The sequence below is a fragment of the Engystomops pustulosus genome, chromosome 7 (assembly GCF_040894005.1).
Source record: "Engystomops pustulosus chromosome 7, aEngPut4.maternal, whole genome shotgun sequence".
NCBI classification, from domain to species: domain Eukaryota; kingdom Metazoa; phylum Chordata; class Amphibia; order Anura; family Leptodactylidae; genus Engystomops; species Engystomops pustulosus.
The window spans coordinates 44,837,546-44,970,001 of NC_092417.1; the positions used below are offsets into that span (position 1 = coordinate 44,837,546).

The window sequence follows — 132,456 nt, forward strand, 5'->3', positions numbered from 1 at the left end:
AGAGCTGAAGTTTCATGCAGTTAGCAAGTGTCCAGGGAAGGTCATTCCAAAGAATTGGTGCAGCTCGGGAGAAGTTCAGGCCTCTCTTGAACATGTACAAAGTATCAACCTCTTGCAGCAGAGAGTTCCATACTCACTGCTTCTAGAGTAAAGAATCCCTGTTTATGGTAGAACCACTGCTCCTCAAGGCGTAAAGGATGCCCCATTGTCCTGGCCACAGGCCTGGATATAAAAAGTTTTTTTAGATAGATCTCTGTACTGTCCATTCAAATAATTATGTATTATTATGAAGTGTCCCCCCCCCCCCCCCCGTAATTTTTCTAAGTTGAATAACCCTCTGTAAAATGTCATTGTATTCTAGTCCCCCAATTTCCCTAATAATCCTGGTTGCTCTCCTCTGCACCCATTCTAGTTCTACTATGTCCTTTTTATACACTGATGCCCAAAACTGTACATAATATTCCATGTGTGGTCTGACCAGTGATTTGTATAAGGGCAAAACTACAGCATGTCCTTATAATGATAATCTATGATACATCCCATAATTTTATTTGCTTCAGCAGCAGACACCTGCCATTGGTCACTAAAAGTTTACTGTCCACCAACACCCCCAAGTCTTTTTCATCTGCAGTTTTACCAAGTAATTGACTGTTTTGAACATAATGTTGTTGCCATGGCCCAAATGCAAAATCTTACATTTATCTACCTTTAACAGCCATTTCTCCGCCCATTCCTGCAGCTTCCCCATATCCCTCTGAAATTTTATACCATCCTTCTATGTATTAATTACTTTACAGAGCTTAGTATCATCTGCAAATATTAAAGATATTTCCCACCACCATGGACAGACATTTAGATTTTAGTTTCTTGCTATTTAAACATTAAAAAAATGAATTTGGGATGATTTTTACCTTCATTGGCAATATTTCTTTTTTTGCTGCCTTTATTTGACTTTTTGACTGAATTTATTTTATCTCAATAATCCTGTAACTGTAACGCCTCCTGTTTTAGCAACTTAACTGCCTTATATTTCTTGTTTATTGCTTGCCTTACAGTACTAGTTAACCACATTGTTTTTTTCCTGTTTCTCTTATGATTCTTCTCATATGGTATGTCACAGGACCTTTTTAGTATATTTTTGAAAATATTTTTTTGTGCTTTCAGTTTTGATAAAATAGGAGTCTAAATATTTTTGGGGACAGGAGAGGATGAAAGAAAAATAATTTTTCAGATTTCAGATTTTCAGTATTCAATTCACAGTTTACTTAAAACATTTTCTTTATTGCCGAGGTTTATAGTGGGGTTGATAACAATGAATTGTTATTGTATATAAGTATAAAATATGAAGAAAAAAAATAGTTTGATCATGTAAATACTGCTTTGGTATACTAAGTATTAAAGTGAGTGTAACAGCAGTTTTGACTAAACAAAGCTGCGGACAGTAATAGGTAGAAGCAATGGTGTGTCTTGTTAAGGCGTGCCAACAATGCATTTCTTTTCCAGGATCACACAGGCCTCCTGAGGAAGCGGTGACACGCAAAAAGCGCCTCAGGGTTTTTCATCCGTATACACTATATACCATGGGTAAGTGAACTTGGAACAATGGACATTGGGATCCTTTGAAAGTCGTTTGGTTACAATTTTAACACCTTTAAAACCATGGGAAACTTTGACTATGCACTGGCAGTTTAATATGATATGCTAACACAGTGATGGCAAACCTTTTAGAGCCAGAGTGCCCAAACTATAGGCAAAACCCAGTTTCATGTCACAATGTGCCAACATGACTATTTAAGCAGTAACTTATTGATCCCTTCTGTATCACAGCTTTCAATTGTATTTCTGTTCTGAGGACATCAATACAATAGAAGGAAGATGGAGAAATTTGGATTGTATCTTCCCTCCAGGGTCCCCTGAAAAGGAAGAATCAGGGGACCCAGAGCAGCAGCTCCAACGATAATCAACCTCTGATCAAGCCTTCTTGCTCCTCCTGTAGTCCTGGCAGCCAAGGATGTATCATTTTAAAATAGCACTGAGTATGGCACATCCTCGCTGCCTTAAACTACAGGAGGAAGCCTTGAGTCCTCTCTGCCAAACTCTGTGTTGGGGTGAAGGTCTGGGTGCCCACAGAAAGAGCTCTGAGTGCCAACTCCGGCACCCGTGCCATAGGATCGCCACCACTGTGCTAATATGTACTGGTAATCTATTTTTGCACTTGTATTTGTACTTATTTAGAGATACAGTGATATGCACATATTGATGAGCCTTATGCAGCCATAAAGGTTTAGTGTTATACTGATGAATTATAAGGACCTTCAGGAATGGTCTAAAGGAATTTTTTGTGGTCATCCACAAATGTTGTAATGAGTCTTTTTAAACTATTTTCAATAAAAAAACTGAATTTTTAAGGATTTTCTCTTTGGAGATTTAATTTATGGAAACCAGTTCACACTCTTGTGTTCGTGTATTGTGGTAAATGATTTATGGAGTGGGTTCGAATAAGATGAAATATCTTGGAATTATTGTTACTTTTCTGTTCTGTGCTGATAATTTGGTTTTGTGTCTTTTCCAGGATTGTAGCTGGAGGAAGGATTGTCAACTGGGGGAGTGTCCTTATACTGCTTTATTCTATAATCGATGTACCGGTGGTCCCCAGGTTACATACAAGATAGTTTCCATAGGTTTGTTCTTAAGTTGTATTTGTATGTAAGTCGGAACTGTATATTTTATAATTGTAGATCCAGACAAAAATTTTTATTTTGCCCAGTGACAATTGGAGTATCAAAATTTTTTGCTGTAATTGGACCAAGAATTATCAATAAATCTTCTTTACAGACACCTTACAACTGATCATTGCATTCAGAGAACTTCAGCAGAGATCACAGTTGGCAGAGGGGTCCGTCTTTAACTAGGCGATGTTCTTAAGTCGAGTGTCCTTAAGTTGGGGACCGCCTGTATTCATATCCCTCTGCTGTAATATCTAACCAGAAGCTTGATATTTTTCTTAGAGCAGAGAGGAGGAGCAGTGTAGAATTTCAGTGAAGAAATCTTACACAGAAGTGATTTCAAATCCAGCTACAATCCTGGAATTTAAATGCATTTTTCACATTCCTGCTGTTACTAATAATACCCCTAAATTTATGGTCACACAGATCCCCAGGGCCAATATCTAACAAGACAAAACTGCTGGCAGCGCACAATATAAAGCTTGTTTGGAGCTACAGCTATGTCCAGGTACAAGGGGTTAAGACAACCTCAATTTCAGTCTAACTATCAGTTTCTGGGTCCAACTAAGCAAGAATTGCTCTTTATTACAGACTCTCTGCCCTGGCTAATATATGACATTACAAGCATAGGGATCAACCTCTATGACATTTATAAGCCCTACTGCTCCAATAATATAAGGTTAACAGAATTTACCATTGAGACCTCAGATCATCAGTATATAATACTGCACATATGTTCCCGTGAATTGTATGTAATTGTATACATTTTTATCGGAGCAGGTGCAAAGGATTTTTCCCAAAAATATAAAGTCTTAGAATTTGTAGTTACAGTGTACTCATATAAAAGTACAACGAGTTTCAGATACCACGACCTATGCAGAGATGTCCCTCGGAGGTTTTAATATAGTCTGAAAGCAATCTATATTTATATTCCCACTTACAGCTAATTCAATCCAAGCAGTCCCTGGAGGCAGCGCTGTTCTACCTTGCTTTAAACTGGTATTATATGACTAAGAAAAGAACCCATAAAAGAGTATGCACTCTGCAGCCCTAGATTAATTGGTTTAGGCAACTTCTTCGGACATTGCAGATCTCTCTAACATCATGTATTTGTAACCATTGGATCGGCATGGATTCTGTAATAAAGTATCATTGCAGTCTATATTACTGAAAAATTACTTTGTTCCTCCCATTAGGTATCCACAGCCTCATTCAGACACATGGAATGGATTTCAAGTCACAGAAATGTCAGCATGTATGGACATCCGCTCACTGAGGACAGCAAGTTATTCAATATGACGTTGGGAATCTGAAGGTGTTCTTGATATTGAGCCAAATTTTTACCAGTATTCCAGACATGCTCTGTTATTGTATGAAGAACAAGCATCCTGCAGAGGAAGAGTGTTGGTTGCTTTATATCAGTTTCCAAATTCTAAGCTATATGATATTCTACACTGGTAGAGGAGGGCTTTGATCCACGTACAAGGAATCCCAATTGCATTGGGAATCTGCCCAACCATAGTCAGGAGTTTATGGTCATATCCAAGGACAACCAAAGTGTAAACACCAGGAATGATAGAGACAGGATGGAATTTTTGTTAATAACAGTGAATTAGAGAATGTGTCATCTTGCTATCCTGAGTACATTTAAGAATTTTGTCTTCGTGGGGATATCCCTTTAAGGACAATGGTACCAAATACTAATGAAATTTATATGAACATTTGACTTTGTAGAATGTTATAAAAAGGGCTTAAACATTCTCTCTCTCATTATTCTGGCATTTTGTAAATACAATTATTGGTAATTCTAATTTACCTACGGGAAAGGTTTAATCTGATTTGATGTCAGATAGCGAGAAGAACATCACAGGTGTCATTTAATACAGTGCATTTAATAGTCTGGTCTCCACTGTATGCCCCTAGTGCTGCCAAGGCTTCACCAACAACTTGTTTCTTTATCTGTGTTTAATTTGCATAAAAACTCACCAGTGTAAAGCAGGCAGCTCACCTATCATTTATCTCTGTTAGGATGACAGAAATTTCTGTGTGTTTGATTTATTTGCCTGTTGCACAATTCAAGCCAGTGATCAAAGTGTGGTAGAAATAGAATTCCAGCAGCTGACACCTATGACATCGGTGACTTAGAAGACATTTACTTTTGTTGCTTTTTTTGTACCTGACTGGTGGTTTATCTCTCTTTTAATGACTTGATAAGAAGACGGCTACAGAAAAGAGGAGATTATAATACCATTTTACTACAGCAACCCCCTGACACCTATAATGTCCCAATGTCTTTGGGCTTTTCACTGAAATGTCCACAGCAGGGCTCCCCAATGTAATGTCCCCAGCAGTTCTCCCCCACACAATGAAGCGTCCCCAGCAGTAATCCCCACCCCATAAAATGTCCCAAGCAGTGCTCCCCACCCCATAAACAGTGCTCTCCACTCCATAAAATGCCCCCAGCAGTGCTCCCCTATTAATGAAATGCCCCCAGCAGTGTTCTCCTGCCCATGAAATGTCCCTACAGGGTTACCCCCCCCATGAAATGCTCCCAGCAATACTTCCCACCCCTAATAAATGCCCACAGCAGTGCTCCCCCCAATAAATGCCCCCACTAGTGCTCCTCCCATGAAATGCCCCCAGCAGTACTCTCCACCCCTTAAAAATGCCACTAGCAGTGTTACCCCATGGAATGCCTCCAACAGCTCTTCCCCATGAAATGCCCCCAACAGCGCTCCCCATCCCTAATAAATGCCCCCAACAGTACTCCCCACCTCTAATAAATGCTCCCAGCAGTGCTCCCCAGTCCTAATATATTCCCCCAGCAGTGCTCCCCCTCAATAAAAGCCACCAGCAGTGCTCCTTCCATGAAATACCCCCAGCAGTACTCCCCTCCCCTAATAAATGCCCCCAGAAGTGCTCCCCATGGAATTCCCCAACAGTGCTCCCCCCATGAAATTCCCCTAGCAGTACTCCGCACTACTAATAAATGTGCCCACCATGGAATGCCTCCAACAGTGCTCCCCACCATGAAATGCCTATAACAGTGCTCCCCACCATGCAATGCCTATAGCAGTGCTCCCCACCATGGAATGCCCCCAGCAGTGCTTCTCACCTCTAATAAATGCCCCCAACAGTGTCCCCCCAAATAAATACCCCCCAGCAGTGCTCCCCCTAATAAATGCCCCCAGCAGTGCTCCACAGCGGAGCCACATATAAAAACACTTACCTCCGACTTCATCGTTCCTCAGGTTCCTGGCAGTGCAGGCAGAGGCTGAGGGTCACTGGCTGGTGACATCATAGCAGACGCATGCTGTCAGACGGCAGAGACGTGCCTCTGCCCGAAACCCGAGGAGAGATTAAATCGAAGCTGTGGGGGGAAGAGGAGCACCGGAGGTGAGTACCGAGTTTAAGTTTAAGATTTTTGCCGCAGAACAGGAGCGGGTGTATTAGAATGTGGCAGAGTGAGCATGTCTACATACTGCATTCTCACATGCCCCAGGCCTCTCAGTATTTTCTATTATAACGTGTTATCTAAAACTTCAGTAAATTAACAAGCCAAATATAGATATAGAATAGATTTTTATAGTGGACGCCGGTTTGCACTGTTAAATGTGGGCCATTTTCTTTACGTTCATGAGTGTACATGACTGGTCACACTGGTCATAGTTACAGTTCTGTACAAAGTTCTGTGGTCACAAGTTATCTTTAATTCAGTGCCCAAAAATAACAGGCAGCTGACACTGAAATCTCAACCTTAATAAGTGACTTCAAAGTCATCAGTGACATTACCACATATTAGGACTGAGTAGAAAATTGCATTGGTTCATCTCTTGCGTCAAACAATAAACTATGTTTATGCTTTAAGCCTTCAAGTGAATATAACCAATCAGATTTACTCTTATAATCCGATAAATGGGGCCCATTCTATGATAATTTCTCTTGTGAGATAAGGTACATGGTTTCAAGGGTTCGATTTATAGCCCTCGAAACGTGTCATCTGGAGTTCTCACGTCCTGTTAAATGAGGGGACATGAGTTTTACATTATTGTAATTGATGTTTAATTTTTATTTTCATGTAAAACTGTCGCTACGTGGCTGAACTGCTATAAGGGGCACCGCCCTTGCTGTGCTGTTATATTTAACACATACATACATGATGGCGGTGTATATTTAGGCAGTGCAGCCAGTCCGATTAAGTTGACCTCATTAAGTAATGGTTCACAACAGGACATTAATAAATCAGGGTATTGTGATTGGTGGAAATGGTATGTAATTGACTAGATTTGTCAGTACGTTCGAAGCGCTCCCTGGACTTTAAATGAAGGAAACCTGCTCATCCCCTGCACCTCGCTCATTTATTTTCAGTTTATCTCTCCTGCTCCATATTTTCTATTTAATGACCCACATGCTGAGAGAACATGAATGAAAACAGATGTCGGCAGAGGAAAATAGTGCTGATTATTGTCCTCCTTCGTCTTCATCTAAAACAGCTTGATGAATGAACTTTGTATTACCCCGATGAGTTGTAAAATATGAACCCTCACATTATCATGCTATCAGAAGAGTTCTATGTATGTAACGCACCTGCGTGATATGCAACTGGACCTGCGCCAGAAAAAGAATTGAGATTCCAGCTGAGTTCCATGTTATAATATGTATAACCCAACACTTCACATTGTCAAAAATAGTAATTTTATTTGTAAAGCCCCAATATATTTCACAGCAATTATGTAGAAACAGAACTGTCTGATGTGTAGGGGCTTAAATAGGAAAGGATGTCAGATTCTGGGCAATAATGAAAAAAGGGGCTAGGTAGGGGTCTGATTAAAAATGAGATGTGGGGTGAGTGGGAACTGTGGATATTCAGCTTTAGAAAGGATGTTTTTGGTAGCAGATTCCAGAAAACTAGTGCAGCTCAAGAAAAGTGTAATGGAGATACTGGATTCAGTGATGACAGAAACGACAGTGCACTCTAAAACTTTAGCCCCCCCCCCCATCAGCCCAGCCTGCTTGTGTCTGTGTGTCTTAGGCTATATAGGACAACCATGAAGAAGGTCCCTCTCTACGCCAAAGTGCACACACTAAACAAGAAAAACAGACACACTGAGATTGCATATAAGGTACAAAATCAGATACACAAAATAATAGTCAAAGAGCAATAGCCAAGAAAGAGTAAACAGTAGCACAGATAAAAAAGATGGTAAAACGACTTTATCTGGCAAGGGACATAGCATACACAACATATTTATGCAGTTAGTAAGAAAACGTCCTCCCTGTTAAAAAAAGGCAAGCTCTAATATTCAGCATGAATTAAACCCTGCCGATCCAGAACCAAGCTGGAAATAGGTGTGGTAAACTCCTTCAGCAACCCAGCACTAGAACACAGTTCAGATTGCTAAGTAAGAGTTATCCAGAAAAAGTCTAACAGCACAAACCAAGGAGGAATCTGGACACGGACATCACAAAAGGTCTTGTAGATGGGAGTAGGAGCTTATGGAGATAATGAAAGTTTGGAAATGTTTCACATGCAGTTTTCATGCAGTTAGCTAGATCAAAGGTCTGGCAAAATAGGAATAGTGGGAGAGGAGACTATTTCTTCAAGTTTTGAGTATTTGACTATAGAAGTGCTGCATCAATGTGCACCATGTTTTGTCCTTCTTTGTATCATATTCTATACATTATTGTGGTATTTATGCAGAATTTTTTTGACTTGAATGTAGCTTTAAAATTAGTTCTAACTGTGATCTTGCACAGTAAAGCCATGGGCTCTTATAATGTGAAGTCAATAGAAAACGTTATCAGTTTTGCACATCTGGCCTGTAATTTTATCCACCCCTCCCTACACAAAAAAAAGGTCCAATTTCATCAAATTAGCAAAGGATCTGCTCAGGCCTCTTGTGGACATTCCACAGGATTTACATGGAAAAGACAGTTTGGCACTCTCCCAAGATTATAACCTTCTCTTTCTCCTGGTTAGAGGATCTCTAAATGAAATAAATAAAATAACTACCATTAAAAAAGCTAAAACTGTTCACCTGCACAGTGGACAACAAACACAGTAAACATAACATATAGCCAGAAAACTAAGGCTACATGTCCACAAACATTGTTTTTGTGCTTGTGCTATCCGTCTTTGCGGGTGGTATGCTGACACATTCAATTCAATGGATAGATGAACATGTTTTTAAGGGATCCGAGAGGAGGGTGTATAGAATTCATAGCTGGCCCTATTTCTGCCTGTGTTTCTGGCCCCTGCCTTCCCATAGAAGTCTATGGGAATGTGACTATATACTGATGCCACAACTGATCTGCAAACATGGACTACATGTAGATGACACACAGGCTCCATCCGCATATGGTCCATATTTGCTGGGCAAATAATACCCCTTCAAAGGGCTGGGACAAACTAGTGACATCATTTGCCAACCAATGGCCATGTGGTTATATAGATTTTACCAGTAAACCTAAACATACATATACAGGTCATATAATTTACCAATATACATCTACTAATAGTTCTGCCCTGCTTTCATGATCTGCAAAGTGAAATTTCCTGTCTTTTACGTCATCAGCCAGACATTCCTGACCATAAAATGGCTGCGGATAAAGGGCCATGTGATTTCTATCTTTTCATGAACAATCGCCCTGCCAGGACCTTAATCTTATATTAATGAATGCTATTTGAAGGTCCTGGCACGGTGATTGCTCATGAACAGTTGGAGATCACATGATCCTCCATCTGCGGCCATTTTATGGACAGGAATCTCTGGCTGATGAGGTAAAATACAGGAGGCTTCACTTTACATATCAAGAAAGCGGAGCAGAACATTTAATAGATATTTGTATATTACTGAAAATCCTGCCCCCCCCCCACCCACACACTTACTTTAGAAAAATGTGGGAATGTGGATTTACAATAGAGGCACTGAAGGTAATCTTGATATTGAGCCAAATTTTTACCAGTATTCCAGATATGCTCTGCTATTGTATGAAGAACAAGCATCCTGCAGGGGATATGATCCTACACTGGTACAGGAGGGGTTTGATCCATGTGCAAGGAATCCCAACTGCATTCTAAGAAATATAAGTTAAGATCAAGCAGTGCCTTTCCTCCTTGGGTTGTAGGTCTGTGCAGGTTGGCTATACTTAGTTTATACCTGGACTTACCTCAGGTTAATGATGTCAATACAGCTCCACTCCCTGAGTAAGTGCAGTAGTATTTAAACAGAAGCTGCTACAGCAGCCGCACCGCACTGTGACTGTGCACAACAGGAGACCATACGAAATGTATGCAGCTAGCTCATGGTCCCATATACTGTCATGTGCATAAGGCCTTCCCTTTCCCCAGGAAGTAATATTAAATTATCAACATCAAGAATACTCCTATCGTCCCTCATATCCAGGTTGAAGTATTATTGACTGCCAGAATAGTTAGTTCACTTATGTCTTTCAGTTATGGGGGAAAATTCAGTGTCACTTTATATAAAAAAAGTGCTCATCTTATCTAAACATATAATAACAGGGGTGGATTTGGCATTTTGTGGGACCCAAATGCTGCTACTCAAATGCACAACTAAGGACAGTTTAAAACCCAAGTGGGGGGTTATGGGTTGACATTACATTTTCTCCCTTTAGTGAAATAACGACCATTTCGGGAGATCCTGCACCCACCGCTGTGTGGTTCCCACCTGATATCCGCAGACACACAAAAGTGCATGGGATATATTATTGTCAAATCCACCCCTGGACATTTCTAATATTCTGCTAAACTCCTTACTGATGCCTTATCTGTGTGCAGTTCAAAGTGTAAGTTACTCCATATGGCAGGTATGTCCAGCATTTTTGTCCAGCTGCTGAATTCCTAATGCTATTTATTGTCTGTATCCTGCTGGTAACAGATCTGCCTCCATATTTCAGTTATATAAAGTTTTATCCAATCTTCCGCAGCTGATTTTGATAAATCTCTTTGGTGAGATAAATCGTTCTCTGGCAGTCAATAACTTAAATCCAGTTTGGAGGATACCAGGAAAATACATGCAATGACAACTGTGAAGTGTGATGAAGCAAGAATTATTGTCCGAGGTTCTATAGCACCAGATTCTTATTTACATCTAAGGAAATTCTAAAGAACTACTTCTTACCAAGAAGACCATTCCAGCATCACATTGGTATCATCCACAGAAGAAAATATATTATCCTTGTGGAATATAACCAGCCTTCTTTAACCAAGCTTTAAAGTGATTTAAAATGCCAACCACAAGCACAGACTTAAATGCCCCATGTAACTGGCAAAATGAATGCAGAGACCAATGGGCAGTGGTATATCTCTAATGGTGAAAGACCACCCAGCTCTAATGAAGGAGGACCATCCTTGGAGCCCATGGATCTGGTGGCCCAGGGTTACAAAATGTACAGCCTAATTTCTAGTCTTCATCCCTAAACTCCTTTACAGTCCTTCATGATATTAGTGCGCCATATTCTGTACAGTACAGTACCATTTTAATTGTCCTGTGTGCCAGGTATTATCAGTGGTGGATTAAAATGTCCCATGGGCCCTGGGGTGTTGGACTAGGGCCGAAGGTAAGTATAGTATATACTTTGTAGCTCCACCTTTTGCTGCGATCACAGCTGCAAGTCGCTTGGAGTATCAGGTCTCTAACAGTTTTGCACATTGTGAGACTGAAATTCTTGCCCATTCTTCCTTGGAAAACAGCTGGAGCTCAGTGAGGCTGGATGAAGCGTTTGTGAACTGCAGTTATCAGCTTTTTCCATAGATTCTCGATTGGATTCAGGTCTAGACTGTGACTTGGCCATTCTAACACCTGGATACGTTTTATTTGTGAACCTTCCCTTGTAGATTTTTCTTTATGTTTGGGAACATTGCTTTGTTGGAAGATAAATCTCTGTCCTAGTCTCAGGTCTTTTGCAGACCCCAACAGGTTTTCTTCCAGAATGGTCCTGGATTTGGCTCCATTCATCTTCCCATCCATTTTAACCATCTTCCCTGCTGAAGAAAAGCACAAACCATGATGCTGCCCCCACCATGTGTGACAATGGGGATGGTGTCACCACCATGTGTGACAGTGGGGAGTTGTGTTTGGGGCAATGAGCTGTGTTGCTTTTACACCAAACATATCGTTTGGCGTTGTGGCCAAAAAGTCGGATTTTGGTTTCATCTGACCAGAGCACCTTCTTCCACATGTTTGGTGTCTCCCAGGAGGCTTGTGGAAAACTATAAACAAGCCTTTTTCTGGATATCTTTGAGAAATGTCTTTCTTCTTGCCCCTCTTCCATAAAGGCCAGATTTGTGCATGTGTGTATACGACAGATTTTTGTCCTATGGGCAGACTCTCCTTCCTCAGCCATCCATAGGGATCATGGGCCTCTTGGCTGCATCTCTGATCAGTCTTTTCCTTGTTTGAGATGAAAGTTTAGTCGGGTCTTGGTAAATTTGCAGGGGTCTGATATTCCTTCAATTTCAATATGACGCTTGCACAGGGCTCCCTGGGATGTTTAAAGTTTGTGAAATCTTTGTGTATATAACCATGTTTCCAATATGCCTTATCGTACTCCTCTCTATATAAGTATAAAGGTTTATTGTTTATGAAGCGGCCCCAGAGAGACCTCTAACAAGGCGATTTTTGGACTCAAGAACTTGTAGTCAGTTCAGGATCCCAAATCGCTCTGACAGTTTCTCTTTAATGGTGGATTTAAATAAAAATTATTGATCAAATATATTACCTATTGATCTGGGAAGAATTGGGAGACCAGTTCTATACTCATGCAGTGGAAGGAGGTGTAAGCAGAAGACTCCATTGCATGGTGGCCATGAGGTGGAACTGCAGCTCAGATCCCATTCACATTAATAGGAGCAGCAGTTCTTTCCTGAAAATATATGTTCAGTATCAATCTTAGTTAATTAGCACAAAATAGTAATGATTGATTATTTTTACATTCATATGATTGATTATTTTTACATTTGTATAAGTGATTTATAACACCCTTCATATGTGTTTTATGACTAGACATTCCATTGCATCACCAATTTATATTTAGCATTTAGCCTCACTCATATTTGACTCCTACCAATAGTCTGTTCATGAGTTTGGTTTACATATTAAAATGTACCACTAAGTATTGAACTATGTGTATGAAATAATAATATTTATATAGTGTCATCATATTCTGTTGTGCATTACAAATCATAGGGGACATATACAAATATAATATTACATAGTACAAACAGTCATATGGTACAATAGGAGTGAGGGCTCTGCTCGCAAGAGCTTACAGTCTATGAGGATGAGGGGGTGACACAAGAGCTTACAGTCTATGAGGATGAGGGGGTGACACAAGAGCTTACAGTCTATGAGGATGAGGGGGTGACACAAGACCTTACAGTCTATGAGGTTGCGGGATGACACAAGAGCTTACAGTCTATAAGGATGAGGGGTGACACAAGAGCTTACAGTCTATGAGGATGAGGGAGTGACACAAGAGCTTACAGTCTATGAGGATGAGGGAGTGACACAAGAGCTTACAGTCTGTGAGGATGAGGGGTGACACAAGAGCTTACAGTCTATGAGGATGAGGGGGTGACACAAGAGCTTACAGTCTATGAGGATGAGGAGGTGACACAAGAGGTAAAAGAGGCTGTATAATGGTCCAGCCATTCTCTATAAGCCTATAGCATTGCCAATATGTCAACTGTCTAAAGAGAAACTCTCAATAGAATAAGACTTATATTGTAGGACAAACCTTTAAGCCCTAAAGGCAGTGTCAAGAATAAACTATGCCTTAAAGCTGGATGTATTTTATTGCTGGATTTACATTGAGAAGACATGTATTAACTTAGAAAATATATTTACAGGCGCCCCCCTACTTAAGAACACCCGACTTACAGATGACCCCAGTTACAAACGGACCTCTGGATGTTGGTATTTTACTGTACTTTAGTCCTAGGCTACAATAAACAGCTATAACAGTTATCACAGGTGTCTGCAATTAAGAATTATTGTTAATCCTGGTTTTTATGACAACCCAACATTTTCAAAATTCAATTGTCACAGAGACAAAAAAAAATTGTCTGGGGTTACAATTATAAAATATACAGTTCTGACTTACATACGATTTCAACTTGAGAACCTACAGAACCTATCGTGTATGCGGGGACTGCCTGTGTATGCAAGGAATGAGGGAGAAATTAACTAAATGTATTGCTTGCCCGGTTTCACATCCGTGAAATGAAATCACTTTGACCACAGAAGTGCAGTTGTTTTCTCAGCATCCACTGGGAGGAGAACAATGAGGGCTTTAGGACCTGACAGAGGATGACAGTATAGGGAGGTGTAGATGCATCTATAAGCCTGCAAGAGTTCTAGGCAGCAGCATCAGTCCTGCTGAGGCAGAGGTAACCTCACATCAGGCACAGAGGATATATGCTACTAGGGCTGGGGACATCACACATGGTAAGGATTTACCTGCGACTCTCTGCAAGGACCATCTCCAGATATGGGGTTCCCTTTCTCCATCTTTATCATCCAAATGTCACTTTGGACTCTTTTGCTTGGTAAGTAAACTATTGGCGTGAAATATTTTGCTTACATCCACGTCCCTGCAATAGAAAGTTGTTATAGACATTTAGTATAACAAATACAATGTATCATTGCTGTAACAGTGTAACAATCTACAAGTTGGTTACTGTATATACAAGCCAATGACTAACACAGTTGTCGCAGTATGTTTCTTTAAATCTGCAGGGATCTTAGCTTCTTAGACTAGTTACCTCAAGTCAGGATAGTACCCAGGTAGTTCCTCCACTTGTACAGATGGAGACTCCTGTTGCTTGTCACTAGATAAAGACTCAGCAGAAATGAGCAATGAATAGAGAAATCCCATGCAATGTACTGTAGGATTAGATGTATTCCCAACCGTATTATCCGCATTATCCTAAAATGTATTACCATACCTGTAAAATCCTTTACGTTAGGCTGAAATATTAGAATAAATGCTGCATTGTAAAATGATGAATATCAATATTGCAATGACTAGATATAATTGGTTCCTTTGCACCATTGATAACAATAATACAGTTAATAATGGGTGTTTTTTTATGTTTCCAGTGTGTGTTTTTGTGTTTTGTTGGATTGTGATATGATTATGAATTATTGCTTCATGGGAAATCAGCTGATTAAGCAAATTTGAAAATCCATAATATAGCGCATACTTTTAGAGTACAACAGTATATATAGTCTATGCTCTGTGCTCTATGAATATATATGTGTATTTGGGGCCAGTTTTATATTAATAATGTGGGCTTTGATTAATCATCAGTCATATCGTGCAACTGCGGAAGTTAAGACTGAGTTGATATCACTAGTATCCATTATATGATGATTTAGCAAGAACGCATTTTCACATGCTGTATAAACAAGCAGAACTTGCAGTTGTTAGTCTCATATACTTCTACTGGTATATAAACAAGGGTCTTAATAAGCATTGGTAATATATGCCATTGTTTATATCTCAAGTACAATTGGTTCCTGCTGACAGTTTACAGTCATAATAGATTGTGAGTAACTATTGGCTTCTGAAATAATGAATTAAGAAAATTACCACCACTGCTGCAGTACCACTTTAAAGCACCTGGTGGCACTTTATCTTACCTCTGGTTTTCTGTAGGGCACAGAGTAAGGACTCATGCGCACAAACGGATATTTACGGCTGTGTGCTACACGACCCATACCGTACAGATAGCACATGGCCCCATTCATTTTAATGGTCAATACGGCCATCCATCCATTTCAATGGTCATATCGGCTACATTACTGTAGACAGAAAAAAGATAGAGCACGCTCTATCTTTCGCCGTATGTACAGCCCGGATGCATGGCCCCCTATGGAGAGGGGAGGTGTGTAGCACATGTTTGTGTGTATGCAGCCTAAGGTGGATGTGGACTTATTTTTTAGGATCTGTACTGATACCTGTAAAGTCACATACAGGAAATATATTGTACATTTATTTTTGCACTTCATTGATATCCTGCAAATCTCAAATCCAAGAAAAAACATTCTTCATCTATTGATTCAGTGATGCAGTTATACAATGATTCTAAAGTTGTACCGATGTATGGTAAAGTTGTGGCAGAATACTGATATGCAAGTGCATTGGGAGATATATATGAACTATTAGCTGGCTTGGATGTAAGTGGAATCTCTGATCATGGGAAATATTTAATTGGAATAAATTTTACAAGCACAGGACTCCTAATGGGAAGCTACAATAGTGCCATTTGTGAAAGGCTTTGTAATTCACAGCCCAGCCACTAGGGTTCTGTTTTGTAATCTCTTGACATCCCCAGATTATGGATTTGTCATCATATACTGATAACAGAAAAATATCAGTAATATTCAACTATTAGATACTAGAGATGAGCGAGTATACTCGTCCGAGCTTGATGCTCGTATTAGAGTACTCGGAACGGCTCGTTGCTCGGACGAGTATTTCCCCTGCTCGAGATCGAGCATTTAATTAAGAAAAGACAGTGAAGAACAGTGAAGCATAGAATAAAAACAGTGAACACAGGATCATTTAAGTGAAGAACACAGTGAAGAACACAGTGATGAACAGATTGCAGATGTTCGGAACATCTGCTCACTTAGCCGAAGACACGAGCGCCGACGCTGGATCAGGCATGCAGGAGCAGAGGCTGAAGCGGAGCAGGGCTGGAGCAGGCATCGGAGCGGGCATCGGAGCGGGGCTGGAGCTGGCATCGGAGCGAGGCTGGAGTAGGCATCGGAGCGGGGCTGGAGCAGGCATCGGAGCGGGACTGGAGCAGGCATCGGAGCAGGCATCAGAGCCGGGCTGGACCGGGTATGGAGGATCGGAGAGGGCATGGAGGAGCAGGCATCACGGAGGCTGGAGCAGAGCGGGGCTGGAGCAGGACCAACAGCACAGAAAGAACACAGTGAAGAACAGATTGCAGATGTTCCGAACATCTGTTAACTTATCGGAAGAGACGCACGCCAAGGGTGTTCTTCACAATAGTATGTGTAGAACAATGTGTGAAGAACACATTGCAGATGTATGGAAACACTTCACTGTGTTCTTTCAATGTGTTCTTTCAGTGAAAACATCTGCAAACATCTGCAATGTGTTCTTCTTTAGTGTTCTTTCAATCTGTTCTTTGAGTGAAAAATGCTCGAGTCTCCCATTGACTTCAATGGGGCTCGAGCATCGGGAAAAGTTCGTCTCGAAAAACGAGCACTCGAGCATTTTAGTGCTCGCTCATCTCTATTAGATACCCATTTATATCTAATACTTGTATAAGACAATGTAATATAAAAGTAGAGATTAGGTATTGGGATATCATCCATTATCCATATGTCTGTTCAACTAATAAAGTTCACTGAGATGTTAAATGGTCACTACATTTTCAACAAACTTTGCATAAATCAGTAATTCATGTGAGTTTTTTAGAACCAGACCCCTCCACACTGCACTGTGGGGAAAGCTACCATGCATGCAGCGCCATTTCTTATAACAGACGCAACGGGCAACGGACCTGGGTGCAACCCAGTGGAAGAAACAAGGGGTGCCTGAAGCCGGCCACTGACCCCAGCTTCTCTTCTATCTTTTGGAGCAGCACAACCCAGTTCTGTGAGCTAGGCCCGCACGCACACTGTGACGCAGCACCTCGTGATGTCATAGTGTGCATGTGGGCCAAGCTGGGGGCACCGGAAGAAAGTATATTTTTTATGTGCTGGGGGGGAGGCAACAGTGTGCATGGGCTACCTATATACTGGGGGGAGGAGGCATAAGTATGCTGGGTATATCTATATACTGGGGAGTGGCAGCAATGTGCATGGACTGACTTTATACTAGGGGAGGCAGCAGTGTGCATGGACTACCTTTATACTGGGGGAGGCAGCAATGTGCATGGGCTTCCTATATACTGAGGGAAGGAGGCAGCAGTGTGCTGGGGATATCTATTTACTAGGGAGTGGTAGCAGTATGCATGGGCTACCTGTATACTGGGGGGAGGCTTCAGTGTGCTGGGGCTACCTATATACTGGGGGGTGGCTGCAGTGTGCTGGGGCTACCTATATACTGGGGATGGCTGGAGTGTGCTGAGGCTACCTATATGCAGGGAGAAGCTGGAGTGTGCATGGGCTACCTATATACTGTGGTAGGGGGAGGCTGCAGTGTGCACAGTATACTGTGGGGGGACAGCAGTGTTCTGGGACTACCTATGTACTGGGGGCAGTGTGTGGGAAACCTATACACTGGGGGCAGTATCCTGGATACCTATATATTGAGTGCAGTGTGCAGTGCGACCAGAAATTGGTCCTGGTGCTGTGTCTCTGAATGAAGCTCAGTTCTAGTACTGTATTTATGTATTGAACTCCATACTGTGCAAAAATTGGTACAAGTACTGGTACACAAACTCCCATATACAGAACTGAGTTCTCAACTAGCCGCCTACAGCCACCACTTGGGGGAGCTCTGTGCATAGAAAACTTAGTAAACCTTCCTATTGAAGAAGTTACAATCTCATTGCTTTGAGCTTCTCTAGTGGTGTCTACCTGAAAATTCAGCAATAAATGTCTGGAAATAAAAGAAGTTAAGGGCCCCATAGAAGCTGTATGGTCTGTATATCAAAAAGGTGTCTGACTACTGGGTTTTTGTAAGACATAGTTGACATAGATTTCTGTAAGCTGTCCCTGAAGTCCCATAGAAGTGAATGGAGGGCAGGTTAAGCTTGTGCACATTGTTCCCCAGTAATCCCAGCCGCTGCTGTCTCAGTGCTCGGACCCTCATTTATTGTCTATTGTCTGTTGCTACAGAATTGTTAGATGTTCAGCAGAAAATACTTATTAACTTGAAACCACTCACTTATCTCAGCTGGTTTAAACCCCAAATTGTTATCACTGTGCTGTTAAATTGTAGGCTCTCTTTTGTTGAGCCTGCACTTATATTTTAGAGAATGTTATAAAAAGTACTGTATAAGAGCAATCCAATGACAGCAACCAAGCTATGGATCTCAAGCAGTTTAATAAGTATCATAAGGCATCAACACTATTTTCCACTATTTTTCAAGGCAAATTCCAGATAAAAGAAAAACCAGGCTTTGAATGGTGAAATTCCAGATGTCTGGAATTTAGACAGAACCAGTGCACTTTTCTTTATGACTTGGAACAAACAAAGCATCAAAATATTGTGCATGTAGCTTGTGTATGTAGCTTGGAAGAAATGTTGCTTTTGTTTTGTAAAAGGTTCTGAAGTTCATCTCAGGACAAGTCTTACTGTGATATTATGCAGGCGTTATTAATGGTGTGCTAATTCATCTATTGTAATGCAGCATCATATTTACAGCTGTTACACGCGACAGTCATTAATCAGAAGAATCCATCAGCAGCCAAGGAACAAACAATGCACCATGTCCACCATCCCACAGTCAAGATTGTAGAATTCCACATTACAAATTTTATTTTGTCTAGTCTTGTATGGAGTAAAGCTGACTGGTGCCGGTGTCAGCTGTTGACCCCCTACTAATGTGATAAGGACAGGGACAACCCCTTTAACTGGCGAAGTATACAATCAGGAATGAAGAGTTCTGGACTTGTAGGTATGTGGAGACTTTTAGTCATTAATGCTCCACTATGAGGATTCTGAAAAGTATGCCAAATATGAAATCAATGGCTCTAAGTCTCCACACGCCTGCAAGGTGCCCCTAATTGGCAAAGTTTCTGTAAGGAGATCTCTTACTCCCTGATGCTAGTCAATAGCCTCTCACTCAGCCAAACCAGTTTTTTACAATGTACTGAAGAGACGCAACCACTTCAAAACAGTACTGTCTGACAGAATCTGTTCCTTCTGATATACTAATTTAATTCTCAGGGGGTTTGGTATTGCCCCAAACCCCCTGAGGAAGCCACGCTAGGTGGCGAAACATGTCGGGGGGGGGGGGGAGGGCTAGGTTTTAATCCAGGGTACGAGAATAACCAAGCAGCAAGCAAGCTCAGATATCAACATAGAGGACCTGAAATCCAAACGGGCTCTATAGGGAAAACAAGGGGGGAAAAACCAGCAGGCTTTGGGTACAGCAGACTGGTCGAATGTATGCATGGTTCTGAACTACCCTACCCCAATCCTAAATCTTCCCCAACCCTACTTACATCCCATGTCAGAATGCTGATCGTCTGTCTGATTGCTACCCTAAGCAACAGATGACAATACAAGCTAAAGATAGTCCGATAGGAACCTGACAGGGAAAAAGGGATATTCAAAAAGACATAAATAGGCTAATCTCGAATCTCTGATAATTTTAAACAATATAGTACTGAGTCAGCAATAGAGATTCATTCACATTTTCTTTTTCTTTTACTAGATAAGAATTAAAAGTTAAATTTTAATATGCACTTTAGGGTTAAAATGGCCTATTGGCCCTCTGTTACTGTATATTTCATTAAAAAGTCACAAATAACAAACTCACCAAATAGACAAACACAAGCTAAAAGACAAAATAATAAATGAGAAGGTGCTCAGAGGTGAAAAAGATGGGCAAAAACTAGCAACACAACACAGAGAAAAGATAAATGACCCCCGTTGGGTTGTAGATTGGGCGTGATTTTCAGGCATCAAATCAAATTTTAATATTTTCTGATTAGCTTTGGCAAATCTCTTATATAGACGATAAAAATGAAAGTCTAACGAATTTGTTAAAAAGTTCAATAGTTCGATGAGCTTTTGATGGTTTCCTTCAATTGTACAGCTTCCATTATTATCATTTAAGTGAAAACTGAAAATCAGCAAAACGGAATAAGACTTTTTTTATAACAACAAGAAAATAAATGTTTTTTAGAGGACTATACCAAGGAAAGCAACATTAGGTGAACTTATACGAACAAAGAAAAATTGTTCTGACTTTTTTCATTTAAGAAAAAGAGAGAATAGAGGTATGTGCGTAGCTAGCTAAAATATTCAAAATGGGTGCTTGCCCGGACGATTAACATTGCATCTAATATTCTTCAATCGTTAAACAGTGTATCTGGATATCACCATACTCTCATGGTTTCTTCTACCACAAATAGCACACCATTTAGTAAAATGTAGAAAATTATATATACAGGCAGTCCCTGGGTTATAAGATAAGTTCTGTAGGTTTGTTCTTAAGTTGAATTAGTGTGTAAGTTGGAACTGTATATTTTATTATTCCAACCCCAGGCAAATTTTTTTTGTCTCTAATGCAATTGGATTTTGACCCCTTAACGGCGTGCGCCATAATAGTACAGCGTGCGGCGCGTGCGGGTGCATGGAGAGGGCTCACGGGCTGAGCTCTCTCCATAGCCGGTAAGTCTTTGATGCACATTGCAGCAAAGACATACCGGTAACACCCGTGCTAGTACCAGTCGCGGGTGTTATCCCACCGATCGTCGCCGGCAAAGCTGACGTTATCAGGGAGCGATGATCCATTGCTATGACAGCCTCAGGTTCTTCGGTTCTTCCAAAGAACCCGAGGCTGTCTCATTTTAAAATCCCCATATACTACCATACTGTAGTATAGCAGTTTATGATAGGATCAATCAGACAACCTAAGATTAAAGTACCCTAGGGGGTCAGAAAAATACTAAAAATTTAAAAAAGTAAAAAAAAAATGATAATAAAATTTCAGAATAAAGTAGACAAGTCATTTGGGCCGCACAGGGAAAGTCCAAGCCCACAAGAAAACGTCCCAAATGCTTTTTTTTACCATTTTGACTGCATTTGGATTTTTTTCCCGCTTCCCAGTATGTGGCATTGAATATTAAATACCATGAAGTGCAATCTGTTACGCAGAAAACAAGCCATCACACCGTCACAAGCCAGCTCTTTACATGTAAAAATAAAAAAGTTATAGATTTTTGAAGATGGACAATGGACATGAAATAACAAAAAAGGGCCAGATCATTAAGGAGTTAAAAATGTTGGGTTGTAATAAGCTTACAATAAAGTTCAATTACAGACAACTTTGGTAACTGTTACAGCTGATCACTGTAACCTCGGGCTAAAGTACAGTAAAATACCAACATCCAGAGGTCCGTTTGTAACTAGGGCTTGTCTTTAAGTCGGGTGTTCTTAAGTCGGGGACCACCTGTAAACATTTGCCAATATTGCAGACTAATCTAACACTGTGTGATATCATTGAGAAGAAAAGTCGGATGTGTAGCCAAAAAGGCCCCTACATTGGGCAGCATTCTACCCACTAATCTCTACGAAGATGAAAAGTAATGATAACCGGATCACTATGAAGGGTTTTGTCATAAATGTTGCTCCTTTGCTATTCCTAGCAAAACCTTTACATCTAGTCATTCTGTATTCGGTATTCTATAACCCAGTTCATTCATTGTAATACAGCATATGCCGTTCATCAAATACAATGCATACTATGTAAAAATGTATTTATATAGGATGTACCACAAATAGTTTAAAGAAAGGGTACCACTTACTAAACTGCTTTTTACATCACACCTTTAGGTGGCTGGAGACATGTTGAGGCAGGATGTTAGCTCCTTTAGCCATAAAAACAAGTGCATTTGCTTAAAAAGGCGCTTTTGAAAATTATTCTAATTGCTCTCAGGTACTCCTGGCACATCACAGACGGCACTTAGCAGCCTCCATATTACCCAAATTATTCACACCACCCTTCCCCTTTCTGAGAGCCGATGGTGTCACTGAGCTATCGGGAACTGGCGCGCAGTCAACTGCTCTGCGTGCGTCACCGGCTCTTGGGAAGGGGAGGGAATGTATAATTAGGGCAATAGGAGAGCGCCAAGCACCGTCTGTTGTGTGCCAGGAGTGCCGGAGACTAATTAGCATAATTTAAGAAGACTTTTTTTTAAGCAAAATCTCTTGTTTTTAAGGCTAAAAATGCTAACATGCGGCCTCAACATGTCTCAAGTTACCTAAAGGTATGTGTGATCTAAAAAGCAATTTTGTAGATTTTCTTTGTTTTTCACATTTTTCTTCAAATACAGCTAGTGGCAGGTTCCCATAGAGCCCTAGAAACTGTCTGACCCCCTTCTTTTAGATAAAAATTGTTTCCCTCAGATCCCTATAAAATCAGAGTTATAAATTTGCCTGGTATCCAGGGATCTATAGAGCGAGTTGAGGGGCTTGGACTAATGTTATCTGACCAGGATGACATCATCAAAGGTCCTTTAGCCTTTTAACATTAGCAAACTGTACACCATCTGACCACATAAAAAATCACAGCAGCCTGCATGGACCTCTACTCCTCTCCATGGAGGATGATATGCTGTGACTTCATGAGATATATGCTTGGTGTACAGTTTGCTAATGTTAAAAGGTTAAAGGACCTGCAATGAAGTCACCTTGGTCACATGACATTACTGCAGCAGGATGAGATAGCATGGGGTTGAGCTGCTGGATTCAAAGGGGTCACATCCACTTTGACTCGTTATAGATATCCCTGGATACCAGGTAAAATTATAAAGTTGAATTGAGGCAAACAATTTTAGCTAAAAGATAGGTGTCATGGTTACTTAGGCTCTATGGGAACCTGCCACTAGCTGTATTTTTGAAAAAGGTGGTGACATGTTCCCTTTAAACTATTTGTAATACATCCCATATAATAAATGTTACATAGTATGCATTGTATTTGAGAAACAACATATGCTGTATTACAATCTCCATAGCGATGTGTGGCCGCGGCGCCGTAATACGGGAAAAGATAGGACATGTCCTATCTTTTCCCGGGCTACGGAGCAGTACGGTGCCGCACGTGTGCTACACCGTACAGCTCCCGTAGGGCGCCGCGAGCCCATAGAAGTGTATGGGGGACATATATCGGCCGCATATACGTCAGCCGTATATACGTCCCCCATACTGTAGTGTGAATGCAGCCTAAGTGGTAGATTTCCTCTAAAGACACAAGTGAGAAGACATCTGTCTGATGTTAGCTCTGATACATCATCATCTCAGCTTTGTGACGGCATTATAAAGACTGGTGGGGATTGCAGTGCTCTTAGATTTAAAGTCATTGAAAAGGTTCATATACCTCACTGGGGTGGACATCTAAAAATGATTCTTCTAGATCTGAAGACTTTTTGGATATTCACTCACAATACGAGGGTCCAGTTTAGCTTAAACAAAAAAAAAACTAAATATAATTCCTTACTGTTGATGTATTTACGTATAAAGTACAGTAAGGGATATGAAATGTTCTTTTGTGCATTGCATGTATGTGATTTTTGGAATTATATTGTTATTATTAATACACCTTGTGCCGATTGGCTGTTCCAGTCAGGTGACACTAGGAGGCGTGTGTTTAAAAAGTAGGCTACTGTCATCAGACACGTAAGCCATTAATATGGTCTAATCCGAATAGTGTCGACCCCGCCTACTTCTTGCATTCTCCATTTTCACACCATGTCAATGTGCCATATGCTCGATTGAAAATAAAGGAACATGTGTTTTTTTTAGCAATCAATAATTATTTTTTTTTCCGGAGCTGGATGCTGTTTTGTACAGATTGCAATTTGTTATACCGGTAGTCGGGTGCCACATATTCATCACCTGCACAGGGTGAGCTCTTAATTTTTTCGTTTTGGTTTGGATCAAATAGATTCAGACCTGAATCTAAAGAAAAAATTTGGTGGAGCTTCATTGAAGTTAATCTTGAATGATTCTCTCATTACTATTGGCTATTTATACTACTTTTATACAAGTGCTGCTATGTAATCAGCAATATATACTCCCCATCATCAAAGTACAATGTTACTGTAACAGTAGGACCATGCTGCAACATAGTCATCGACTTTCCGTACAGAACACCATGAACACATGTGGGATCTGTCAAATAAAAAAAGTGTACAGGAATATTAATAACGAGTCTATTTGTTTTGTTTTGTTGGTGTTTTTTTACTGTAATTTATGTTTGAGGAATTTCCTACTTTGACTAATCTTGATGGATGCTATGGATTTGCCCTTCTAGACACTAACCTGATCAGCATTCAGAGCATTCCTGGCACGGTTACCCGCTTTTCTCTACGTCTTTATTTCTGACTTTGCTACATTGCTGCTGGTATTAAGACTTACATATGGAGAATTGTCCTACAATTACAGTGCAGTACGTGAGAGCATTGCAGTTTTTTAAGTGGATGCTCGCAAAGTGTTTTACAATAAAAAATCAATTACAAAGAAAGCAAATTATACTGTTGAAGGCAGTAACAGCCCATTAAACCAACATGAGCGTCTCCTATTTTATGGCCAGCCTTTAGTCTGCAGCTCCAAAATCTGTAAGACAGCTTTCTCTGAAGATCTCTTTTTACTAACTCCTATATATACTTTTGTGTCAAAGTGTTACATTATGTTCCACAGAACATGGGTTCACTGGACAAATGCGGATGACCACCATTCCACATGACGTATCCCAAAAGGGAAGGGAAACCCTTTAAATGTTCTCTTCTCTGAATAAACCCTCCTGGTTAAAGTATTATTCTAGTGGGTGAGTTGTACCTATACATATTGATCCCTTTCATTATAGGTGTGATTCTTAGTCTGACCAGTGCTTGAGTTCCTTATTAGATGGGTTAATAGACAGAATCTCCAGTGTTGTTCTTCGAGCTGCAGTCTTCAGGCCCCTGCGGGACTCTGAGCCAAACCAGATCTCCAGCCTAAAGCTACCTATAAAAGGCTGTGAGCAACCTTTCCCGAACACCATCCAATCATCAACCTTGAACTAGTTAAGCTGTTCTCTTCTGTAAGTTTATGGTCGACGTCCCTTGTCCCGTGTGATCCCTGCCGCCAGCTGCTAATATCAAAGGCACCGCATTTACCATCCACCCAGGGATCCTTAGACCTATAGGTCAGGAGTGCCCCATGGAGAACTATCATTCATCCTCAGCCTCTCCCTCTCTTTTCTTGCAATTTGTCTGTCACAGACCTACCTGGCGTGGACGAGGCCTGTTAGTCTGGTACCCAGCAACTGTGACCACACTCCGCCAGACACTCAGGTACCATAGAGAATCCACCTGCCCCCAACCCCAAAGAGGCCCAGGTGGGGGATGTTGCACAAGCATTCTGAGGTGCAGAGATCTTGACTTCAGAGGTAAACTCTCCATCTCCGTAACTTTATACAACCAACTACAAGAGAAACCTACACTATCCCATCTTTTGTTTACTGCTGTATGTGATGTATATTGATCAGATGGATGCCAATTCTTCAGCTAGTACATTTCTTTGCATTCACACGTAAACGTGTCGAAAAAAAAACAAAATATGAACATAGGCTTATACATTGACATCTCAGGTCCCCTCAGAGTGTTGGATGTCCCTTGTATCCCCGGCTCTGAAGGCACTGCTATGTTAGCTCACATTTTAAATGAGTAGAAAAACAGCATAGGATTTTGTACACTATAATGTAGCTTATATAGCTATCTATCTTATTATTGTATACCATTGAACAGCAGCATTCAAGTGGTTAAGTTGCCTTATTATATATCAGTAAAGAAATGCAGCCTATTATTTGATTGACTGCAGCACATCCTGAGGGAGAATGAAGGCTATTGATGCTGGATTTCAGATGTGTCATAGGAATTTCAGAGGAAAGTGGGATCAAAAGAGGATTTGATTCTCTGCTCTGCTTCAGGACCATGACGCACTTCAGAGAATCCATACTAATTACGTGCAGGTAGTGCCCCGGACAATATTTGTAAAACGTAGTGGGACACAATTACTCTTAGACTAGGACTTCGAGTTTGAATCCAAAATGTTAACTCCTTGCAGATCATTGGTAGACTTTCAATGAGTAGGCATTTAACCCTGTAAGCTTTGCATCAAATGCTTTGCTGTGGCTTATGGGAAAAAGAGCATGGAATTATCGGAAGCGAGCATGGAATAAGTTGCGAAACCATCTAGAAAAAAAATACACCATATGTTGCATGGTGCGTTTTCTGATGTAAGAATACTAGCCAACTAAGACTACAAGACTACAAGCCAACTAATAAAAAGTGTAGAGTTCTATTCAGCACAGTATAAATTAAAAGTTACATTAACTCTATCCCTCATTATAGTTTCTAGCCCCAGCCTTAGGGAATGTGACTAAGGATGAGTGGACCTGTTCGAGTTGAGGTTCGTCCAAACATGAATCTTAAAGCAGTAACGCCCATGACCGGTGCTGGCACCAATCGTTTGTGTTATCCTTTAAATGTCACCAGCAGAGCCGCCAATGGCATTTGAATTCTGGCAGCATGCACATGTCACCATTTTGCTAAGGAATGTCGCTCCCCGTGAAGTCATTAAGGAGTGATGATCCAAGAGTAAATGGTGGCGTGCTCATCAATAAGATTAAGATCTCGTTACCGGCACTCATTGTGGATGTAACTGCGGTGGAGGTGAGCCAAAGGCCGAACCCGTATCCAAACTTCTGGCTAATGGCCAGATTCAGCTTTGGGGATGCAAACCTACAACATTCGGCATGGACCCAGTCAATGAGATTTAGGTCTATTCATCGCTAAATGTGATATATCTATATAAACACATTCATCCTTGGACTGCTTAGTTGCACCACCATGTTGGCTGTTCAAGAAATAGTTGTCTGTATTTCTTTAAGAAATATGATTTGAGTCTAATACATGGGTTTCGTGCTTGAGAAAAAGCATGTTAGATTTTCTTGCTTGGTTTTTAAGCTTTGACGTAAAACAGTCCATTCTCAATATAAATATACAAATTAGCACAGTGACAACTCAGTTGTCAATTGTCAATACATAGAGTGAGATTCTTAGATACACCAATTTATCTTAATCATATACTGTATATTGTGTTTGTGATGTGCCGTACCCCTTACTTTAGGTAAAAATAGATAGTTGCTGGGTGTCCTTTACAGAGATGTGACAAAGCATCTATATAATTACTGTGAGAAAATTGCAGAGTCATTTAAGATATGATTTTACTTTGTCTGAAAATGACTCTTAGCTCAAACATAGATGGTTCAATTCAGTAAAGCATTTTGTATAATTTCCAGGTAGATATAAAATACCAGCAGAAGATAATACACTGGCAGCATGAGGGACATAAAACAAGTCTTTAAATGGTAACATTTTTTACATTTTATAATACACTTATAAAGTGAATTCCAATAAATTTGATGCCAAGATACATATTGTTACAAGAAACTGGTGTGAACTTCTACAGATCTCCTGCTGATTATACCAAATATAACTTGGTATGTAACTGATATCCTATCCTTCCAGGACCCTCTCCTTCCCTACAAATACAGGCGGTCCCCTACTTAAGAACACTCGACTTACATACGACCCATAGTTACAAACGGACCTCTGGATATTGGTAATTTCTTGTACTTTAGTCCTAGGCTACAATAAACAGCTGAAACAGTTATCAAATGTGTCTGTAATGAAGCTTTAGTGTTAATATTGATTCTTATGACAACCCAACATTTTTAAAATTCAATTGTCACAGAGACCACCAAAAAAGTTCTGGCTGGGATTACAATGATAAAATATACAGTTCCGACTTACATACAAACTCAACTTAAGAACAAACCTGCAGACCCTATCTTGTATGTAACCCGGGGACTGCCATCTAACACTAGACCCCTTCCCCAAGGGACTTTTAACTACTGTATCGGTTGCCTCTTGGAACTGAGATGTCAGAATAAAACATTGGGGAGAATCAGCAACGATAATTAAACTTTTAACAACATTTTATAAATGAATAGTGCCGAAGGCATTTAAATCCCGGTGCTGCGTGGGGAGAACATGGGGGATCAGTGTGGGCACATTACTTGGGGGGCTGTATAGGGATTTCTCCTGTATTGTCTGTAGCTGTATATACTCTCAGTAAAGTTGATATTGGCACAACCAAATGTGAGGGGTTTATGTACAGGAGGGGGCATAACTGAATGTGTGATACACATGGATTGGGGCCCGTTCCCCTGGATCTTTTACCACCCGAACACGCCCCTGAACACAGATAATTAATTTGCAAAACGTTCACAAACGTTTGCATACAATTAGCATTTTGACAAGGACCATTAAGCCTTCAATATGCTGGGTTTTAAAAACCACAACTTTTAAAGATACTTATGAAGTTTCTACACTACCTTTTCTATAATGGGACAACACACTTGTAAAAAAAAGAGGTACACATCAACATTGCTTCATGAAAAAACAAATGACCGTGGGTCTTCATTAGTAGAGGAAATGAAATGATAATCACAGTGAGAATATAAAAGACAGCAATTATAACGTGGCGAAGAGATGACGTTCACATTAAAAGCCATTGTTTGGATAATTGGAACAAAACAACTAAGAAGTAATTAAGAAGGCCGATAAATCACAAGATAGAAATGTCTAGACCTACGGATGTCTAGCTGTGTTATGATCGCACATCAATGTTTATAGTGGGAATACTTCATTTAATAAACTAACACTAAATGTTATCATTGCATACAGATTAGCAGATACTAGATTGTGCATGGGATAAATAAAAAAATTAAGGATTGATGATATCAAAACAGATAACGATGGTAACATATACAGTACACAAATGGAATTTAGAATGAATTCATAAAAGTATACAGGCCTCAAGATTCTCTGTTTTTTGCTGGCCACAAGCAATGTGATGCTTACTAAATGGGGCACATTTATTTACCCGGTCCTGCGCGTTCCCCGATCCGGAGTGTCTGATAAGAATGAACTCTGCTGTGATTCACTATGATCATGAGCCTGATATCCTGCATGTGTCTCTCCCCGCTCAGGTCTGCCGGAGTGCACCATCTTCTTCCCTGTGCATGTAAGTGCATGGCTTGCATTTTAAAGTTAAATCCCGTGCTCTGTCCGAATCAGTCGGATCGTCCAAAAGCCTGCCCCCATTTCTGTCCCATGAAAGCCGGTGCCGATGCGCGTGCAACACAATCCCCTTCTAAATCCCTGTCCCAGCGGAGCAATGGCGGAAAATGGCGGAAAACCCAACGGAAATGTGGCCGCGGGACCCTTAGTAAATAAGCCCCAATGACTGCACCCGCCCCAACGAAAAGGGCCTGCCCTATCTTTTGTGGTGCGGAGGCGATCAAAATGCTCCCCGTGTGGTGATATGATGCCTCTCAGTGCATGCACCGCACTGTGAACATGCCCAAAATAATTCATGGGGCTGTGAGTTAGCTGCAGTTTGTGTGCATAAGGAACTCTAAACTCTTTCAGTCACCAAAACCCATAGACCTCTTTAATAAGATCATCACCTAGAACATTTGACCCCAAACTAGACCGTAAAAATTATTTAAGAACTACCCCAGAACACTAGAATGTATTCTGACTACTAATGCATTATTGTACAATAATATTATTTAGATCCTAAAAATAATACCCTAGGCTAGACCTCTAAAGTTCACCAGACCCCAGACAACCCTATAAATTTAGATTCTAGACAAAAAAACCTGTTTACTCCTCTCCAATCACAGATACCAACACTGTTCACTGATATTACTATAGATCACATATTACGATTACTTTTTAAATTAAAATTCCATCTACTTTATTATATATAATAAATTATTATAAAATTGTAATTATCAGAGCTCCATTACAGCCTAAATATGGTCCACATTCAGGGACGGTGCCACCACCAGGCATACCCAGGCAAGTGCCGGGCCCAGAACTGCTGGGGGGGGGGGGATATGCCGAGATCTCAGTCTTCAGCAGCCTGGAAGTGCCTGGTGAGGGGGACTGTATATATTAAAACCATGATGGGGTGGCACATGATTAAACTATGAGGGGGCTATATATAAAATAGCTATGACATGGCTGTTTAGAAATTATAAAACTAGGGAATATTTTAGTTAGTTTCTGAATTTTTAATGCGGCCACGTGAGTTCACTGCTACAGGACCCACTAATGCTCTCTTGCCCAGGGGCCTTTTGAGACCCGGAACTTGCCCTGCTCTCATTCTTCATGAAGAACACATACTGTAGTTCTCTAGTACTAGATCTTTTACTATTTTTACAGTCTGGAACATCTACTACAATATTAGTGAAAGAAGATCTTTACAAATTGTGTTACAATTACTAACATTATAATATAATCTTATGCTTAGTAGACCTAAATGTCCAACACAGTGAGGCTCTAGTATTGTACAGGTATTTAGTCTCTTATTATTTTACTCCAGTACGTGTCAGTATGTTGTGAAGTCGTGTACAGTACCTGCTTGGTAACTAGGTTTGTCTTCACAATATATAGGAAACGTGCAATCTGTGGAGAAACTCTGGATTATTCTAGGAAAAGTCAATATCTTTCTCACTGTGCGAATGACATGACATGATGCGGTATCTCCCCATTTATTATTACACATGTTTTTGAGAGAAGAGGGGCTAAATGTAACTAACTGTAGAAGACAAATCAATATAGAAAAGTGTGGTAATCATTCAAGGGGTCATTATTTTTATAGACGTGCTAGAAACAGCAGTTTTAGCTACTTCATTTGTTATTTGAATGTCATCCTTCCTGAATTGTCCTCCCCCTGGTATAGTACAGTCTATCCTCCTATACACTGCTTTCTGGCCCTCAACATGGCCACCGATGGAGGAGCAGTCCCATCCATCATCACTCTTCACTGAACGAGCAGTGTTTTTCAATGGCGGCCACTGAGCCACAGGTCTGTTGTTCTGGAATTTCTGGAAAATAAGTGTGTGCCATATTTTTAGTATTTTATGCTAATAAATATACCTCCATGCATTCTAATGTTTTATCATGGTGCAGTGCACTGGAGCTGACATGAAGTAAAATTGCACAATAAATTAATGCGATAATAAAATATGAGGAAGGTACCTAAGTTTGTCCACATTAGATAATGTTAGCATGTCAATAAAAAAAAAAATCTAAATAGTTTTTTAACTGTTCCATTTACATGGTACAGATCATTCATTTTTACATGTAAGGACTTGACACAGATAATTCATCCAATATAACCATGATAAATGGGATTTTCTGGTTATAATGTGTATACTATATATTCTCTAGAATGATATAATAATTTACAATCAATTATGATTTGGTTAGAAGAGACTGTAAGGGGCACAAGTTGAGTTTTTATGTCGTTTTTTTTAAAGCCTTGGAAGAGTGTATTGAGAAAAGTGAAATACTTTTATGTTCTGAACTTGGGTTTGAAATCAAAAACTGTAGCGACAACAAAACCTGAACATGTATTCTCACTGGATGTATAAATTGTTGGCACAGAAACTAATACACTTGAATGGAGTCAGACTGAAATACTAGACACATCGGCAAGAATAATACTACATCAAGATGAAAGTACCAAATCCTTTCTAATCTCATAGAACCCTTTTATCAGTAACGTTGGATGAGTGCGCTAGGCATCTTTGCCTATGTGTTATGGTAATACTGGAAGTGTCCTTTTCAGGCTATAATCTGATAAAGTTTGGCTATACAGAGGAGCAGAGTTTAATATAATCTTTGTATCACCCTTTAATCTCCCAGTAGTCTTGCATTGGCAGCAGTAGAACAGAATAACAGAAAAACATAGGAATAAAGCTCAGGTCTATCACCAGAGATGTCCAACAAGAATACAAGGAAACAGAAAGCGAGTCAAAGATAGAAACTGGATTACTCACCAACCTGTATCAGATATTAAGACTAAGTAGACCTACAAGCCCAACCACAATTCTCAAAGCTTGAAAAATTAACAACTACAGCAAAAGAATGGAAAAGAAAAATAATATAATAACAAAGGGCTCTGGGGAGAATTCAGCAGTCTATGGTACATACAAGAAAAAAACACTATTCCTAATCATCGTTTAACCAGCAGCTCTAATTTTTGGAGTCTTTGAATCATCTTCTGATCTGAATTTTCGGTCCTTTCTGCTAGTGGGTAGAGATCAAGCTTCCACTTACTGTTCTTCTTCCTTCTCTCTTTAACGAGGACCTGTCATGGCCATTAAGGAGACTAAACCATCCGCAGCTCCTTATGGACCAGTGGCTTAGGGTCCCAAATCGCCCTTCATATTGTCCCTCCGTGGCCGCTAGTAAAATAAAAAAAAGTTATACTTACCTTGGTCCGGTGCTCCGTGCGCCTGCGCCGTTGAAGTTACAGCACTCGTGCAGTAAAGTCAGGGTGTAGCATCCTGGCATCATTGAAGAATTGTGGCCATGGAGGGACTTGGAAAACAGTTATTTGGGACACTAAACTACCGATCCATAAGGACCTGTGAATGGCTTAGTGGCCCAAATCGCCCTTACAGGTCCTTTTTAAAGCTTCTCTGCAATCTGTGCTTCTGTTGTATGTGTCCGAGCTGGCAGGCGCAATGTAATGATGTCATGTGAGCCACCATGCTGCAGGGCTTCTTATTTTTTAATTGAGATAGCAGGGGGGATATAATATGAGGGGAAGCTACTTTGTAGGGGCATAATATGAGGGGGAGCGGGGCACAATATGAGGGGGAGCTATAAAGTGAGGAGGGGAAGGGGGCGGCAGGCACAATGTAATGATGTAATGTGAGCTCACATGCTGCAAGAGAACAGGGAGAGGTGAGTATCTGTGTTTATTTTTTTTCTTTGAGCAGCGGGGGAAGCTGCTAATATTGGGGAAGCTACTGAGTAGGGGCATAATATAAGGGGACCAAAATAAGAGGGAGAGCTGCTGAGGGGGGCACTATGTGTGGGAAGTTGAGAGGCACAATATCAGGGTAGCTATAAAGTGAAAAGGAGAAGGGGCCACAATGTGACAGGGAGTTTGTTGGGGTAAAATGTGAGGGGGAGATGGAGTGCACTGATTGGTGAATTATACTGTGTGTGGGTGGAGTATGGGGTGAAGTAAAAGGTGTAACTTAGGGCAAATTGTCCCTCTTTCACTGCTGTGAAATTGAGAAGTATGGTTTTGTGCAAAGTTTGTCAACAAGTTAATGACCATTTAAAGAAAGTAAAATGATCAACATTGCCCATTGGGTAGTGATAGAAATATTGTCCCACATTTACTAAGGTCCTTGTGCCAGTTTTCAGTCAGACAATACAAAGTGCTCAGTCGGACCATGCGCAACATTTATCATGCAAAGTCCCACAGAAGTGTATTGCACGCTACCATGTTGAAGGTAGACCAAAAAAAGTTGGTGCACTCTGTTGGAGCTGTGCAGGGAGCACCAGATTCATGAAGAACGTGCGCCAGAGATATTGAATCTAGCGCACACTGCACTATACACGGGCAAACTGCACATAGTACAGACTGCACTGTTTTTAGTAAATGTGCCCCATTGTGCTTTAAACTTTCCCCCAGTCTCCTACTGGTGGCTTATTGCTTCTCCATTAAGACCCCTACTGTCCACTCACAACAACCTCTTACCTCTTCACTGCTGTGACAATTTGGAGATCATTGTTGTGGCGCTCTTTGTAGGTTCCCGCATTTGGGTCCTCATTAAACCGTAATGATAATAATCATTGTACATTACACTTTGTACATTACATTAATGATAATTAATGTACATTTCTAAAAGCTTTTCTTCAGTAGTTTGGTTGGAGAATGACCATATGTAAAGGACAGCTAACAACTTTCTGTGTTGGGGAGCCTAGTATAATTTTCTGAAGGAAAATATTAGCCTTTTGCTTAAAGACATTACAAAACTTTGCCATACTTAACTTTAATCATTTTATTCCGATTAAACAAACTACAAATCCACATCACTTGATCTGTGTTGGATTTTGTAAAGCTAACTTCACATTGAATAAGGTTTTCTATGGCCCATCATACAGGCCGTAGCTGGAAGCAGTGAGATATTCATACACACTGCCTTTGTGTTTGTGAAGCTTTGATGCTGGGGTCTTATATAGTCACACAGCTGCAGGGAAAGTTTTACAAACCTATAAAACCACACTATGGCCTCCTATCTCCACTGGTACCAGAACACTCACTCTCCAGTATTTTACTCCGACATCATATGGTCACAGCTAATTTTTCTGTAGAAATGACAATAGTGTATTGTAAGCTATAGAAGAATGATGTATGTGCTGTTGAAACAGAATGAAGCGTCAGATTCCGAAACACATGACTTTGACGGATTCCACACAATCTTTTTGTCTTGCCAATATAAACAAGTTTCTGTTCCCTATTCATATATTTTATATAAGCCCATTGTTGGACTGGGATAACTTAGGCCTACCAGTAAAATCTGATCTTGGGGCCCACCGCAGCTATAAGTTTGTTACATAATCTATTAATATAGTCTGTATGCTAAATATATGTATAAATTCCAGAGAGGGTACCTTATCCAGCACTACTTATGCAGGGCCTGGGGGCCCACCGGTGGATCCACCTGATCACCTGTGGGCCAGTCCGAGCCTGTGTAAGCCTTTCATTTGGGTACATTAGACTAAGTATGGAGGGAATTTCAAACATTTTCATATTGTCTTATGTATTTTCATGTAGACACAGTTTTTTAATGGCTTAGCTACCATTATGGGACAGAGGATTAAATCAATGGAAATGGGAAAATGGGAAAAAAGGAAAATCACAGGTGCCTGCAGTAGAATTGTTCTCAAGGCAGTCTACCTACTAAATGTATATCATTTTGTTATGCCTTAAAACTTAAAATTACTTTAACTTTTTAATAGTTCAGCACATGAAGCTGTGTGAGATGTCATTTTTGCAGAACCAGCTAAGTCTTTTACTGATACGAATTTCTGAACTGTGTGAACTTTTGGAGACAAAGGGGCAGATTTATCAAGCTGTCTGAAAGTCAGAATATTCCTAGTTGCTCATGGCAACCAATCACAGCTCCCCTTTAAAATATTCATGAGCACTGGTAAAATGAAAGCTGAGCTGTGATTGGTTGCCATGAGCAACTAGGAATATTCTGACTTTCAGACAGCTTGATAAATCTGCCCCAAAATGTCAAAAAAGCATTCATACTGTATAGCAGTATATTGTGAATATACTGCATGTTGTCAAATGACAGGACTGGGACCCTGTGAGACTGTAATCTTGAGAAATCTCACCCCATGCTTCCAGAAGCCCCTCCCACAAGTTGGATCGGCTTGATGGGCACTTTTTGCGTACCATACGGTGAAGCTGCTCCCAGTTCAGCTCAATGGGGTTAAGATCTAGTGAATAGGCTGGTGACTCCATTACAGATAGAATAACATCTGCCTGCGTCTTCCCTAAATAGTTGAACTATCCCTAAATAGTTCATGCATAATTTGGAGGCGTTTTGTGTCATTTTCCTGTTGTAGGATGAAATTGGCTCCATTAAGTGCTGTCCATGGGGTATGGCATGATGTTGCAAAATGGAGTGATAGCCTTCCTTATTCTTAATCCCTTTGACCATGTACAAATCTACCACTTTACTAGCACCACAGCCTCCCCCCCCCCAGACCATCACATTACCTCCACCGTGCTTGACAGCTGTCGTCAGGCATCTTCCAGCATCTTTTCAGTTGTTCCACGACTCACAAATGTTCTTCTGTGTGATCCAATTACCTCAAACTTAGATTCATCTGTACATAACACTTTTTTCCAATCTTTCTCTGTCCAACGTCTGTGTTCTTTTGGCCATATTATTTTTCCTTTTATCAGCCAGTCTCAGATATGGCTTTTTCTTTGCCACTCTGCGTTAAAGGCCAGCATCCTGGAGTCACCACCTCACTGTAGAGGTTGACACTGGCATTTGGTGGGTACTGTTTAATGAAGCTGCCACTTGAGGACCTGTGAGTCAAACCAGACACTCTAATGTACTTGTCTGGTTTCTTAGATGGGGCCTCCTACTTCTCTTTCTACTCTGGTTAGAGCCTGTTTATGCTCTCCTCTGAAGGGAGTAGTACACACCGTTGTAGGAAATCTTCAGTTTCTTGGCAATTTGTTGCATGGAATGGCCTTCATTTATAAGAACAAGAATAAACTGTTGAGTTTCATATGAAAGTTCATTTTTCTGGCCATTGTGAGAGTTTCATAGAACAAACAAATGTGATGCTCCATACTCTCAACCAGCTCAGGAAGGTCAGTTTTATAGCTTCTCTAATCAGCCAAACTATTTTCAGTTTTGTTAACATACTTGAACAATGGTTTTCGCAGGTTTTCTAAACATCCATTAACCTTCTTACACAGTTAACAAACACAATGTACCATTAACTTACTGAAGTGTTACATTAGCTTGATTGAGAAAATAAGGAAATTTCTAAGTGACTCCAAATTTTTGAATGGTAGTGTATAGTTACCTTATGGTACACAAAGCGGTTAAAGATATTAAACTAGTTCTTAAATCACCCCATTGAAATCAGCATTTAGTAGGGCACCGTCTAGGTTTTATATTTTTAATGGATCAATATACATATAAATTTTTTTACACAGCATGTGTCCATTCTATTAACACCTAATACCCTGTTTTATTTTTGTGATTCCACTTTTCACTTCCCACCTTCAAAAATGTATAACTTTTTTAGTTTTTCATGTACAGAGTTGTGTGAGGCCTTGTTTTCTACTTAACAAATGGTACTTTGTAGTGACGACATATTTCATGCCATGTACTGGGAAGCTGGAAACAAATTTAAAATGCAGTGAAATTGGTGAAAAACATGTTTGTGCCATTTTCTTGTGAGCTTCGTTTTTACAGCTCTCACTGTGCACTCTTAATGACACATGTCCTTTGGCTTGGCAAAATCACAAGAATGCCAAATTTTAAATACATTTTAAAAAAAAATGTAAACCTCCTGTATGAAAAACAAATCTTTGTTTTCACATCTTCTGAATCTTATACATTTTTCATACTTCCATGCACAGAGCTAGGTAAGGTGTCATTTTTTGCAACATAAGCCATTTTTGTAATGACTACACTATATGACCTTTTAATCACTTTTTATTAAATTTTTGATGGAGGGGGCTCAACCGTGAGTCCTCTCCATACTACCTTAATGTACTTGTGCCATACTAGTACGTCACAAGTCGTTTAGGGGTTACCCTTAACCATTTTCACTAAACGTTTTCCCACTAAATAAAATTCTCACATCTCAATCTCCTAGTGATGCTAACACAATAATGATCATTTTAACCCCTTACTTTACAATTTTACTCAGTTTTATTGTTGTTTTAGCTCCTATCACTCTTTGGGCTGGTCAGTGTAAGATTCCAGGGACTCTCTAGGCAGACACATTGGGGCAGATTTATCAAGTGTCTGAAAGTCAGAATATTTCCATTTGCCCATGGCAACCAATCACAGCTCAGCTTTCATTTTACCAGTGCTCATGAATATTTTAAAAGGGAGCTGTGATTGGTTGCCATGGGCAACTGGAAATATTCTGACTTTCAGACACTTGATAAATCTGCCCCAATGTCATGCATCTAGTTCTGTGGGGTGACAATGCGGTTGCATTGGGGTACAGGTGTATATATAAACTTTCATCTGACTTCTGTACTAACACATGGAGACAAAGATGAGACAAATCAGAGATGCATGAGATGCAAGATGCCTATTACACAGAGGCTGACAGACTTTTACACTGTTACAGTGTGAGCCCTGCTACATCTCACAGATATGTGCCGGTCTCCCCCTTCCTCTGGATCACTTATCTTCTTGTATCTTGTAGTTTGCAGCCTCTTTCTCTTCTCACAATCTCCTGGCAGAAAGTGATCAATGAGTGTCTCTGAGCTCTGTGCAGGGGGCGGGGCTACAGACATTCAGCAGAGAGAGACATAAATCTTATCTGCACACTGCAAATGCAAATCCAAGATGGCGGCCCCCTGACCCTGTGTCAGAAGTTACAGGGTAATGTCTAGGGGCAACTGAAATTGAGTACAGAAGGACTGGTAAAGACAGGTTGGACTAATATCTGTGAAAGGCTGCATTTTTGTTAAGACATTTTTGTGAATTAGAGAATGTGTTATTTTGTTATCCTGAGTTCATTAAAGAAACTTGTCTTTGTGGGAATACCCCTTTAATGGGTCAAAATGCCACCTTTGAAAAATGGATAGTTGCTAAAATATACTCTTGAACTTCATTTGTGCAACATGGATGCAACTTGTCTGTTAAAAATAGACACTCAGATCCAAATCAGATGCAAAACAGATGCAAATTGGCTTTGAAAAATGACATTAATGCCTGTTTTTCACAGCCGAGTATCAGCCTGGTCATGAGTATCTAGCCGTAGAGATGCCATTAGGAAGAAGGAGAAAGATATACAGGGAGTGTGGAGAGGAGGGAGAAATGCAAACAGAAAATAATGCTGTGGTAGGTCCATGACCCTGGACCGCCCGCGAGCTGGATTTCACAGACTGACCACAGTGCAGAGGAGGGAACTCTGAGTATCATAATGAGATCATATATATCAGACCCTTTTTCCCTGATAAACAGCATCTTTGAACTGCAATCATAATAAGGGAAGCAGGAGTCACCTTGCATCAAGTATGACCAGAAGTGCACCACCAATTACACGACTTGGGCAGTGCCAGCTGCTGAATGATGGGGGGGGGGCATCTTGGAGCAGTGCTGCTCCCCTCCCTTTGTAGGTAAAACACAGCTGGCTGCGGCCCAAGACTGGGCCATGGGACACCCAGTCCCGAGCCAAAGAACTTAAATTTTTTTTTTCCTCGGCTACGGCTCCTTCTTTTATTGGCAGCGACCTTCCTGCACACGCACACCATGATGTCACACGGCCTCATATTGTGTATGTACCTGCAGGGTGCTTCCAGGAAGAGAAGATGGAGCCGTGGGAAGAAGAAGCCAGAGGTAAGTATAGAGTTGCTTTTTTCTGTAAGGGGCACTGCTCCGGACATTTTATTAATGGGGGAAGGGGAGGAAGGTGGGATTAAGCTATGCTGTGGCTATTTCATTATAGAGGGGGTCTCTGCAGTGGCCATTTCATTAACGGGGGGCACTGTAGTGGCCATTTCATTAATGGGGGCTCTGCTGTGCACATTTCATTAAAGCCGAATCTGCTGTGCACATTTCATTAGTGAAGGGAGGCTGCTGGGCATTTAATAAAAAGTAGCGGCTGAATTTACTACCCTAAGCCTATTCTCGAGTCAATAAGTTTTTCCCTCTTTTTTTTGCGGTAAAATTTGGTGCCCATGGTTATATATATATGTATATATATTTTTGAACTCATAGATAAAAAGGGCATTCTATCTGTGTGGGGAGAAGAGCTAAAGAATAAGTGGTATTATAGTGTCCACTTTTCTGTATTCCCGTTCTTAAAAAGACAGACAACAGTAAACGGAGCAGGAGAAGGTCACAAAAAAGGGGGCAGCTGCAGGAAAGGGGGCTGCTGGAAATAGCATTATATGGCAGGGAGCATGTGTGACCGGCTTCTCTATCAATTTTGTGATCCGTGGATACCCCAACTGATTATTTCCACAAACACAGTGCACAGCTCTTTGTCTATGGGGGGCATCTTTCTATATTTTGCCTCAGGCAGCAAAGAGGCTAGGTTCACCACTGACTATGGTCAGTCTTTGAAAATTGTAAGCCGTACGGTCTGTTTTTCCATACTGACCACAGTTATGAGCCAATATCCTAAGGAGAACACTAAAGATAGACCCTGAAAGTAGAGGTTAATCCCACACTCCTCAGCATCGTTGCTTGCCAGCACAAATGAGATAAGAATCCCCATAGTCTTTCTCTACTCATGACTGTGAGTGACAAGATGTACAATAATGCTTTGGCTTCACTATTTGCTACAACATGAACAATAAATAGGTAAATGATGCAGTGTAATTGCAGGTTTCTGCTACCATTCTAATACTAATGTTCATAATACTATTTTTTTGTCCCATCAATAGTTCCTTTGATTTTTGTGCAGGTTTGATTTATGGGAGTGTTGTTTACTACTGAATGAAATCATTGAGTGCATAACTCATTATTACAGTGGTGTAGATAAGCCACCCAACTTACTGAGCTGGCAGCATTTCTCTAATGTCGCTTTGGATCAATATCATAGTCAGGCAGGATTGCCAAAATAAAGTGCTTCTGCTCCTTGGCAAGGTGTCGAGTTTTTTTTTAATTCTTCTCCTTCAACTAAGTGTTAGAGGACGCCGCCCAAAATGAGAACTGTATCAGGCAATTGGAGAGGAAGCTAACAGTGACTATCATTAATCCGGTTTTGTTTACTAGGAGATCTGCCAATTGTTTGGAATGTTAAATAAGTGATATGTGATAAAATACAACACAAACCCAGCCTCTCCTGACTAAAACCTGTCACCATGACTCCATTCGGGTTTTGTTGGCATTGTCAAGTCTCAGCAAATCAAGCTCAGAGACATTGCTGAAGGCTCCTTGGACCAGGTACAAATGTAGAACCTGCCTTCCACACCCTATCTGTAAGACTAGATGATACAACCAGATGTGACTGAAGCCTTGCATAAGGACAGAAGAGTAAAGGGTAAAGGCAGCAACCATTTTTGCCCAATAACTGATGGTGGATGCTGGAGTCGCTGACAGTTTCATAAAGATTGGTTTCTGACTTGTCGGTCAGAAATATGCTAGCTGGTCCCATATGGTACAAAGACCCCTTTAGTAATTTGCCAGTTCAATACAACAATAATTTGGTGTCCTCAGGACTATGTCTTCCGGGACACTGTCACTGGTTTTTAATTTGGTTTTGGAGCCCAACTGGCCTTAAGATTCATGAAATTTACACAATTGTAGAATGTGTAATGTATGGTTATCCAAGGGTAGATGGTTTTTTAATGTGCAGGCAGGAGAAATGATGGTACGATGTCTAGTGGAGGATGTGTATGGGGAGGATTCTTGTTGACATGACGTGACCTTTCCACGTCAGCATCTTCAAAGTTTTGGTCATTGCACCTTTTATGCCTTTTCTGTAGTCAGATCTGATGTCTGTTTACAAAAGGTCAGAACTTCTTGGCCTTCATGTTGCACAGGGAGTTTCTACTTCTGGACTTGGCCTTGTTTCATAGGGGGCATTCATTATTGAATTTCCTAAGTTTTTTATAGAATTTTTTTTTACCTATGCCACTTATTTATGAAGTGTTGACGGCAAATTATTGGTCCTTTTACTTGTGTGGCCTTTTTGGGGGCCACACAATTTGGGCGCAGCTTTGAAATCCTACCACTTTTCTTGTGCTTCTATTTTCCCTACACTGTTTTGGCACAATTTTTATAGCTGCAAAAAGCTTGTCTACCAAGTTGTATTTCACCCATATGAATTTGGAGCTAGTTCAGACCATTTTCGGTCGTGGGCCAACTCATTAATCCCTTGCGCCAAAATCTAACATCCCTGTTTAAATTACTGCACCATTTCTGCACCAAAAACACAGACTTTGCACCAAAATTTATGAATGCACCCTACAGTGTCCATTTGTGTTCTATATTTTGGAGAACAATTACTATACACCAATCAAAGGCATCATGGGATATCATATCCATTGATTCTATGCATATTTGTCTGCCATCCTAAAAAAATACAATACCAGTTAATAAAATATACCCAGGGCAAACACTGGAAACACTATATTTCTCAAACCAATAAGACACACAGAGGCACAGAGACAGACTAATTGGAGCTTAACGTCTGATATATTTCATTGGGTTAGATGATGTGTTATATAATATAACAGCTATATGTAAGAACACAAGGGTTATAATTAGAGATGAGCGAACACTAAAATGCTCGGGTACTCGTTATTCGAGACGAACTTTTCCCGATGCTCGAGTGCTCGTCTCGAATAACGAACCCCATTGAAGTCAATGGGAGACTCGAGCATTTTTCAAGGGGACCAAGGCTCTGCACAGGGAAGCTTGGCCAAACACCTGGAAACCTCAGAAAAGGATGGAAACACCACGGAAATGGACAGGAAACAGCAGGGGCAGCATGCATGGATGCCTCTGAGGCTGCATAATCGCACCATTATGCCAAAATTATGGGCAACAGCATGGCCATGACAGAGTGACAGAATGAAGCTAGATAGCATCTAAAACATGCAATAATTGACCCTGACACTATAGGGGACGGCATGCAGAGGCAGCGGCAGCAGGCTAGAGAGTGGCATGGCGACATACCCTAAATGGACTCAGGCTTCAAACCAATGGGTGGCAGAGAGGAACCAAAGGAGGTGAGCAAGAAGCGCTCAAATAATATCGGTACATGATAAAAGTTTGCCAGTATATTTTGTGGATTACACAGCAGGGTGGCGACAAAGTTAACAACTTTGATGTGGAATCCATGAAAACAACCCAAATTTGTGCCTGACACACCTCGTTTGATAAAGGGACGATGTATGGAGGCAGCTATATGGACGACTTTTGGAGGTAGCAATGGAGACAACGTGTGGAGGCTGCTATGGAGACAATTTAATTTGGATAGTGCCTGTATGTGGCAGTCCCAAAAATTTTTCAAACCAGAGGAGCAGGTAGGTGGCCCTCCAGAAAAATGGAATAGATTGAGTGCCTGTATGTGGCAGTCCCAAAAAGTTTTCAAACCAGAGGAGCAGGTAGGTGGCCCTCCAGAAAAATGGAATAGATTGAGTGCCTGTATGTGGCAGTCCCAAAAAGTTTTCAAACCAGAGGAGCAGGTAGGTGGCCCTCCAGTAAAATGGAATAGATTGAGTGCCTGTATGTGGCAGTCCCAAAAATTTTTCGAACCAGAGGAGCAGGTAGGTGGCCCTCCAGTAAAATGGAATAGATTGAGTGCCTGTATGTGGCAGTCCCAAAAAGTTTTCAAACCAGAGGAGCAGGTAGGTGGCCCTCCAGTAAAATGGAATAGATTGAGTGCCTGTATGTGGCACTCCCAAAAAGTTTTCAAACCAGAGGAGCAGGTAGGTGGCCCTCCAGAAAAATGGAATAGATTGAGTGCCTGTATGTGGCAGTCCCAAAAAGTTTTCAAACCAGAGGAGCAGGTAGGTGGCCCTCCAGTAAAATGGAATAGTTTGAGTGCCTGTATGTGGCAGTCCCAAAAATTTTTCAAACCAGAGGAGCAGGTAGGTGGCCCTCCAGTAAAATGGAATAGATTGAGTGCCTGTATGTGGCAGTCCCAAAAAGTTTTCAAACCAGAGGAGCAGGTAGGTGGCCCTCCAGTAAAATGGAATAGATTGAGTGCCTGTATGTGGCAGTCCCAAAAATTTTTCAAACAGAGGAGCAGGTAGGTGGCCCTCCAGTAAAATGGAATAGATTGAGTGCCTGTATGTGGCACTCCCAAAAATTGTTTAAAACAGAGGACCGGGTAGGTGGCCCTCCAGAAAAATGGAATACATTGAGTGCCTGTATGTGGCACTCCCAAAAATTGTTTAAAACAGAGGACCGGGTAGGTGGCCCTCCAGAAAAATTAAATGCATAAAGTACTATAGCAAGAGCCAGTGGGCCCTGTCAAAAAATAGCCAGTTTCCTCTGCTTTACTGTACAAAGAGGAGGAGAAGGAGGAAAATGAGGAGGAGGAGGAGTGGATCAATTATTCAGGTTGAGCTTCCTTCACCTGGTGGAGATTGGAAATTCTGAGAAATCCAGCCTTTATTCATTTTAATAAGCGTCAGCCTGTCAGCGCTGTCAGTCGACAGGCGTGTACGCTTATCGGTGATGATGCCACCAGCTGCACTGAAAACCCGCTCGGACAAGACGCTAGCGGCAGGGCAGGCAAGAACCTCCAAGGCGTACAGCGCCAGTTCGTGCCACATGTCCAGCTTTGAAACCCAGTAGTTGTAGGGAGCTGTGTGATCATTTAGGACGATGGTATGGTCAGCTACGTACTCCCTCACCATCTTTCTGTAAAGATCAGCCCTACTCTGCCGAGATTGGGGACAGGTGACAGTGTCTTGCTGGGGTGACATAAAGCTGGCAAAAGCCTTGTAAAGCGTACCCTTGCCAGTGCTGGACAAGCTGCCTGCTCGCCTACTCTCCCTCGCTACTTGTCCCGCAGAACTACGCACTCTGCCGCTAGCGCTGTCAGAAGGGAAATACTGTTTCAGCTTGTGCACCAGGGCCTGCTGGTATTCATGCATTCTCACACTCCTTTCCTCTGCAGGGATGAGAGTGGAAAGATTTTGCTTGTACCGTGGGTCCAGGAGAGTGAACACCCAGTAATCGGTGCTGGAATAAATTCTTTGAACGCGAGGGTCACGGGATAGGCAGCCTAGCATGAAATCTGCCATATGCGCCAGAGTACCAACGCGTAAGAATTCACTCCCCTCACTGGCCTGACTGTCCATTTCCTCCTCCTCCAACTCCTCCAACTCCTCTTCTTCTGCCCATACACGCTGAACAGTGAAGGACTCAACAATGGTCCCCTCTTGTGTCTCGCCAACATTCTCCTCCTCTTCCTCCTCATCCTCCTCCACCTCCTCCGATATGCGCTGAGAAACAGACCTGAGGGTGCTTTGGCTATCAACAAGGGAATCTTCTTCCCCCGTCTCTTGTGACGAGCGCAAAGCTTCCGACTTCATGCTGACCAGAGAGTTTTTCAACAGGCCAAGCAGCGGGATGGTGAGGCTGATGATGGCGGCATCGCCACTGACCATCTGTGTTGACTCCTCAAAGTTACTCAGCACCTGACAGATATCAGACATCCACGTCCACTCCTCATTGTAGACTTGAGGAAGCTGACTGACCTGACTACCAGTTCTGGTGGAAGTTGACATCTGGCAGTCTACAATCGCTCGGCGCTGCTGGTAAACTCTGGATAACATGGTCAGTGTTGAATTCCACCTCGTGGGCACGTCGCACAACAGTCGGTGAGCGGGCAGTTGGAGGCGGCGCTGCGCTGCCCTGAGAGTGGCAGCATCTGTGCTGGACTTCCTGAAATGCGCACAGATGCGGCGCACCTTCGTGAGCAAATCTGACAGATTGGGGTATGTCTTGAGGAAACGCTGAACTATCAGATTTAACACATGGGCCAGGCATGGCACATGTGTCAGTCTGCCGAGTTGCAGAGCCGCCACCAGGTTACGGCCGTTGTCACACACAACCATGCCTGGCTTCAGGTTCAGCGGTGCCAGCCACAGATCAGTCTGCGCCGTGATGCCCTGTAATAGTTCTTGGGCGGTGTGCCTTTTGTCGCCTAGGCTCAGCAGTTTGAGCACCGCCTGCTGTCGCTTAGCGACGGCACTGCTGCTGTGCCTAGAGCTACCGACTGATGGCGCCGTGCCCACGGATGGTAGTTCGGAGGAGGAGGTGGAGGAGGGGTGGGAGGAGGAGGAGGCATAGTAGGCCTGAAACACCTGGACCGAGGTAGGCCCCGCAATCCTCGGCGTCGGCAGTATATGACCAGCCCCAGGGTCAGACTCGGTCCCAGCCTCCACCAAGTTAACCCAATGTGCCGTCAGCGATATATAGTGGCCCTGCCCGGCAGCACTGGTCCACGTGTCCGTGGTCAGGTGGACCTTGTCAGAAACGGCGTTGGTCAGGGCACGGGTGATGTTGTCTGACACATGCTGGTGCAGGGCTGGGACGGCACATCGGGAAAAGTAGTGGCGGCTGGGGACCGAATACCGAGGGGCGGCCGCCGCCATGAGGTTGCGAAAGGCCTCGGTCTCTACTAGCCTATAGGGCAGCATCTCCAGGCTAAGCAATCTGGAGATGTGCACATTAAGGGCTTGGGCGTGCGGGTGGGTTGCACTATATTTGCGTTTCCGCTCCAGCGTCTGGGGTATGGAGAGCTGAACGCTGGTGGATGCTGTGGAGGATCGTGGAGGCGACGATGGGGTTTTTGTGGCAGGGTCCTGGGCAGGGGGCTGACTATCAGCTGACACAGGGGAAGGAGCAGTGGTGTGCACGGCCGGAGGTGAACGGGCTTGTTGCCACTGAGTGGGGGGTTTAGCATTCATATGCCTGCGCATACTGGTGGTAGTTAAGCTAGTAGTGGTGGAACCCCTGCTGAGCCTGGTTTGGCAAATGTTGCACACCACAGTCCGTCGGTCATCCGGTGTTTCCTTAAAGAACCTCCAGACTTCTGAAGATCTAGCCCTCGCCGCAAGAGCCCTCGCCACGGGAGCTTCACTAGTTGACACATTTGCCTCTCCGTCTGGCCCCACCACTGCCTCTTCCAACCTGTTCTGGTCGAGGACTCTCCTCCGTCTCAGAAGCACTGTGTTCACCCGGCCTCTCAACCCAGCTTGGGTCTGTCACCTCATCATCCTCCGATCCCTCAGTCTGCTCCCCCCTCGGACTTCCTGCCCTGACAACAACTTCCCCACTGTCTGACAACCGTGTCTCCTCATCGTCGGACACCTCTTTACACACTTCCACTACGTCAAGAAGGTCATCATCACCCACAGACTGTGACTGGTGGAAAACCTGGGCATCGGAAAATTGCTCAGCAGCAACCGGACAAGTGGTTTGTGACTGTGGGAAGGGTCCAGAAAACAGTTCCTCAGAGTATGCCGGTTCAAATGCCAAATTTTCCTGGGATGGGGCAGACTGGGGGGGAGGAGGCTGAGGTGCAGGAGCTGGAGGAGTGGCGATTTTGGTGACATGGGTGGACTGCGTAGAAGACTGACTGGTGGACAAATTGCTCGAAGCATTGTCAGCAATCCACGACATCACCTGTTCGCACTGTTCTGGCCTCAACAGTGCTCTACCACGAGTCCCAGTAACTTCAGACATGAACCTAGGGAGTGTAGCTCTGCGGCGTTCCCCTGCTCCCTCATAAGCAGGTGGTGTCTCACCCCGCCCAGGACCACGGCCTCTGACCCCTGCAGTAGTTGGACGCCCACGTCCCCGCCCTCGTCCTCTACCCCTAGCCCTCGGGTTAAACATTTTTAAAATGAGAGTTATAACTTTAATTTTTTTTTAACTTTTTTTTGTGTTTTTTGTTTTTTTTTGTGCTTTTTGTTTTTTTTTGTTTTTTTTTGTGTTTTTGAGTTTTTAAAACCAAACGATGCTATCCTATTGCTATGGCTATTTTCTAGCCAAGTATGAAAGCACACTACTATGCCAGATGAGATGACACTGAGTTATTAAACAAAATAAACGTAAAATAAAAAAGGACAAATGGCAGACTGTGCCTAATTGAAATCCAACCCCTACTAAATTTTCCCACTTCGGTCTTTGCTATGGATATGTGCGTCACTAAGCGCAAAACACAGCGGTCGCAAGTCTCACTACAAATTGCTCAGAATTGGCTAGTACATGCACTGCAGCAAGTACAGCCACCAGCAGATCAACCAGAAATCAAATATATAGAACGCTACTGTAGGCGTAAGTAAGCTGTTTGGATTCTCCTATGGCTATTTTCTAGCCAAGTATCAAAGCACACTACTATGCCAGATGAGATGACACTGAGTTAGTGCCTAATTGAAATCCAACCCCTACTAAATTTTCCCACTTCGGTCTTTGCTATGGATATGTGCGTCACTAAGCGCAAAACACAGCGGTCGCAAGTCTCACTACAAATTGCTCAGAATTGGCTAGTACATGCACTGCAGCAAGTACAGCCACCAGCAGATCAACCAGAAATCAAATATATAGAACGCTACTGTAGGCGTAAGTAAGCTGTTTGGATTCTCCTATGGCTATTTTCTAGCCAAGTATCAAAGCACACTACTATGCCAGATGAGATGACACTGAGTTAGTGCCTAATTGAAATCCAACCCCTACTAAATTTTCCCACTTCGGTCTTTGCTATGGATATGTGCGTCACTAAGCGCAAAACACAGCGGTCGCAAGTCTCACTACAAATTGCTCAGAATTGGCTAGTACATGCACTGCAGCAAGTACAGCCACCAGCAGATCAACCAGAAATCAAATATATAGAACGCTACTGTAAGGGTAAGTAAGCTGTTTGGATTCTCCTATGGCTATTTTCTAGCCAAGTATCAAAGCACACTACTATGCCAGATGAGATGACACTGAGTTAGTGCCTAATTGAAATCCAACCCCTACTAAATTTTCCCACTTCGGTCTTTGAGGTGGATATGTGTGCCACGAAGAGCTAAACACAACGGTAGCAAGTCCCCCTGCTAATTCCTCACAAAATGGTACTAGATGCAAATTAAAAAAAAAAAAGTAGAACGTTATTGTAGCCCTAAGAAGGGCTGTTGGGTTCTTGGAGAATCACTCCTGCCTAACAGTAAGCTAATAGAACACCCTAACGCTTTCCCTGACCAGCAGCAGCTCTCTCCCTAGCGGCATCCAGACACAGAATGATCCGAGCAGCGCGGGCAGCGGCTAGTCTATCCCAGGGTCACCTGATCTGGCCAGCCAACCACTGCTATCGACGTGTAAGGGTACCACGTCATGCTGGGTGGAGTGCAGAGTCTCCTGGCTTGTGATTGGCTCTGTTTCTGGCCGCCAAAAAGCAAAACGGCGGGAGCTGCCATTTTCTCGAGCGGGCGAAGTATTCGTCCGAGCAACGAGCAGTTTCGAGTACGCTAATGCTCGACCGAGCATCAAGCTCGGACGAGCATGTTCGCTCATCTCTAGTTATAATTTATAAATAATGCTGAATGTGCTAGATATTAAATTATAATCATATTACATTCTAACCAATAGAAATATAGGACTTTTCTTGGTTAGGGTTTAGGATGTAGTCTAACAAGTGCAATCCACAATACAGGTGCAGCAATGGAGAAGTCTTGCTGACATAACTGACACTAATGTGTGGATAGGCCTGTTGCCAACTACCAGAATTTTGAAATATTCTAGATTGAACAGACAGTAATTGGTGATCACTTTGAATAGAAAGATAATCATGTTTTCCTTTTGGGTTAAAGAGAGTTCCATTTAGTCAAAAGTAGATCCCTTTTTTAATCCTCATCTATTTAGAGCTGTGGCAGATATGATTTGTATAAATATATAGTTTTGTTGTTATTTTAGAATACCTTGCTCTGTGCATTTTATTGAACAATCTGTACATATTATTAAATAATATTCTAAAAAAATGAGAAATACTGTAAAAGGGAACCTGTCACCAGACCCCCTTTTTTAGGCTCCCCTGTGTCCCCACAGACAATAAATAGCATATTCCCAAACAGTTTTTATAAAAATTTGTAGGTCAAACAATAACTTACATAAAAACTTTTACCTGTCTCCCCACCACTATGTGCCCTGGGTCCACGAGGCATGTTCAACATGGAGGCAAGTGCCCCGCCCTTCCTCTGGAAAACGTTCATCATCTGGCACTTTTAAAAATCCCTTCTCCTCGTCATTGCTTGCCACCTCTTCTTACTCTTCTCACTGACTGCAGCAAGTGATTCTTCATGACATGCAAAAATAAAGTTGAGACAGCTGGCATGTCTCCTATCTGCTCTTGCGCAGCTTCATGTGTAGGGTTGCTGGGCAGTGACACAACTCACTCCGGCTTGGTGTGGTCATCGAGAAGTGTAGGGGGAAAGGAGTGACTTTAAGGTGCCTGACGACAAGCGTTTTCAGATGCAGAAGACTGTTCTCAGTGCTGAAAATGGGCCAGGGACCCAGAACACAAGCTGGTAAGGAGCCAGGGAAACTTTAATATAAGTTATAGCTCGAACTACAAATGCCAGAACTTTATAAAAAACAGTTTGGGGATACGCTATTTATTGTCTGTGGGGACATGGGGCAGTCAGAAAAAGGTTGTCTGGTGACAGGTTCCTTTTAAGTGCTGCTACATTTTTTCTATGAAAATTAGATTAATATGTCCACTATGTGACACCTTTCTATTATGGGATGTCAATTAATAATGTGTAATTGTAGTATGCTAGATAGTTTCTAAAGTTGATAAAAGCATGTATGTAAATGCATAAAGCTTTCCGAGCAACAGAGCCTACATTCATATTTTTAGTGCAAATGAATGAATCAGTCATGCAGTAGCAGACCCCAGTTATATATAGACTATATTCTCCCCGTAAGTCACTTTTCCATCTAATAACAAATCCATTTATAGTCATTATTGAAGCATGTGTTTACGAGTCACATTTCCTCCCGTAATGTTGCAGCCTTTTTAATTTCACCCACACATGCTATCTTATTCTCTTTCCTTTCTCCTTCCTACTTTCATCCTGCGTCATCTTCAGCAGGGACAATCCTTAATTTAATTTCCACAGGCTCCAGCGAAACCGTTCTCTAATGGCTCAATTAAGGTAAAAACACAAGAAAAAGCTGTCACCCGCAGCCTGTAAGATGTTAGAGTTGTCCAGGGACCAATTGCTTCTCAAGACAAATTGAGGGTGCCCGATATATTGCTGGGTCAACTTTGATTTGTAAAGCGCTGTGGATTATGATGGCCCTATAAAAACATTGTTATTATTCAATATGATGTTCAACTTCTAATCTGGAGATCTATGAGTAGCAAAACCCATGTTGTTAAGGGAGGTATGTGTCTCCACAGTCACCAGTGCATCTATGCAGCACGTTCTCGAAGAGTGGGGTGACTAGGAGTAGTAATAATTGACGATGGGGGTTTAGATGTTGGAACCCTTGCATGGCTGCTGCACTTGGTACTGTGCCGTCAGTCCACATAGGGATCCAATCCCTCATGGAAAGAAGACAGATAAGTCCCACTTATGTGAAATATCTGTGATGCCTCTCTGTGGCATGCTCTACTCCACCGGCAGTGGCATGACCACTTCTTCTCCATCAACGTTCTGACAGGTTAGAAGATACACAGCTCATGTATTTCACAATTCCTGAATGAGGTCACTAAAGGGGAACCAATAGTGAGTAGAAACCACTTAGATGAGTGTGTGGTAACATTACAGAACAATATGAGCACCACTGCTGAGTGAATAGGCACTAAGTTAGCACTGTTAATGAGGTGGATAGGGGGGGAATTACAGAGAGAGTTGGAACTAAATGGGAACTACCGCGGAGTTAGAGCTTAGTCAGACAAGCGTTTTTCAAATTTCAGACTTCACCCATTATTTTTGTTGGGCTTATTCAGACATATGTACGTATATCGCAAACCATATCTCAGTGAGGAAAAAATATGCAACATCAGCATGTACTAGTTTTTTCAAGCATACATGCACTTCCATAAAAGTCAGGAATTGCGACTTTTCCGCCCTCTATGCCATATGGGCGGGAAGGAGGTGGGGCCCTGTGTATCACTGTGGGGCCGCAGCCTTCTGGTAGATCTGGCGCATGCCAGGGGGAAAGAGGACAGCCTACGCTGGCGCACTTAGTGCCTCCAATAGGTCTGCATGAAAATGGACAACACGCAGTTAATATATGTGAGGGGTCCGTTTGTTTCTCAGATAATTCTGCGTAACCAGGTTTTTGGTCATTTCCACCATGCTTTTTTGCAGTTCCCTTGCAGTTGTACCTGGCTTTGAGACCAACTCAGATCTTAGATGGATTTCACTCCCTTGAACTGATGCCTCTGTGAACAAGCAGTTTGTCAACATTGTGTAACAGAGAAGTTTTTTTTTTAAATCCTTTTTTTATTTCAGGCTTTGGAGTCCAGTGGGTGATTCTTATCCAGAAAAGGCAGAGAATAAAAGAAATATTAAATATTTTTTTCACAAAGCAGTGAATTCTGCTGGGCTCCTCCTGCCCGATACCATGATGCCGGAAGACTGTACAATGTGACATCATCTCTTAACGTATATATTCGTGTATAAGCCGAGCTTTTCAGCACAAAAAATGTGCTGAAAAACGTCCCCTCGGCTTATACACGATTCAATACGAAAGTAAAAGTTACTTTAAAAAATAAACTTATATACTCATCCTCCGGTGGCCCCGATGCGTAGCGCTGCTCCCCCGATGTTCGCGCGGGGCGTCTTCAGGCATCCGAACCCGTCTTCCGGCGCCTAGCATGAAGTCAGCAGCAGCGCATCATACTATGCGCCTACCGGGAGAGGACAATGGCGGCGCCCTGCAGACTACAGAAGACGGGCGCAGAAGCCTGAAGACTAGCCGCGCGGACATCGGGGGAGCAGCACTACGCATCGGGGCCACCGGAGAGTGAGTATATATATATTTTTTTTTTTTAATGCTGGGCTCGCTGTATACTACTGGGGGCAGGCTGTATACTACTGAGGGCAGCTGGGGTGACTCTATACTACTGGGGGCAGGCTATATACTACTGGGGGCAGGCTGGGCTGGCTGTAAACTACTGGGGGCAAGCTGGCTTATACTCGAGTCAATAGGCTTTCCCAGTTTTTGGTGGTAAAATTAGGAGCCTCGGCTTATACTCGGGTTGGCTTATACTCGAGTATATACGGTAAATCTTTATATCTTAGTTATGCAATGATTTTATGCTTTTTTAGCGACTTGAGGAGTTATTGATCCAAAAAAGGTCTATTGAAAAGTATGCTGTTTTCAATAAACTTTATTGATATAGTCATGGAGATGAGGACATGATCAATGTTTGCAATACATCATTTGTAACTCATCAGTCTCCAGCTCAATTCACTACTGCTGGCAAGACATTGACATAGAATAATATGTGCTCATTTACTATCCATGGACAGAGTGCATGTAAAGACATAGCAATTTTATAATTGGGCCGAGGGCACATGTTCAAGTTGTTTAGTATCTATTGTTTGTTCAGTTTTTAAATTTTGTTAAAAAAAATTTTTATCAACCGACTTCCGGAGGACAGTCGAAGTAATCTTCATCTAATTTTCTGGCCATATAAAAAAAGCCATATTTGTTCAGTTTTTGTTCAACTAACAGTCATTTTGTTGTCATAGATAATATTAGGGTATAATTTTTTCTTTCATGTTTGACATGTCAATCTTGTTCATCCGAGGAGGACAAGGAAAGGGGCTGATGGGATTCTGCAGGGATTAGATACTACAATATAACCATGAATGTTATTTTCTATCTGCAGTCTCTGCTGTGACCAACTCAGGAGGCTTTTCCAGAAAATTCATTGAAATTATTATTGTTTTTAGTGCTAATTTGGGGCTGATATATTACAGTTTGCTGTGACAATTCAATGCATTCTTGCTATGTTCAATGTCGGTCACAGTAAGTCATCGTGCATTGTACGAGTGGCTAATTTTTGTTTCCACTTTGTTTTACAGCTTTCACTGTGTAGTCAATATGACTTTGAGCTGGTAAAATCCCTACCAAATATCAAATATTTTTATAATACCTTAATAATCAAAAAAATTTTGCCATATTGTGACACCTGTACCATTTTTTGTATTTTGTATATTTTCACGACTTCTTCAGGGCCCCTAAGGAATATGAGAAAGGCCTCTCCATTCACCCTTAACAGCACTAGGTCAATTTAAATCAGTGGGCTGTGAGTATAGGACAGAGTACAAAGATCCTAGAAGACCCCTATGAACCTGCTACACTGATTAATTATAGTCCCATGCAGTCAAGAGCTGAGTAACTCCTACACCTATGATACAAACTGTGAAACTGTAATTAATAAAATACATATAATCTCAGATAACTTTGGCTGTCAGTGTTGTTTAATTACCTATAATTAATCATCCTGCTTTGGTGTTACTTGTATATGCTATGACATGGATCCGGAACCATGGTTTACAGAAGGTCAACGGAGTGTCCAGTATGCACACATCAAGTGTTTAATTGTGTAAAATAATTCTTTGGGTCTACAGCATTGTGTAGGGCTATTTGTAATGTTTTCAGACAATCATTTCCTATTTTCCAGAGATTTTCATGTCATTTTAAGAAAAATGTATCATTGAATTATAGGAGCACTATCACTGTAATATTGTCTAGTTTATCATGCTTGATTTTTATGGTAGATTTCGTTTAAAGGACATCCACCATCAGATTATCTCCCCTCACGGAAGTGCTTATTACCTTGTCTAAGGGATGAGAGCTTTTTTTATTATTTGTGAAAAGGCCACATTGTGTAAAAACAACTTTATAAAATATGTACATGAGCCTGAGGCATACATGAGAAGACATTCCTTGAATCACCGCACTGGTGTCCCGAAAGTCTTCTCTTATTTTAAAAAAGAGTTATTCTGGGCCAACTGGTGTCCGCAGGAAATGTGAATTAAAAAGGCATATTCTCCAAGAATTCCTTTTCATTATTTTCATTTGGAGCTGTCCTCTGGCCTCATGGTGCCTGCGTAGACCATTGAAAGACCCAAAGCAGTGAAAGGAGCTTCGATATTTCTATCGTACAAGGACCAGAAGGAATATGATCACGTCACTAGATATAGGTGCTAGGTGTCAGGCTCCAGGGGTAGTGGACCCACTGAACCACCGTGGACGATGACGTAAGCCAACACCTTGGAGAGGAGTCTAAGTGGCACCCAGTTTTTACCAGAGCCTGCTGCAAAGCCGGTTGGACTTGCTGGGGCGTGGTACCACCAGGTCGCTCCACAGGCGTGGCAGCCAAGGCGAGGTACAGAGTCAGCAGGCAAAATCAGAGTCATTGTCAGGCAGAACCAAACAGGCAGCATGGGATCAGAGTCGGGGATGTAGTGGTAGGTCAGGACAGGTGGCAAAGGATCAAAGTCGGGAACGTAGCAAGAGGTTACAATGGGAATCACACAAGCAGACAGTAATGCTTTCTCAAAGGCATAGAGCACAAAGATCCAGCGTAAAGGGAGAGGTCAGGCTTTATTAGAAGTCCGGGAGTGGCCAACCAATTAAAGGTGTGCTGGCCCTTTAAATCTTTGGGAACTGGCGCACATACGCAGGAGGAGGCGGGAACACACGCACTTCCGGACAACCGTAAGAAGAGCAGGATCGTGGATAGGTGAGTGAGCCTGGGAGAACGCTGGGTCACAGAGAGGGGCACTGCTGGTACTGGTGTTTTGTAATGGGTCAAAGAATCTATTGGTTTCTCCTCTAGCATAGAGATCCAGGTCCAATTACTACCCCTGGAGCCCCAAAAGCTATATTCTTCTCTTAGATTTCCAAAATCTGTCTCAGTTTCCAAAGTGCACCCTGTACACCCTGCTATTTAAAATTGTAATTCTTCACACCTTTATGCTCAAAGTACATGTTGTATTATTAAAGCAGTTTCTCATTTTGAATAATGAAAATATCTGCCTATGTTGTACGTTTTATTAGTTTTCTACATTTTTCATTAAAAGTGGTTTAGATGAAGAGTTAGGAAAAAGTTCCACTCCTGTCCATGTGTCCAGGATAGCAACTTGATATTAATATATATTGTGATATGAACTTTAATATTTGGACAGAACAGAAAATTTTTGGTTCTTGTGTAATTCTTTTTATATATTGCACCGATTCTTTCATTTGCTTATTCATGATAATAATATAATATAATAATTCCAAGCTAGCTGCACCGAACTTTTACTAGAATTTTACCAGTGTATACACATATTATACTTTCATAATAAGAAATTTAGCCATTATTAATCCCTTAATTTTATTTAAATGGGTTTTCCACAAATTTAAAGGAAATATGGTTTTAGTAATACTATATTTAAGTAACTACTTTATTTTAGTGATATGTAAATTAACTGCAGAGGCTACTGGGGCGTGGAGTAGCCTTAGCTCTCAGTCCCCGGTAAGGATAGTACACGCCCCAGTAGCCTCTGCAATTAATTTATATATTACTGATATAAAATTTATAATATATAAATCTATAATTTATAAAGATTATTAAATTACAGATTAGGCAGAGTAAGGCAGGCGGAATCTACCATCAGATCTACTTCTGACAGTAGATTTTTCATGGTAAGTTTCCTTTAAGGGATTTGCATTATAACTTTACTCCATATCTTCATAAATGCATCTCTGTCCCTTAGAGAGTTACACATAGTACTATGCACTGCCACTATAGAAAGCATGGAGCTGTGCATGTGAATGTACGTAGAGGTGCAATGGACTAACCCACCACCCTTACTTTTCTCATTTGCCACCGTCAACAACAACTCTTGCAAAAGGAGATGTTTATATCTAAAAGCAAATTCTGACTTGAGAAAAGACCCCCTGCGGTAAGTGATGAACCCTGAGGACTTTATCCACCAACTCAGGGATAATTCTGCAGAAAAACTTTTCATTGCTTTTTCCCCTTGGATTTGCCAGTTTACACGTGAACTCGCTTGTCCCCACTTGTTTCCAGCTTGTTTTCTCTTGCACCAGAGGGAATTTTAGGACTCTGCTTCATTTGCATGTCGCAGACAGGAAGTGGAGACCTCACAAGCTTCTATTTCCTCCCTATCTTCCCTCTTGTGTCTGTGTTTTTCAATAAAGCTTTGGGCCTGTGAACAAAACATCCTGTACCCCTTTCCCTCTCCCCATTTTGTGTTTTCTTCCACAATGAGCTTTATGGCATAAACTTAGGATGTCATAGTCTTTGCTTTGTGTCTGCAATGCTAGGAGTGAATCTTAATTTATTGTGTGTTCATGTACAAAAGCCCATGGCACGCACTACATCTAAGATTTCGGTGTGAAGTTTTGAATTTTTTCCAATCAAAAAAAGTAGAGCTAAAGTAAGCACTAAAAATCTTGATTGGCAGGACTCCCATGTAAGATGTCAATATTAACCCCTTAGCGCTTTGCGCAGTGACTTACCGCTCAGTGTCCAATCTGAGCCGAAATGGCATCGGGAAACATGGGGGTGCCGGCTGTAAGTGATAGCCGACACCCTATTGTAACACCCACGGTTGGAGTGGGCTCCGATTGCGGGTGTTTAACCCATTAAATGCCGCGGTCAGCACGACCACGGCATTTAACTTGTCTTTGGGGGGTCTTTTCCCCATGATTGCCACCCGCGCCGTTTTCGGGGGCGCCAATCGTTGCTATGGCAACCCTGGGGTCCGATCAGGACCCCAGAGCTGCCTGTAAGAACTGCCTGAAAGATGGCGTCTATGACGTCATCTTAAAGGCACAGTGTCAGCCAATGCATGTGCATAGGCTGACACTGCTAATACCCTGAAATACATCAGTATTGCAGAGTATTATCATGAACAAGCAATCAGATGCTGGAAAAAGCATCTCATCCCGCAAAAAAAATTGCCGTCACATGGCCCCAATAATGAAAAAGCAAAAATTTTATAGCCTACAAAAGGAGCCAATGAGGAAACTAAAATTCTGGCCGCTGCAGGGCACTCCTTCCCTTCTGCGCCTTGCCGTGCGCCCATAAAACAAGTAACGGCCACATGTTGGGGGGTCTCTGTACTCGGGAGAAATTGCAGAACAAATAGTAAGATGAGTTTTATCTTTTAGAAATGTGTAAATTTTAGGGCTAAATGGACGTATAACCGACACAATTTGACCATTCTAAATTTCACCTCCATTTTGATTCAATTACTATGAAGGTCTCAAGGGGTTAACAATCATCCTGAAAGCTGTTTCTGATAGGTTGAGGAGTGCAGATGTGAAAATGGTCTGATTATATAGGGGGTTTTAATGTTAAATATGTAAAATATCATTCAAAACTGTATTTATCCCCAAAATAGCCAATTCTGAAAATCCGGAAAACCGATATTCGATTTGTAAGCCACGTGACATCAAAATACATTATCCAGACATTTCAAAAATTATGAAAATGTAAAGTAGACATATGGGAAATGTTATAATGTCATTATTTAGGTGGTAAAATGATTTAGAATTTCAAAAAATTCATCATTTTTTCTTTTTTTTTGTAAATAAACGCAAAACTTATCATCCAACATTTACCACTAAAATGAACACAACATGTGGGGAAAAAACTATCTCAGAATTGCTTTGATAAGTAACAGTGTTCAAAAAATGGGGCTGAGCCTTAAGTTACAAAATGGCTGCGTCCTTAAGGGGTTAAAGCTCTGGAAATCCCCTATTACACTTGAGTTTTCCTGTTCAGGGTGTGTTTCTGATGTGCAGAACTTGCATTGCACTCTAATTTGATCTGCAAGGCAAGTGTGAAAACCTTTTGTTATGTACTGCTACTGAACAGTCAGCTGTGATCTGTATCTTAACCCAGCGACACATGCTCAATACCCATCCTTAAACTTCTAGCGCTCTAATTGGGACTTTGAAATCTGCCCTTTTAGGGACCTCTATTTGTTAAAGTAAATGATAATCGCGGAGTCAAGTTTAGTTCAGTAATAATCTGTATGTGACCCAAAGACCCATTGTCCCTCCTCCGTGCAGCTCTGAATGCTAAGCCATGTGGCATGGCATTACATCCAACTCCAGGTACTGAATATTACAGCCATTTGTTTCTAAAGTAAAGCGATGTACCTCTAAGCATTTGACATTTCTGACTCATTGAAGCAAAAGTGTTAGCATGACTTCTAATATCATCATGCCAGAGGAAGAAAGCTCTGCAATGTATTATTCACGAGCTTCAAGAACAAGTCAAGTCTTCTTGTTAATTCAGGAAATTATGTGCTGCACGTAGAATAATTATTTAGGATTAGAATTCTTTACCAGATTTCATCCCTGAAGGTATCTTTATCCAACTACAAACCTGAAGCTTCCTCGTCCCAATGCAAAATCTGTAAAATGCCACTTACCATGTGCCTTATTGGACCCCTAAAGCACTAAAAACCCCTATAGCTCTTCTTTATCCAAACATTAAACCCCTTTAAAGGGTAAATACTTGTATTCCATAAAAAGTAAATGAAGAGCACTTGGGCGCTGCTGTAATTCTTAACCATGGATTTAAAGCTCCTCTATTCTCCGGAGCAAGTCAGATCCTTGTCAGTCAGTGACTCTGAGTAGATGAAAAAATCTTATTATTTCCTGATTCTTTAGGACCAAAACATTTAGGTCAGAAATGGATTAATACACTGTTTACCTTTGTATTATTTTTAAATTTTGTTTATTTGTGAAAATCAAACTAGAAGATGGTAGAATTGTGATTGAGGAGAATGCTTGTGGCTTGTAACTAATATTATATCATTCAATATAATAAGTAAACTTTAAGAAGAACTGAGATGGTAAAGGAGTATTCCTTGGATAGGACATTGATATCCTAATGGCAGGGGTCTGACACCTAGCAGCCTACAAGGGCAAAGTGGCGCTGTCTCCTGTTCATAGCCCAGTAATGTCTCCTCTGTCACCCACATGGCCTGTATTTAGTGGCCTCATTCAGGTTAGCAGAGATTATTCGCATTTTCAAGCACAGCCACTATATAGTGTAAGGCTGCATGCACACGAACGTGCCCACACGGCTACAGTTGGGTGCGTTGGAGAGGAGGCACATTGTTATAGATCCTAAGCAAATTCTCCATATATTGCAATACTGTAGTAAGAACGATCAGGCCCCCAAGGGTTAAAGTACCCTTTAAAGATAAAAAAAAAATTAAACCTAAAAATACACCCCCCTTTCCCTATAACTGATATAAAAATAAATAAAATTATAAACATGATCCCAATGTATCAAAATATAAAAATGGTTATTCCCTGCGGTAAACCCTGTAACAGAAATAGCGCCCAAATGTCAGAAACACCATTTTTTTTGCCAATTTGCAACACATTAAAAATGTAATAAAGTTATCAAAAGGTCATGCAGTCCCCAAAATGGTAGCAATGAAAATGACAGGGCAAAATAAAGAATTTATATTTACACACAAGTTTTTCATTTTTTCGTCACAAAGAAGTACAATTTTTTACAAAGGAAAAAAAGCCCTCATACAGCTCTGTAAACGTAAAAATAAAAAAAGTTAAGGATTAAGTAAAGAATGGAAAGGCATAAAACTAAAATGATGTGATCCTTAAAGGGTTAATCCACCAAATATTGTTTTGATACAAACCAACCTATATGTTTGACGTCCATTCGTAAGAAGTGACAGAGAATGTGCATTACTATAATATGTCATTTAACATAAAAGATGATAAATGTAGATGATTTTCCTTGAGTGAAATAAAATGCTTTCCTTTGAGCTAAAAGCTTTAATAATATAAAGACTCGACAAATAACAGCTTCACCGTTCTCCAGATACGGGCACATACTGTATTTTCGGAAGTGGTTTGTAAAATTATACAGTACTATTTGCTGTAGCTGGAAACCTTAAATAATCCTTACATAAGTGCATGTAGAATAGCGGGCAGCTGGGAGATGCCATTCCTGGGACACGTCTTTCATTCACCAGGGAGAATAATGTAGGTTTCACTCTCACACTTACGTGGTATCAGTTCAGAGCTTTTAGCAGTAGTATAGGGAAAAAGGCTATGTATGAAATAGAATAGTAGGGTTGTGACTAGACCGTTAGCTGACCAGCTGTCAATATGGAATTGGAAACAATAGACCTACTGCTCTACCGGTGCATTGAGCCCAAAAATGGCAAATCATGGCTTCATGGTTAGATAGCACATTTAGAATCATTATGGGAATTTTTTCTATAAATACTATAATTAATACTATACTACTAATACTATAAATTCTATAATGACTTAATTATTCTCTTTTTATTGGAGAGGTAAAGGTCAACATGCAGAAGAGCCCAAGTATGTATGTCCACATCATACAACGTAATAGTATTCACACAATTGTCCTCTACGTAGAAATATAGGGGCTTATTTACTAAGGGTCGTAGATCACACTTTCATCGGACTGTTCGCCGTTTTTGGCGATTGCACGGCTTTGACAGGTATTTAACAGGTGCCAGCACTGGCATTGTATCACACACAAGTGGTTTTTGGTGCAGCTGCGCTGGCTTCCATGTGGCACAAATTGGGGGCCGTGCCGTCGGATGATTCGACTGATTCGGACTGAGCGCAGGATTTTACTTTTTGACATGCAGGATATCGGGCGCACGATCTTAGTGAATCGCGGCACAGTGCATTATCGTTGGACAATGCACTTTCGATGAACTCTGTCGGACAAGTAAGTAAATGTGCCCCAGAATGTCAATTCCGTATAAGACTTCTTTTTTTTTTAGCATAGTTATGCTAGAATATTACTCTAATATATTTGGGGGGGTGGATGGGGGGTTGTAGAACTTCAACGACAGTTTTCCTCCCTTACACCAGTTCCATGCCAGGTGAACGTGAGGGGAGGCACACCTAGTGGCACAGTGGGATGGTATGGGTATTCCACCTATACACGGCACCTAAATGGCGTAGAACTGCCCCTCCAGAACAGCCAGCGGGGGCAGAAATTATATTATATACTGGTGCACCTAGCACCAACGTATGACCAATCTCCCCCATTCTTCTGTATGAGGATAGATAACATGAGGAATAATCATAATAATGACACAAAGGGAACATGATCCTGAAGAAGGTTTTTATCATGAGGGCAGATTTACTAATCTTGTCTAACATTTAGAGTAATTTATAGTTTGGAAATTGTAGTCTGCTTGGCGTAGGAAAGTAGAGAAGAAAGTAAGAAGATAATCTGGGAAACAGAAAGAGCGAAGTTTGAGAAAAATTAAGTGTGAAATGTATAGATGACATTAGGGGTGGCTGTGAGTATTTGGCTGACAAGAGATCATAAGATCCTATGGTAAATGTAGTTTCTATGGAATGTAAAGCATAGAAGCCAGATTGTAATGGGTTTTCTCAGAAAGTATATGTCCAGATGTTGTGGAAGTTTAAAAGCAAACACAAAGAGTGGGCTTCTTGAGAAATGGGTTGACTAGAACATGCCGTTATATCAAAGGGAGAGCTCCAGATAATATACTGAAAATTTGTTGGGAATAACAGGTGCTACATAGAAGTAACAGATGAAGGAAGATATGTTCAAGATGAAATGTGGAAGGGGGGATTGTCGGGTATCACTTTATGGAAAGCATACGCTTAGGAGGTAGATTAGTAGCAATACTTGTTAACTTGTAAAGATTGTAAATGTGCAACATACAGAGTATTGAAGAAACTCCAGGTATATGTGATACTTTCCCTATCAGAACTGAGGAGAACTAGTGCAAAGTTAGTTTGGGGTGAATGCAAAATTGTCATATATATTGCTTAATGTTACAGACAGTCTCTTTAAAGGAAACCTACCATCCGGGATCTATCTAACAAGGTGGTTCCTACTATGAAGCTTATCCCCTTACTGTATGTGGCTAATACAAGAATTTATTTAAGAAAAATTACATTCTCATTGTGAAACAAAGTAGATAGGAGCCTGGCGGGGACACCCTGATAGGTGTCTGCATCCGTTTTTTAACATCCACAAAAACCTACTTCAATCTCTGCCCAATTGTTTTCCCAGCAACATTTGAGAGAAAACTGCATACGGATGTCATGCTAAGCCATGATTAAGATATTCTATTGAAACGCGTAGGCTTTGCCTGCAGAGCCTTGTATTTGTCTTCAATGTTCCTGTTCTATTCCTCCATATGTTTTTACAGTTTTGCTAATAAATACTAACTTTTTTTATGGGATTGTTGCATCTGAAGCTGGATTTTTTTCTTCTTTTGGAATCATCTGCTGTCCATTTTTTTTTTGCAAGTCTATTGACTATGGAGGTCTGTGGTCTGTATGTGTGAAAAACTGCCATTTTTTTACCCTGTCTGCACATTCGTAAAACAAAAACAGACATGTGAACAGACACATTAAAATCTATTTAAAAAAATGGATAGCATACTGAACGGCCATCTGAGTGAGCCCTTCCTGGTTTGGCTTTTAACCCACATCATGTCACCGGGCTTATTGAAAGTCAGACATTGGTGAAAAAGAATCCCCAGAGGAGCATGCATGCCTTGAAGTCTCTTTAGGCCCCAAGAGGTGGCAAATCCAATCTCCATAATGAAAATTAACTTGTAAGACAAAAAGTACATCATTGGCAGAAACTTTTACAGCCAAAGGTTTATTTTTTAATTGTAGTTCTTTACAAAAATAATGAACATTTGCATTTGAGAATATTGAAGTTAGTAAACATTATGGCAACATATCTTTATGTGAAAGAATTTAAAGGATGAGTATCCAAACTATTCATGGCCGAATCCTTGTCTTTCGGATCTTCCGAGATGTTAAATTAATCCTTTGGGATGTAACAGTCTCCAGTAGATGGCATACTTAAACAAGTCTAGTTAAGGTAGTTATTAACTTCTCCATGTATCTAAATCATCTATACAGCACATGACTTGTACACATACACATTTCTCTTCATATCCAAGGCTAACTGGTAACTGGCCTCCCACTTATCAGACAATGTGCAGAGGCCTTGCATTGTCCTGTAAATCATAGGATATGTTAATAATTAATATGACTTCCCACTAGGCTGTTCAATTATAGTAATTATCATAGAGCCATGAGATTGACTTATCAGTCCCTTGATACCTGGTTCTTCTGAGTCATTGTCTCAATGTAACACATCACAGGTTTCTACTTTCACCCAACTTCTTACAGTTTTAGTTGTATCTGTCAGATTAATGATACTGTGAAACCATTTATAATTCACCTCTTGTTCCGAAACCTCAAAATGGCAAATTAATTAACTCACATACTTCACAAAGCCTTACTTCACAATACCTCAGAGGATCGATATGAAAGCAGAAAGAAAAATCGATTCTAAAGGGAAGATGTAGTTTAAAACTTCCGAAGATGATAGTCTGTGGTGTGAAATGATTTAGTGATTCCTCCAACATTCCTTCCGGGTTTGTGTTCTGGTTTCTAGTTATGGCACATGCTCTTTTTCTAACTGTGATCCTCAACCTTTCTGTAAGAAAGTTCTGCTAGGTGCATAAATATTTGCATACATAGGTCCCTGTGTTCCCTGCCCCCTTGTCTCACTGCTTTGGGAAGTTAGAAGTAGAAGAAGAAATAAATGGGGGTTCTGACCAACATGTTAACCTTCCATCAATGAAGAAGACTTTACTCCAGGTCCAGTGCATTACGGGTAACCCCCAATACCCCGGACAGAAGTCTTCTCCATTGATCCATGAAAGGCAACACAACCATAATTCCTATGTTTCCTTTTCATGTTCTGACTACTACAACTATATTTAATGAATTTACAGTTTTAAAGGGAATACGCCATTTAAATTAAACCACCTAAAATAAACACTTCCTAGAAAACTATGATTAAAAAGCTTTGCCCCTTTTACATAAATGTTTCCTTTTTCTATGGCTGCAATGTTAAAAAAAATCAGTTTGTAAACTTATATGCAGCTCACCTGGGAAGAGTCCAATGATATTAATGGTGTCCTGCATATTACATTTTACTGGCACTGCCCCGCCTCCTTGTTCACGATTGACAGGTCTCACTGCTAAGACATGCTGCTGTGCGGAACTAGTAATTAGAGATCGTCTGCCAATGTTCAACTACAGATATATACAGCGCTGTTTTCTTATAATTTGAGATTGAATCAAGTGATTCAATATTTGACACTGTTCCTTGCTGGACCGTTGGGCGAAGGAGTTCTGTAACGACATTGAGCACTTCATCATGTCATGTGACCAGGATGATGTCTTCTAAGATCCTTTATTCCCGGTAGCATTTGCTTTACCCAGTAACGTAAACATCTACCTCATGTGTGTATCTGATCACATGAGATTACATCATACCTTCATGGAGGATAGAGCAGGGCACGCCTCTTCTGATGCCAGGAAGGATAACATAAATTAGATTTTATGGCGATGTAAGGGAAACTATTTTTAGCTAAAAGGTGGCATTTAGTTAATAGGCTCAATGGGAACCTGTCACTAGTGAAATTGTATTATTTGTGTATTAATTATTAAATTGTGTATTTGTGAAAAATGTGGATACAGATTCATTTTCTCTAAATTGGGAGATTTGGGGTGTCGATTAGAACTTCAACATTGTACACTCACATTCATGTATTCAAGTAATTAAAGGTCCAATAAAAATATATATTATGATTATACTGATTATTACCCAATTTGTGTCCTTGAAATGGGGAAGCTCCTAACTGGTTCTTGTGATACAAGGAAACCATCTATCTACAAAACTCCAAAGCTACATAGAGCTCATAGTTATATGAGGGGCAACATGGTGGCTTAGTGGTTAGCATTACAGCCTTGCAGCACTGAGGTCATGGGTTCAAGTACCAGGGTCAACATCTGAAAAGAGTTTGTATGTTCTCTCTGTGTTTGCGTGGGTTTCTTCTAGGTCCTCCGGTTTCCTCCTACACCCCAAAACATACTGGTAGGATGATAAGATTGTGAGCCCCATTGGGGACAGGGACCAATTTGCCAAACTCTGTGCATCGCTGTGCAATCTGTGTGCCCTATATAAATAAAGGAATTATTAGTAGTAGTATGGAACAGTATTTCTAAGAGCTACACTGTAGGACATATGTTGTGCTATCACTTAATCATCTTGATATAGGATATAGATTCTATTTCAGGTGATCATATATATACATTACAATTCCTGCTGGGAGTTCTGGGTTTCCTATTCTAATATATAATGTATTGTACATCAGCAGGACTGCTGTTTTATGTTAGCATCCACTTCTGTAACTTATAGCAGATGGTGGAATCTGACTAGAAGTGAAATTTATATGACTTGTTGATGATATGCTTTCTTTGCCATCTACAGTTGCTGATTGGTGCTCAGGACTCCATGCTGAATCCATCTTTACACCTGGCTTATCCATAACTAGTGTGGCTTTGAGTGATGAGGAGGAGAGGATCTTATCTCGGCCAAAACATGCAGGTAAGAGCAAAATAAAATGTAAGCAATTAAATTATATTTAAAAATAATGGAGTTGAAGACATTAAGCCAGGCTTGAGTTGTGTTCATTCTTATAGGAGCTCTTCATTATACAAGCTTTTGCCCAGTTGCAGGAAATATAGATATTTTTCAACAAAATGTCCATAAATCAGTAAAGTGAAAATTGTTTTCCTGCATATAAATTTCAAAATAGCTAAGAAAAGTCACTATTGGCCTGAGATGAGTTAATTTTAGAGCCTGGATGGGGAGCGTTACTTCAGCTACAGTATACCCATGGTGTCATTGTAAAGATGAAAATCGAATCTTTTAAAATGCATCATGCAACCAGAAAGCATGGCAAATGGAGATTAGCCTGGGGGGCAAGATAAAACCTCTGCTAGGAGCTAAACACCTGCAGATAGCTAATTACCGTAAATTAGAGAATTGCTTCGTTTTGCTTAGTGCTGACTTAGGCAAAAGTTTTTACACTTTACAGTTGTACTTTAAGCTAATATTTTTAAAACAATATAGAATTTACATTAGTTTTCACCTAATGATGCACCAAAGCAAATATGGCTTTTATGATCAAATGTTTTTTGAGGAGCTTGGTAGATGTATTACAAGATGATACAAGTGAGGGGCCTGAAATTAGCACTAACTTTTCAATGAACTTTGCATAAATCAATAGAACCAGGGAATACAATATACTCGTACACATCAAATTTACTAGCTTGACACTTCCCCATTGTGATATAAAGGATTTCACACTAAACTCTCTGTAGAATTCTAGAAGGAAGCTCCTTCAATAATCAGATTTCCTAGAACCTTTGCAGAGAAGGGAGGGTTCGAAGTGAGTTACAACAGTTACCACTCCCGTTGGGCGCTGTGCACCCATTGCCGTCTATGGGGGACGTACACTCACCGGCCACTTTATTAGGTACACCATGCTAGTAACGGTTGGACCCCCTTTTGCCTTCAGAACTGCCTCAATTCTTCCTGGCATAGATTCAACAAGGTGCTGGAAGCATTCCTCAGAGATTTTGGTCATGTGACATGATGGCATCACACAGTTGCCACAGATTTGTCGGCTGCACATCCATGATGCGAATCTCCCGTTCCACCACATCCCAAAGATGCTCTATTGGATTGAGATCTGGTGACTGTGGAGGCCATTTGAGTACAGTGAACTCATTGTCATGTTCAAGAAACCAGTCTGAGATGATTCCAGCTTTATGACATGACGCATTATCCTGCTGAAAGTAGCCATCAGATGTTGGGTACATTGTGGTCATAAAGGGATGGACATGGTCAGCAACAAAACTCAGGTAGGCTGTGGCGTTGCAACGATGCTCAATTGGTAGCAAGGGGCCCAAAGAGTGCCAAGAAAATATTCCCCACACCATGACACCACCACCACCAGCCTGAACCGTTGATACAAGGCAGGATGGATCCATGCTTTCATGTTGTTGACGCCAAATTCTGACCCTACCATCCGAATGTCGCAGCAGAAATCGAGACTCATCAGACCAGGCAACGTTTTTCCAATCTTCTACTGTCCAATTTCGATGAGCTCAGTTTCTTGTTCTTAGCTGAAAGGAGTGGCACCCGGTGTGGTCTTCTGCTGCTGTAGCCCATCTGCCTCAAAGTTTGACGTACTGTGCGTTCAGAGATGCTATTCTGCCTACCTTGGTTGTAACGGGTGGCAATTTGAGTCATTGTTGCCTTTCTATCAGCTCGAACCAGTCTGCCCATTCTCCTCTGACCTCTGGCATCAACAAGGCATTTCCGCCCACAGAACTGCCGCTCACTGGATGTTTTTTCTTTTTCGGACCATTCTCTGTAAACCCTAGAGATGGTTGTGCGTGAAAATCCCAGTAGATCAGCAGTTTCTGAAATACTCAGACCAGGCCTTCTGGCACCAACAACCATGCCACGTTCAAAGGCTCCAAATCACCTTTCTTCCCCATACTGATGCTCGGTTTGAACTGCAGGAGATTGTCTTGACCATGTCTACATGCCTAAATGCACCTAGTTGCCGCCATGTGATTGGCTGATTAGAAATTAAGTGTTAACGAGCAGTTGGACAGGTGTACCTAATAAAGTGGCCGGTGAGTGTATATACGCCCCCCATACGGCAGTGTGAATGTAGCCTAACACAAAGAGCTTGCACTGGAGCTATATATAATAAGTTTTGTAATCCCAGTCAACACCTTTAAGTAAGATTTAAGTTGTATTTTGGCTTGAAGCTTTTTTCAGCTATCCATAAATGATAGATAAGGCAGAGCCCCCACTGATCAGAACAGGAAACACCAGTCCACCATTCCCCGAACTGCAGGACTGTGGAAGGAAAAATAGGGTGAATGCTCAATTACCAATCAGGTTATACTCTTCGAGGCCAAACTCAATAGCAAATCGATAAACACATCGGTTAGACCCGGTTGTGGAGATTATGGAGAAAATGGCCTTAAATTGCCTTAAAAATAGCTTTATTTAGATGTCTCATAGACCACAATGCCTTTCAAATCTGCAATCTCAATGGGGCAGATTTACTTACCCGGTCCATTCGCGATCCAGCGGCGTGTTCTCTGCGCTGGATTCGGGTCCGGCCGGGATTTATTAAGGCAGTTCCTCCGACGTCCACCAGGTGGCACTGCTGCGCTAAAGAGCATCGGAACGCACTGGAATACACCGAGCCAGGCTGAGTGAAGGTAAGCGCTAGCTTCGCAACACATTTTTTGTTTTAAATGCGGCAGTTTTTCCGAATCCGTCGGGTTTTTGTTTGGCCACGCCCCCCGATTTCCGTCACGTGCATGCCAGCGCCGATGCGCCACAATCCGATCGCCTGCGCCAAAATCCCGGGGGAAATCGGGCAAATCGGAAATATTCGGGTAACACGGCAGGAAAACGCGAATCGGACCCTTAGTAAATGACCCCCAATGTCTACATTTCATCATTGAAGCATACAGAATACCATCTTTTTACTGAACTCCCTTCCTCTTTCCTATTACAGGAGAATCCTGTGACTTTAAAACTCATTGCCCTTGGAAATCATCTACAAGTATGGATGGCAAGCCGCACTGGGCGCAAACGGTGGTCAGGGAATTAGCACCCCAACAACAGACACTTCTACTAGAGAACAAGCCTACAGCAGGAAACCTTGATGGTAAGAAAGGATATGTACTTTTTTATTTTCAGGCATTTAAAAATATCCAATTCTAATTTGTCATTTTTGATTTTCATTTTTTTCTGTTTTCAATTGATTTTCCCTATCAGTTATGAAATATGCAAATCTGCAGGGTATGGCTGCCAAGAATATAATGCATGATAATGCAGGAGATAGCAAGGGTATGACTTGATCTTTACCATGCAAATATATACAGACAGAACAAAGGTGGATTTCATTATTAACATATTTATTGCATTGTTGTGTAAGGAAAGGAGAATTTAGTGATTGCTAAAACCCATTATGGTATTGAATTGCTATTAAAATAAGAAAATGTCTGCAAAAAAATAAAAAGCAGTTGTCTGAAATTATATATATAACATATTCTAACATCATAAATCTCTCATTTATTCTACGGTCACTGATTGTGGACATGGTAGGGTGTAGTAGGGTGTAGTAGAAGTAATCGACATTAGATTTATATGAAGAACCCTATGAACACATTTACGATCCTGGAAGGAGCATATGATGCCCAAAAAGGGACTGAACTTTCTGTATCTGCTGTGCCTCCCCTGATTTATAAGGCTATCCTAGTATTTTGCCATGATAGATCGTGGAGGATCGTTACAATAGAGGCCAAGATGTATCCCACTGTGTGCACATTGTCCTGGGATAGTTTGGGATACATTGTCCTGTTCCTCCTTTCCCCCCTGAAAGTGGTGACCATTGGTAGTGTCATCTCTAGGGACCTTTCTGAGTGTATGCACAGTGGAGGCTGGGGAATGGATGCAATATATGTTACATCCATCCCCAAGAACCTCCATTGGCCACTGCTGAGCATATACATTCTCAGAAGGAGGAAGCAGGATGGAAAGATGTAGTTTTTGACTATATCCATCTTGTGCTTTCCACAGTATACAACGTAATTTGTGCAGAAAAAGGCAAAAACTATACTCCAGTATATGTCTATGTATACAAGCGTTTTCCTGGTGTATATGCTGAGATTTTACAAAAAATTTGATGTGAATGTGGCCACAAACTCTAACCTAGACAAAGTCCAATGCCACCTCATTTGTAATAATAGGCCCCACTCAGGCCAGATGTCCCCAAAACCAAATTCTTTTTAACGTATCAATTGGGAGATTCCTGGCAGTGAAGTTTAGATTTCAATATGCGAGTAAAAGGTCGAAATACCAGGAGATTATCAGAATAAAATCCACAGTAGGACAACACCGTCTTCTATTTCAGAGATGTTATTTTCTGTATTGCCTTCTTTTACAGATGGAATCCTATTTCTAAACACAAGTCAGACACCGATAAAAGGAAATTGCGTTGTGTCCCGACTACTCAGTCCCTTGTACCCAAGAAGTTCTGAGACCTGTCAGCTAGAACTGTCCCTATACTCAGTGGAAGATTACACCGCACAAACATTAATGGTCACGGTGCATGAGAAAACGTCAAATCTCACTGTAACATTACCACCCTTCAAGGATGCCACAGCGGGGAACAGGTGAGACTTACCTCTAGGACACCTCAATAGTCCTATTGAGGGAGGAGAGAGACTATAAACATATTTTCAGAATGCATTATGAATAGATAGATAGAGCTAGTACCTAGTGGTCAAGTCAGTCGCCTCTTCATGCTGTAACATGGTTGTGAAGGTCTATTGGATATTGAATGGTAAAATAGGTGCAACTCAATGTACTCCATTCACAAGTAGAATATTGTTAACCACTTTACATAAATCAGACAGAAGATCGATAGCGAGTCATTGCAGGACTTCTCTTTTCCCTTGTGTTTTGAGCATTATTGCTGCAGTGTGATACGTCTTGGCTGCTTATGTAAGGGACAAAGCTTCTGATTCCATTAATAAAATTGAATTGGCTCCAGGGTGCCTGCCCGGGACCAGTAACTGCACTGCAGGCTCTGTGCTGCATAAGCTTTGATCTGAATGTAATTTCAATTGGCACATCTGAGAACATCGTGACCAAAACAGTTGGACATACGCGGCAGTATGATGTCATCTCTTACACACTCACAGTCAATCATTTGGATGCCCGTAGAACTATTTATATCATATGATTATTATCAACCCAATCAGCATCAATATACATTCTCCTTTACATTGGCTGTTTTTCTGTAATGTCATGTCAGCTCTTTTCCAAGTCATAAAGATGTTCTACACACTAGAGAAATACACAGCTCTAGTCATGGCTAGGTTTGCCTTCACCTTGTCCCTATGAGTGATATATTGGTTGTTATCAAGGGTGAACCACCTATGTCACTTATCTGATATGACTCCCGAGGTCACTGTTATTTATCCATTACCTGCCATATGGGGAACAGGTTTTTGTTGCAGACCTATCTCAGGGGTAACATCAGCTCAGTCACAGCTGTTTTAGAAAGGTCAAGAGACACTGCTAAGTGGTTCCAAAGGAACAGGCAAAAATGCACTCAGAAAACAAGTCAAGGTCAGAGCAAATAGAGTACAGCCTGGCAGAGGTCAAGGCAGTCTTAACATTTTTATCAACAATTAATGAGATTAATTTCTGCAAATCTGATGATGGCTTTCCTTTAAAGTTCTGTATAACACTTGAAGGGGTATTCTCAACTGGGCATTCACAAGTAATTTAATTCATCTGCCATATATAAACATTTTTTAATCCCATGTTCTTTAAAAAAAAAGCCCACATTTATCAAAAATAGTACAAACTGCACTATGTGCAGATTGCCTGTAGAGGGTGCAGTTTCATGAATAGTGGCACACGTTCTTCATGAATCTGGCGCACCAGAGTGCACCAACTTTTTTTAGTGCACCTTTAACATAGAGTGGTAGACGTAGCATGATAAATGTGTTGTCCGTGCGATGCAATGCCCCTTTCAGTGCAGAATTGCGTTGGGTATAGCGCAGCCAAGACACATATGTCTTTGACACTTTATAAATATAGGTGCAAGCAGTTTGCACTAAAAAGAATGTGCAAAGTCGGGAAAAAAACAATGCAGGATCTTTAATAAATTTGAGCCAATATCCTATAAATGTTGCCACGTTGTCCCTAGAAACAAGATAGTTGTACTTGGATATGACCACCCCTGCACTCCGGTAGTTGTGGCCAGACATGTGCTGTTTAGGCGCCCGACCACCTAGATTCAGCAATCCATAGGACGTCTGTGGGACATGCCGTAAATCCTGGACATTTCATATGCTAAAACTATTTGTTTCTATGCACAATCACTCCAGCAGAGGTGGTTGCATCCAAGGACAACAATCTAATTTTCAGGGGACCACATGGTTACATTCATTGGAAATTATCTTTACACAGGTACAATTTTCTAATAACATCCAACTGAAGAAATGGATACTTAGCAGTATTTTTCTAATTCATTGCAATGAAAATGGCACTAAATGCATTTTGGATATATGTTCCTTGTATTAGAAATGGTCAAAGTTCTTTTCAATGTTGCCAGTGTCCTTTCCAGTACAAATTCATCATCTCCTTGAACTTCTGTATAGGACTGTAAGCACTCGAAATCCATCTTTTGTTTTCTGGGCATCAGCTAAACGGGGTCAGAGTGAGCACAATATAGCACTTAAGAGATCCTCAGAACCAAGATGGGTTTGTGGTTACTCGATCAATATAAGAGGAGTCTATGGCTGATTTTAATGTAATTTATTATAATGAGAAAAGATGACAACTGTGTAGACACTACTTCTTGTTTTCATAAGTTTTTCTTAAGTCACGGCACAAAGTTAGTTTATTACATGACACCATTTATTTTGACATTTATAATGACTGCATGCTTGGAACAGGTCCGGAACACTAGAAGAGTAGAGCTCAGAACCAGGGAGAGTCATGAATTGCTTTAACACAAATCAACACAGGAGTAAAACAAAACTAATGATTTGAATAGGTCATTAGGATCAAATGGCATCCTGCCAATGGAAAATATGTTAGACACAGTGATTGCAACTAGCAGAAAGTTTCTTATAAATATGGAATAAAAGTAGATATTGGCTCTACCTCTAATATAATTGTACTGTGCAGATGCAAAATAGAGCAGGAAAGAATCCAAAATGATAACCCAGAAAATATATAAAATCTGCAGGATGACAAATATGACCCCATACAGTAAAGACAAATGAAGACAGATGATACAATTATAGGAAAAGTCCCATAAGACTAGACTGCTTCTCAGCAGAAAGAAGGGAGGGAGGAAAGAAAGATGGCTTCTATTTTCATTCTCAATAGCCCACATTTACTAAAGCCCCTGCGCTAGTTTTCTGTTAGACTTTGCGCATTCTTTTATGTGCAGACTCCTTGCACATGTACGTATAAAGTGTCCGCAACACAAAATTCTGCACATTAAGGGGCGTTCCAGTGCAAAGTTAGACTGCGCACAAAATTTATCATGCAGTGTCCGACAGAATTGTATTGCACACCCTTTGTTAAAGGTGCACCAAAAAAAGTTGGTGCACTCGGTCGAGCAGTGCAGGGGGCGCCAGATTCATGAAGAACGTGCACTGCAAGACATGAATCTGGCGCACCCTGAACATTACACAGGCAAAAAGCACATAGTGCAGTTTACACTGTTTTCGATAAATGTGGGTCAATGAGGCACATTTACTAAGGGTCCACACACCGCAGGGTTCCGTCAGGTAGCCCGACTATTTCCGATTTGCGCCGCATCTAACAGGGTTTTTTTGGCGCACTTGATCGGATTTTGGCGCAATTGCACCGACTTCATGCGTCACAAATCGGGGGCGTGGCCGTCGGACAACCCGACTAATTCGGACTAAGCACGGGATTTAAAATTCAAATTGTGTCGCAAGACATACACTCACATACACCGGGAAGAAGAGGTGAACTCCGGCGGACCTCAGTGGGGAAGCGACATATGCACAATATCAGGCACATGATCTTAGTGAATTGCACCAGACTTCATCCTTGTCGGACAACACACCAAGGGGATCGCGACAGGACCCAGTAAGTAAATGTGCCCCAAAAATTTAGGAATTATCAATGTGTTTCGGAAATTGTGTCTTAACCTTCATCTGAAGTCGTTACTTCCCTCTCCTTATAAAGCTTTTGACACTCTGCTCTTCTATAGACCGAATATCTCACACCAAGTGATATCCAGGTCTAGGTGGTGATGTCACTATCTCTCGCCTGGGGCCCTGAGACCACTCAGTCTGTCCCTTGTTAAGCTTACAAGTCCTGAGAATAAAATAAATCTTGTTTGACCTTCAAATATTTTACCCGCTCCTTAAAAAAGAAACAAAAATTACCCTATTTGGGAGCTCAATATTCAGTTGTGAACAAATATGTTATTACCAATGCCACTCCTTGCAGTTACCACACATCATGTAAAAAATGTACACATCCTGATTATTTTGCTTATAATTACACTTTTTAGAGCAGCGTTCCAGCAAAGGTTTCTTGTTCCCTGGTAGACAGCAATAACAAGAAATATGCCTTTGGATATAGTGGTTTTAACCCAAGCATACTTAGACACTGGTATATTCTTCTTCATGGAAAAAATTATATTTTGGTGCGTGAATAATGCTCTAATTTGCATAATTTTAAAAGTGCCTTTTTAAGAAAATTAATCCATTAAAAGCTAAATAAAGAAAGCATTCTGCTCCAGGGGGCACACGCCAGTGTATAAGTGTTCTTGGGTTAAAACCACTAAGTATGCAGTTGAATTCCTTTAATAAAGCAACAAACCAGTGGTAAATTGGAGAATTCAGGCACTTTGACCAGGATAAGTGATACACAGAGGAAATAATCTTCACAGAAGTAAACATCTTGTGACGTCCCGTGGTCTGTTTACTTCTGGTGGATGGAGGGGGCTGTGCAGACACTATGGGGCAGATTTACTTACCTGGTCCTGTCGCGATCCCACAGTGCGTTGTTCAACAAGGATTCGGGTCTGCCGCGATTCACTAAGGTCGTGTGTCCAATTTCCTGCATGTGTCGCTTCCCCGCTGAGATCCGCCGGAGTTCACCTTCTTCTTCCTGGTGCATGTAAGTGCTTGATCTTGCGACACAATTTTTGTTTTTAAATTCCACGGTTTGTCCGAATCCGTCGGGACGCCCCCTGATTTCTGTTGTATGCAAGCCAGCGCTGATGCGCCACAATCCGATCGCGTGCACCAAAAACCCGGGGCAATTCGGCGCACAAAGGAAATATTCGGGAAACCCGGCAGAATTGCGGTCCGGGGACCCTTAGTAAATGAGCCCCTATATGCACACTCCCTCCATCATAACCACTCCCAAATCTCTGGTTGGTCCTTCTGTTGATACAATTGCATGCCCTCCTTCCTCTGACATTAGAGTGGTTATGGTGGAGGGGGTGTGCACACAATAAATGTCTAAATAGCCCCCTCCATGTGCCAGAAGCTAGCAGGACACAGGACATTACAGGAAGTTCTTTGTCCTGCTGCCCATGGGTAATGTGACCCCTGACTGTCAGCTAATAAAAAGAAAACCTTATAAAAGTGAGTATAATATGGGTGGCCCTGTTAGGATCTCATATTTACCCAAAGTTTCCTTCAACTTGCCAACCCCTTTTATAGACATCAACCCTGAATAAAGGATGAAGGGTTCACTATGGGATAACAGCTGAATGTATCTGATCTCCTTGGGAGCCTTCTTCAGGTTACCTTTTTGAAAATATGTTTTTTTTCCACCCCCCTAATATTGCTCTTCTATATTTTGTACAGTAAAGGGCTTCAATTCTATTTCCGTCCAAGACTAGGAGATGGAGTTGGGACACGGTTTAGAATCAATCCTTTACGTCCAGGAATGCAGGAATGTAATTACAAAACCCTGTCTCGGTGGTAGTGGACCCCTGTGAAGATGCAATAAATGTCTCCTCAGATTTCCTAGATACGCTGGAGATACTTATCAGACTCACTAAGCTGTACATGTGGTGGGAGTGTTCCTTCGTTGCTTCTTTGTTTTGAGAGGTTTCTTCAATATATTCTGAGGGTAGTTGAGGTTGCTCTTTTGTTTTTCACAACACTCTCTGCTAATGGCCAAAAATATGTTATTCCTGCCCAACAATGGTTAGATGAAAACAAGGGAGATAAGAATAAGAGAGGATAAATCCTGTTACCTTTTTATACTACAGGCAGTCCCCGGGTTATATACAAGATAGGGTCTGTAGGTTTGTTCTTAAGTTGAATTTGTATGTAAGTCGGAACTGTATATTTTATCATTGTAATCCCAGCCAGAACTTTTTTGGTCTCTGTGACAATTGGATTTTAAAAATGTTGGGTTGTCATAAGAATCAGGATTAATAATAAAGCTTTATCACAGACACCAGTGATAACTGTTATAGCTGTTTATTGTAGCCTAGGACTAAAGTACAATAAATTACCAATATCCAGTGGTCCGTTTGTAACTAGGGGTCGTATGTAAGTCGAGTGTTCTTAAGTAGGGGACCGCCTGTACTTGGTTTGCTGGTTCCGAATATGAACCTGCCCATCCAATGGCATGAAAATGAAACAGAAATTGAAAACATTTCGGAAATTTATATTTATATAAGACTTTAGGATTATTTCCCTTTTTACGAAAAAAGAAAGATCTTCAGAACTGAAATTGTATGGTTAGTTGTAGGGTTTTCTCTAGAAGAGCACATTTTTCTCAGGTTTTTCAATGGTAAAATATTTATTAGGAGGGATAACAATGTTATAATAGATAGGACACAATAATAGGATACAGCAGTGTGGAAATTCATTTCTTGGTAGGTCTCTTCGCATGCTGGGAACAGCCTCCAGCCACCTTAGTGGACTCCTTTTGGACAAGTCTCACATTGTGAAGGACAGACCCCATTGCATCTCATACTGTGTGTCTGTTTCTTGACTAAAATGCAGCTTTGATACTCAGTATAATACTTTATTTTGTCTTCTGGATTGCGTGTTAGGTCTCACTGGAGGCTGCTGAGCGCAAATATTGGTGAAATAGATGGAGCCTTTCACATCACCCTAAGTCACATCTTTTGTTCTGTGAAGACAGAGGGCTTCATCGTTCTGGATAGTATCAACCTCAGAAACTGTTTTGATGGTAAGATAACCTCATTCCAGTAGATAATTTCCTAATTGACTGAACAGATCCCTATGTCTATTTGATGAGAGTACCTGCTATTACTCATTTACATAGAGGATTAATATCCTTTGCTGTACACTATTTTGAAGTGCAGTTTAGTGTTACCAAACAGGCGTGTTATTTGGAAAAACCAGATTGACCCTTCCACAGTGAAGTAGTAGCCTGTGCAGTAACTTGTGCAGTAATAACTGATCAGAATGACATTTTATCATACATATTTGTTATGTTTAGAGATGAGCGAGTATACTCGTCCGAGCTTGATGCTCGTTCGAGTATTAGCATACTCGAAACGGCTCATTGCTCGGACGAGTATTTCCCCTGCTCGAGATTGAGCATTTACTTAAGAAAACACAGTGAAGAACAGTGAAGAATACAATGAAAACAGTGAACACAGTGAACACAAGATCATTTGAAGAACACAGTGAAGAACACGTTGCAGATGTTTCTGTACATCTGTTAACTTATCTGAAGACACGCGTGCCGAACGGTGTTCTTCACAATAGTATGTGAAGAACAATATGTGTGAAGAACACATGTGTTCTTCACACATATTGTTCTTCACTTACTATTGTGAAGAACATCGTTCTGCATGCGTGTCTTCGGATTAGTTAGCAGATGTACAGAAACATCTGCACTGTGTTCTTCAGTGTTCTTTCAATGTGTTCTTTTAGTGAAAACATCTGCAAACATCTGCAATGTGTTCTTCAGTGTTCTTATTTCAATGTGTTCTTTCAGTGAAAAATGCTCGAGTCTCCCATTGAATTCAATGGGGCTCGTTAATCGAGACAAGCACTCGAGCATCGGGAAAAGTTTGTCTCGAATAAGGAGCACTCAAGCATTTTAGGCTTGCTCATCTCTAGTTATATTTATATGCAAATAAGTATTTCCATAACTCCCAACTTTTGGGACTACTAAGAGGGACAATAGCTGCGGCATCCCCCACACAGCCCCATTTCCTTTAGCAATCTTTTCTTAATGTTTTTTACTCTACCCTCCACTTATAATGCCCCATTTTCTCCCCTTCCCCAATTGATAGCCATCTTTCTTGTATCATCCCTATTTATAATGCCCCCATTTGAGCACCCCATTTGTTTATAATGTGCCCCACTCTGTGCCGTACCTCCTTAGCAGTCCTCTCTCCTCTGTGCTTTAAAACCAGCAGGCATGATGACTTGATGTCATCTGTCACATGAAGCCCTACTACATCATTTCAGCAAACTACGGCGATGGTCATGAGGTTCAGTGTACCCACTCTTGTCAACTATCAGAAAAGGAGTAGGGCACTGTCAACCAAGGATGAGTGAGTGGTGCTAGGTAATAAATAGGCCTGCACCTAAAGGGTGCACCGGACCATAACCAATGATCATTTACTTATGAAAATCTTTTAAGATTTCTCTTCATTCAGTGTTATCATGAAATGTGAGGAGGGAATATTATCTACAACTGTTACGTATATATATGTGACCCGGGATATGACAAAGTGCAGCATTCTATAAAATGAAATGTTGATTGTTATATCAGAAGTCAATACCCCATGACATGCTAAGCCTCGAGATTCAGCAAAGGAAAAGGACAAAGAAGCTCAGTCCATAATTATAAGAATGTGTTTCTGTGGTTGTGGGCATCATTGTGCAGTACATCAATCCATCCCAGCATGCACTTATTAATAACTAGATATTATTGAAATAAAGATTCTTACTTTACATACTTCTGTGTCCTGGTATTTTGAGACGTATTATTGTTATTATCAGACTATTGCTCCCTGCTGACAACTAAGGCAGGATGAGCCCAGTAATGGATTTACATTATGACCAAAGTCAGAATCTGCTTCAAGAAAAACAAGGCAGATAAAGAAGATACAGTAGAAGTGATTGTTAGAGATCTAAAACTTTGCAACTGGATGAGTAACACCAAGGAATAATTCTAAGGAGCTGGTATGGAGGTTTATTGAATAAGAAATCCATGAAAAATAGATATGGAATGCTCCTTGGATGCCGACCAGGACAGCAACTGAAGAGTCGCACAACATAGTCTGACCGTTTCATTGTAATTAAGGTTCAAAAGAGATATCACTCCATTAAATCCAACCTATTAGTCATACATAATACAGTGTCGATCCAGAGGAAGGCAAAAACAACCTGCATCGTTGATGGCAATTTACCCAAGGTAGGGAAAACCTACCCCAACCCCAGTATGGCAGTCAGAATAACTCCCTGGATCAACTATCTCCTATGAAATTTTTGTTCGCCAGATCCAGGCCCCTCTTCAACATGTATAAAATATCCGCCATCACAACCTCCTGTGGTTCCATAGTCTCACTGCTCTTACAGTAAAGAATCCCTGTCTATGGTGATGGTAGAACCACCACTCCTCTGGGCGTAGAGGATGCCCCCTTGTCTTTGGTGATGCTAGAACCTTCTCCCTTCTAGGCGTAGAGGATGCCCCCTTGTCCTGGCCATAGAACCGGGTTTTAAAAAAAGCGATCTTTTGAAAGATCCTTCTACTGCCTGTTCAGGTATTTTTACATTGTAATGAGGTTTCATTTGTCAATGTATTCTAGTCCACATATTCCGTAAATGGTTCTTTCCGATGGCTGGATGCCTTCCTGATCAACAGGTCTCAGTGCTATGATATGCTGCTATATGGAACATTGAGAGAGAGCTCTACTACATAAGTTGGCACTTAAAGTCATATGGCCAGGGGGATGTCATCTAAGGTCCTGTTACATCTGCAACATCTACCCCATGTATGTATCTGATCACATGAAATAACAACATGCCTCCATGGACTTCTACTCCTCCTCATCTTCCATGGAGGCTGCTGTGATTTCATGTGATCAGATACATACATTGGGTAGATGTTGCAGATGTAACAGGACCTTAGATGAAATCCCCCTGGTCACTTGACAGGAAGTGCTGAATACTTAGAAGAGGCATAGGACATGGGGAGGAATGGATGGGAGGGGCCGGACAAAAAGGACAAGCCCCCCTCTGATGCCAGGCAATATAAGAAAGGTTGATATGATTTTATAGGGATGTAAGGGAAACAATTCTAAAGCTAAAAGAAGGGTGTCAGTTAGTTGATAGGGCTCTCTGGGAACCAATAGCTGTATTTGTGCAAATTTGGATACGGGTTCCCTTTAAGCAGCATATAACTGTTCCTTAAACATGGTATTCCTTAAGCATAAATGCTCCAAGAAAATTGGGATCAATTTAGATCTGAGGATTAAAGGGGCTGTCCAAGAGTTGCAAAAAATTAGGAGCCTGTCTGGAGTGGGCTTTTTAAAAAAAATAAATCCGTACTGACCTCCTCCATTGCGCCTGATGTTCCGCACCGTGCTCTGTCTGATCCGTGTTTGTTTACACGGGCACAGAAGTTATGATTGGGTAGCTTTCGGCCAGCAGAGGTAGCCACAGCCACCCATATCCCTGCGCCTGGTACAGTGCTGTGAGATAGGGATGGGTGGACGGAGCCGGCCACCTCAGCCAGCCAGATTTTTCCTGACCACGGCTTACGTTCCCATATAAACAAACGGGCATGGATCAGACGGACCCAGTCTGGAGCAATGGAGGAAGTGAGTACACGTTTATTTTTTTAAAAAGCTCGCCCCAGCCAGGCTCCTAATTTTTTACAACTCACGGACAACACCTTTAAAGAAGTCTAAGTGTGACATAACCTTCCACCTCTTTTGTGATGGGTGCTAGACTAATCACAGTTTTCTTCTCTAATCTATTCAGGCTATAAAGAAGATTTATCTACTTGTCCTTGGGATTCATCATTCCGTTGCAGTAATGGAGAATGCATTGGTCAAGTAAAGGTGTGTGACTTTCAGGCAGACTGTCCAGGAGGAGATGATGAGGGACCACTATGTGGTAAGTTTCCCCCAATGAGAGACAATGCTTAGGCTACATTAATACAGCTGTGTGCTCCCAGGCCACAAACAACAGGCCCATGGTTCATTCATTACATCAACGTGTGAGGTCCACTAATACGCCAAAGACCTTCCTGAGCCATAAACATGGGCAAGAATAGGACCGGATCATAGGTTTGTGGCTCGGGCTCATGCACTGGGCCATGTAAACCACAGCCATGTATATGAATCCATAAAAATACATGGGATCTTGCTTTAGCCTTTGAAATAATGACTTGCCCACAGCAAAGAAACAACAACCCTCTACATGTAGCCTAAGAGGAATAGGGTTTTAATATTTTCATGGGATCTTATGGCTGGATCCGAAAGTGAGAAAGCTTTATAGCTGTCTTTTTATAACATGTGGTTGTTTATTCTTTTTGCATCTGTTTCTTTTTTGCTTTTCAATTGGAGCTAAATTAATAAGTACTTTTCATAAGCACATTAGGCTAATACCTGACGGTCTGCTCCCACAATTCCTTATCATACCACTTGATCTTATATATAGATTGCCTCATGAGTACTTAATCATAGCACTGATATTCCAGCTATTTAAAGTGAAGATCCATGTGATCAAATCTGCATGTGGAAATATCCGCCATGTACGAACTATAACCAGGATTCCTACAAAAAGAAATAGGATGCTTAACAGATGGGGTTTTCCACATATAATAAGATCTGTAATACTCTTTATTTCTTATTTTGGGTTTCAGAAAAAATTCTTCCCGTAGGTGCCCACTGCACCTTTGAAGAAGGAACGTGTGGCTGGACAGCTAACATTGACGAGGGTGATCACTGGAAATTTACAAACTATGGACAAATAAAGCGCGGAGATGATGTTCATGTAGTGGATATTGAAGGTAATGGAAGCAAAAATCTATCTCTTATGAAAATGTATTGTTACCATTCCCTGACTTGTCCTATGACTTCCTTAAATCCGAAATCCGATCTCATACTAAGTAAGGGCAGCTATATGTCCATCCAATAGCCTGTACCATAAGCAGCATTGTCTCTGTGAGATAGCAGATATATGTTTTTGTGTAATAAAATCATGCATGGCCAAGTATTAAGATCTCTTAAAAGGATACAGTCTATAAATTTCAATCCATAACTGTAGCGATTGCAAACTCCTATAGTAAATAGATAGATGTGCCTATATTACAGGGCTGACCTTACAAAGGTATATGCTTGGCTCCAAAATGTCTTATTTATTGACATGGATGACACATCCTAGGTCATCCGTAGGTCTCTACAACCCCTATTCATTTCATGCACAGCAGGAAATTCACGGTGCCGCATTTCAGTCAGTTCATGGAATTACAAGTAGTAAATTTCCTGCTGTGGAGAGAGGATTTTGTTTTTGTGAAGTCTTTGGATGACATAAAGAACATTATTCACTTTAGTCAACCAGATAAGAGCCAGGTTACAACTAATCGAGCCAGATACTTGGGATTATTGCAATGCCTAGAGGACAGTATAATGGTACTTTGACAGACACTATAGCGCCCCTGTTATAGTCAATTGGGTCCTCCAGCATTGTTGGTTTCCATGTAACAATGCCTGGTAAGTTTACACCGCCTATTAGTAAATTAGTGTTGAGTCAAAGTTTTGCTGTATCTCAAGCTACACAGAATTTTATTGTAATTGCTCAACTCCCTTTCCAGTAAGTCCACTAACCTGTTGGAACAAACATAAAAATATCTGCCACATTAAATCCATCAGACCACAAATGTTTTGTGAAAACAAAGAAAAAGGTGCAGGCCCTGAGATAACTTATGAACCCTGTCCCTGCCTACTTCCCCACACTGTGCTAACCCAAAGGCTACAACTAGATGACAGTCCCTATGCAGAGTAGGAGCTCAGGAAATGACAAACAAACAGCGACAGACAGATAAAAGGTAAGTCAGGAGAACCATGTCAAAACCGAGATGGTAAGGTACAGAATCATAAGGCACAGAGTAGTAAAAATGTAGCAAGGGTCAGAATACACAGCAATATCACAATTGAGAAGGTAGAACAACAAGTGTGAAAAAAGCAATATAACCAACACCTGAGTGAAGTCAGGAAAAGTTATATAAGTGAAGTTCCTAGACGTCGCCCCAGCCACTGATTGCTTCAGCTGTCCATCAGTCAAAACACACACTTCAGACTATTTAATAGTGAATTTAACTCAATATAGAAATATCTTTTTGTAGATCATAATTTAATTCAACTTTTTTTTGTTTTTTAAAGGAAACTTTCTCTACCTATTTATAGAAAGTGAGCAAAATTTCACCTCAGCGAGTGTGTACAGTGACAGTCTACCCCCAGTTGTTGCCGGAAATTCCTGTCAGGTATTTATGTAATTTTTGATTCTTAAATGCAATTCCATATAAAGAGTCAATCTTGACAGGGGTGGGGGATGTATTCCTAAAATGAAGCTGATCTTGTCATCTTAAGTGTGGCATTAGAAGAAGAAGGTAAAGGAGAACTGTAGTGGTTATGACAACAAAACAAATAATGCATTGATAGACTGAATATGTAGGGCTCTAGGCATTCAATAAATTGATTAAATGTACTTTGTTTTTTGGGCCCAAAAGTACCCAAAAAGTAAATATAAGAAAAATAACTTTATAGTTTTACTTAACTAGTTGACCTAGTAGTAGTAGATGTAGGGGCCAATGCAAAGGTACGGGTGATTGTCAAAACTCTCCTTGCTCCCTATTTGTAGTTTGCTAAGTTATTGTAACTCTATGGGGCACATTTACTAAGGGTCCGCAGCCGCGAATCCGTCGGGTTTTTCCCGAATATTTCTGTTCTGCGCTGCACGCGATCAATTTTTGGCGCAAACGCGCCGACTTTCATGCGACAGAAATCGGGGGCGTGGCCACCGGACAACCCGAAGGATTCGGAAAAAACGCGGAATTTAAAAAGCCATTTGTGTCGCAAGATCAAGCACTCACATACACCAGAAAAAGCAGGTGAACTCCGGCGGACCTCGGCGCAGCAGCGACACCTGGTGAATATCGGCGCACGGACCTTAGTGAATCCCGGCAGAACCAGAATCAGCGCCAGAGAACCCGCCGCTGGATCGCGACTGGACCGGGTAAGTAAATGTGCCCCTATATCTTTTATTAAGCAACCAACAGGAGTGGAACCTGAAGTAAGTGAAAATCTCTAAATGCTCATCATAAACATTTATCTTTTATTTCAGTTCAGTTTCAAGTTCCTTGTGTCAAGAAACTTCAATGGATCCCTAGAAGTGTATGTCCAAGAAGAAAACACAAAGAGAAGCTCAAAGTTGTGGCAAGCAAATGGGACAAAAACTATGTGGTCTACAGCAACAATGATGATTCCCCAGGATATTAACAGGTTTGAAAAATACTCAGAATGAGAATGATTAATTAATTATTATTGTAGTCCCATGTGGTTGTTATGATCTGACAGTTTTTGCTATCTATTGCCTATCCTTATTTTTTGCAGTCCAAATTATAAAATTGTTTGTTGGCTTATTTTGAGGGATTCATTATATTATGCAGTTGCTTGTGTCAAATTACATGATTTTTACACATGATGTATGCCATCTGATTGGCAGTGATCAGAGTCCTATTTAATTCATAAAAATCTACCTGAATTATCCTTTCAGTTAATACATGCTGTATATTTGCAATTAAGATAATTGATTAATTCATTGAAAGTATACATCAGCTTTTTAAAAGCGTAAAAATAAATCACCTATCAAGTATGTGTACGTAAGGAACAACGCTGGATTAAATGGAGGTCTCCGAGGGCGTGCACCCCGGGGCCCCCACCAGCTGTCAGCTGACTTTCTTTGGGGGCAATGCAAAATGGAGGTACCACCTCACCACACACGCATCTGCCTCCAAGCCGTAACAGTGACTCACTAGATGCCAGTGAGAATGTGTCTGCCTGTACTCAATCTCTTTAAGCATGCAGAGTGCTTTCAGTAGCTGCGCTGTATGCAGTGCGCCCTCTGATCCCGCCTTTGGTAGCTAACAGTGGTTGGCTGAACTGGTTGTCAGCCAAGTCATAAGCAATCCCAATCAGGGTTATGTTTACTTGTTCACTTGACCCGATCTGTGAGAGGAGGAGAGAGAACTCTCAGGAAAGCGGTGGCAACACAGCAGTGGTGACATACCGACTGAGACTAGTAGTCAGTACTACTGGCCTTGTGCCAGATAGGCCAGCAGCTTGGGTAACACCATTGCCAGTAGGAGAACGTTTTAAATATTAATGAGAATTTAGAATAGTAATGTGTACCACTGTCTGAGGTACAATTAGTGGGGGCCGCCACCCGTGTTTGCCCCCAGAGGCCTCCACGTACCTTAATCCGTCCCTGATGAGAAATAAAAATATTTTTAGGCATTATAAGAATTATATTATTTATTTTTATGAATTTTCCAGTAGCTTCCTTTTTGTCAGTCTGTAGCTGTACTTTGCAGTCCTCGGGGCTGGTAGATGTAGACCTAGCTGCTGTAACTAACTCCTCCCTCTGCTTGCTCCATAAAGCATTTTTTAGTTAATCTAATACAACAGTGAGCTTCTGTTGTTCTTCCTAGCAAGATGAGTGAGTAGAGTTTTCTGTTTTCTCATTTTATCAGGAAGGAGAATTAGAGAAAAGTAAGAGAAGAAATAGATTTTTCTCTCATAAGATATAAAGTATTACACAGTTTCTTATAACTATTGTATGTGCTTTTAATTTAAGCGTGTATAGAAAAAATACCAGTCATTGCCAAGTCATATTTAGGATAAACCAAAAAATCTATTTACCGTATTTTTCGGACTATAAGGCGCACAAAAAAACCTTTGATTTTTCTCAGAAATCAAAGGTGCGCCTTATAGTCCAGTGCGCCTTATATACGAACCTTACTTACAGACAACAGCTGCCTTGAACTGTGCACAGGTCTGCCACCTGCTGGTCATTCATCCTTATAATCAGGTGCGCCTTATAATCCGGTGCGCCTTATATATGAACCTAGACATTTTAGCAGGCATTTATTGATGGTGTGCCTTATACTCCGATGCGCCTTAGAGTAAAATACTGTCAAAATATTGTTATTTAATTATTTAGTTCGACTGACCCCATCCATGTCAATTTGTTAAAATGTATCGGGATGCTTTCACCTTTGTTGGTTTCTTTTTATAATTTGTAGTCTTTCCATAACTTTGTGTATTGTATCAGATTCCACATACATCTATTGGCCACGTGGGGTTGGAATTCATTCTCGCACATCATTGTAGATAACGTCACTTTTTCTGCTGACTGCTTTCATTCTGGTAAGTAGAGAAGATATGTGAGATAATACTCTGGACACCATGTTGCTTGTACAGTAATTGCTTGGAAATTAGTTTTGATTGGGGTCACCCTCTCTAGTTTTCTCTGCGTCTTCAGTGAGCATGTTTAACACTTTTTTGTAAATTTTTCTTAAAAATCCTATCACTAATACATATTGCATCGTACTGTAGCATGTGTAACCTTGTTTCTGTATTCCATATTGTGCCAGGAAGAATAGAACATATTTCTGTAGAAGAGGATGGATCGTATGAGATAGACCCTTGGGAAGATGAAATCCTAAGCCCTCTGTCAGAACCTATTAACACAGGTTGGTATTGAAGATTGCACTTTTGGTAGATTTTATAAATTTTTTGTTATACTTTTTATTTTTTATCAATTCTGGAATACATTCACTTAGTAACTGTTCTGTCCCTATTATTTATCCTAATTAACATTTGGGTGTTACCAGTTGGGGGGGATTTCCCTCCCCTGCACAGAGTTATGAAAAATTTTATTCCATGGGAATTCATTAAATACCAGATTTATCATATATATGCATTCCAGACATAGCATATCTAAAGTTATATTTTGGATCTAATAGATCTATCCATTGCAGTTATATGTAATTACTTCACCACAACCCCTATTTTATCCCACAGTAGTTGAAAAAAATCTTGTTAAAATTTCATTCCAGAGTCCATTTAGTCCCCATGGAAGATGTAGGTGTTAATCTATCTCCACATCAGTTCTTAATAGTGTATTAAAATACTTTCAGCCTTAAGCCGATTTCTTTGACCCATGTTCTAGACACTTGTCAGACAGAACTAATTGATCATTAATCACTCAAAGTGGCAGTTGTAGATAGAAAATACTGGGAAAGCTGTTAAGATACAGCATTGGATTTCCTTCGTAATTGGAACACTTGTCCTTCTGAGTCCAGAGTGACAGAGAGTTGTTGAAGATTAAGGCATAGAGCTATACTGTACATGTGAAAAGGATATGCAAAATAAGTTATTATTAGGGGGGAGGATTTTTCAAACTTTAGAATATATCTTTGGATTAGTCATCAATATCAGACTGATGGGGGTCCAACACTTTGGTCTTCAGGGCAATGGGATCATCACGTACAAATTGAAAGTACAGCAACACAGACCACCCAATACAAATTGCACAGGGCTTTCTGTTCCATCCCCTAAGTTGATTTTTCTGCCAGAATGAACTGATCGATGGGGTCCAATATATTGGGCCCTTGTTGAGCTAATATTGATGAATTATTCTATAGATAGGCCATCAATATCTCTAAAACGGAATCCTTCTTTAGAATCAACTTGAAGTGGAAGATTGTTGGTAGAATGATAAGATGAGATGTTTATAAAGCTAATTTTTGATATTAATTGTCTTTACACAGCAAATAAGAATGAAATTATTTGGAAATTTACAACCTGTGGCGTCAGTGGACCTAATGGTCCAACACAGGTACAATGTGACAATGCATATCGCAACACCAACATTTCTGTGGTCGTTGGACAAGATGGTCCTCTTAAAGGAGTCCAGATGTGGAGGGTTCCATTTACCACAGTGTACACGTAAGTAGAGTCTTTCAATGTCTGCTTCAAAATTATCTGAAAATATGGATACTCAACGATGATGATTTATCTAAGGGATAGGTTATCAATATAAGATTGTGGCATCCACCACCATTGGATGTCCAGCTTCATGTGTATTTGCTCGCTGTTGGAATGGCAGCTATTGAATAAAACCAATTTCCTTTTAAATAATTCCTCCACTGGTGCAAGGCCAATAATTGCAACTTTCCACTCCCCTCTTCCATTAACGCCAAGACTAGTTGGCAGGGAAGGCCTGGAGCTTCCTGCTTTAGGAATAGCCTAATTCCTAATGCAGGATATAGCGTAATAACAGTGCATCAGGAGCCTCCTGATATTTCTAGTGCAACCTGCAAGTAAAGGTGAACTTTAAGCACTGATACACAATGGGGGAGATTTATTAACCTGTCTATGCCAGAATTTTTTAATTTCCAGGCACAAAAACAGGTCGTGACCTCTAGAAAAGGGGGCTTGGCCTAACCCGGCACCAGAAAATTCCGGCTAAGCGCCAAAAAATTCAGACATTATCTAGACCAACTAATAGCTGGTCTAAAGTATGACTCCAGAGTTCTAAACTACCCCAGATACATCACCCAGCATGATTCATATGGCGCAGAATAAGACCATGGAGACTAACTCTACACCGGTCTATTCACTGATACTTTTTTACATCTCCCATAATGTACCGGCCCTTAATAAATCCCCCCTCCTTTGTGTACACTGAAGCCAAGAGGCTAAGAATTCCAGAACAGATGTGAAATATTAGGCATGATGTCTGGTACCATTTGATCCTTGTTAAAGATGATCTTATAGTGATGAGAAGCAGGTGAAATATGATCTGATGTCCCAATCACATATTGAGCAATGTTTGAAGTGTTCTTATAAAAGCAAAACGTTTCAAATTTGTACTTTTCTAAGTGCCTTGGAATTACCTTATGGTTTACAGAGACTGTTCGGCGAGATAAAAAAAAAATTCACATAAAAAATGAAATTTCTTCAACTTATTGATGTATTTTAACTATCAAAGCTTCACTGATTTTCAATTTTCGACATGGGACTCTAAGTCTTTACTCCTGCATTCATTTTTACAAAGCCAGGGAGTTTCCTCGCCCTTCTGTTTTCTGTGATGTCATGAAGGAGCTTGACTCTACAGCTCAGTACATCAGCTAGGCCATCCACTTTCTCTGTCATGGCAAATGCAGAAATAGTAGGATGGTGCCTTGGCAAAGTTAGTGAGCAGGACAGTCAACCCTCTCCTTCAGCTGCACACAAGAAGAGCAAGAACGCACTGAATATAATAACTGAATGTAGTTTAGAGTCCATTATAAAGTTTGGATTGTTTCACAAACATATGAAAAATTTTTTACATTCCCATCAAGCACCGAAAAGGGTGCACCAGACCTTTTATCCACGGAACCCATCTTGAAATACGCATTTGTACAAGATTGCACAAGATTGGCGAAGTATAATCCAACTTGACTGAGTGTGCATTCACATGTTTCGTTTTCCAGATTCAAACCCCAAAGCAGGTGTGGATCACATTGGGTGACACTGCAGTGCCATATCTTCAGAACGCCGTACCAAGCTCAAAGTGGTCGGAAGTATTCATGAGGGGGCAGTCCGAGGCGCTGCTTCTTCCCCGGACTGCAAATCCCACTCCATAGGCCGGCGGAGACTGCCAGGCTTCATGCGGCGTATTCACGCCCTCATGACCACTTTGAGCTTGGTCCGGCTTTCTCAAGGTACTGCGCTGCAATGTCTGCTAGCTTTATTGGAGGGTTCCGATAAAGCTGGCAGTTTATCACTGCTAAAAATTGGGTAGCGCTAGGAGCTGCTTACTTTAGTAAGCAGCTCCTAGTGTGTTTTTTTTGGATGACAGGGCCTCTTTAAAGGAAACCTACCATTTGATTTGATGCATTATCAAGCAAACATACCTGGAGCATGCTGTAGCTACACTGATGCAGGATCACATCTTGGTTAATCCCTGTGCTGAGTGGTTTTGCTGAAAAAGCAATGATAACATTCAGGAGCTTGGGAAAGCTGGGGCAGCATGGCTGGCTCGATCAACACTGAGGTTGTAATTACAAATGGAGGTTAGTCAAGCATGACTAATCAACCTGAGCTGGATCACTCATACACAGCTGCTGGGGCATGGTGCAGCAATTGATTATTCCGTCTGGCAGGGAGAAGAGTGATTGCATCATCTTCTCCTGCAGAGAAAAAATCACATGCTAGGAGAAGCATGGAAGCAAGCGCTAAAGGAGCCATAGAAGGGACAGAGCTTCATTATCATAATGTTATATCTGTTTTATCAGCAAAACCACTCAGCACAGGGATTAGCCAAGATATGATCCTGCATCAGTGTAGCAACAGCATTCTCAAGGTATCAAGTCAAATGGTAGGTTTCCTTTAAGGTCTGGTTATGTCTGATCCTTATTTTCCATAACATCTTCTGTTGAAAGTATGGAGGGCCATCCATATATGCCAGCCAGTCACACTAATAGATCTATAGATTTGGATGACTATTCTGTGTATAGAGAGTGTCCTTTAGACCTGCAATAGGCATAATGCTCAATATTAGTTTTTGCTGAAGCTTTCCTTTGATCTTATTCCGGAAGGAGCCATAGATTAGCAACAGCAGAGACAGAGGTGGTACCTGTTTTTTCAAAAATATAGAAATCTATGTGCATCTTGGGAGATGTGATACACAAATTGAAGCACATGTCAGCTTCTAAGGATATTAAAGTCATCAGATTAAATAAAGTGAACAAGGTTTAAATATTAATTTGATGCAATAGAGACAATAGTAACATCATTTTGATGAAGTTGAACCAGGGCGTCTGTAATACAATTTGTCAATGATTGATGTCCTAACTTGTCATGTAGCTGCCAGACAGAAGAGAATGTTAAATATGAGGATATTCCAGTGCAGTTATTCAATCATCGTGCTGGACAGAATTCTAGAGTAACCCTATGACCAAGAAATGTTTTCTGGTACTTCTGTATATACAATGGAAATCTCATCACATCATATGTCAGTACTAATTGTTTGAGATGGATTAACAAAAGAAATCATTTATAATTTTAATTTACATTTAGTTAGTTAGTATATCATAATTTGTGTATCTTTAAAGGGGTTTATCTGGTGAGAAAAAAAGACTCTAGTGCCCCATTTGCCCCATTACAATTTTTGGGGCCCTATATAAATTGATCCCTGTGGGCCCTCTTAGAGCACAATTCTGCTTTGTATGGTAAAACAAATTGTGTGCTGTAGCTTTAAGCTTCATCAGGGTCCTAAGGAGAAAAGGTTAAAACACACAGGAGGTATGCTGGTCTATCAACTGGTCTGGGAGAACAGGGCAGATTTAGCAAGTTGTCTAAAAGTAAAAATGTTCTTAGTTGCCCATGGCAACCAATTACAGCTCCTCTTTAAAATATTCATGATCTTTGGTAAAATTAAATCTGAGCTGTAATTGGTTGCCATCGGCAACTAAGAATATTCTTACTTTTAGACAGCTTGATAAATCTGCCCTAATATGCTTTATTTTTCCACTGTGTGGAACCCCCTAATCTCTATAGCCCCAAGTAGTTGCTTGGGTTGCTTTATGCATATATCCACCCAAGTCCATTTTGTGGCATGCCCCTGCAATTTAAATGGCAAGCAGAGGCAGGCCCTGGGTTGTTGGGCCCCCATATAAAACAGTAATGGGGAAATTTGTATATACATTTGTCTGATTCTTCAGTATGTGGCTCATGAGTTGAATGTTTTGCTACACGGCTGATTATAACATGACTGGGTGGCCTTGGACCCCAGGGTCCCACTTAAAAAGAAGTTATTGTAATCTGCTACTGCTGGTAACTTGCCCAAATAACTGTTCTCTGTGTCAGATGACCAACAATACTAATGCCTCAGTCTGATGCAGTATGAAAGATGAGATTCTTAGCTTTAATATGACACCAAGGCAAGGTTCTAGGTACTATAGAGCCCAAGATATGATCTTATGAAGTGACATTCAGCCTGCACCATCAGTGGAATTTTTTTCTTTATTTTATTTTATATTATTTGGCTTAGTTATATCATTTCTCTTCTCTTGCTATAGATTATCTGCATATGGTGCAGCAGGTGGTAAAGGAGCCAAGAACCACTACAAACGTTTTCATGGAATCTTCATGTCAGGAGTGTTTCACCTGCAGAAAGGCGAGCTGCTCTATATCCTAGTTGGACAGCAAGGAGAAGATGCATGCCCTGGAGTAAATATTAATGTCACATAATATATGGAGAATGACTGTATAGCCTGAAGGGAAGGGAACCAATATTTCACAGGTTTTCCTTAGGCCTCTGGGTGGGCCTAATAGGCTTTCATAGTCAGCATTGTGTATGATGCTGCATGATATGGATCACAGGGAGTCATACTTTGCACTTCATATTAGTTGCTCTAGTTTGCTGCACCACTATATTGTCTATTTTCTGTCTGGCCACACCCCCAATATTTCACAGGTTTTCCTTAGGCCTCTGGGTGGGCCTAATAGGCTTTCATAGTCAGCATTGTGTATGATGCTGCATGATATGGATCACAGGGAGTCATACTTTGCACTTCATATTAGTTGCTCTAGTTTGCTGCACCACTATATTGTCTATTTTCTGTCTGGCCACACCCCCAATGTACGGAGGACATGCCCCTTTTTCGGAGAAATTTAAAAACTGCCTAAAAACAACATTTAAGGGGCTAATTACTCCAGACAAATTGATACATCTCCCCCAATATGTATTAAACATCATTTATTATTTCTTATTATAGTAGCATGGTCAGCACTATTGCCCTGTAGGGTGCTAGGTTTTATTCTGACTGCATGAAGATTGTACGTTCCACTCAAGTCTACATGATTGAAACTCTAGTTATTATAAAACTGGCTGTTGTGTATGTGTCTGACATAAAGAGATTAGGGACAAGGACTAATGTAAAGGTATATAATGTATTATATACTGGAAATGTATAAGTCTATATTTATTTGATTTTCAATTTCCTAGAAAAATAACAGGACTGAAGAAATATGCATGGGAAGGTCCGCCATAATCGAAGATGAGTACAGAGAAAAGAAAGTTCTCTCGGACTCGACTGGAGGAGGAGGAGGTGGTGGAGGAGCTTCTTACATATTTAAGGTAAAATTATTATTTCTAGTAGGATAGAGAAGATCTTGATGTGACTGGTCTTTAATTCTCTCTTTCCTACTGGAAAAGCTAAAACATTAGACCGCAGTGGTTAGAAGCGCATTGACTTCTCCTTAGACATGCTATTTTGAGTCCGGTTGCTGAGTTTACGTAACACAATGGGGCACATTTACTTACCCCTCCCGTTGTGTCCGCCGATCCGGAATGTCCGCCGAAGATTTGGAGCTGCCACGATTCACTTACAGGGTGTGCCCGATTTCTTGAATGTGTTGCTTCCCCGCTCTGGTCCGCTGGAGTTGACTATCTTCTTCCCGGTGTATGTGAGTGCTGATCTTGTGACACAATTTGAATTTCAAATTCCATGGTTTGTCCGAAACAGTCTGATTGTCTGACGGCCACGCCAACCGATTTGTGTCGCATGAAAGCCGGCGCCAATGCACCACAATCCGATCACGTGCAACACAATCCCCTGTGCGATTCAGTGCAGAACAGAAATAGACGGGAAACCCAACAGAATCACGGTCTGCGGACCCTTAGTAAATGTGCCCCAATGTAAATGCAACATGTGAACACAGTCTGAAAGTCTTTTATATTTATGATTTCAGAAACTAAAGGAAAGCTGACATAACTGATACTCCAAAAGTAATGGGTTGGGAGTGGCTATCTGTCAGGCTTTGTCTGGAACACGGCCACCATCTTGAAAGCTGCCATACTGGGCAAGGGAAAGTTTTCCAAGAGGAAGATGATCTTTTAGCATATGAAAGGAAACCAGAATTGTCTCATAAATCCATGCAATCAGATTTGCTATATCTCTTGTGGTTCGAAATCAACACAAAACACAACTATTTCATATTTTCAGTTTGTGGACCACAGTGCTGAACACCATTAAAAAATCTATGGAGAATCTCTTTTGAACCACAAGAGATATTACAAATCTTAGTGGGGCAATGGATTTCTGATATAATTTCGGTCACCATTGATATGCTACATGACCACCTTCTTATTGGAAAAACTTGCCTTTTATCCAATATGTTGATTTTCAAGATGTCAGCCATGTTCCCAACATAGCCTTGAAAGTAAGCTCCCGCACCCACCACTTGCTAAGGTGTTTTCCTTTCGCTTCTGAAATCAAAGGGTGTCCTGGGTCTTTTGACTCACCCCCTTTATTTTTTAAGTTTTATCATACTTCCCCTTGTCCCCATTCCAGTCTGCAGGAAAACACATGTGGTGGCCATAAGAGGAGCTTTGCTGCTTAGTCATTTTATTTGATCCATGAGATTTATATTTTTTTCTATTGAAGGAAGAAAATGGTATGTTTGTACCATTAGTGATTGGCGCAGGAGGAGGAGGAAAAGCATACTTAGAAGATCCCAATCATCCGGAACAACAAGAGACATTTGAAATGGATATGGAAGTTCCTGGGCTGAATGGAAAAAGTGGAGCAGCAGGTACTGAAATAATAATAATTCTTTATTTATATAGCGCGCACAGAGCTTATCAAATCAGTCCCTGTCCCCAATGAGGCTGACAATCTAATCAACCTACCAGTATGTTTTGAAGTGTGGGAGGAAAGCGGAAGACCCAGGGGAAATCCACGCAAATACAGAGAGAATATACAAACTATTTGCAGATCTTGACCTGGATGGGACTTGAACCCAGGTCCCCAGTGCTGCAAGGCTGTAGTGCTAATCACTGAGCCACCCTGCTGCCTGATAAGACCATAATCAATCACAATAAAAGTTCAAAAGTTCCAGGACATCCTTTTATTTTTGAAACAAAAGAAAATATTACATACTTGATACCCCAGCAAGGTCAGGGGAGCCTATCTTTTAGGCTATGCCCAGTACATGGCCACTATCTTGAAAGTCGCCAGATTTGACTAAGGGCAAGTTTTGTGGTCATGGCCAAAGTGGTCATGTAGCCTATCAAAGAAGACCAGAAATTAATAACTACAATCATATTTGTAATATCTCTTGTGGTTCAAAAGTTATCAATACCGAGATTCTCAATAGATTGTCATGCAGGTTCATAACAATTGGATCCATCATCTTCACCTCGTGTACTCAGCACCATGGACCACAAGTCATATACCTGTGAATCACAGGGAGCAGTCCTGGTTGTTGATCTTGCATTTTTCTTGCCCTTAATCCAATATGGCGACATTTGAGATGGAGCCAATAAGATAGGCCCCCCCTTACCGATTACATGGTGAGTAGTCAGATATGTATTTTCCATTTAGTTTCTGAAATAAAAGGGTGTCTTGGGACCTTTTTACTGACCCTGTAAAATCTGTCAGCACCTTTATTACATTATTTAAAGACATGCGATGTCTATTAAATGAGCGTCTCAACTACAAGCATATGTCACCTATTTACTGCAATAACTATAGACATACATATTAAACTTTTCATCAACTTGAGATTCTGAGGTTTCTTTTAAGTCTACCGAAATATTAGAAGCTACTCATCTCTCTCCATTGAGACAAGTTTATCTAATCCATAGATGCTATTTATAGATGAATAATTCTCCTCATATGTTGCGTTTAGTTTTATCAGGCATCTGGGTTACAAATGGATTTTGTATTTCTTTAGAGAAACTTACTATGAAAAACAGTTGTTCCATGACAAATTATAGACTGTTTTTACTTATATAACTTCCCTGTCTGCAGGTGGAGGGGGAGGCTGGGATGACATTACCCAACTACCATGGGCTGGGAAATCTCTTCTTGAAGGAGCAGAAGGAGGACAGTCATGCTACCAGGCAAAAGCCAGCCTTCAGTGGGACACCTATGGAGGATTCGGTGGTGGAGGGGGACCATGTAGTTCTGGTGGTGGAGGAGGAGGTTACCAAGGTAGTAACCTTATATCACCTCTGTACAGTTATTTCTATATTGTTACAATCAATAGTTGTCTCTAAATAATACACTGAATAGTTGATGACCATAAGATATATGGAACATATTCTGCGTATCTCTGCTCACCTACAGTTCCTCCTGTTTGTAGGGGGAAACGCTTACGAGCTGGATGATATTTCGGCTAATGGACAGGATGGGGTTTCATTCTTACATCCATCTGGAGAGATTTTTCTTCAACCTTTGGCTGGTGAGATCACTTTTTAAAAATATATATATATAATCCGACATACCTAATAATTTCACTATCTGGTCCAAGTAGCCTTTATAACCGTCATTTTTTTGTATTTTCTTGATACACAATTCCCAGATAGTTATGAGGTTTATTCCTTCTATTCCTTCATTTATTATATTCCTTTATTTATTTATGTTTAGTGATCCCCAAACCTTGGGATAATTTAGTGCTACCTGGCAAACAGATCACCACTGTCATTGGGGTCTATGTAGAAGTCATGCTACCAGACAACTAACCTAGAGTAGGATAGATATGGAGATTTTGGCATCTATGTTTCAGCCAGGTAGATACATCCTTGTCTAATAACTCTTCTATTTTAATTCATACAGGAGCAGAGAACGATGGTGAAGTGCTTATCGAGCTGTTTTTGAATTGCAGCCATTGTAAATCTGGAAATTGTAAGAAAGACATTGAACAGGGAGTTGTGTGTCTTTGTGGATCCGGCACCGTTCTGGGAAGTGATAACGTCACATGTATAGGTACAACATTTATATATAATGGTCCTCATCATTTTTCTTGAAAGGAAATTACTTAAAACGGGTATTCCAGGAATATGAACGTCTGATACAAAACCCATAATGATATAAATAAATGAATACAACAAACACAATGTCATTAGTAACAAAATGGAGCTTAAGTAGTTTTATTTTAAGATTCCAAAAAATTTGATTGCCTCTCTAAATTAGGTGGAGTTATCTCCAAGATGGGTGCCACTGGAAACTACTAGTCCCATGATCCCTAAGTTCTCAGTAACAGCTCCTCCCTCTCATGCTCTGCTCCCATTGATGATGTAACAGACTTTCTAGCTCTGTTACCATAGTAATGAGGGGGGAGATTTATCGTCAGGCAGTGGTTGGCGCAGACGTCTATGTGTTAGACTGGCAGGTTTCCAACAGTCGGATTCATAGTCCGGTGTATGTGCAGTGTTAAATGCCTTCTGATGCGAGTATCAGCTGTGTGTGCTCTATGCCAATGGACTGCACCAGTTGTACGTATGTTTAGCATTTGCTCAATTTCTGCTTTTTTGCAATGTTTTTGCACAGGAAATTCTCAGATACCTCAAACATAAAATTGAGCAAAAAAATTCATAATTGAGCAAAAACTTCACAATTGTGCAAGTTTGAGATAAATCTCCCCCTTGTAGTAGCAATAGACCCAAATACACCACCTCCTATGTGGTGTAGTTTTGCGATTAAATTTGCGTTCTTTTGAAAATTCTCAGTTGATAAATGTGGTGTTGCACTCTCTGTGGTGTATTTTTTCCACCATTGCGTGACTTTAGAGTTGAGTTTTTTTCTCTCTAAAAAACCCAGCAAAAACAATGTTTGCGCCAAAATTTGCGACAATTATACGCCAAGAAGCTACATAGGACTAATGATAAATCTCCCCTGATGTGTGTAACTGCCATCACTGCACATTACCTCACTGAGATGAGTCTCCCCACAACACTGGCCATACTGGGTGCACTGCAACCAACCGACTACAGCCAAACCTAGTGATGATCAAATGACCTGCCCAGGCAGGTGCAGGGCATGTGATGTGGACATGTGACCAGCGGCCATCTTCTGTCCTGTGTCTCCTCCACAGGGATAAAATCAATGGACAGATTAAAGGGCCAGTAGCATTTTAATTCTCCATCATAGTGTATGATCACAACATTTGTCTGCTATGGGGAGCAAAATTTTAAAGAACTAATTAAATATCAGCTTATATTTTAAAGATCCAGTTGGAAATGAATTATGCTTATTCCTGGAACACCCATTTAGAGGAAATCTACAATCAAAATCAATTTTGATAAACCAAGTGCACTTACTCTTAGATCCAGGCTTCATGACAGTAATCTTTTTATATTGTTATCCACTGCCTCCTTCCTGTAAAATCAACTTTTAAGTTATGCTGATGAGCCAGAAGGGCTCTGGGGGCATTACCAGAGCCTCTGAGTGTTGTAGCTTCACAGGCTGCTACAGTGTGCAGAAACCCCCTCCCATTGTGTGAGATTACAGCAAGCAGAGGGAGAGGGAAGTGCTGAGAGAGCAGGAGGGAGTGAAACACTATAACAGCCTGTGAAGATAAAGCATGGAGGGGCTCTTGTAATGTCTTCATAGCCCTTCTAGCTCATTAGCATTACTTTAAAGTTGATTTTAGAAGGAAGGATGATATGGCCATGGATAATAAATGATGTGGTGGTACCAAAATAATTTGTTGGAAATGTATCCCTGCTTTTGTAGAAGGTTACATAGTCCCTTGATATTTCTCCTGATACTGTATCACTTTAAGGACATTATGTATATCTTTTTGTTTTAGAACTCAAAGGACCAATCCCAGAAAGACAGCTCTCACTCCCTCTCATCTTAGCTGTACTTATTGCTACAGTGATTCTTGGGGTGATCTTTGCCTGTGGAAGCCTGTCATTTGGTATGTCTACTGTCATAAAGGTCTGTTTGTTTTTCTTCAATTAAATTAGAAACTTTTTGTGTTATTCCTCATCTCTAAGGTGTTTGGCCATTCCGGCTTACTAAAGTTTGGGAAAATGTAGCTAGTAATGCTTTAACTTCTACATACCCAAATTGTTCCGGCACTCCCTGGGACAATGGAATTTTCATTAAAAAAAGTAGAATGAGGTCAACATAAACTGTATTTAACCCACTAGAGAAAATTATTCTGAGGGGGCACAACATTTTATGCCCTCAGACACACAAATGTTGTCTTCTGTCCATGTGCTGTCCATTGATTGACTGTGCAGAGAAGCTATTAACCCTTAGTGCTCGCACATCACAGACTATACACTTCACATTACTTTTTTACTTCTAATTTCTACTATGCTCACTTATGTGATGGAAGCTGCCAGGCTGTCACCATATATATCCTGTATGTGTTTTGTGCAGTGTTCAGTGGATTTACCTGTAGGAATCTCACAGGATTTTCTGCTAATTACTGAATGAGAGAACACAAGGCATTATAGGAACTGTGGGCAAAGTGAATTTGCCAAAGCTTCAGGGCAAATGCAGGAAGAGGGTAATTTCCGCCTTCTTCAACACTAGTGAGAGATTTTTGACAAGCAGCTTTAGAACAGAAAATTGCCATAACTTTGGAAAGGAAAGTATAAGGAACACAATATGGGCATCCTTCTGTTTGTTTTTAAAGGGAAAATCGCATATGACAATTTATTAAAATCTTTAATCCTTTAAGAATGATGGTATAAAAGGTGCATCATCAAAATGAGTGCAGAAAAGTTAGATCAATGATTTCTCAGCCCTGTGCTAGAAGTGACACCTCAGGATGCTGCCCATGCACACACATAGACTCCCACTCACTTCTGATAATGACAGTAAATAAAGCTCATTGATGCTGGAGACCTTGATGTATTGGCTTTCTGTAGTCCCCACTGATTGTTCCTGACATTTCATCTGTAGGTCTCATAGTATGGATCCCAAAGCCTTTCTTTTATTCATTGCTGAATTGAAATGTAGCTTAGGTGACAAAGAGATCAATCATTTGTATTCCTCTGGGCCAAAATCAATAAAGCATCAATGCTAGAAATTAAGGACAATGTATTTGTAAATTGGTGATGAGTATTTCAGAATCAATGTATGCATATTTTATGAAACACATAGGAACATCCATATTTAACATTAAATATATGAATGCTTAAAGGGAACCTGTAACCAAGGACCACATTTTCACTAAATGCAGGTTGCAGAATCCCATCACATCTGCATTGAAAATCTTCCTCTCTGCCTTTATAAGCATTTGCATTACAATAAATTGTGTGTTATAACTTACCTTGCACCCTGACAAGGGTTGGGCTTTGGTTCTATCAAAGGGAACCTGTCACCAGGGACCTCATTTTCCCTAAAGACAGATTTCAGAAGCCAATCACACCTGCAGGGCAAAAAAGTATTTTCATTACAATATACATGTGTGTTATAGCTTATATTGCGTCCTGAGAAAATCCTCGGTGTAGTCACAGGGGTCGGGCTTTGGTTTGGATCCATTTCAAAAAACAACATGTGACTTGTCTGTACTGTAGGCTGCCTCCATCTTTGTGCTCATGTACAGCTCCTCCCTCCCCCACTGATGTCAGCTCAGCAGACTGATAGCTCTGTGAAGGAGCAGGAGGAGGAGCTGGAGCAGCACAAAGATGGGGGCCAATAGCTGAGGAGTGAGTAACACAGACAAGTCACATGTTGCTTTTTGAAATGCATCCAAACCAAAGCCCGACCCCTGTGACTACACCGAGGATTTTGTCAGGGCGCAATGTAAGTTATAACACACATGTATATTGTAATGCAAATCCTTTTTTTCCCTGCAGGTGTAATTGGCTTCTGCAATCTGTCTTTAGTGAAAATGAGGTCCCTGGAATGATAAACAAGACACTGAACCCTAAATCTCCAGCCCACCAACAGCACTGCCTGCTTGCCTCAGTGTATCGAAGGCAATATGGGAGAAACATGAAGACAATCCCTTCCTATGCCTAAGTGCGGAAACAAATAACACACAAGAGATAGCTAACAAGGCGAAATCGCTAATTCAAAGAATGGTCAAGGAACGAATGTCAAGATTTGGAAACCAAGTACAGGAGTAGCAAATATAGCGTGAACAGCAGAGCAGGAAAAGAAGACTTTAACCAGCAATGGACATTTATGAGTAGGAACTGTGCTCTAGGTGAAAGGAGCAGAGCTTGGAGAGTCAGGGCATGTTAACCATTGCTGGTCCAGAACAAAGCTTACAGAGAGCTGACGTTACAGACTCAGCAGTCCCTCCACTAAAGCACTTCTCAGACTGCCAACTAAAGCGACAGCTAGAAATTCAGCGTCTCCTCAGAGTAACAGTACGAATTGAGGACAGCACTGATACAGATGTAACAGTAGTGGTAAACATAGATTCAGTGTCACACAAATGAATAAGGATAATTAAAGTAAATCTACCATCAAAATGAAGCATAATAAATTGGGGAACCAGAAGGGCTCCTGGGGCATTGCATTCAGATTCCCATGTTGTTTATAGGCTGTAAGAGCAAAGGGAGGGGGGAAGTATTGAAGGAGCACAGTGGGAGTAGGGACAGTCTAACAGCTTAAGCATGGATGGGCTCATTTAACACCACAGGATTGCTCAATCCCATACACACAATCCCCATCGCCAAGACAGCCTGGAGTCTTGATACTCCAGGCATTGTCCCCTAGGGTTAAAGTACACTAGGGGGTCTGAAAAATAGTAAAAAAAAATATTTTTAACTATATACACTCACCAGCCACTTTATTAGGTACACCATGCTAGTAACGGGTTAGACCCCCTTTTGCCTTCAGAACTGCCTCAATTCTTCGTGGCATAGATTCGACAAGGTGCTGGAAGCTCCTCAGAGATTTTGGTCCATATTGACATGATGGCATCACACAGTTGCCGCAGATTTGTCGGCTGCACATCCATGATGCGAATCTCCCGTTCCACCACATCCCAAAGATGCTCTATTGGATTGAGATCTTGTGACTGTGGAGGTCATTTGAGTACAGTGAACTCATTGTCATGTTCAAGAAACCAGTCTGAGATGATTCCAGCTTTATGACATGGCGCATTACCCTGCTGAAAGTAGCCATCAGATGTTGGGTACATTGTGGTCATAAAGGGATGGACATGGTCAGCAACAAAACTCAGGTAGGCTGTGGCGTTACAACGATGCTCAATTGGTACCAAGGGGCCCAAAGAGTGCCAAGAAAATATTCCCCACACCATGACACCACCACCAGCCTGAACCGTTGATACAAGGCAGGATGGCTCCATGCTTTCATATTGTTGACGCCAAATTCTAACCCTACCATCCAAATGTTGCAGCAGAAATCGAGACTCATCAGACCAGGCAACGTTTTTCCAATCTTCTACTGTCCAATTTCGATGAGCTTGTGCAAATTGTAGCCTCAGTTTCCTGTTCTTAGCTGAAAGGAGTGGCACCCGGTGTGGTCTTCTGCTGCTGTAGCCCATCTGCCTCAAAGTTCGATGTATGGGCATTCAGACATACTCTTCTGCCTACCTTGGTTGTAACGGGTGGCGATTTGAGTCACTATTGCCTTTCTATCAGCTCGAACCAGTCTGCCCATTCTCCTCTGACCTCTGGCATCAACAAGGCATTTCCGCCCACAGAACTGCCGCTCACTGGATGTTTTTTCTTTTCCGGACCATTCTCTGTAAACCCTAGAGATGGTTGTGCGTGAAAATCCCAGTAGATCAGCAGTTTCTGAAATACTCAGACCAGCCCTTCTGGCACCAACAACCATGCCACGTTCAAAGGCACTCAAATCACCTTTCTTCCCCATACTGATGCTCGGTTTGAACTGCAGGAGATTGTCTTGACCATGTCTACATGCCTAAATGCACCGAGTTGCCGCCATGTGATTGGCTGATTAGAAATTAAGTGTTAACGAGCAGTTGGACAGGTGTACCTAATAAAGTGGCCGGTGAGTATAAATAAGACAAGCAAAATTCAAGTCAGCACAGTAGAACAACTCCTCAGAAGGAGGTGCAGCTCCCCCCAAGGATCTTGGCCAGGTCCTTACTTGTATATAAATGGAAGTGGCAGGCAGCACTCCAAGGTTCAAATCAAACGAAGGTGATTTTTATTGGAACAAGTGGCGACGTTTCGGTGTAATACACCTTTCTCAAGCCTGAGAAAGGTGTATTACACCGAAACGTCACCACTTGTTCCAATAAAAATCACCTCCTAAACTCTACTCCACAAAAAAGGGCACAAGCGGAAAGGAGTTAAACAATGTATGTTGTTACACTAAGTTCACTTAGTTTCTTACACCAAAGTTGTGGTGACATATTTGATTGTTATTAACCTTGAGTATCCTTCAATTCTCTTGTCTTTCAGTTTACCACCGTAAGAAGAAGCAGCTAGAGGGAGCCCGGGTGAGACTACAGAGCACCGAGTATAAACTTAGTAAGATCCGGAGCTCCATTATCATGACGGATTACAACCCTAACTACTGCTTTGCTGGAAAAGGAGCTGGTTTAAGTGAATTAAAGGAAGTTCCCAGGAAAAATATCACCTTACTCAGGTACTATAGGACTTCAGCAACATAAAAAGAAATATCGAAGAAACTCACACATCGGGCCACATTTATTAAAGTGTTTGCGCCAGTTTTCTGTCTGACTTTTGAACTGAAGAGAACGTGCAAACTGCTTGTACATGTATTTATAAAGTGTTTGCGCCAATTCTGTCATGAATCTGCACTGTGTCCGTCACTCCACAAAAGGGGGCGACCGGGTGCTGAGTCGAACCATGCACCACATTTATTACTCAACAGAATTGTGTTGCAAGCTCTATGTTAAAGGTGTACCAAAAATAAATTGGTGCACACCTCTGCAGGGTGCCCCATATTAATGAAGACCGTGTGCCAGTATTCAATAATCTGGCGCACTCTGCACATTAGTCAGGCAAACGGCGCTACTTGTGACAAATGTGGGCCATTGTTCCAATTCCCAGCACCTTTCAAGTTCTAACTTATTACATCCAGTGAGTATTAAATGTGTCCAGTAATGTGGGTGGACACATCTCAGTTACTCTGCAGTTATCAAATTGTGTAACAAACCCTAGAACCACAGTTACTTTGGGGGAGATCTATCACTGCAGTTTTCTGGCATGGAAGCAGTTTAAGAATCAAAAATTCTTGCACGGTGCAAGAATTTATGATACTTACAGCGACTACACCCCTTCCACGCCCACATAGCCGTAGAGGGGCGCCGCTGCCAGCACGTAATTTTGAAAAAAGTTTGCAGGTAGATTTTACTGGAGGCCACTGTGCATGACGGATACCTCAAGTGACCTAAGCCTCTTCATGTATCTGGCGGAGGAACGTGGTCGCTGTCATTTGATAAATTTCCCCCATCATGTCCATGTACAGAATTCTGCTGCATAACATCACATATAATGCCTTTCTTTTCTTCTTTCTAGGGCCCTAGGTCACGGGGCTTTTGGTGAAGTTTATGAAGGGTTAGTGGTTGGAATTTCAGGAGACCCCAATCCTCTGCAAGTGGCTATCAAGGTAATTTATATCAGTCTACTTTTTATTTTATCATAGTTTCATGTATGACGTAACTTCCTATTGTACATTTTTAGCATTTACAATAGAAAGGCTGGCAACTATAATAAGTTGATTGATAGTGTTATAAAATCCAATCCTAAAATTTACTTGTATGTTGTACAGAGATATAATTTTACTTAAGTTTAGAACAGTAAATAACCCTGGGAACATCACAATGAATGCAAACATACTAATTCATCTCAATGTTTGCCTCGATGGCCCAAAAATAACATTAGACTTACTGACCTTATTCCCTTTAAGGCCACCCAGCGCTGTAATACCCATGATGCTTCGATATCTGTTAGGAGGCGATAGACCCGTAAACACTACTACCAGTCAGGAGCTGGGCGGTGACGCTCTGTAAACACAGGTTGTTGCGAACCATCTGATCACTAGAGTTACCCTACTAGCCCCCCAGATAGGGTATAAAATGTCCTTTCCAGAATTCCCTTTTTACATGAAATCTCACCCATTTATATTTAAAAATTTTAATTTTCCTCCAAAGTCATTTGAAAATGAACATAGAATATTTTTCTTTAGATGAGTCAAGTTTAGAGGCTGGTTTTGTTTTCATGTTAAAGGAACAGGATCTTTATATGCAGTTCAAATTTCCAACTCTGGCCCACATTTATTAAAGTGTTTGCACCAGTTTTCTGTCTGACTTAGCACTTGAGAGAACGTGCAAACTGCTTGTATAAGAATTTATGAAGTGTTTTTTTTTCTTCAGTATTGTGTTGCGGCTGTACTGTGTCCACCGCACCACAAAATTCTGCACCACAAGGGGTGTTTCCGTGCCAATTCGGATTGTGCGCCACATTTATTACTGCAGTTCGAACCAATGGGGGGGATTTACTAATTCTTGCGCAAGCACGACTGTCGGCATCAGAGATCAGTCTCCAGAAAGTACAGCCCGATGTTTTAAGGTGGCGCACGGCTGTAAGTAAATAATGGGTAGACGGTAATAATCAGTCGTGCTCCATAAAAATGCTGACATCATTGATATGTGCGCCAAAAGCTAACACGGACTGCGTCTTAATTTTGCTCTCTGACCATTTTTTTCCTGGTCTATTGTGTGCCAAAAATTGCGCCTAAAAATGCCGACAAAATACATGTGACGAATAACGTGGAAAAGTTAGGCCACGCCCACTTGCACCAAAAAAAAGACAGAGGAGTCGGGATAGTTGGAAACATCTGTTCTTTCTGCCACAAACTCATTATAAATGATCCGCAACAATTCTGTGCCCAAAAAACTAAAGATCCCGGCATTTTTTTAGGCGCAGATACGATAATACATGTCCTTCAATGTTTTGGTTCTTAGGACTACTGTATTTAGTGCTTGCTCTTTGTTGTACAACAAAAACTTTAATAAAATGTAAATTATCAAAAAAAACAACTACCATTGTAGATAGTTAACAGTGTGATATTCTTAAGAAGCATCTTAAGAAGGTCCCGATTTTTATCTTTGCTATGCCGTCTACTGCCTACTATGCACCCACTGCTGTGAAGTGGCCTTTCTAGTAAGAGATCTCAGACATCACATTGATATTGTCTCACAAATGGCAGATGTGCAGTGATTACCCAGTATCATCATTACCATCTAGATACACAGACTTTTCAGTATTTTCTATCCTGCCTCCATTTGGTCATCGGTTTCTTATTTGTGATATTTGGTAGGAACATGGCTAAAGCCTTCTGATTTTTGGCGATCTTATCAAGTCATGTGTCCTCTTGCAGTCAGACTCTTTTCATGTGACACGTAATTGGCCTGTGTAGAACAAATCAAACCATTATAGAAAAGGTCACTAAACCGGACAATCTGACTGCAGCTTCTATTCTGCAGACAAACAACTACAATTCACTAATGACCATCAAAGCGTATTTCCTACTGGCAGGACGTAGATATGGTTTTGCTCAACAGCAAATTGGGTTAGGATGTGCGTTCTGCATTGTGTAGAAAGCATGTGATTTTTGGTCACCCCCCACCCAGAATGTCACCACAACTTCCATTCATTGACACAAGTAATAGATCAGCCAGATAAAAAGAGTCATCCAGCGTTGCCTTCTAGTGCAGTGGTGTTGTGATAGAGAAACCTGGACGCCTAAAGACTTAGGGTCTGACATCAGTTGGGTTTGAGTATGGAGGCTTGTGGTGACACACAGAGACCTAACTGAGGGGTGAACTAAGGGAGTTTCTTGACAATGAGTGTATATTTCGAAGCTCTCCTTTCAACTTAGGATGTTATGTTACTATTTTTGACACTGTGGGGGTCATTTCTTTTATCTCTGTTGTCGTTTTTCCATCTGATTCTTTTGTAATTTATCAATCTCACTTTTTCCTTGTGTTAAATGGGGGATTTTTTGAACATCTCTTTTTGAGACATTTCTTTACAAATGTCGCAAAAATGTTGCACAAATGTTGGAGGTAACTTTTTTTCCATTTTCTAAGTTTTCCTTAAGTATGGTTTAGTCTGGAGCTTTTGCACCAAAAAATGTTGCAAATTTGAGACAATTTGAAATGATAAATTTCATTGGCGACATTTAGCACATCTGGAATAAAGGATAAATGTGTTTTACTGGCAAAAAACAAACGTTTCAAAATGTCCCCAAAAAGGCGCAAAATTGAAAAAGGACAGAGAAAACAGGAAGAAAATTAAAGATAAATGACCCCCAATTAGTTGTTTGCAGGAATAGGTTCCATAACAGTATATCTTGTACCTCCAATGCTATTTATTTGACCACTGAGCTAATTCTTGATCCTCTATTTTGCTGATAATGCAAAATCAATGGGAGGTCCTGCATTACACGTTACTAGTATACTGATAATAGTATCTGATGAGAAATTCATCACCCTAAAATATACATTTCGTGGACCTCATAAATAAAATATTTTTTGTATGGCGTTATAGTACGATTTTCTTTTTTCTTGTAGACTCTACCAGAAATTTGCTCTGAGCAGGATGAAATGGATTTTCTTATGGAAGCACTTATAATCAGGTAACAAAGAATCGGATGGACCCTGGTGGACAGGATGGGTGATAGGAGCATAGTATTGATTTCTATTGATTATTGAGCGCCATCTAGTGTGTAAATAACTGCACAACAACTGATGACATTAAATAGGGTTTTACATACAGTAACTAACTACCCATTGACCATTGATTGAAATCACAGACAGATTGCACATAAAACTTTAAAGGTGTGGTCTTAGGTCCGAACTGGTGGAGTTTGCGACCCTATTTACTAAGAAGCCGGCGTCTCTAGTAGATATGGGTGCCGAACAGCCAGTAGGGGGTCTTTAAGACTGGTGTTCAAAACTTCTTAATGAATCCCCCCCCCCCCATTTTTTTTGTAAAAAATAAATTATAATTCTATTATGTCTTACTAATTGTTTCTGTAAAGTAAAACCAGTGCAGCAAACCAAATCCTGATAGCGTTTTCCTCTTATCTTCTCACAGTAAATTCAGTCATCAGAATATTGTACGTTGTATTGGAGTAAGCCTGCAGACCCTACCCCGCTTCATCCTACTGGAGCTTATGTCTGGTGGAGATATGAAGACCTTCCTCAGGCAGAATCGCCCACTGGTGGTAAGGTTTTTATCTGTCTTTAAGGCAAGCATTGTAATTGCTTTACTCACAAGGTTGTAAATATGCTGAAATCCTTACAAGCAGGGCCAAACCTCCAACTCCAACTCTGACTACTCAATTTCCCGAACTTCAACTCCGGCTCCACCAAAATGGTCACCGACTCCAAAGTCCTGTTTTCCTGGTTACGTTAGCAGTGTTTGAGATATATGCGGGCATTCCTTCCCAGCTCCTTGTTATTCTAATCTAAAGAAGAGGGGCTTCACTCCTGAGCACATACATAAAGGGCGTCAGGACCACCGCGGGCGATGACACAAGTCGACACCTGGGACTGGAATCTAAGTGGCACCCGGTCTTCACCAGAGCCCGCCGCAATGTAGGATGGTCTTGCTGCGGCAGGAAACCACCAGGTCTTTCCACAGGTGCGGCTTGCCTGCGGTGGCAGCCAAGGTTGAGGTACAGAATCACTGGGCAGTCTTGTGGTCTAGAGCAGGCAGATGATCAGGGCTGGCAGCAATGATGTGAGGTCAGGGACAAAGCAGGAGGTCAAGGCTAGCATCGAAGGAGCAAAGTCAGGATTAGGTCCGAGGTCACAAAGGGAGGTCAGAAGGTAAGGAGCAATCACAGAGGGTAGCTTTCTCATAGGCATGAAGCTCTAAGATCCGGTGGGGGTTGCTGGGAGAGGCCGGCCTTTAAGGAAACCCGAAAGTGCCCTTTAAATCTGCAAGTGCCAGCTTGCGTGCACTAGGGAGTGGGGACAGGCGCGTTGGCCAGTGGGGAAGGGAGCAGGAACGAGGAGAGGTGAGTTCACTGTTAACGGGGCACCACCACAGAGAGGGGCACGGGTGTGCCTGCGATCTGAGACATGGATCGCAGGGACACCCGTGACAAAGTGCAGCCACATTCATCTCAACTAAAAGGGAGATCAGGGTTGCACACGCCAAGCCGACAGGCCACATGCAGCCTTTTAAGCCATGATGAGCAGTCCTCATCCTGCTGACAGTCAGAGTCCAATGAGTGCTTCCATAACTGTTGTAACATAATTGATGGAAACGTTCATTGATGCCGGGAAGTGGTAAGTTCAGCTAGAAAATACTTACTGCTTCTGGGTCCTATCCTGCCACTCCATTCTGTGTCCTGACTCCTGCATCAAGGTCAGGACCCACAGGACCAAGAAATGCCTAGCACTTGCCAGCTTGTTCTGATAGCACCACATACAACCAGCAAAGGACACAGAGCAGATGGCACATGGAGGAGAGAAGAATCTGTATGATGGAGTAGGCAGGAGAAGAGGATTTATTCTGCTTGTCTCCTCTGGGGTCTCCAGTATTATTAGATTTATTCTCTAGTTGTCTCCAGTGTTGTCTTTTATGGGGTCCAGTATTATTGTCTGCACTGGGATTCTCCAGTATTATTAGTTTTATTTTGTGGGGCTCTTCAGTATTATTGTCTGTTCTGGGGGTCTTCAGTATTTGTCTGCTCAGGAGGTCTCCAGTATTGTTAGTCTGCTATGGGGTCTTCAGTATTATCTGCTTTGGAGTCTCCAGTATTTGTCTGCTATGGGAAACTCCAGTAATCTATGCCTGCTATGATGTATGCTCTGAATGCAGTACAGCCAGTCCCCTACTTAAGGACAACCGACTTACAGATGACCCCTAGTTAAAGACGGATCCCTCTGTTCACTGTGACCTCTGGTGAAGCTCTCCCGATGTTACTATATTCCCAAACTGTAATGATCAGCTGTAAGGTTTCTGTAATGAAGCTTTATTGATAATCCTTGGTCCCATTACAGCAAAAAATGTTTAAACTCCAATTGTCACTGGGCCAAAAAATTTTTTGTCTGGATCGCCAATTATAAAATATACAGTTTCAACTTACATACAAATTCAACTTAAGAACAAACTAATGGACCCTATCTTGTATGTAACCCGGGGACTGCCTGTATTTGGTTCATGTACTGTGGTATTTATAATTTCTGGTATAGCACTTTGTGCTGTATTGAGGTTGTTGGTGCATCTAGGGCGCTGGTTACTGATGTGGCCCAAGTTGAGCAGTATGACAGGGTGGCCATTGAACCAATAAATGTTGCTCACCCCTGGTCTAAATCCTTAGATCAGGACTAGAACAGATATTTCCAGACAAAAGAAACGTAAATTCTTTTTATTTATTATGTTTGTGAAGTCGGAGTTGGTCCATTTTATCAAGTCTCCACAGTCCTGCTTAAAAGGAGGTCTGGGTATAAAGAACTCAGAACAGACTAATACTGATACACAACATAGTATGGGAAGTTTCGCAGAGATTTCCTTTAAGAAAGCAAGTGTTTCCACAGTTATTGTATTTTATATTTTGTTTCTCTGTTAGTTTATCCATTTTTTTCTTTTCTCAGAATCAGCCAACATCCTTAACCATGACTGACCTGCTCAATATGGCCAGAGATATAGCCTGTGGATGCAAGTACCTAGAAGAGAATCACTTCATTCACAGGTATCAAGTGAACAGAACTAGATGACATTGTAATGTGGTAAATGCAGATAAAACCAATTGATAAAATTAGGTTTAGGATAAGTGGAGGCTCCAGCTTTGCCTTATTCTTAGATATGGAAGGAAGAAAAAGTAGTCCAAAATCCCCTTCAGCCGTCATGCCACTCTCCCTACACAGCATCTGTCCCATAGAAGTAAATAAAGTGCTCCAGTTCCTGCAGAGGCAAATGGGGCAAATTTACTTACCTTCATGCTGTAGTTCATCGAAAGTGCATTGTCTGACGATCATGCAGTGTGCCGTGATTCACTAAGACTGTGCACTCGATATCCTGCATGTGTCGCTTCCCCGCTCAGGTCCAACAGAGCTCACCATTTTTTTAGTGGTACATGTAAGTGCATGGGCCTGCGACACAATTAAATCCTGTGCTCAGTCCAGATCAGTCGGATCATCCGGCGGCACGCCCCCCAATTTGTGTCGCATAGAATCCAACACAGCTAGATCATGTGAATCAAAATCCCAGCGCAGACACTTGCTAAATGCCTGTTCAAGCCGCGTAATCCACAAAAAAGGCGCACAATCCGACGAAAGTGAGCAGCGCGACCCTTAGTAAATGATATATTGTTTGCAAATATAAGGCATACGTAAGGCAATAGCTAAATGCAATTAGTAAATTGTTGATCTATATAAGATATTTTTTTCACTAGGGATATTGCAGCCAGAAATTGCCTTCTGACCTACAGCGGTACTGGACGGGTGGCAAAAATAGGTGACTTTGGAATGGCTCGTGACATATATCGGTAAGTGCCACAATGTATTCAGTCTATATAGTTTCTGACAACTCACACTGGTGTCTGACTATTCACCTGTATAATCTAAAGTGAGAACAAGTCCTTGGCAGCATTTCATACAGAAATGGAATTGATTAATTTGAGCTACATCAATACACATCATATTGACCCTCACAATAAATTATTTAGTTTTTTCTTTTGCATGAGATGGACATTGCATAGCTTCCTTTCCTACTATGATTATCCCAATAAAGGTTTTGTAAGTTTGTGCAGATTTTGTAAGTTGTTTTCTTCCATTTTGCAGAGCCAGCTACTACCGTAAAGGAGGGAGGGCTATGTTGCCTGTAAAATGGATGCCACCTGAGGCTTTCCTAGAGGGAATCTTCACTTCTAAGACTGATACATGGTAATATAACAAGGAGAAATGTTGATGGCAGTACTATAATAGTGTTATAGTAACTGCAACATTTAAAGTAGGTTCCTATAAGGCCTCTTGCCCACAAGCGAGTGCAGTCAGTGAAAATCGCTCCATGAGCTGAAGGAATCTCAAAACCTGACCCTAAATTACTGGAATGAACTCCGCATGTCAATTCAATCATGTGATCAGAGGTTGGGGTCGGGAGATCCCTTCAGCGCACGGAGCAATTTTCGCTGACTGCATTTGCTCATGGGCAAGAGGCTTAAAGGGATATTCTCATTTCGGCAAATTAATGTTATTGTTTGAAAAATGAAAAGTTATACAATTTTTCAATATACTTTCTGTATCAATTTCTCACAGTTTTCTAGATTTCTGCTTGCTGTCTTTCTATAGAAAGCTTCTATCTTTACTTCTGTGAACAGAAATCTTACCATGGTCACACAGGTGCACGGCTTGTTAGTATCATAGAGAGTAATCAGAGCTGTGTGATATAACGAGCCGTGCACCTGTGTGACCATGGGCAGATTTCTGTCCACTGGAAGTCAACATAGAAGCTTCTATAGAAGTACAGCAAGCAGAGATCTAGAAATCTGTGAGAAATTGATACAGAAAGTATGTATGGACCTTAACAGAAGATCATCTATAATATCATAAAAGCTTATGTTTTGCAATGACACTCTTATGTTTCTCCTTTACATAAGTGCCCAGAATAGTAGAAAATATTCCATGTGTGGTATGACTATGTCCTTATCCTGAGAATTTATGCCTCTGTGACACATCCTATAATTTTATTTGCCTTGCAGCAGCTGCCGGGCTCTGGGCCCCAAAATTATGTTTACTGACCCCCAGGTGTTCTGCTACAGTTCTACCATTTAAAGAGGTTTTCCCAGAAACAGAAGTTAACTTGCTGATCAGTGGAGGTCTCAATGACCGTCGGACCACTTGTCGCTCCATCAGAGTAATAGAGCAGACGGCCGCGTATGACAGTTCTTCTCCGTTAATCTCTATGGATCTGACGGAGATGGGGGATCGGTGAGCGCGGCGCTCAGCAATTTCCGTCAGCTCCATAGAGATTAACGGAGAAGAACTGTCATACGCGGCCATCTGCTCTATTACTCTGACGGAGCAACGAGGGGTCCAGTGGATGTACGTGGGACCCCATCGGACCCCTTGTTTTCTCGATCTGTGGGGGTCTCATCACTGATTAGAGAAGCATCACATGATTTTTCAAACAGTGTCAATACTTTTGTCCACCCCCTTTTTTATGTTTGGTGTGGAATTATATCCTATTCGGCTTTTTGATGATTCTTTTTGTGGTTTTCCATTGAGGACAAATTAAATGAAGATAATAATACCAAAGAATTTCTGATTGCAATCATTTTTTGGAAAAAAACTTTATATGACAGAATTGCAGTGGTGCCAATACTTTTGGCCACCACTCTATGTATACTATTTTTGCCCATCTGCATAACATTAGATTTATCTACATTAGTTACCTTTTTATTTTTCCATAGGTCATTTGGCGTGTTGCTTTGGGAGATCTTTTCATTAGGTTACATGCCATACCCATGCAAAACTAACCAAGAAGTACTGGAGTTTGTCACAAGCGGTGGACGCATGGATCCCCCAAAGAACTGCCCTGGACCAGTGTAAGTGTAGTATATACATAGAGTATACTTTTTCTCAATAACAGTGGGGGAAATAAGTGTTTGATTCCAGGCCGATTTTGCACATTTTCCAACCTACAAAGAATAGAAAGGTCTGTAATCTTTATTGTAGGTACACTTCAACTGTGAGTGGCAGAATCTAAAATCAATCCAGAAAATCCCATTGTATGATTTTTTAATAATTAATTGCCATTTTATTGCATTAAATAGTACAGAGGTTTGCACACACTGCAGCAGGGAATTTGGCTCAGTCCTCTGCACAGATCTTCTCCATATCTTTCAGTTTTCAAGATTGTCGCTGAGGAACATTCCTCCAAAGATTTCTGATTGGGTTCAGGTCTGGAGACTGGCTAGGCCACTCTAGGACCTTGAAATGCTGCATACAGATCATTGTCATACTGGAAGACCCAACCACAACCAATCTTAAATGGACAAAAAAGGAGGTTTTTGTCCAAAATCTTTTGATACATGGCCCCACTCATCCTCCCCTCAATAAGTTGCAGTCGTCCTGTCTCGTTTGCGGAAAACCACCCCCAAAGTATGTTGTCTCCAACCCCATGTTTCATGTTTGGGATGATATTCTTAGGGTTGTACTCATCCTTCTTCTTCCTCCAAACCCATCAAGTTGTTACTAATAATTTCTTTTTTGGTCTCACCTGACCACATGACTTTCTCCCATGCCTCCTCTGGATCATGCAGATGGTCAGGGGGGAAATTCAAACAGGACATGTGATGGCACAGGTATGGGGACCTTGCAAACCCTGCATGATTTTAGTCCATGATAGTGCAGAGTGTGACTAATGTCTTCAGGTCATTGACCAGGTCCTCCTGTTTAGTTCAGGGCAGATTCCAGACCTTTTTCAGAATCATCTTGTGAAGTATTGTTATATGTTTAATGAAAATGCTTTTATTTTTATATGCTTGCTAAATGCTGAAACTAAGAGGACGCTCAACTGTGGTTGAAGACTGATAACAGTGTGATAACATACTCCTGTGCAGTGAAAGAATCTAAGGCTCTTTGGACTGATTTACAATACTACCAATTCCAGGGAAAGAGACATCTTTTGTTTCTGCGATGCCCATGTGATGATTTACTAACCAATAATCTATGGACATTACTTCTTTATCTTTAACTAACCAAGCCCAGGTCCTGCCCCAACAAAAGTTATGTATAATCCTTTGTGAAGCACATAAAGCATCTCACATCTGCCTAGCCTTCATGGCATCACTTCACAGAGATTGAGATATTATACCATACTTTGTCTTGGTGTGATTTCTTTGAGCTCACTCAAATTTTATCAGTCATTAGAGAAACTGAGGTTGTATGAAAAGGGGCAGAATTTGACATCCTTACCCCACGAGGTAAGGTTATCTCACCAAGCTGCTGATTATTGTCCTGTAGCCCATCCAAGGCTTGTGCAGGTCTACAGTTATGTCCCTGGTGTAATTAATTAGACAGATCTTTGTTCTTGGCAATTGTGGAGAGATTGGAGTGTGATTGATGTAGTGTGTGGAAAGAAGTCTTTTACACAGGAAACAAGTTTAAACAGGTACAAATAATACAGGTAATGAGTGTAGAGTAGGAGGAGCTTCTTAAATAATAACAATAACAGAATTATAATAATAATAACAGAACTGAGAGTGTGTCCACACGTTGCAGTCAAAACTGCATCGCAATCTGTTTTGATGTGGTTTACGTTTGTTATTTTAACAGATTAAAGACCTGTACTGAACAGGTTAATCCCATTTGTGGAACAGGTTTCCACTGCAAAATCAAATTCACCCGATCTGTACATGTCTTTTACCTGTTAAATTAACAAAACTGCACCTAAAACCACATCATAACTGATAGTGATACAGTTTTAACTGCAACGTTTGGATGCACCCAGAGAGAGACAAAATTCTTGCTCGTTGGTAGGGGATCAAATACTTATTTCATAAAATAAAATGCTAATTAATTATTTAAGAATCATGTGATTTTCTGGATATTTTATTTACATTCTGCCTCTCACATTATTGTACCTACAATAAAAACTACAGACCTCTCCATTCTTTGTAGGTAGGAAAGCCAGCAATTTCAGCCAGGGATTAAATACTTATTTCCCCCACTTTATGTCTATGAGAAAATAATAGAGCCTTTTCAACTATAGCTTTTACGCTAAGAAGGTGACTTGCACCACCAATGTGGATGTTCATTGGATTCCAAGATTTTGGTGTTCATCAAACTCTGTTCTTATTTTATGATATGTAATATAAAGTGGCTCTGTAGGACGTGATAGATTTCATTACTTCGCTTGGTTAGAACTATCTAACCATACTAAAAAAAAACTTTTGATTGAAAACCTTTTGATGATCAGTGGTCCCTTCTATTGTAGTTAGTATGAGATCTGGAAATAGTATGCCATTCATTTATGTAAATGTACTTAACTATTTCAGTTATCGAATAATGACACAGTGCTGGCAGCACACACCGGAACACCGGCCCAACTTCTCTACCATCCTGGAGAGAATAAGCTACTGCACACAGGTATGAATGTAATTAGATCTGACAGATGTTTCCAGAACAAGTAGAGACTTATGGACAGACCAATCAGATCCCCCTCAGATACAATGATTAAAAGTGGCCATGGCATCTGAGAGGTAATTCAAAGTTAGGGGGTTCCCTCCAAAAATTGTGTGATTATGTAGCATGCTGACCAGGGCAGCCATCAGGAAATTCGGGGCCCCATACAGCAAAAGTGTCTGGGCCCCAACACACCCCAAAACCGAACAAGCCTCCTGCCCCCCGCAGTGACCTTTCACAAACAGGGTTTGAGGCCTGTTGCTACGACAAGGCACACTCTTCTGGTAGATTGCCAATAGGAGTCATACTATTGAACATCACGTGCAATTTTTCACATTTTCATAAAAAAAGCTAAATCCTGCTATTGAGGGACCTGCTCAGGTTTCAAGTCACTTTGAGAGGCCTAAATAAAGTAAAACCCCATAAATTACTCCATTATAGAAACTACACCCCTCAACGTACGTAAAACAACTTTTATGAAGTTTGTTAACCCTTTAATTGGTTTACAGGGGTTAAAACAAAATCGGATGCAATTTCGAAATTACATTTTATTTGGCTAAATTAATGTGTTTTTCATAAAATGTACAAATTCTCAGTGGATAAAATTCCAAAACGCTCCTCAAAATTTGATCCCCCATCTCTCCCGCGTATAACAATACCCCATATGTGGTGGTAACCTGCTGTATGGGCACACGCCAGGGCATTGAGGGGGAGCTGCGCCATTCAGAGCAGATTATGCATTGTCACTTTTTATTGGCTATACAATCTTTATTTTTTTGGCAATTTGGACATTTAAGGGCTTATTTTTTGCGACATGAGATGCACTTTACAAATACTTCATTTAAGTGGGTCTATAGCTTTTCGATGAGATTTTATTAACTCTTTAATGTATGGAGGAAAAGAAAATTGTCAATTTGGGGTTTCTTTTTTTTGTATATTTTGGGGGTCGTACACCATACACTAAAAATACTATAATATTTTCATTCTATAGATCACTACGATTACGGTGATACCTCATTTATATAGTTTTTCATTTATTTTTACAATTTTACTGGAGAAAAACTAATACAGAGGAAATCTTATTTGTTTCTGCATCGCCATCTTTTCGGGAACTTAACCTTAATATTTTTTGGTTGACAGAGCTAGTTTAGGGCTTATTTTTTACGTGTTGAGTTGTTCTTTCAATTGGTACCATTTTGGGGCACATAACTTTTTTTGATCACTTTTTAGAACATTTTTGTAAAGGGATTTTATGAAAATTTATATTTTTGGCGAGTTTTTCGGGTTTTGTTTTTACGGCGTTCACCGTACGGGTCCAATAATGTTTCTGACTTATTGTACAGATTGTTACGGACGCGGTGATACCAAATATGTGGGGGGTTTTGGTGATTTTCAGGTATTTTTACTTTATTAGATGTGTATAGGGAATGTTTGTGTTTAGGGGACTTTAACTCTATTTAATTAATTATTTTTATTAAAAATTGTGTTTATTCAGTGTTTTTAACTTTTTTTTCTTTACTTTTACAGGTTAGCTTGAACAAGTGATCCACTGATCACTTGTTCAAGCTATTCTTCACCTAATACAGTGTAATACAGATGTATTACACTGTATTATGTGAAACACTGAGCATGCTGCGCATGCTCAGTGTGTCACAGCCGGTTCCTGCCAGGAGGCACGGACCCGGCACCCGGAAGAAGATCGCGCAGCCCCGGGCACCGGCAGTCCCGGGGCTGCGATCAGAGCAGCGGGACCCCCCCGGTAAGCGCCGCGGGGGGGTCCGAATCCTGTTAAATGCCCCTAGCACGCCGCGGTCAGCGCGACCGCGGCGTGTTAGGGGTTAACACCCGCGATCGGAGAAATCTCCGATCGCGGGTGTTAGAGGAGGGTGTCGGCTATAATATATAGCCGACACCCGCAGCTTCTGGCCCCGGCTCCATTCAGGAGCCGGGGCCAGAAGTTTGACGTACTATTACCGCATATTACCCCACCGGCCGGGCCCCCCCCCCTAGTGTCTTAGAGTCCGGGCCCCATAGGGCAGTACCAGTTGTACTGCCCTATCGGCGGCCCTGATTACCGCATATTACCCCACCGGCCGGGCCCCCCCCCCTAGTGTCTTAGAGTCCGGGCCCCATAGGGCAGTACCAGTTGTACTGCCCTATCGGCGGCCCTGATGCTGACAGGCCATCATAGCAGCCTTAGGCCTTACAAAGCCAATCAGGTTTTATGATGGTGGGATTCTTTGCCTCTGAGTTTTTTATTTGTTTCTAAGTTATACAATATAGGAAAAAAAATTCATCACTATCATGTTGAATAAAAAAAAAGATATAGTTATATATAAATGAATAATACCGTATATAATAAAAACAGATAATTGTACTGCAAAGGGAACACTTAAAATGAAACCCAAAAATTATATATTTCTATCCCAATCAATTATAAGGAAATGAAATTGTGCCATCAAAAATACCACTATGCCCCACTAAAAATCTAACTCTTATAGAATGAAACAAGTCAACAAAAGAGATTTTTTAAAATGTGTCTCTTAGAAGGTAGGGTTATAAACCTCAAAATTATTATCAAGAATGAATTAACGCAACACTGGATGGAGAAATCTTTTAAAACTGGAGCAAATGTTGCTGTAAAACTGTACTATATCTCATTGGACACGGATCAGATTGTGATGCTGTTGTGGATGAAAGCTATTGAGTATTCTACAAAGATTTCTATCTAAATCATAAATATCATGGAAATGCAAGTCTTTGGGTTTTTCTCTAATGAAAAATGTTATATCTGACATATCTGACAAACATGTGCTCTCCTGGGCGAGCATACAACTGGGTGCAGGACCTCACCTCTCCGTTAACAGCCGAACGGCTATGGTGTAAAAAGTCAGAATCTGGGACATGTCCTATATTTTGCAGCACGGCTCAGTTATGTTGCGGTGAGACACTGGGGCAGATTTATCAAGCCGTCTTAAAGTCAGAATGTTCTTAATCAAAATATAATGCAGTGATAAAATATGATAGCCTCATGTAAGAATTTAACACCTTTTAAATAACCAATGCAATTCCTCATGGAGGGTTGATACTTCAAAACACTACCATGACATAAAAACTTTTGTGTTTTCTCTTTCTGAGTTGAACTATGAGAAAGAATTACTTTTGTTTCCATTTTTCAGGATCCGGATGTCATCAATACCGAGCTCCCTGTAGAAAGCGGCCCACCTCCAGAAGATGAAGGAAGTACAATAATGAGACCTAGCAGTTGTAATGGGATGGCACCGCTTGTAGGCAATACGTCTCTTTCATCTTTATTGGACACACAGACCATGGAAAATAAACTTGGAGATCTTCCTCAGGAATTACTAGTTGAAAATTTAGTGGGCTGGAACATCTCACCACCAGGCTTACCATGTATTACAGAAACCACGGAAGGTTTGTGGGCCCAGCCAAATGCAAACTCAACAGAGGCAAAACCCCAAATGTCACACAAACTAAAGAACAAATCTAAAAATCTGTGGAACCCAACTTACGGTTCCTGGGTAATGGAAAGTACCTGTTGACTTGCTTATGACATCCTACTGTACCTTCTAGGATGTGAAGACTCAGGTATGAACCTTGGGACAGTGGGACCTGTTCCTCCACAAGCCAGAATTTTCAGCATTTCCAAAGAAAACTCATTGCACCCCGAAACTACTTTCACATATATTGGATTGATGTAAGGAGAGAAACCTCAGTCATTTCCAGGAAACACTGTGAAATATATTTGTAAAGAGTTGCAAAGGCTTTAGCAGAAGCCAGTAGACTGGTCAGAGACCTCACCTCGTAGTCATATTAGATATATATATATATTTTTATTCCTATTTTGGGTTATTGTATTTGAATGGTTTGATTGCACATAAACTCTGCTGGTGAGAGTCAACAATTTCCCATCCTTACATCTATTAAAAAGAGGCTTACGCTTAGAACTATAGAGCTTCACGTTCACACAAGACACCTGCTTCTTATGGGACTGACATTATCAAGAATTAATCACAACGCAACACTGGACGGAGAAACATTTTAAAACTGGGGCAAATGTTGCTGCAAAACTGTACTATATGTCAGTGGACACTGATCAGATTGTGATGCTGTTTTGGATGAAAGCTATCTAGTATTCTACAAAGATTTCCATCTAAATCATAAGTATAATGGAAGTCCTTGGGTTTTCCTCCAATGCCAAATGTTATTTCTGCCTTGCATATTTCTGACTTGCCTGGACTGGCACACAGCTGGGTGTAGGAGGGATGAGCGCTCCGCACCACTCCCTCTCCATTGAAACCAAGGCGTTGCGCCGTAAAAATGCCAAAATATAGGACATGTAATATACTTCGCGAGGCACCTGGCTCGGTTATGGTGCGGTGAGACACAGGCCACCATACGGTCGTGTATATGGGGCCTTACATCAGGTGAAATAAATATTGAATATATCACCAATTTTATATTTTAGAAACTTATTTATAAAGGTGCCATTGACATTAAATTCTCACTATTTGGTAATGACTCATCCAATCCACATCCTCAATGAAGCCATAGAGGAGCTGTAATAACGAGAAATGACACGGTCATTGAAATTAAATAAAGGGGTTTTCCCACAAAGAAAAGTTAGGCCCTATCTATGGGATAGGGCCTAACTTGCTGATCAGCGGGGATCTCAGTGTTGAGACTCACACAGATCACGAAAATGAGGAGTCCGTCGGACCCCTTGTCGCTCCACCAGATTAATGGAGCAGATGGCCATCTTTAGGGAGGTGATGGAGATCGATCAGCACGGCGCTCGGCAATTTCCGTCAGCTCCATAGAGATTAATGGAGCAGAACGGTCATTCAAGGCCGTCTGCTCCATTAGTCAGATGGAGCGACGAGGGATCCGATGGAGGTACATGGGAATAACTTTTCTTTGTTTGAAAACCTTTTTAAATAGTCCATCCTAAAGCCTTTGTTGGTGATGACAGCTTCAAGGCATCTCCTGTATAGAGAAACTTGTTGCATGCATTGCTCAGATGTAATTTATGATGCAATATGATATGATCCCCTGCAGGGAAATTATTTTGCACACAGTGCTCAGGCATCTTGTTTCATACAGATTGGGGTACAGATACAGTTACATATACATTACATATGGATGACAACAGACCATGTTTGTTTGCTTGTTGACGTTTGCTTTAACAGTTTTAGTCACATGGGTAACATACCGTACATACAATATAGCATATATGCTCGAGTAGTTGTGCTGAAAACACAAACTCGGCTAATACTGGAGTTAAAAAGAATATAGGTTTTACCAGATTTTTGTGGTAAAATTAGGGGCCTCGGCTTATACTTGGGTCGGCTAATACTCGAGTATATACGGTACATAGACTTCTGGTAACTTACATCTTACTTGAAATTATTTAAGTGTAACCTTGCATTGTAACCAGAATTGACTGAAGGGGGCGCTGTCCGTAGCCCTGGTGGTGACGTGACGTATCAAGCGGCCTGGATGACAAGCCCAGGACCTCTAGCTAGAGTATCCTCTTGCGTCCAGCGCTGATACACAATGGTTGGATGTGTTACATAAGCTGTGACGGTACCATTGGGGGGGGGGGGGTTGGGGGACAAGAGCTTGAGGGGTGGAGGACATGGTGGGAGGGAGGTATGGGATGGGCGTTTTCTTTTCTTTGGGAGACCGTGGGTACCCCTGCCACTAGGACTTCCTAGGAATTCCGGTGTCAAGGTCGGGTTTTGGCTCTATAGTGCACCTGAACCTTGCGCTCCAAATGTAGTCTGGTGTCTAGGAAGTCAATCAGGCAGCGCTGCACCATTGGCTGTCATCGAATGTTCACAAGCCCACCCACAGTCATTGGTTCCCAGTCAGGTACTGGCATCTGTCGGCAGAGTGACCCATTCTTCTACACAAACACTCTTAGGCTACATTCACACTAACGTATGGGGGACGTATATACGGCCGATATACGTCCCCCATACACTCCTATGGGCGCACGGCACCCTACGGGAGCGGTACGGTGCAGCACACGTGCGGCACCGTACCGTTCCGTACCCGGGAAAAAGATAGGACCTGTCCTATCTTTTGCCGTAATACGGGGCCGTGCGCCATAGGTTGCTATGGAGAGGGGCGGGAGGGACTACATTTAGACAGAATCTGCCATAAGTATTTCTTCTGAGCTCAGTGAATTTTCTAAGAATGAGGAGAAGAGTATCAATGAAATCCGCTCAGTATTTTGAAGCTATGTTCTTTCCGCATAGATGTCAATATTTTTGCTGCTCTAGTTTTGCCAGCGCTCAGGGTACAGGCTTTGCAGATAAAAAAGGCATCTACAGACATGTTTGTCTACTAATGTTTATTCTACAGACCTCAGTAATTGTCACTAGATGCTAGTGAAAGAAATGGAGCAATCTGGCTGCCTCCTTTAAAGGACATCCACAACCAAGATGAAGGATTGTAAACTAAGCGCACTGACATACTGGTGTGAGTGTCCACTGACAGGATCTGCTCTTTCAGCTTCTTAAGCCCTTATTTTTATGAAAAAAGGTATAAAAAATTATGCTAATGATAGATTTCAATGGAGCCTGGAGCACTTCAGGCTCATTTGCATAATTTTTACAACTTTTTTTTCATAAAAACAAGGGCCTGAGAAGCTAAAAGAAGAGCAGATCCTGCCAGAGTATGTTAGTGTGCTTAGTTTACCATTCTTCATCCTGGTGGTAGATGATATAAGCTATGAGAAGAACAAAAGACACATAGCAGCCAGGACTAGACTGCAGATCACACTGAAAGAATAAACTATTGTAGCTAAGAAAAGAATAAAATTATTTATCTTAATGTGTGGATTGATGTGCGGTTTGTCTCATTCTATGGTATATCAGGATGTGCTACTGTATAAATATGGCAGGGAAAGGTTCCATAAAGTGAATGTACCAGGTGATTGAAGGATAGAATAAAGGAATAGAACCTCAGCAGAACCTGTGATATGGAGATTTTTATGATTTGAATCTGGATGTCTTCAGACAAATCAGAGTCAGTCCTAATAGGACTCCTAGGAGAGAGAGTGCGGTGCTCGGCAATCTCTGTCAGCTCCATAGCGATGAATGTAGCAGAACGTACATGCATGGCCGACTACTCCATTCATCTCGGGGAGCGACGAGGGGACCTCAGTAATGTCACTCAGCGCTAGTGAAAAAAATGGATCCATCTGGCTGCCTCATTTATAGGACATCTACTTTCAGGATGAAGGATTGTGAACCAGGTCTGACAGAGGTACCTCGGACCCATCGGACGCCACATTCTCTTGATCTGTGGGAGTCTCATCACTGAGATTCCTACCGATCAGCAAGTTAGGCACTATCCTGTTCGTGTACAGCTCCTCTCTGATGTCAGCTCACCACACTGCGAGCTCTGTCCCTGTTTGAGTGAAGAAGCAGGAATGAGGAGCTTATAGGAGCACAAAGATGGGGGCTGAGAGCTGAGGGGCGAGTGAGCAGAACACATCGTGTGTTTTTTGGTTTTTTTTTAATGCAACCAAAACAAAGCAAACAAACTCACTAGAGTATTCTGGCAGGAAGCCAGGTAAGTTAAAACACATAATTACATTGTAATGAAAATACTGAGAGAAGGCACAAAGACATCTGCAATACAGCCATAATGGGCTTCTACAACCTGTCTAATGAAAATTAGGTCCCTGGTGACAGGTTCCCTTTAAATCATCTAATATTATTCTGGCATTTGGCAAATTCTGATTTCATGTCAGATATATAGTGTTTCAACTGTATGTGTCCTGTCCAAATCAGATAGATTTTTCTCCTATGAGGCAGCAGTAATTGCAAAATGATTGAAAAACTATCTGTGCTATCAAGAGGACATTGAACTAAATATGAGGTCACAGTATAAAAATAAACAATCACAAAATAAATGCTACATTAAACAGTATGCATCATCAAACTCACGAGGACAGAAATGGCAATTGTAATTATACATAATATCACATTAATCCTGAAGCCGGTACAGGTGCCCAAAAAGTATGATACCTCCCCTCCCCCCATGGTGCACCTCATACTGTCAACATAAAAAATGGCCCATTTCGCCACTGAAGCGGATTTTCTGTATTCTTTAGTAATTGCCATGGTAATTCTGCTGCTTTTGAAAGCCACAGTGGAAACCTGCAGCATAAGTTGACCTGATATGGCAAAAATAAAATCTGTAGAGTGTTTGGTTAAAGTTAATCTACCATCAAAATCCATCATGATGGATTTGTGGCAATGTGACTGTGTTAATCTTCTTATAATTGTTATCCTCCTTCCTCCTCCTATGGCCTCCTTCCTTCTAAAATCAACTTTTAAAATTATGCTGCTGGAGGTGTATCCAGAGCACATCCATGCAGTAGCTTCATGGGCTGTTACACTTCTTCCCCTCCTCTCTCTGCCTGATGTAATCATTTGGCAGCAAAGGAAGCTTCAGCACACAGTGGGAGGGGGGAATTGCTCCTGCACAGTGTAACAACCTGTGCAACACTGAGGGGCTGTCACGGTGCTTGGATCTATGAGTAAGTGCCTTTGGTTTATCATTATTCATTTTGATGGTACATTTACTTTAACCAGTTACTAAGTTACTTGTGTCGGGAGTGGGTTATGGAGAGGGCAAACACCCACTGCTCACACCCACAGTCGATGCGGCACCGATTGCGAACTAAAATACAGCGCACGTGGGTGCTACCATCTTGGATTTGATCCCTGCCCCCATGACATCATTGAGGGGTGCGGATAGGTTGCTGTAACAGCATGGAGTCTTATACAGATTCCAGAACCAGCCTGATCTGTATGCAGCTTCGGACCCATCTCTTGTGCTCCCTGCACCGTCGCAGTTCTTCAATGAAGCCCAGAGAGCTCCACCATGGCTTTACTGCACAAGCGCTGTAACTCTGGTGCTTACACAGTGTAGCCACTAGTTGCAATTTGTTCCCTGGTCAGGACACGTGGCTCATGGAGGACTTGACATAGTCACTAAGCAGATCGGGAGAATTTGTGTCTAGTTGCTAACAAAAAACACTAATTTGCCAGCATTGTACGGAGCTTTCAGTGAAAATCCTATTAAATTTGGCTTCACCTAACCCATTGGTGTTGCCTTATTTTAGGCATTTATGAGATATCCCCAGGTTGAAAATTAAAGGGGTTTTACCGACTTTTATTATTATCCGTTACACATTGATTACACACTGATTACAAGCATGTGTGCTGCCACTATATCCGGTACTATGGGAGTGTCAGAAATTGCTGAGAACAGTGCTCAGATATCTCCAGAAATGACAATTACAAGCGCACCCATAGTAACCATAAACAAGAAGAAGCCAGTGTGTATATGCTAAAGAATAGATAATTTTATTTCATATAAAAAAAAAAAAGAAAATACAAACCGAGAAAGTGATGCCACGCATCACAAATAATGAAACCATTTAAAAATGTGTACACAATACACATGTGGACCGGAGTCGGTGCCAACGGTCCACATATAGCCAGAAGTATTCAATGGTAGTGAACAATCCCCTCACATAAGATGAATAATAATCAATTATACAAATGGTTCAAAACAGTCCTGGGGGACATAAGTATCGCAAGTCAAACACAGAAACTCACAAAGGGAGCCTATACAATAAACCAGGGAACTCCCCCCAAAAAAGTAACTCATAGAGTGCCAAAATCCCAATGTAAAGCTCTCTTATGTTACAACCAGGACCTTATCCACATAGTCAGGGCTAACCAGTGTTAAATAAGCAGTGGGGGTTGAAGCAGAGTCCAATACTTGTGGCTGGAGGCACCCAATAGTATTAAAGGAAATCCACCATTTGATTTCATGCATCATGAATCAAACATACCTTAAGAATGCTGTAGCTACAATGATGCAGAAACATATCCTGTTTAATCCCTGAGCTGAGTGGTTTTGCTGAAAAAACAATTATAACATTCAGGACCTATGGAAAGCTAGATTGCTTTAGCCCACCACTGATAAACACATTCCAAGGAGCTTTCTGAACTGTCCAGACAGTACTAATCAGTACTAATCAACCTTGATCACTCATACACAGTACCTGGGGAATGGTGCAGTGGTTGATTACTTCTGCCTGTCAGGCATAACACAGTGATTACCGGTACATCGGTACATTACCGGAGCAGTTTATACTTAATATGAGAGGAGAAGCTCTGGAGCCAGGCACAGAAGTGTCAGAGCTTCATTATCATCTTTTTATAATAGTTAATGAGTTATGTGTGGGTCTCAGAGGTGGGACCTGTACCTTTCAGTTATGTATGACATCCCTGTGGATAGATACCAAATAGGAAGTTATCCCTTTAAGCTGCACAATTCCTGCAGTCATTTTCTACATCAGACTTCCTTCTTTCCTTCACGTGTATAATAATAATAATTATCTTTATTTACATAGCTCCATCAAATTCTGTAGCACATTACAGATTGTGGGGAACATACAAATAAAATAATAAATTATAGAGTAACAACTGACATATGAAACAATAATAGTGAGGGGCCTGCTCACAAGAGCTTACAGTCTATGAGGATGAGGGTGTGACACAAGAAATATAATAGCTTGTACAATGTAAGGCGAAATTCACAATATCATTTCTTCCCTTTGTTTAAAACCCCTTAAAGGACACCTGTCATCAGGTCTCTGTCACTATTCCTGTCACTACTACCTGTTGGAGCAGCTCACATGGATTCCATCCCAACCTTTATCTAGTTATTTCATACATTAATCATTGTAAAATCATCTATTCTTTATTATGTAAATGAGGCTGGTCACATGGTCAGAGGCAGTGATTGCTAGTGTCTGTGCTTTATCTGCTGACATGCTGCATCCTCCTAATACACATGTGTGAGACACAGAAATCAGCTACACAAGTACCTGACATGTTCTGCTATAACATGGCTTGTGGAAGCTGTTGTATCTCTCATATACACACGCACAGGCTGCAGGAGGCGCCAGCACCAGGAAGCACATGATTATACAGCCTCACACCATTATACAGGCTGTCAGTCATGTGTATAGGAGTATCTCTTATACACAGGCTGCAGGGGGCACCAGCACCAGGAGTATCACACCATTATACAGGCTGTCAGTCATGTGTATAGGAGTATCTCTTATACACAGGCTGCAGGGGGCACCAGCACCAGGAGTATCACACCATTATACAGGCTGTCAGTCAAGCACTGGGGGTGTGGCTGTGCCTCCCACTCATGAATAAGCTGGACAGCTTGAATATGCTAATGACTCATTGGACATCTCACAGGTCATTTGCATACAGCTTTAGGACCTCATTGCTTAGGTTTACAGGCATGTAGAGGGACAATAAAGGGATAAAGGCAATGCTCTCTAATGGCAGTTTATGAAAATATATTTAGTTTAGGGGGTTATTTTGCCTGACGGGTTCTCTTTAAGGACGCAGGGTATTTTCGATCATTTCTCGCTCTCCATCTTCAAAAATCCATAACTTTTTCATTATTCCGTGTACAGACCTGTGTGAGGGCTTATTTTGTGCATAACGAATTCTACTTTCCCGTTATTTATTATAACATGCCATGTAAGGGAAGCCGGAAAAAAATTCCAAATGTGAAAAAATTGAAAAAACATGTGTGCGTCACGTTCTTGTGGGCTTAGTTTTTACGACTTTCAGTCTGCGCTCCAAATAACACCTCTACTTTATTCTTTGGTTCGGTACGATCGCGGTGATACCAAATTTATATAGGTTTTATGGTGTTTTAATACATTTTCAAAAATTAAACGAATGTGTACGAAAAAGAAAAAAAAATTGCCATGTTCTGATGCTAATAACTTTTTCATACTTTGGTGTACGCAGCTGTGTGATGTGTCATTTTTTGCGAAATGAGACGACGTTTTCATTGCTACCATTTTAAGGACTATGCGACATTTTGATAATTTTTTATGTCATGTAAAAAGGTGTAAAAGTTGCGTTTAGGACATTTGGGTGCCATTTCACATTCTGGAGGTCACCGCTGGTTATAATCGTTTATATATTTTGATAAATCGGGCATTTTGGGACACGGCGATACCTGATGTGTCTGTGATTTTTACTGTTTATTATGTTTTATATCAGTTCTAGGGAAAGGGGGGTGATCTGAACTTTTAATATTTTTTTAATTTTTTAAACTTTTTTTTCACTATATCTTAGACCATCTAGGGTACATTAACCCTAGATAGTCAGATCCTTCCTACCATATACTGCAATACAACTATATCGCAGTATATGGCATTTCTGCACACTATACATTACAATGAGCCATTGGCTTATTGTAATGGATAGGCAGAAGCCATTCAGCCTCGGGTCAGACGAAGACCCAAGGCTACCATGGCAACCGATCACCGCCCCCCGATGACGTTCGGGGGAGAGACAATCGCTGGTAACATGGCGGCGCCCATGCGCCACTATGCTTTCAGTGCTGGCGGCGACTTTGCCGGCAGCAAAGAAAAGGAAGCACCGACTGCGGGTGTTAGCGATGGGTCTTTGCTGCGATATTCATACACCCTTCATAGCGTGAATGGGTGAAAAACTAAAGAATGGAGGATTAACGGAGGTTGAACGTATCAGTTAAAAATCCCATTGAAATCAATGTCAATTTTAAAACGGAGGAAAAGTCCTGCAGCCTTCATCATTTTTTTCATCCAAAAAACGCATGGATAACTTATCCCTCCCTAAGCGGAACATAACGGATGACATAGAATTTACATTAATAACAGTGGGGTTTTTAATTAATCCCTTAATGACCGCCCTATCGGGATTCTATGGCAGTCATTAACGGTCAGAAGAAGATGGCGGGACATCGGGTCTCGATGTAAAAACAGTGCGATTTTCTCCATTATTGGTTTTGCTCAGTAAAATTAAGCAAAGATAAGAAAAACTATATAAATGAGGCATCACCGCAATCGTAGTGAACCAGAAAATAAAGATAAAATATTATTTTAATGTTACAATGAGTGGGGGAAGGGGGAAGAGTGCTAAAAATCCAAAATAAAAATTGATGATTTTGTTTTGTGTCCCCCTTGAAATAGTTAATAAAATCTCATGAATAAGTTATAGATGCCCAAAATGAATTATCTATACATTGTATCTTATCCTCCTAAATAAGCCCTCATACGTTCACATTACCAAAAAAAAATTTAATTTATAGCTTGCACAATGTGACAATACAAATCTGCTGTGAATAGCGCAGCTTTCATTCCATGCCCGGCCGTGTGCGCCCATACAGCAGTTTACCACCACATATGGGGCGTCGTTAAACTCGGAAGAAATCGGGTATCAAACGTTGCAGAGAATTTCATCATTTTACTCATTATGAAACTGTCAGTTTTGGCCTAAATGAATGTATTTTCTCCAAAAAATTAAAAGTTTCTAATTGCAGGTCCATATTGTTTTAACGCATGTGAAACACTTAAAGGGTTAATAGACTCAAAGGGGTATTACAGGAAATAGGCATAATTCATATACAAATGTGTCCTTACAATATAAGCTAAAATGTAATTAGTTGTCATTTAAAATGTTGCTCCCGTTAGCAGAAAAATGTTGTGACGTAGATTATAATAAGAATTAAAATGCTACTGGCCCTTTAATCAGTCCGTTGATTTTCTCAGCACGGAGCAGACACAGGACAGAAGATGGCCGCTGGTCACATGTCCACATCACATGTCCTGTACCTGCCTGGGCAGGTCATGTGATCACCACTCGTTTGGCTGTAGTCGGTCGGTTGCAGTGCATCCAGTATGATCAGTGTTATGGTGATAGCAGTTACACATCATTACTATGGTAACAGAGCAAAAAAGTCTATTACATCATCACTGGGAGCAGAGCATAAGAGGGAGGAGGAGGAGTTACTGAGAACTTAAGGATCTTGGGACTTGTAGTTTCCAGTGGCGGCCATCTTGGTGATAACTCCACCTACTTTAGAGAGACCATAATTTTTTGTGAATCATAAAATCAAACTATTTAAGCTCCATTTTGTGACTAATGACATTGTTATATTCATTTATTTATAACATCATGGGTTTTTGCATCAGACGTTCATATTCCCGGAATACCCATTTAATAGAAGTTGTTTTACATATGTTGAGGGATGTAGTTTCTATAGTGGGGTAATTTATGGGGTTTTACTATTATTTAGGCCTTTCAAAGTCACTTGAAAGCAGAGTTGTCCCTCAAAATGTGAGTTTCGTCAATTTTCATGAAAATGAGAAAAAAAACGCACCTAACATCCTAGAAAAATGTGAGGACGTGAAAATATCATCTCAATATATAAATGTTAATTTTTAAGCTTTTTGGGTAGTTTTACAGGCAGTCCCCGGGTTACGTACAAGATAGGGTCTGGAGGTTTGTTCTTAAGTTGAATTTGTATGCAAGTCGAAACTGTATATTTTATAATTGCAGACTCAGACAAAAAAAAAAAATTTGGCCCCAGTGAAAACTGGAGTTTAAACATTTTTTTCTGTAATGGGACCAAGGACTATCAATAAAGCTTCATTACAGACACCTTACAGCTGATTATTGCAATCTGGGACTAAAGTAAAGCATCCAGAGAGCTTCACCAGAGGTCACAGTGGGGAGAGGGGTCTGTCTGTAACTAGGGGTCATCTGTAAGTCAGGTGTCTTTAGTAGGGGACCGGCTGTACTTTCTGGAAAGCAGAACATTTCAAACTTTGAAAATGAAGAGTTTTTATAAGCTTCTACCAAATTTTCATTTTTTTTTTCAGAACGAAACACAAAACTTATCACTTAAATTTTACAACTAACATGAAGTACAATGTGTCACGAGATAACAATCACAAAATCACCTGGATAAGTTCATGCGTTCCAAAGCTATAACCAAATATCGTGACACGACAGATTCGAAAGTCGAGCCTGGTCATTAAGCTGAAAACTAGTGTCGGTGATAAGGGGTTAATACATTAAACTTCCATTAATCCTCTATTCTTAACTTTTTTTTTTAATGGAGGAAAAAAAAACGGTGGTGTGAAATAGTGAAGCCTCCACATACAAGAAGTGATGGTGCTGCACAGCGCCACTAAATACGAGGGCAGAGCAGTTTCTACATCCCGAGCAAATGTCAGAACGTGTTGTAATGTGCAGTACCAATAAAGTTATTGTAAAAAAAAAAAAAAAAAAAAGAAAGCCGTGTCCCTTTGTAAGAAGTCTCGTCAGACCGCACAAAGTGAACACGATCTCCTCACTATGGAGGCGCTTCACTGCCCGAGCACAATGTTAGCGGCTAACACGGATCTGTGACTGTACAGCGGAGAAACCGCAAAGCAATCTTTACCCAGCAATCTGGTGTGTGCCGCCATGTTACGGCAGCCACCTGACGCGTTTCCTGCGCTGACGTCATGACGTCACTGTTTCACGTTGACTATATAAGCCGCCTCTGCCCTGGTTTCCGCCTTTTCCCGGTCTCTTTAGAGCCGACAGACTCAATCCCCCTCCATCCTCGTCCGGTGGAGCGTCCCCAAACAAACTGCGATCATGACTGAGCAGATGACCCTTCGGGGGACCCTTAAGGGGCATAATGGTTGGGTTACCCAAATTGCGACCACCCCACAGTTCCCGGACATGATCCTCAGCTCTTCCCGGGGTGAGATACATGTGTATACGCAGCGCTCCTATTAAAATATGGCCGTCGTGTGATGTGTGTAGACGTGTATGTGGTGTGTGGCGGGGGCTGTGCACTGCGCTGTGCGTCCCGGGCCTGTGTGTAGTCGGCGCTGTGCACGTTGTCCGGCGCTGTGTAGTCGCTGGTGTATGCTGGGCCTCTGTGTATATACTGGGCTGTGGAGGAGTCACTGACAGCTCCGGAGTCCCGACACTGCTCCATTATCTAGCATGGGTCCTGTGTACATGAGCTGCAGGCACAATCTGTCAGACAGCAGGGGTGTTATGTGCTCAATACTAAGTATTATGATTGGAGAGTCTAAAAGTTAGTCTGCACCTCATCCACCTGATGTAACTGCTTGAACCCACAATGACCCATGTAGGTGTCCCCTGTTGCCCCCATTTTAATGGTAATGATGGTCCTGCATGCACTGGCCCCCAGCTCCCCTCTGATGGAGTCTTGTAGTCTGCTTCTTCCCACAATGTTGAAGCAAACAGCAACTTGTATTGTGTTCAGGACCTCCAGATTGTTTCTGTTAGATTTAGGTTTAGTTTCTAGGATGCCATGTTGGTTTCATAGGAAGTATTTTATGTAGTTGTAAGCTAAGCAGTTTCCTGGGTCTCATACTGGATTTCTGTTAAGGGTTGATGTTTATGGCTTTAGTAATATGTTCCAGTAACCATAGTGCTGCCATATTTGCATTGTGAATGTGCGAAGTATCATCCTGCGCATCCTATATAGGTCAGTATGTTGT

The 132,456-nt window shown here is 41.1% G+C and overlaps 2 protein-coding genes across 2 annotated transcripts in view; both read left to right on the forward strand.

Annotated features, from left to right (window-relative positions):
• Positions 1-14,107: 14,107 nt before the first annotated feature.
• Positions 14,108-120,652, forward strand: LTK (leukocyte receptor tyrosine kinase). The gene is made up of 29 exons (XM_072115705.1): positions 14,108-14,298; positions 65,942-66,058; positions 69,066-69,218; positions 70,500-70,728; positions 77,145-77,284; positions 81,064-81,198; positions 81,950-82,096; positions 83,469-83,569; positions 84,430-84,587; positions 86,419-86,513; positions 86,741-86,839; positions 87,920-88,097; positions 92,216-92,366; positions 93,145-93,276; positions 94,586-94,733; positions 95,954-96,136; positions 96,288-96,386; positions 96,761-96,910; positions 98,736-98,846; positions 103,297-103,483; positions 104,380-104,470; positions 107,439-107,503; positions 107,965-108,094; positions 110,478-110,575; positions 111,278-111,370; positions 111,666-111,767; positions 113,294-113,428; positions 115,883-115,973; positions 119,189-120,652. Exons 1-29 carry the CDS (start codon positions 14,241-14,243, stop codon positions 119,570-119,572), a joined length of 3,960 nt encoding a protein of 1,319 aa, XP_071971806.1. The 5' UTR covers positions 14,108-14,240; the 3' UTR covers positions 119,573-120,652.
• A 10,832-nt stretch (positions 120,653-131,484) lies between these two features.
• RACK1 (receptor for activated C kinase 1) overlaps positions 131,485-132,456 on the forward strand; it is a 4,335-nt gene continuing 3,363 nt past the window's right edge. Inside the window, exon 1 of the mRNA XM_072115706.1 lies at positions 131,485-131,684. Within this exon, the coding sequence (XP_071971807.1) occupies positions 131,576-131,684 (109 nt within the window). The 5' untranslated portion in view covers positions 131,485-131,575. The remainder of the gene's footprint in view (positions 131,685-132,456) is intronic.

Excerpts from the sequence above, each read along its gene's own strand:
- LTK (XM_072115705.1), top strand. The coding sequence starts at position 14,241 with ATGGGGTTCCCTTTCTCCATCTTTATCATCCAAATGTCACTTTGGACT. Across the intron at positions 94,734-95,953 it reads TGGAAAAAGTGGAGCAGCAG|GTGGAGGGGGAGGCTGGGAT; the intron begins GTACTGAAATAA and ends CCCTGTCTGCAG. Across the intron at positions 115,974-119,188 it reads GAATAAGCTACTGCACACAG|GATCCGGATGTCATCAATAC; the intron begins GTATGAATGTAA and ends TCCATTTTTCAG.